This window comes from Hyla sarda (assembly GCF_029499605.1).
Source record: "Hyla sarda isolate aHylSar1 chromosome 2 unlocalized genomic scaffold, aHylSar1.hap1 SUPER_2_unloc_18, whole genome shotgun sequence".
In the NCBI taxonomy this organism is placed as follows: domain Eukaryota; kingdom Metazoa; phylum Chordata; class Amphibia; order Anura; family Hylidae; genus Hyla; species Hyla sarda.
In genome coordinates this window covers 236417-380595 of record NW_026607605.1, presented here as the reverse complement: position 1 = coordinate 380595, position 144179 = coordinate 236417, and the positions used below count along the sequence as shown (strand labels likewise).

General features: G+C 44.0%; 2 protein-coding genes across 3 annotated transcripts; both read right to left on the bottom strand.

The window, feature by feature from the left end:
• Positions 1 to 41318: 41318 nt before the first annotated feature.
• LOC130298352 (uncharacterized) lies at positions 41319 to 43965 on the bottom strand. The gene is made up of 2 exons (XM_056551282.1): positions 43719 to 43965; positions 41319 to 41919 (listed from the first exon to the last, which is right to left on the bottom strand). Exons 1-2 carry the CDS (start codon positions 43952 to 43954, stop codon positions 41319 to 41321), a joined length of 837 nt encoding a protein of 278 aa, XP_056407257.1. The 5' UTR covers positions 43955 to 43965.
• A 26284-nt stretch (positions 43966 to 70249) lies between these two features.
• LOC130298351 (collagen alpha-1(II) chain-like) lies at positions 70250 to 135687 on the bottom strand. Of its 2 annotated transcripts, XM_056551281.1 has the most exons (3): positions 135124 to 135687; positions 74464 to 74649; positions 70250 to 70984 (listed from the first exon to the last, which is right to left on the bottom strand). In XM_056551281.1, the coding sequence occupies exons 1-3, from the start codon at positions 135371 to 135373 to the stop codon at positions 70389 to 70391; spliced, it is 1032 nt and encodes a 343-aa protein (XP_056407256.1). In that variant the 5' UTR covers positions 135374 to 135687; the 3' UTR covers positions 70250 to 70388. The 2 variants fall into 2 exon arrangements, with proteins under 2 accessions (XP_056407256.1, XP_056407254.1); XM_056551279.1 differs by lacking the exon at positions 135124 to 135687 and having other exon boundaries at positions 74464 to 75534.
• Between the last annotated feature and the right edge of the window lie 8492 nt (positions 135688 to 144179).

Genomic DNA, 144179 nt, shown 5'->3' with positions numbered 1-144179 from the left:
GGTATATATTTCCTCCTTGTATACTGGTATTATTGTGTGGTGGTATATATTTCCTCCTTGTATACTGGTATTCTTGTGTGGTGGTATATATTTCCTCCTTGTATACTGGTATTCTTGTGTGGTGGTATATATTTCCTCCTTGTATACTGGTATTATTGTGTGATGTATATATTTCCTCCTTGTATACTGGTATTCTTGTGTGGTGGTATATATTTCCTCCTTGTATACTGGTATTCTTGTGTGGTGGTATATATTTCCTCCTTGTATACTGGTATTCTTGTGTGGTGGTATATATTTCCTCCTTGTATACTGGTATTCTTGTGTGGTGGTATATATTTCCTCCTTGTATACTGGTATTCTTGTGTGGTGGTATATATTTCCTCCTTGTATACTGGTATTCTTGTGTGATGTATATATTTCCTCCTTGTATACTGGTATTCTTGTGTGGTGGTATATATTTCCTCCTTGTATACTGGTATTCTTGTGTGGTGGTATATATTTCCTCCTTGTATACTGGTATTCTTGTGTGGTGGTATATATTTCCTCCTTGTATACTGGTATTATTGTGTGATGTATATATTTCCTCCTTGTATACTGGTATTATTGTGTGGTGGTATATATTTCCTCCTTGTATACTGGTATTCTTGTGTGGTGGTATATATTTCCTCCTTGTATACTGGTATTCTTGTGTGGTGGTATATATTTCCTCCTTGTATACTGGTATTCTTGTGTGGTGGTATATATTTCCTCCTTGTATACTGGTATTCTTGTGTGATGTATATATTTCCTCCTTGTATACTGGTATTCTTGTGTGGTGGTATATATTTCCTCCTTGTATACTCGTATTATTGTGTGGTGGTATATATTTCCTCCTTGTATACTGGTAATATTGTGTGGTGGTATATATTTCCTCCTTGTATACTGGTATTCTTGTGTGGTGGTATATATTTCCTCCTTGTATACTGGTATTATTGTGTGATGTATATATTTCCTCCTTGTATACTGGTATTCTTGTGTGGTGGTATATATTTCCTCCTTATATACTGGTATTATTATGTGGTGGTATATATTTCCTCCTTGTATACTGGTATTCTTGTGTGGTGGTATATATTTCCTCCTTGTATACTGGTATTCTTGTGTGGTGGTATATATTTCCTCCTTGTATACTGGTATTCTTGTGTGGTGGTATATATTTCCTCCTTGTATACTGGTATTATTGTGTGGTGGTATATATTTCCTCCTTGTATACTGGTATTCTTGTGTGGTGGTATATATTTCCTCCTTGTATACTGGTATTCTTGTGTGATGTATATATTTCCTCCTTGTATACTGGTATTATTGTGTGGTGGTATATATTTCCTCCTTGTATACTGGTATTCTTGTGTGATGTATATATTTCCTCCTTGTATACTGGTATTCTTGTGTGGTGGTATATATTTCCTCCTTGTATACTGGTATTCTTGTGTGGTGGTATATATTTCCTCCTTGTATACTGGTATTCTTGTGTGGTGGTATATATTTCCTCCTTGTATACTGGTATTATTGTGTGATGTATATATTTCCTCCTTGTATACTGGTATTATTGTGTGGTGGTATATATTTCTTCCTTGTATACTGGTATTCTTGTGTGGTGGTATATATTTCCTCCTTGTATACTGGTATTCTTGTGTGATGTATATATTTCCTCCTTGTATACTGGTATTCTTGTGTGGTGGTATATATTTCCTCCTTGTATACTGGTATTATTGTGTGGTGGTATATATTTCCTCCTTGTATACTGGTATTCTTGTGTGGTGGTATATATTTCCTCCTTGTATACTGGTATTATTGTGTGATGTATATATTTCCTCCTTGTATACTGGTATTCTTGTGTGGTGGTATATATTTCCTCCTTATATACTGGTATTATTATGTGGTGGTATATATTTCCTCCTTGTATACTGGTATTATTGTGTGATGTATATATTTCCTCCTTGTATACTGGTATTATTGTGTGATGTATATATTTCCTCCTTGTATACTGGTATTCTTGTGTGGTGGTATATATTTCCTCCTTGCATACTGGTATTATTGTGTGGTGGTATATATTTCCTCCTTGTATACTGGTATTATTGTGTGGTGGTATATATTTCCTCCTTGTATACTGGTATTCTTGTGTGGTGGTATATATTTCCTCCTTGTATACTGGTATTCTTGTGTGGTGGTATATATTTCCTCCTTGTATACTGGTATTATTGTGTGGTGGTATATATTTCCTCATTGTATACTGGTATTCTTGTGTGGTGGTATATATTTCCTCCTTGTATACTGGTATTCTTGTGTGGTGGTATATATTTCCTCCTTGTATACTGGTATTCTTGTGTGGTGGTATATATTTCCTCCTTGTATACTGGTATTCTTGTGTGGTGGTATATATTTCCTCCTTGTATACTGGTATTATTGTGTGGTGGTATATATTTCCTCCTTGTATACTGGTATTCTTGTGTGATGTATATATTTCCTCCTTGTATACTGGTATTCTTGTGTGATGTATATATTCCTCCTTGTATACTGGTATTATTGTGTGATGTATATATTTCCTCCTTGTATACTGGTATTCTTGTGTGATGTATATATTTCCTCCTTGTATACTGGTATTCTTGTGTGGTGGTATATATTTCCTCCTTGTATACTGGTATTCTTGTGTGGTGGTATATATTTCCTCCTTGTATACTGGTATTCTTGTGTGGTGGTATATATTTCCTCCTTGTATACTGGTATTCTTGTGTGGTGGTATATATTTCCTCCTTGTATACCGGTATTCTTGTGTGGTGGTATATATTTCCTCCTTGTATACTGGTATTCTTGTGTGGTGGTATATATTTCCTCCTTGTATACTGGTATTCTTTTGTGGTGGTATATATTTCCTCCTTGTATACTGGTATTCTTGTGTGGTGGTATATATTTCCTCCTTGTATACTGGTATTCTTGTGTGGTGGTATATATTTCCTCCTTGTATACTGGTATTCTTGTGTGGTGGTATATATTTCCTCCTTGTATACTGGTATTCTTGTGTGGTGGTATATATTTCCTCCTTGTATACTGGTATTCTTGTGTGGTGGTATATATTTCCTCCTTGTATACTGGTATTATTGTGTGATGTATATATTTCCTCCTTGTATACTGGTATTCTTGTGTGGTGGTATATATTTCCTCCTTGTATACTGGTATTCTTGTGTGGTGGTATATATTTCCTCCTTGTATACTGGTATTCTTGTGTGGTGGTATATATTTCCTCCTTGTATACTGGTATTATTGTGTGATGTATATATTTCCTCCTTGTATACTGGTATTCTTGTGTGATGTATATATTTCCTCCTTGTATACTGGTATTCTTGTGTGGTGGTATATATTTCCTCCTTGTATACTGGTATTCTTGTGTGGTGGTATATATTTCCTCCTTGTATACTGGTATTATTGTGTGGTGGTATATATTTCCTCCTTGTATACTGGTATTATTGTGTGATGGTATATATTTCCTCCTTGTATACTGGTATTCTTGTGTGGTGGTATATATTTCCTCCTTGTATACTGGTATTCTTGTGTGGTGGTATATATTTCCTCCTTGTATACTGGTATTCTTGTGTGATGTATATATTTCCTCCTTGTATACTGGTATTCTTGTGTGGTGGTATATATTTCCTCCTTGTATACTGGTATTATTGTGTGATGTATATATTTCCTCCTTGTATACTGGTATTATTGTGTGATGTATATATTTCCTCCTTGTATACTGGTATTCTTGTGTGGTGGTATATATTTCCTCCTTGTATACTGGTATTCTTGTGTGGTGGTATATACTTCCTCCTTGTATACTGGTATTATTGTGTGGTGGTATATATTTCCTCCTTGTATACTGGTATAATTGTGTGGTGGTATATATTTCCTCCTTGTATACTGGTATTCTTGTGTGGTGGTATATATTTCCTCCTTGTATACTGGTATTCTTGTGTGGTGGTATATATTTCCTCCTTGTATACTGGTATTCTTGTGTGGTGGTATATATTTCCTCCTTGTATACTGGTATTCTTGTGTGATGTATATATTTCCTCCTTGTATACTGGTATTCTTGTGTGGTGGTATATATTTCCTCCTTGTATACTGGTATTCTTGTGTGGTGGTATATATTTCCTCCTTGTATACTGGTATTCTTGGTCATGGAAAATGATCTTACCTATGTTAACTTGTTATATATTTTCTTGTCTTTTATTTTGTGTGTAGGTTGGGGCATTAGGAGGCATTTGGGTTGGATAGGGGCGTTGCAGAGATGTGGCCATGGGTGGAGCCTCACAGGGGGCCCTTGCTTTATTTGGTCCGAGGGCCCTGAGTGTTGTCAGTCGGACCCTGCCTGGGTGGTCACATGGGCTGGGTAACCTCCTGACCAGCGCGACTCATGTCACGGTATTGTAGGACTCTCCTCCCCCCTGTCAGAAAGAGGATGGTATGTGCTGCTTTCCTGCCTGGCCCATGCCCGTCAAAAATGTTTACTGTGTGACAGCGGCTGAGGTCCCACCGGCGGTCCTTGTTCTCTGCTTCTGAAGTCCCCCAAAAAGGTACCACCACCAGTCATGAACTGACTTGCAATTCAGGTACATAGAAAAGCTAGGTGACAATTTCTCACCTAGATTTTCCATGCTCCTGAATGGCAAGCCTGCCTATAAAAGCTCAGTTTTTATAGGCAGACATGCCATTCAGGAGCATGGAAAACTAGGTGAGAAATTGTCACCTAGCTTTTCTGTGTACCTGAATGGCAATGGTGCTTATCATAGCTCAGCTATTATAGATAGATTTACCTATAACCTTTCTGTCATATCTGTCTATTCTTTGGTAAGCAGATATGCCATTCAGGAGCCCAGAAAAGCTAGGTGACAATTTCTCACCTAGCTTTTTCATTCTCCTGAATGGCATATCTGCTTATAATAGCTCAGCTATTTTAGACAGATTTGACTAAAGGCTATAGGTAAATCCTATAATAACTGAGCTATTATAAGCAGATATGCCATTCAGAAGCATGAAAAATCTAAGCGAGAAATTGTCACCCAGCTTTTCTGTGCTCCTTAGTGCCATTTCTGCTTATATTTTAAGCTAATATAGACAGATTTGCCTATAATTAATAGTAGGTTATCCTTATAGGCTATAAGCAGCAATGGCATTCAGGAGCACAGAAAAGCTAGGTGATAAGTTCTCACCTAGCTTTTTTATGCTCCTGAATGGCATATCTACTTATAATAGCACAGCTTTTATAGACAGATTGGCCTAGAAGTTATAGACAGGTGTGCTTGACCCCTTCCTGCGAAAAAAAAGTAATAATAAAATTTAATTAACCCTTTCCCTAATAAAAGTTGAATGACCTCCCTTTTCTAATTTTTCAAAGAAACATTTTTTATCCAGAAAATTTAAAAAAAGTGATATCGCTGCTTATAATGTTGAGTAATCTGCATGGTCAATAGCCCAATTTGGGTATCATTGTAATCGTATGGACCTACAAAATAAAGCTAATGGGAGAGACTTATCAAAACCTGTGTAGAGTAGTGGTGCAGGTGCCCATAGCAACCAATCAGATCGCTTCTTTCATTTTTTAAAAAGCCTCTGAAAAATGCGATCTGATTGGTTGCTATGGGCAACTGCACCACTCTTCCTCACAGGTTTTGATAAATCTCCCCCAATGTGGGACTGTTTGCAAAAAGTGCACTGTGTAGAAAGACCCCAAAATTGCATTTTTATTCAAGTTTGTCCCACAAATATTTGTTTGTTTGTCATTGCAAAGTATAATTGGTGACGCAAAAAAACAAGCCCTTATATGAGTCTGTAGGTAGAAAAGTAAGAGTTATGTCTAGAGATGAGCGAATCGGAGCTGGCGACCCAGAATTCATTACGAATTTCAGAAAATATTGCTTTGGATTTGAGATACCCTCAGCACCGTGCAAACTGTATTGCACAGATGAATATATTCTGTACCCGGTAATTGCTGTTACATTTCGCGGGCTTTTTTTGCATAAATCAGTGGCCTCCCACATCTGCCACATCATTGGATCTGACGAAGAGGGGGTCCCACCCCTCGAAACGCGTTATCTGTGATCTACCCTAATAAAATCCCGTTATTATCTCTTAAACTAAAAAAAATCAATGTGCGACAAAATTTATGAAAAAACACTATTTTGTAAGTTTTGGGGGCTTCCGTTTTTACGCAGTAAATTTTTCGGCAAAAATGATACCTTATCTTTATTTTGTACGTCCATACGGTTAAAATGATACCCTACTTGCGTAGGTTTGATTTTGTATCACTTCAGAAGAAAATCATGAATACATGCAGGAAAATTTATACGTTTAAAATTGTCATATTCTGACCCCTATAACTTTTTTATTTTTCTGTGTTCAGGGCGCTATGAGGGCTCATTTTTTGCACCGTGATCTGAAGTTTTTGTCGGTACCATTTTTGTTCTGATCAGACTTTTTGATCACTTTTTATTCCCATTTTTGTGGTATAAAAAGTGATAAAAAATGCGCTATTTTGGACTTTGGAATTTTTTTGCGCGTACACCATTGAACATGCGGTTTAAAAAGCAGTATGTTTTTATAATTCGGACATTTCCGCACACGGCGAAACCACATATGTTTATTTTTGTTTTTATTTACACTGTGTTTTTTTTTATTCTTGGAAATGCCGGGTGATTCAAACTTTTATTAGGGGAAGGGATCATTGAAAGGGTTAATGATTTTTTTTACACTTTTCTTATGCAATATTATAGCTCCTATAGGGGGGGCTATAACATTGCATTAACTCATCTTTTACACTGATTGGTCCATCTCCATAGGAATGGATCAATCAGTGTTTTCGGCGATTGAATGCTCATGTCTGGATCTCAGGCTTGAAGCATTCAATCGGCGATCGGACTGCAGGAAGGAAGGTAAGAAGACCTCCTCCTGTAGTACAGCTGTTCGGGATGCCGTGATTATACCGCGGCGATCCCGAACAGCTCCCTGAGCTAACCGGCAACTTTCACTTTTGTTTTTAGCCGCGCGGCTCAGCTTTGAGCGCGCGGCTAAAGGGTTAATAGCTATTAGAGGCGGGTCCCGGCTTCATTATGACGCCGGGCCCGCCGCGATATGATGCGGGGTCACCGGGTGACCCAGCGTTATATCGCAGGACTGGGACCCAGGACGTACCCATACGTCCTGGGTCCTTAGGAGGTTAAAGACCAAGCCCATTTTGGCCTTAAGGACCAGAGTGTTTTTTGCACATCTGACCACTGTCACTTTAAACATTAATAACTCTGGAATGCTTTTAGTTATCATTCTGATTCCGAGATTGTTTTTTTGTGACATATTCTACTTTAACATAGTAGTAAATTTTTGTGGTAACTTGCATCCTTTCTTGGTGAAAAATCAGTAAAGTTGATGAAAAATTTCAAAATTTAGCATTTTACTAACTAATATTACGAATACATTTTTTTTGATTCACATATACAATATGTCTACTTTATGTCTGCTGTTACGCCGTGCGCTCCGGGTCTCTGCTCCTCCCCGGAGCGCTCGCGGCGTTCTCCTCTCTGCAGCGCCCTGGTCAGACCCGTTGACCGAGAGCGCTGCACTGTCACTGCCGGCGGGGATGCGATCCGCGTAGCGGGACGCGCCCGCTCGCGGGTCGCATCCCAATCTACTCACCTGTCCCGTTCCCGCTGTCACGTCCTGGTGCGCGCGGCTCCGCTCTCTAGGGTTCGCGCGCGCCGGCTCTCTAAGTTTTAAAGGGCCAGTGCACCGCTAATGGGTGCCTTGTCCAATCAGTGTTAATTAACTCCTACCTGCTCCTTGCTTATAAAAACCCACTTCCCCTTCCTGTCCTTGCCGGATCTTGTTGCCTCAGTGCCTAGTGAAAGCGTTTTTGTGTATGCCCTTACCAGTGTTACCAGACCTTCTCCCGTTACCCTTGACTACGAACCTTGCCGCCTGCCCTGACCTTCTGCTACGTCTGACCTCGCCTCTGTCTAGTCCTCCTGTCCCACGCCACTCTCAGCAGTCAGTGAGGTAGAGCCGTTACCGGTGGACACGACCTGGTTGCTACCGCCGCAGCAAGACCATCCCGCTTTGCGGCGGGCTCTGGTGAAAACCAGTAGCAACTTAGAACCGGTCCACCGGTACGGTCCACGTCAATCCCTCTCTGACACAGAGGATCCACCTCCAGCCTGCCGAATCCTGACAGTAGATCCGGCCATGGATCCCGCTGAGGTGCCATTGCCAAATCTCGCTGACCTCGCCACCGTGGTCGCCCAACAAGGACAACAGCTGTCGCAGTTGACAGCCATGCTACAGCAGCTTCTGCCTCTACAGCAGCAACCATCTCCGCCGCCTGCTCCTGCTTCTCCTCCGCAGCAAGTTGCCACTTCCAGACTCCGCTTGTCCCTACCTGACAAGTTCGATGGGAACTCTAAATTGTGCCATGGGTTCCTGTCCCAGTGTTCTTTGCACTTGGAGATGATGTCGGACCAATTCCCCACTGAACGGTCTAAGGTGGCCTTCGTGGTCAGTCTCCTGTCTGGAAAGGCCTTGGCATGGGCCACACCGCTCTGGGACCGCAACGATCCAGCCACTGCTACAATCCAGTCCTTCTTCGCTGAAGTTCGTAGTGTCTATGAGGAGCCAGCCCGGGCCTCCTCAGCCGAGACTGCTTTGCTGAACCTCGTCCAAGCAGTGGCGGATCCGGGGGGGGGGGGGGGGGGGGGGGTCAACGGGGCAATTGCCCCCCCCCCCCCCCCCCCCCCCCGAGATTGCTGCCCCCTAGAATGGTGGAGCCAAAGCTGTAAGCTTCCGCTCCACCATTCACTAACCTTGGCTGTCACACGCTGTGAGCAGTGGCGTTGTTAGGGGGGTGACACCCTGTCCCAGCGTTCATCCCTGTCACAAGCTATTTTTGTATACTCAGTCTGCAGTGCAGAGGGAGCGTGCACACAGCGGGTCTGTGGAGTTATCGGGCACTTACTTTGCTTCTCTTCCCCCTGATTGGCAGCTTTCTACTGCTCTGCTTGAGTCATGTGACACCAAAACATCACATGACCCCAGTAAGCAGGAAGTGCCTGGAGGATACAGGAGCCCAGCAGTGTTCTAAGGCAGGTAAGATAAACTACCCCCCACCATCCATGCCCACCCTTTTCCAGCATCATCCCTCCCCCTTCCCAGCACAATCCCTGCTCACCCCCCCCCCCCCCACCCCTTTCTCACCAGGGGTGCCCCCAGCTGTTGCAAAACTACAACTCCTAGCATGCTGGGAGTTGTAGTTTTGCAACAGCTGGAGGGTTGGGAAACACTGACATAAATGTTTCTTAACCAAGGTGTCTCCAAAGCAAAGCTACAATGCTGTCCATGCATGCTGGGAGTTGTAGTTTTGTAACAGCTGGAGGCACTCTGGTTGGGAAACACTGAGATAGGACATAGATCAGTGTTTCCTTAACAAGGTGCCTCCAGCTGTTCAAAACTACAACTCCCAGCATGCTAAGTTTTGTAGTTTTGCAACAACTGGAGTCCCCCTGGTTAGGAAACATTGATCTATGTCCTATATCAGGGGTACTGAACTGGCAGACCACGGTCCAGATCCGGAATGCGTCCACCAGTCATTCGGACCATCCGCTGGATCTCCCCTTATTCATTTGTAGCTGTGTCTTTGAGACGCCAATACAAATGAATAGCCGCGGCCCGGAGCAAAGGAGCGATGTGTCCCTGCCCGGCGCTTCTCCTATGATGCAGGTAGCACGATTAGCTGCCTGCATCATCTGCTCTGGCCAGGCCTGACTAGAAGAGGCCAGAGCAGCGGAGCAGTGCAGGACCTGGGAGGGTGAGCCAAAGCTCTCAGGTAAAAGTTTGTGTTCCCCCATCTGTGACTCTCCAGTTATTGTAGAACTACAGCTACCATCATGACCTTTTGTCTGTGCATGATGGGAGTTGTAGTTTTACAACAGATGGAGAGTTACAGTGGCAAAGTTCATATGGGGGCACAGTGGCATTAATTCTGGGGCACAGTGGCATCATTAATTCTGTGGGTACAGTGGCATCATTAATTTTGTGGAACACAGTGGCATCCTTAATTCTGTGGGTACAGTGGCATCCTTAATTCTGTGGAACACAGTGGCATCATTAATTCTGTGGGTACAGTGGCATCATTAATTTTGTGGAACACAGTGGCATCCTTAATTCTGTGGGTACAGTGGCATCCTTAATTCTGTGGAACACAGTGGCATCCTTAATTCTGTGGAACACAGTGGAATCATTAATTCTGTGGGTACAGTGGCATCATTAATTTTGTGGAACACAGTGGCATCCTTAATTCTGTGGGTATAGTGGCATCCTTAATTATGTGGAACACAGTGGCATCCTTAATTCTGTGGGTACAGTGGCATCATTAAGTTTGTGGAACACAGTGGCATCCTTAATGATGTGGAACACAGTGGCATCCTTAATTCTGTGGAACACAGTGGCATCATTAATTCTGTGGGTACAGTGGCATCATTAATTTTGTGGAACACAGTGGCATCCTTAATTCTGTGGGTATAGTGGCATTCTTAATTATGTGGGCACAGTGGTATCATAAATTCTGTGGTCACAGTGGCATCCTTAATTCTGTAAGCACAGTGGCATCATTACTTCTGGAGGCACAGTGGCATCATCATTTCTGTGGGTACTGTGGCATAATTAATTCTGTGGTCACAGTGGCATCATTACTTCTGGAGGTACAGTGGCATCAATACGTCTGTGGTCACAATTGCATCATAAATTCTGTAGGCACAGTGGCATCATTAATTCTGGGGATACAGTTGTGTCATTAATTCTGTGGGTACAGTGGCATCATTAATTCTGTGGGTACAGTGGCATCACTTATTCGGTGGTCACAGTGGCATCACTTATTCTGTGGTCCCAGTGGCATAATTAATTCTGTGGTCACAGAGGCATCATTAATTCTGTGGGCACAGTGGAATCCTTAATTCTATGGTCACAGTGGCATCATAAATTCTGTGGGTACAGTGGCATCATTAATTCTGTAGGCACAGTGGCATCATTAATTCTGTGGGGCACAGTGGCATCATTAATTCTGGGGATACAGTTGTGTCATTGTTTCTGTGGGACACAGTGGCATCATTAATTCTGTGGGTACAGTGGCATCATTAATTCTGTGGTCACAGTGGCATCATTAATTCTGTGGGTACAGTGGCATCATTAATTCTGTGGGTACAGTGGCATCATTAATTCTGTGGTCACAGTGGCATCATCAATTCTGTGGTCACAGTGACATTAATTCTGTGGGTACAGTGGCATCATTAATTCTGTGGGTACAGTGGCATCATTAATTCTGTGGGTACAGTGGCATCATTAATTCTGTGGGCACAGTGGCATAATTAATTCTGTGGTCACTGGCATCATTAATTCTGGGGTCACAGTGGCGTCATTCATTCTATAGGCACAGTGGCTTCATTTTATTATTTTAAGAGACACAGAGGTACAATTAGTCATCGTTGCAGGGGAATAGTGTGTGGCAGTAATATAACAGGGGCCCAGTGTGTGGCAGAATTATTTTCAGGGGCACAGTGAATGGCAGTATTATTTTAAGGGGCACAGTGGGTAGCAGTAATATACCAGGGGCCCAGTGGGTGGCAGTATTATATTCAGGGGTACAGTGTGTGGCAGTATTATATTCAGGGGTACAGTGTGTGGCAGTAATATACCAGAGGCACAGTGTGTGGCAGTATTATATTCAGGGGCCCAGAGTGTGGCAGTAATATATTCAGGGGGTACAGTGTGTGGCATCATTATATTCAGGGGCCCAGTGTGTGGCAGTATTATATTCAGGGGTACAGTGTGTGGCAGTATTATATTCAGGGGTACAGTGTGTGGCAGTAATATACCAGAGGCACAGTGTGTGGCAGTATTATATTCAGGGGCCCAGTGTGTGGCAGTAATATATTCAGGGGGCACAGTGTGTGGCAATATTATATTCAGGGGGTACAGTGTGTGGCACTATTATATTCAGGGGGTACAGTGTGTGGCAGTATTATATTCAGGGGCCCAGTGTGTGGCAGTATTATATTCAGGGGTACAGTGTGTGGCAGTAATATATTCAGGGGTACAGTGTGTGGCAGTATTATATTCAGGGGTACAGTGTGTGGCAGTATTATATTCAGGGGTACAGTGTGTGGAAGTATTATATTCAGGGGTACAGTGTGTGGCAGTATTATATTCAGGGGCCCAGTGTGTGGCAGTAATATATTCAGGGGGTACAGTGTGTGGCAATATTATATTCAGGGGGTACGGTGTGTGGCAGTATTATATTCAGTGGGTACAGTGTGTGGCAGTATTATATTCAGTGGGTACAGTGTGTGGCAATATTATATTCAGGGGGTACGGTGTGTGGCAGTATTATATTCAGTGGGTACAGTGTGTGGCAATATTATATTCAGGGGGTACGGTGTGTGGCAGTATTATATTCAGTGGGTACAGTGTGTGGCAGTATTATATTCAGGGGCCCAGTGTGTGGCAGTAATATATTCAGGGGGTACAGTGTGTGGCAATATGATATTCAGGGGGTACAGTGTGTGGCAGTATTATATTCAGTGGGTACAGTGTGTGGCAGTAATATACCAGAGGCACAGTGTGTGGCTGTATTATATTCAGGGGCCCAGTGTGTGGCATTAATATATTCAGGGGGTACAGTGTGTGGCAATATTATATCCAGGGGTACAGTGTTTGGCAGTATTATATTCAGTGGGTACAGTGTGTGGCAGTATTATATTCAGTGGGTACAGTGTGTGGCAGTATTATATCCAGTGGTTACAGTGTGCAGCAGTATTCAGGTTATACATCCTCCACACTTCAGTTGTTAGTTTGCTATTGCCTTCATGGCACTGAGGCCGCTAGGTGTGCACCAAGCATTAGCATACAGCTTGGACCTTTACCGCATGGCAGACCTGGATAAGCGGACCCTCACTAAAAATAGGAGAGAACCCCTGGTCTATATATATTCCCTATCTATCTATGTCAGTGTTTCCCAACCAGGGTGCCTCCAGCTATTGCAAAACTACAACTCCCAGCATGTTGGGGTGACACCATTTTCTACCGCAACGGGTGACACAAACCCTAGCAACGCCACTGGCTGTGAGTACACAGCGTGTGAGCTGCGAGGTCGCGATCCACTGTGCCCGGAAATCCCGTCCCCACTGCCAGCACATACAGTAAGTACTAAGAGTATGCTCAGGGCCCAGGGGATTTGGGGGACAGAATATGTGCCACTGTTAAGGGCACTATATAGTACAGGAGGAGGGGGATTTAAAAACTTAGGGGAATTTTTAATGTGAGGGACTGCAAGGCAAAGCACTGGGGGCACTATATGTGAAGAGCACATGACAGGGGGGCCCCCTGTGCTGTGCCCCTCACATATAATGCCCCCTGTGCTGTTACCACGCATATAAATTATATGTGGGGGGGGGGGGCACAGCACATGGGGTATTATATGTGAGGGGCACAGCACAGGGGGCATTATATGTATGAGGCACAGCACAGGGGGCATTATATGTGAAGGGCACAGCACAGGGGGCAATATATGTTAGGGGCACAAGGCATTATTATGTGGGGGAAACAGGACGGGTCATAATTATTATATGTAGGGGCACAAGATGGGGCATTATTACTATATGTGAGGGCACAGAATGTTCTGCATTTCAGAAGTATATTGTAGATTATGAGGAATTTCTGGGGTGGTACATTTTTTTTTATCGGCAACAATACATTTGGGTATTTTATTCAGAGGGTGCACTGCACAGCAAGTTATATTCAGAGAGTGCAGTGTGTGGTAGTATTATATTCAGAGAGTGCAGTGTGTGGTAGTATTATATTCAGAGAGTGCAGTGTGTGGTAGTATTATATTCAGAGAGTGCAGTGTGTGGTAGTATTATATTCAGAGAGTGCAGTGTGTGGTAGTATTATATTCAGAGAGTGCAGTGTGTGGTAGTATTATATTCAGAGAGTGCAGTGTTTAGTAGTATTCAATTTAGAGGGCACAGTGTGGAAGTATTATATTCAGAGGGCACAGTGTGGTAGTATTATATTCAGAGAGTGCAGTGTATGATAGTATTATATTCAGAGGGTGCAGTGTATGATAGTATTATATTCAGAGGGTGCAGTGTGTGATAGTATTATATTCAGAGGGTGCAGTGTGTGATAGTATTATATTCAGAGAGTGCAGTGTTTGGTAGTATTATATTCAGAGGGTGCAGTGTGTGGTAGTATTATATTCAGAGGGTGCAGTGTGTGGTAGTATTATATTCAGAGGGTGCAGTGTATGATAGTATTATATTCAGAGGGTACAGTGTGTGGTAGTATTATATTCAGAGGGTGCAGTGTATGATAGTATTATATTCAGAGGGTACAGTGTGTGGTAGTATTATATTCAGAGAGTGCAGTGTGTTGTAGTATTATATTCAGAGAGCGCAGTGTGTGGTAGTATTATATTCAGAGAGTGCAGTGTGTGGTAGTATTATATTCAGAGAGTGCAGTGTGTGGTAGTATTATATTCAGAGAGTGCAGTGTTTGGTAGTATTCAATTTAGAGGGCACAGTGTGGAAGTATTATATTCAGAGGGCACAGTGTGGTAGTATTATATTAAGAGAGTGCAGTGTATGATAGTATTATATTCAGAGGGTGCAGTGTATGATAGTATTATATTCAGAGGGTGCAGTGTATGATATTATTATATTCAGAGGGTGCAGTGTATGATAGTATTATATTCAGAGGGTGCAGTGTATGATAGTATTATATTCAGAGGGTGCAGTGTGTGATAGTATTATATTCAGAGGGTACGGTGTGTCGCGGTATATTCAGAGGGTACAGTGTGTTGTTTATTCAGGGGATACAGTGTGTCAGAATTATATTCAGAAGGTATGTGCCAGTATTATATTCGAAGAATACAGTGTCTGGCAGGTTTATAATAATTATTGTTTTCATATAGAGGATCAGAATCGTAGTGAGGAGCCATCTGGGCGTCAAGTTCTGCTGAGTGAACATTTAGCTGGAACAAGTCCCGTGGTAAGTACATCTGAATTAGATATGGAAAGACTATAGAGAAGACGTCACCTGTAATCACTGATATCATTCTGTATCCTCCTGTGTGTGTCCCATCAGAGCTGGAGTCACTTGTAAGTTCTGCAGTAATGATGGGTGAAACAACAACTCCCAGCATCCCCTCACCACTACTTAGGTCATACTGGGAGCTGTAGTTTTAAATGGTAAAAACTTCTTTAGCACTTTCCCATTCTGTGGCAATGGGTATATTTGATAATTATTCAGACATGTGAACATGGCCAAAAAGTCTTAAACAAGGTTAGGACTGTATGATACATTTAATAATATTGTAAGTTCCGTAAGCAACATCTTATTTTCTGTCCGCCAACACAAAATACTCTAATAGTGCCCCTCCCGAGACTCGACTCTGGATCCGCCCCTGCGTCCAAAGGAGTTCTTCCGTAGGCGAATACCCCATCCAGTTTCGTACCCTCGCCTCTGAGCTATCCTGGAACAATGAGGCCCTCTGCGCGACCTTCAAGAAAGGCTTATCCAGTCACATCAAAGATGTGCTGGCCGCACGAAAAATTCCTGCTACCCTATCTGAACTTATCCAGTTGGCCACCCGCATTGATATGCGTTTTTCTGAAAGACTCCAGGAGCTCCGCCAGGAAAAGGACCTTGATCTCTGGGTACCTCTCTCCCAGAATCCTCTGCAATCTACCCCTGTGCCTCCCGCCGAGGAGGCTATGCAAGTGGATCGGTCTCGTCTGACCCAAGAGAGGTCTCGTCGCAGAGATGAAAATTTGTGCCTGTACTGCTCTAGTACCGAACATTTCCTAGTGGACTGCCCTATTCGTCCTCCGCGTCTGGGAAACGCATGCACGCACCCTGTTCACGTGGGAGTGGCGTCTCTTGGCATAAATTCTGCCCCTCCACGTCTGACTGTACCTGTGCGGATTTCTCCTTATGCCAACTCCTCCTTCTATGCTGTGGTCTTCTTGGACTCCGGTTCTGCAGGAAACTTTATTTTGGCCTCTTTCGTTAATAGGTTCAGTATCCCAGTAACCCGTCTCGTCAAGCCGCTCTACATTTCTTCTGTCAACGGAGAAAAATTGGACTGCACTGTGCTCTACCGCACAGAACCCCTGCTTATGAGCATTGGACTGCATCGCGAGAAAATTGAATTTCTTGTCCTACCCAACTGCACCTCTGAAATCCTCCTCGGTCTGCCATGGCTCCAACGTCATTCTCCCACCCTTGACTGGACCACCGGGGAGATCAAGAGTTGGGGTTCATCTTGTCTCAAACAATGCCTCACCTCTGCTCCCACTTGTCTAATTCCTGAGGTTCCACCCTTACCGGTCCCTCCCAAGGCTTACCAGGACTTTTCTGATATTTTCTGCAAAAAGCAAGCAGAGATCTTACTTCCTCATAGCCTCCTTCCTGGTACCACTCTGCCCCGTGGCAAGCTTCACCCTCTGCCCCCCCCTCCCCATTCCCACTTCTTCTGAAGTTCCTGCCGTAGATGAAGTAACCCAGGACTTCTCCGTTATCTGGAAGGAGGCTCAAGAGTCGCTCCCACTGGCCTCGTCTCGTATGAAGGGACAAGCAGATAAAAAGAGGGGGAGACCTAAGGGGGGGGGGTACTGTTACTGGGACCCGGAGCACTCGCGGCGTTCTCCTCTCTGCAGCGCCCCGGTCAGACCCGCTGACCGGGAGCGCTGCACTGTCACTGCCGGCGGGGATGCGATCCGCGTAGCGGGATGCGCCCGCTCGCGGGATGCGCCCGCTCGCGGGTTGCATCCCAATCTACTCACCTGTCCCGTTCCCCGGCTGTCACGTCCTGGCGGGCGCGGCTCCGCTCTCTAGGGGGAGTGCGCCGGCTCTCTAAGATTTAAAGGGCCAGTACACCACTAATTGGTGCCTGGTCCAATCAGTGTTAATTAACTCCTACCTGCTCCTTGCTTATAAAAACCCACTTCCCCTTCCTGTACTTGCTGGATCTTGTTGCCTCAGTGCCTAGTGAAAGCGTTTTGTGTGTATGCCCTTACCAGTGTTACCAGACCTTCTGCCGTTACCCTTGACTACGAACCTTGCCGCCTGCCCTGACCTTCTGCTACGCCTGACCTCGCCTCTGTCTAGTCCTCCTGTCCCACGCCACTCTCAGCAGTCAGTGAGGTAGAGCCGTTACCGGTGGACATGACCTGGTTGCTACCGCCGCAGCATGAGGTTAAAAGAGCAATAAACAACAAAAAAGTAGCCTTCAAAAAATACAAATCTGATGGGTCAGCTATAACATTTAAACAGTACAAGGAGCTTAATAAAATCTGTAAAAATTCAATAAAAACAGCAAAAATTCAAAATGAAAGACAGGTGGCCAAAGAAAGCAAAACTAATCCTAAATATTTTTTTAGATATATAAATACAAAAAAACAAAGGACAGAGCATGTAGGACCCCTTAATAATGATAATGGGGAGGTTGTCACGGGCGATCAAGAGAAGGCGGAGCTACTGAATGGGTTCTTTAGTTCTGTATACACTATGGAAAAAGGAGCTGACATTGGCCAGGTCAGTGCTGATAAGACATCATGTAATGTACTGAACTGGCTTAATGTAGAGATGGTACAAGGTAAGTTAAGTAAAGTAACTGTAAGCAAATCTCCAGGGCCGGATGGACTACACCCAAGAGTTCTTAGAGAGGTAAGTTCAGTAATATCTGTACCCTTGCTCATGATATTTAGAGATTCTCTGGTGTCTGGTATTGTGCCAAGGGACTGGCGCAAGGTGAATGTGGTACCAATCTTCAAGAAGGGCTCTAGGTTTTCGCCAGGCAATTATAGACCGGTAAGTCTAACATGCATTGTGGGTAAATTGTTTGAAGGACTTATAAGGGATTACATACAGGAATACATAGGGGATAATAGTATTATAAGTGATAGCCAGCATGGGTTTACTAAGGATAGAAGTTGTCAAACCAATCTAATTTGCTTTTATGAAGAGGTGAGTAGAAGCCTTGACAGAGGAATGGCTGTGGATATAGAGGGGGGCTGTGTATATAGAGGGGGGCTCTGTATATAGAGGAATGGCTGTGGATATAGTGTTTCTGGATTTTGCCAAAGCGTTTGATACTGTCCCTCACAGACGTCTGACAGGTAAGTTAAGGTCCTTGGGCTTGGAAACTTTAGTTTGTAACTGGATTGAACACTGGCTCATGGATCGTACCCAGAAAGTGGTGGTCAATGATTCGTACTCTGATTGGTCCCCGATTATTAGTGGTGTACCCCAAGGTTCAGTACTGGGCCCGCTGCTGTTTAATTTATTTATCAATGATATAGAGGATGGTATTAACAGCTCTGTTTCTATCTTTGCAGATGACACCAAGCTTTGTAGCACAGTACAGTCTATAGAGGATGCGTATAGGTTACAAGATGACTTGGATAGACTAAGTGTCTGGGCATCCACTTGGCAAATGAGGTTCAATGTGGATAAATGTAAAGTTATGCATCTGGGTACTAATAACCTGCATGCGTCGTATGTCTTAGGGGGGGATTAAACTGGCAGAGTCACTGGTAGAGAAGGATCTGGGTGTACTTGTAGATCACAGACTACAGAATAGCAAGCAATGTCAGGCTGCTGCTTCCAAAGCCGGCAGGATATTGTCATGTATCAAAAGAGGCATGGACTCAAGGGACAGGGACATAATACTCCCCCTTTATAAAGCATTGGTACGGCCTCACCTGGAATATGCTGTTCAGTTTTGGGCACCTGTCCATAAAAGGGACACTGCGGAGTTGGAAAGGGTGCAGAGACGAGCGACTAAACTAATATGGGGCATGGATCATCTTAGCTATGAGGAGCGATTAAAGGAGTTACAATTGTTTAGTCTTGAGAAGAGACGTTTAAGGGGGGATATGATAAACGTATATAAGTATATTAATGGCCCATACAAAAAATATGGAGAAAAACTGTTCCAGGTTAAACCCCCCCAAAGGACGAGGGGGCACTCCCTCCGTCTGGAGAAGAAAAAGTTTAGTCTCAAGGGGCGACACGCCTTCTTTACCGTGAGGACTGTGAATTTATGGAACGGTCCACCTCAGGAACTGGTCACAGCAGGAACAATTAACAGCTTTAAAACAGGATTAGATACATTCATGGAACAAAATAACATTAATGCTTATGAAGAAATATAAAATCCCATCCCTTCCCCAATATCGCGCCACACCCTTAATTCCCTGGTTGAACTTGATGGACATATGTCTTTTTTCGACCATACTAACTATGTAACTATACATTCATATATATGGGGGTCAGTATATAGTATACATTCATATATATGGGGGTCAGTATATAGTATACATTCATATATATGGGGATCAGTATATAGTATACATTCATATATGGGGGTCAGTATATAGTATACATTCATATATGGGGGTCAGTATATAGTATACATTCATATATATGTGGGTCAGTATATAGTATACATTCATATATATGGGGGTCAGTATATAGTATACATTCATATATATGGGGGTCAGTATATAGTATACATTCATATGTGTGGTCAGTATATAGTATACATTCATATATATAGGGGTCATTATATAGCATACATTTATATACATGGGGTCAGTATATAGCATACATCCATATATATGGGGTCAGTATATAGTATACATTCATATATATATGGGGGTGAGTATATAGCATACATTCATATATATGGGGTCAGTATAAAGTATACATTCATATATATGGGGGTCAGTATATAGTATACATTCATATGTGTGGTCAGTATTGAGTATACATTCATATATATGGGGGTCAGTATATAGCATACATCCATATACATGGGGTCAGTATATAGCATACATCCATATATATGGGGTCAGTATATAGTATACATTCATATATATATGGGGGTCAGTATATAGCATACATTCATATATATGGGGTCAGTATAAAGTATACATTCATATATATGGGGGTCAGTATATAGTATACATTCATATATATGGGGGTCAGTATATAGTATACATTCATATATGGGGGTCAGTATATAGTATACATTCATATATATGGGGGTCAGTATATAGTATACATCCATATATATGGGGTCAGTATATAGTATACATTCATATATATATGGGGGTCAGTATATAGCATACATTCATATATATGGGGTCAGTATAAAGTATACATTCATATATATGGGGGTCAGTATATAGTATACATTCATATATATGGGGGTCAGTATATAGTATACATTCATATATGGGGGTCAGTATATAGTATACATTCATATATATGGGGTCAGTATATAGTATACATTCATATATATGTGGTCAGTATATAGTATACATTCATATATATAGGGGTCAGTATATAGTATACATTCATATATACGGGGGTCAGTATATAGTATACATTCATATATATGTGGTCAGTATATAGTATACATTCATATATATGGGGGTCAGTATATAGTATACATTCATAAATATGTGGTCAGTATATAGTATACATTCATATATATGGGGGTCAGCATATAGTATACATTCATATATATGGGGGTCAGTATATAGTATACATTCATATATATGGGGGTCAGTATATAATATACATTCATATATGGGGGTCAGTATATAGTATACATTCATATATACGGGGGTCAGTATATAGTATACATTCATATATATGTGGTCAGTATATAGTATACATTCATATATATGGGGGTCGGTATATAGTATACATTCATATATATGTGGTCAGTATATAGTATACATTCATATATATGTGGTCAGTATATAGTATACATTCATAGATATGGGGTGAGTATATAGTATACATTCATATATATGGGGGTCAGTATATAATATACATTCATATATGGGGGTCAGTATATAGTATACATTCATATATACGGGGGTCAGTATATAGTATACATTCATATATATGTGGTCAGTATATAGTATACATTCATATATATGGGGGTCAGTATATAGCAGTGATTCCCAACCGCGGTGCCGCGGCACACGTGTGTGCCGTTCAGCACTGCCCGTGGTGCCGCGGGATTTTGCCGTGATTTTTTTTATTTTTTACTAGTTTTTTTTTTTTTAAATGTCCCGCCCCGGCCTGACGGCGCAGGGGGGAAGGGAAGTCTGCGTGCGCACTGCGCACACAGCGTTCCCCTGCATCTCCTGCGTTTCCTGTGTTCCCCTCCGTCCCCTGCGTCTGCCGCGTGACCCGTGTTCCCCTCCTTCCCCATCTGTTCCCTGTGTCCCCCGCATCCCCCTCCTTCACTCTCCGTCTCCTGCGTCCCCCTCCGTCCCCCTCTCCCTTACGGCGCAGTGAGCCGGATATGGTGCCCTGGGGCGGAACGAGCTGCACCAGCGCCGGACATCCGTGCCTCCTGTGGAACTGCAAGCTGTGCGGGCCGGCTTGCTTAAGGTACCGTACCCTTTCCACCCCTCTGTTTACCTTCTCAATCCTGTCTAAATCCCCCCACCGTCACCCAAGTCCACCCTCTACCCCCCCCGACCCCGTCACTCATGTCCCCCCCCTGTCAGCCATGTCTGCCTTGTTTACCTCCCTGTCCATCTCTATCACCCATGTCCACCCCCCCTGTCAGCCATGTCTGCCTTGTTTACCTCCCTGTCCATCTCCATCACCCATGTCCACCCCCCCCTGTCAGCCATATCTGCCTTGTTTACCTCCCTGTCCATCTCTATCACCCATGTAATCCCTCCCTGTCACCCATGTCCACCCCCCTGTCACCCATGTCCACCCCCCCTGTCACCCATGTCCACCCTCCCTGTCACCCATTTCCACCCTCCCTGTCACCCATGTCCACCCCCCCAGTCACCCATGTCCACCCCCCCAGTCACCCATGTCCACCCCCCTGTCACCCATGTCCACCCCCCACCCCCGTCACCCATGTAATCCCTCCCTGTCACCCATGTAATCCCTCCCTGTCACCCATGTAATCCCCCCTGTCACCCATGTCCACCCCCTCAGTCACCCATGTCCACCCCCTCAGTCACCCATGTGCACCCCCCCAGTCACCCATGTCCACCCCCACAGTCACCCATGTCCACCCCCCCAGTCACCCATGTCCACCCCCCCCCTGTCACCCATGTCCACCCCCCCCCTGTCACCCATGTCCACCCCCCCCTGTCACCCATGTCCACCCCCCCTGTCACCCATTTCCACCCTCCCTGTCACCCATTTCCACCCTCCCTGTCACCCATGTCCACCCTCCCTGTCACCCATGTCCACCCCCCCAGTCACCCATGACCACCCCCCCCCGTCACCCATGTAATCCCTCCCTGTCACCCATGTAATCCCTCCCTGTCACCCATGTAATCCCCCCTGTCACCCATGTCCACCCCCTCAGTCACCCATGTCCACCCCCTCAGTCACCCATGTAATCCCTCCCTGTCACCCATGTAATCCCTCCCTGTCACCCATGTAATCCCTCCCTGTCACCCATGTCCACCCCCCCTGTCACCCATGTCCACCCCCCCTGTCACCCATGTCCACCCCCCCTGTCACCCATGTCCACCCCCCCTATCACCCATGTCAACCCCCCTGTCACCCATGTCCACCCTCCCTGTCACCCATGTCCACCCTCCCTGTCACCCATGTCCACCCTCCACCGTCACCCATGTAATCCCTCCCCCGTCACCCATGTAATCCCTCCCCCGTCACCCATGTAATCCCTCCCCCGTCACCCATGTAATCCCCCCCGTCACCCATGTCCACCCCCCGTCACCCATGTCCACCCCCACTCTGTCACCTATGTCCACCCTCCTGTTCACCCATCTGTCCCTTTTGTTACCCCAGTCCACCCCTCTCTGTCACTCCTGTCCCTCTTTTACCCCCTTGTCCACCCCTCTGACACCCTGTCTCCCCTCTCCACCCTCCTGTCACCCATGTCCACCCCCTGTCCACCCCTCTGTCACCCCTATGCCCCCGTCACCCATGTTCACTCTTCTACACCCATCTATCACCCTTGTACACCTCTCTACACCCCTCTGTCACCCATTTACACTTCTCTACAACCCTCTGTCACCCATGTACACCCATCTGTCACCCATGTACACTCCTCTATACCCCTCTGCCACCCATGTACACTCCTCTACACACCTGTCACCCATGTACACCCCTCTGTCACCCATGTACACTCCTCTATACCCCTCTGTCACCCATGTACACTCCTCTACACCCCTCTGTCACCCATGTACACTCCTCTACACCCCTCTGTCACCCATGTACACTCATAGGCGTGCGCACAGGGTGTGCCGGGTGTGCCCAGACACACCCTAATCACCGCGGCCGTGGAGCAAAAGGGGCAGCTGCCCCGGGCCCTGTAATTCCTGGGGGCCCAAAAGCAGCTCTCCCCTTTTGCCCCATAAAGCTGATAAAGGCTGGCGGGCCAGGCGTCAGGGGCCCGGCCAAAATATTAGTAGGAGTGGGCGGGGGGGCCGGTTTGCGCCCCACGCTACCTTTTTATGTTCGCCGCCGCCGCCGTCACTCATTCCCAGGCAGCCAGTACCGCAATGGCTGTCTGGGAGATGGTCACGTGACGTGTGGTGCAATGTCACGGGCGGCATCATAGAGAGGAGCGGAGCAGAGAGAGTCTCCCGCTCCTCTCAGTCCCCACACGGCCGCTTCCAGGATCAAGGCCGCAGCAAGGGACCCACCGCCGGGGGTATCCTCCCCTCACTTGCATAATCTGATAATCCCCTCCCCCGTACGTATCCTGTACTGATCCTGAGTTATATCCTGTATTATTCTAAAGAGCTGTACTCACTATTCTGCTGGTGAGGTCACTATGTACATACATTACATTACTTATCCTGTACTGATCCTGAGTTATATCCTGTATTATTCTAAAGAGCTGTACTCACTATTCTGCTGGTGAGGTCACTATGTACATACATTACATTACTTATCCTGTACTGATCCTGAGTTATATCCTGTATTATACTCCAGAGCTGCACTCACTATTCTGCTGGTGCGGTCACTGTGTACATACATTACATTACTTATCCTGTACTGATCCTGAGTTATATCCTGTAAATCTTTTATTAGAAAAATATAAATCATAACAAAACATAAACCAGCCAACTTTGCCATAACGGAAAACAACAACATGAAATAACATAAACCCAAACTTTACATTTAAATAAAAGAACAAAAATCCTGCCTAACCGGCCAGCCCAGCTTTCCTACTAGAACTAGAAATATTATAACTACACCTTTCATAGCCAAACAACACACTCATAAGAAACATAAATATAGCACTATTTCGCTTTAACTCAAAACACCCAAACTCGGGAAAAATCATACATTACAAATAGAAAACACAACAAGCACTCACACTGCACACCATGTTTTTTTTTTTTTTTAAATAATAATATTAATAATAATAATAATAACACTATACCACACACATGCACATATATATATATATATATATATATATATATATATATCAATATATTAACTACATTTAACCAAGTTAAATTCAACTCAAAATACCCAAACTCGGGAAAATATCACAGAAAACACAATACACACATGCTTACACACATCTTTACTACATACTACATATATAAACCAAAGAAAATAAATCCACAACGGGATACTAAAGAAACATTACTACAAAAACAAAACTGGTTCGACTGCCATGTCTATCTCTACTATATAAAAATAAATAAATAAATAAATAAATAAAACAATTATAATGATATAACATACATTATACATACTATATACATAACTAACTATATACACTACTATATACAAAACTATACACAAACTATATACACCTATAAATAAACAGAAAACACACCTACAAATATAAAAGAACGTTCTACACTAAACTGACCCTTCACCCACACCACCCGCCCTCCTGTACATGGGTCAGAGTTTTTTCCATACAGTTCATAGTCCTCAATGTCCAGTCCACAACTCGCCCATGCCAGGTCCACCAAAAGAAAAGACCACCACCACCCACAAATATACCCTCCCAACCTAGAACTCCTCCCAACCAACTTAACCATTACCAGCTTTAACATACATAAGCAAACAATACAACCCACTTTAGGCCCAAGTTCGGTGCCTGTAAGCCCTTCATAACCATAGCATCTGAAAACAAAACAAAAAGCTATGGTGCACATGCATTAGCCCACCACCAGGAAGAAGGATGGCAATCCTGATACATACAAAAATTACATTCTTTCTCTAACTGCACCCTACCTCTCACCCTACCATTATCCCTAAAGATAAACTGACCCTACTATCACCCTAACCCTGTCCCTGCATCACTGTCCCTAATCAAATCAAGGGTACTCTACCCAAAAGGTCTAGTACCTAGGGCACATCAAAAGAAAACCCTCTCCATAGGAGAGAAGCCCTACTGGTACCAAGACTGCCATACTCCAAAGACCTGATCTTCCCGAGGTCACCGGTGATGTTCCTACAGACCTCCACCTCGGAGAGGACTTTGCGCTGTGTAGACACTAAACACCGTGCATTCCACGTGTAGTACCTAACCACTAAACTGACTAAAAATAAAGTGCCCCGATCACGGCCACCCAGGTTCCTGAATGCCCCATAAGCCCACTCTGGATAGGTAAGGCCGGCAAGTTGACCCACCCGGTTGTAGACCCTTATATTAAAGGGGCAATGAAGCAGGAAATGGTCCATGCTTTCCAGCATGTCCCCGCACTCTTCTCGGGGACATCCCCGGTCATCAGATCTCCTACACTTCAAATTGTCCCTCACATATAGCTTCCCCTGAAAGCAGCGCCAGGCCAAGTCCCAAAACTTCTGGGGGATCCTTTTCATATTTAAAAGATACAACCCCACCCTCAGATCCCGACCTGGGCAGTCCCTGAGCGCCAGAGGCTTCTGGAAGTGGGTCAACAGAACCCGTTTGTCAAGGAACTGCCTTGACTGGGTCCTGATCTCCCACACTCCCAGACCCCACCGACGTATCGCCTTCAGAGTCGGGGTAGCGTAAGCCGGAAGATATCCATGAGGCGTACGGAGGTCCTTCACTTGCCCTCCTGTCTCCCATTCCTGGAAGAAAGGCCGAAACCATTCCCTGCAGGAGAGTACCCACGGAGGAGCCCTCTCTGAACAGAGGTTTGAGATGTTGGCTTTCAAGAAGGTGTTTGTTAAGAACACCACAGGGTTTACCATAGATAAACCCCCTAGTCTCCTTGTGCGGTACGTAACCTCTCTCTTGACTAGGTTCATCCTGTTCCCCCATAACAGTTGGAAAAACAGGCTGTAGATCCTAGTGTAGTAAGCCTCTGGCAAGATACATACGCTGCCCAGATAGATAAACAATGGGAGCAGGTACGATTTGATCAGGTGTACCCTTTCCCTGAGGGTCATAGACCAACCCTTCCACTGATCCACCTTATGAGTGGCATCCTGTAGCTTACCGTCCCAGTTTTTGGTGGGATAATCATCCTGGCCGAATGTGATGCCCAGAATTTTTGCTGAGTCTTGGGGCCCTGGGAGGGTGTCCGGGAGATCAAAAGTGGGATCTCCCCCTCCCAGCCAGAAACTTTCACACTTATCCCGGTTGATCTTAGACCCGGATGCCTCCGAGTAGCGTTCCACCTCCAACATCACCACATCGACCTCCTCTCTCTAGGACACGAAAATGGTGACATCATCAGCGTACGCCACCACTCTCTGGGCGACATCCAGCTCCGCCAGACTCATCCTGACTCCCGCCAACGGCCCACAATCTACCCTCCGGACAAAGGGATCAATTGCGAACACGTATAAAAGCGGGCTCAAAGGACAACCCTGACGGACTCTGGACCCCACCTCAAAAGAGCGTCAAGACCACCCGTTCACCAGCGGGAAACTCTCTGCCCCTGCATATAAGGTCTTAAGCCAATTAATAAAAGCACACGGTAAGCCAGATCTCAGAAGGACGGACCAGAGGTACTCATGGTTCACCCGATCAAATGCTTTGGCCTGATCCAGGGTCAGCAAGTACCCCTTCCAGAGACCTGCACTACTCCGCTCCACTGCCTCCCGGACACCGAGAACAGCACTTAAGGTGCTTCGGCCTGGAACAGAGCAGTGCTGGGCCCCCTAAAGGAGCCGGGGTGCAAACTTCACCAGCCGATTAAACAGTATCTTGGCCAAAAGCTTCCTGTGCGTATTGAGAAGAGCTATGGGCCTCCAATTGTCAATCCGGCTAGGATCTTTACACTTTGAAAGAAGAATCAGGGATGACCTCCTCATTGACTTTGGCAGAGTGCCCGAGGAGAGACACTCATTGAATACCTCAGTCAAGAGGGGAGCTAAAGACTCCTTAAAGGTCCTGTACCACTCGGATGTTAAGCCATCCGGACCTGGTGACTTCTTGGGGGCAAGCCCCTCAATCGCCAGTCTCACTTCCTCTTCCCTGATTTTTTCTGCCAAAACATCAAGAGAGGGGTCTACCCCTGGCTCAGGAATGGTTTCAGCCAGGAAAGCCGACATCCCGTCTCGATCTAGATCCTTCCTTCCCAAGAGATGCGAGTAGAAGGATCTGACGACCTCCAAGATCCCTGATCTGGACCGATTCAGAGATCCTGTACTATCAATCAGTCCTGAAATGACTTTACTACTCACTGACATCTTACAGTTTCTGTAAGGGTCGGGCGAGCGGTACTTCCCGAAATCCCTCTCAAAAACCAAAGATGCGTGCCTATCGTACTGACACCTCATCAGCAAGGATTTCACTCTGGAGATATCCTCTCGGCTACCTCCAGTCGAGATGAGAAGCTCGAGTTTCCTCCTCAGTCCCTGATACAGGCGATACCTGTTCAGGGACCTGAGGCTCGAGAGCTGGCGGAAGAACCCCGCAACCCTCTTCTTGAATATCTCCCACCACTCTGACTTACTACTACAAAGGTCCAGTAAAGGTACCTGACTCTGAAGAAAATCCTCAAAGAACTGTCTTACCTCCGCTTCCTCCAGGAGGGACGAATTCAGCTTCCAATAACCTTTACCCATCCGAGGGGTCTCTGAAACATTCAGGGAAAACAAAATCATACAGTGATCGGAGAACTCCACCTCAACCACGGACACTGCGGAAGAGACGGCTTCCTCCTTCAAATAAAACCTGTCTATTCTAGACCTGCAGCTACCTCGATGATAGGTGAAACCCGCGTGGCCTGAGGGGCTCCGGATGTGGGCGTCCTCTAGGCGAGCTTCCCTAACTATACTATTGAGAGCTATGCTATCATAAGCCAACCGATCATTGGAGCCTCTCCTATCTTGGGATCTCGTGACAGTATTGAAATCCCCTCCAAAGATAACCTGTCGGCTTGTAAAAAGAAAGGGCTTAATCCTCATAAAGAGATCTTTTCGTCCCCACTTGGTTTGTGGAGCGTATATGTTAATAAGCCGGAGCTCTTGCCCCTTCATGAGGACATCTAAGATCAGGCACCTCCCCATTTCTAACTCAATAACCCGTCTGCATTCAACAGGAGCGGTAAAAAGGACCGCCACCCCACTATACGGCTCAGCCGCAAGAGACCAGTGGGAAGGGCTACGCCTCCACTCTCTCCTGGCTTTTATCAGGCAGGCAAGATCTGACAACCTGGTCTCTTGTAAAAAGAAAATGTCGGCTTCAACACGGCCGAGAAAATCAAAGGCTGTGAATCTAGCCGTATCAGACTTTATACTGGCACAGTTAATAGATGCCAGTGTCAATGGGGTGAGTGCCGCCATCATGGGTGATTGAGATAGACGGCCCTAACCCCCTCATTTTTGTTTCTTCTTTACCCCCTCATCCCCAGATGAGGAGGCTTCCTTGTCTTTGGACCGTTTTTTTGATTCTGACTGGTCCATTTTATAATCCCCATCTCCGCCTGGCTCCGATTTGGCCCCATCCCCTGCGGAAATTGCCCCATCAGGACAGGGCCCAGTTCCCCCTGGAGGCTCCCCCACTTCAGGCACCCCATCCCTGACGCCCCCCCTTCAAGGAGGGGGAGGAGATGTCTTCAAGGACAGAGTACCGGTTAGACAGATCAATCAGAGGGGGGCAGGTAAGCTTCCGCTTGGGACCTGGTCCGCAGCACGGGGACTAGAGGGCTCCGACCTCTTCTTTCTCCCTTTACTGCCCTTCTTTTTTGGCCTCTCTTCACCCTCCTCATCCACACTTTCACAGTGGGAGGAATCGGAAAGATCGGCCTTGCTGCCCTCTTCTTTACAGATTCTACCCATTTCCTCTGCAAGCACATTCTCCCCCAGGGTCTCAGCAGTTTCAGGACTAACCTCAGGAGCAGGGCCAGAAGCTACCCCTGCCACATGGGAACTCTCCAGTTCCCTGCTCCTTCTCCGATTAGCCTCCCGCCTCAGCCTGGCGGGACCTTTCCTCTTCACTGACCCTGTTGCACCTTCACCCGCACCCGTGCCCTCCCCAGCTGAGGCAACATTACTGCTCTCCCCAGCCAAGGTGACCGTCGCACGGGCAAAGGCGCTAGGACAACGGCTGAAAGGGTGTCCTAAGACACCACACAGATGACACCTGATCTGCCTACAGGATGCGGCAAGATGACCTACCCCACCGCACAGTGCACAGACCTGCACGGTACAGGCTGCCCTAAAGTGAGTGGGGCTGCCACACCTGTGACAGACCTTCGGCTGCCCCTGGTAGAAAACTTGGATTCTGTCTCTCCCAAGGAAAGCAGCTGATGGGATGTGGGCAACAGTGCTCCCTGAACGCTTCAGTTTGACGGAAAACGTCCAGGCCCCAGACCAGATCCCATGTTCTTCATAGTTCTTTTTTGGCATGTCCGTCACATCCGCATATCGGCTAAGCCAGGTCATAATGTCATAGCAAGATAGTGACTCGTTACATGTCAAAACGGTCACTTTCTTGGCCAGATTCTGACGGGATATCGCCTTTACGGCGAAATCCCGCCAGCCGGGCTCGCTTTTCACCACCTCATAATTCGACCAGAAAAGTTCCAAACCCTCTGGCCGAACAAAGCTGATGTCAAACTCGGAAGTACCATAGGGGTGGATCAGGGCAAAGATGTCACTTGCCCTGAATTCCATCCGGAGGAGGAGCTCCACCACCTTACCCCGAGGCGGACACGCATCTTCGCCCCTCCACACTAAACGGACCACATTCCTACGGCCACTTTCCTGCCCGGATGTCGGGAGGGACCAGACCACCTCCCCGTTTTGTTCTCGGAAGGCGCCTAAGCCATGTCTTTCTATCCAAAAAGACAGGTCAACCTCACCCCTCCCCTCTACATGGATTGACCTGTCTCCCCTACGTAGAGCCTCCAGGAGGCGCTGTTGCAAGTGACCCCCAGAGCCAGACGGAGATGGGGATCCCCCTGATCCCCCGGCAGTGACGCTGGCATAGCTTCTGGGAGAAGCAGCCACTACCGGGGGGGCAGTCGAACCAGGAACTGACCCAGAGGCCAAACCTGGACCCTTACTCTTAACAGAATCATCAGCCATAACACCTCTCTCTGCCATTCCACTACCGCTCCTCACCTGTATTTCACTTGCACCCCTCTCTTGAACTCCACTTGCACCCCTCTCTCTTTCACTCCTCTTGCACCCCTCTCTTGGACTACACTTGCACCCCTCTCTTGCACTCCTCTTGCACCCCTCTCTTGCACACTACTTGCACCCCTTTCTTGCACTCCGCTTGCACCCCCCTCATCCACACTGCTACTACAACTCCTCCCATGCGCACCACCATAATTCACATTCTGCACATTACCATTTTTATTCACATTTTTCCTTTCACTTTCACTCTTGCGTTCACTCTTCCTTGGTGTGTTACAGACTGGGCTGGCTGGGTCTTTTGCTTCATGTTTAAGGGTTGCCGGTTTCAGGATTGGTGCTGCATAGTTCTTTCTTCCTGTGTCTTGGGGTGCAGACACAGGCTCCGCCTCTGACATGGGTGGCCATGCCCCCTCGCTAAAAGACTGTCCCTCCGGACTAACTCCCGCTACAGCTGATGTGCAGGTTACCTCCCCCTTTATAGTGGAGTGCCCCCTGGCGCCAGAACCAGTACCAACCACGCCACCTAGGGGACCGCCCCCTGAACCAACAAGGTCCGGCGCCCGGAAACTCTCCCCCCTCACAGGAGAGTGCCCTGCAGTGCCAGGACCTGTACCGCCCACTTCAACCAGGGGACCGCCCCCCGAACGGGTGAATCTGCCGCCATTTTCCGGTGCCTGGACACCCTCCCCCCTCACAGGAGGGTGCCCTTTTTTTTTCTATAGCACCCGCGGCCATTTTTGGTGCGCTACTGTATCCCCCATGCTGGCCCCGCTCCACTACAGAAACGGGGTCTGGCAGATTGGGGGACCCAGCACCCTGAACCGACTTTTCAGCCGACCCAGACTGCTGGAATGGAGAAAAGACAAACTTAACTCCTTGTGTCTTCTTCCTCTTCTTGCCCTTTCCTTTCTTCTTCTTTCCCTTCTCCTCTGGGCCCAAATCATCCCTGAAGGAAAAGTTTTCCAGACGGGTGGGGGACTCCTGCATAACAATCGCCCGCAGGAGACCCCCATCTGCCAAGCCGCTGCCATCACTGCAGTCACTGCCGTCATCATCATCATCATCATCATCCTCACTGGAGGGAGGTAAGGCCACCTGAGCCGAGTTTACATAGTCCTCACTGAGGGTAAGTGGGGGGTCTGGGGTAACAGTGGTGGTGGTACACACAGGTCCAGTATCCATATCCCCCTCACTCACATCCCCCTCCTCACCTCCCTCCATCTCCTCCTCCTCACTCTGGCAGTCATCTTGGTTACTCACTTGTCCTGAGACCTTCATGCTGGTGAAACGATCTTTGTTCACAAGTCTCTCGCTGAGTATACCACCTCCCTCCACAATGTCCGATCTCAGCCTCACAATCTCATCCACCTGTTTCTTCAGAGCTCTCACCTTGGTGGAAAATGCTGCCCTCTTGGTCTTTGCTGCATTGTTTGCTTGGTAGCTTGTGAACTTCAGCTCCTCTCTGAGGCCTCTTAGTTGTTTGCCGAGCTGTTCATACTGAGCCATTTTGGCCTGGATTCTGGACCCAAAGCTGGCCAGGGATTCTCTGGGCCCCTTTACCCCCCATTGCTGGGGTTCTGAGGAAACAGATGCAGACTTTCCACTCCGCTGCCTGGATGAGCTTCTGCTGGAAGCTTTGCAGCTCCCAGCTGAGGTCAGGGGAGGGGGCCCCACATGGCTGTGGACCCTGGTGGATCTCCTCACCCCATCCTGACTACTGGCTGTTGCATTTTAGTTTGCACACCCCGCCAGCCGAGAACGGGGGGTGCAAGATGAAGCCCCAGCTTCCCGGGGCTCCATAGCAGGAAAACCTACCCAGGTGTCTGCCACACACCTGGGGAGGGGTGGAAGAAAATCACTGCTTCTCTGGGAAACTCTGGAGCTCAGCAGAACACACCTTCTCTCCAGAGCTGTACTCACTATTCTGCTGGTGAGGTCACTGTGTACGTACATTACATTACTGATCCTGTACTGATCCCGAGTGTGTGTGGGATGGGGGTGGGGGACCGGGGGGCCCCCCAAAAAAATAGCTTGCCCAGGGTCCAATCAAAATTAAAGACGGCCCTGTCCATTATACATACACTGTACAGCAATCATACATCCATTATACATACACTGTGTCTGTGACTGTACAACATTATTAATGGATTGGATGTATGATTGCTGTACAGTCACAGTGTATGTATAATGGAGGTATGATTGCTGTACAGTGTATGTATAATGGAGGTATGCTTGCTGTACAGTGTATGTATAATGGAGGTATGCTTGCTGTACAGTGTATGTATAATGGAGGTATGCTTGCTGTATAGTGTATGTATAATGGATGTATGATTGCTGTACAGTCAGTGTATGTATAATGGAGGTATGCTTGCTGTACAGTGTATGTATAATGGAGGTATGATTGCTGTACAGTGTATGTATACTGAATGTATGATTGCTGTACAGTGTATGTATAATGGATGTATGATTGCTGTACAGTGTATGTATAATGGAGGTATGCTTGCTGTACAGTCACAGTGTATGTATAATGGATGTATGATTGCTGTACAGTCACAGTGTATGTATAATGGATGTATGATTGCTGTACAGTCACAGTGTATGTATAATGGATGTATGATTGCTGTACAGTCACAGTGTATGTATAATGGATGTATGATTGCTGTACAGTTTATGTATAATGGAGGTATGCTTGCTGTACAGTGTATGTATAATGGATGTATGATTGCTGTACAGTCACAGTGTATGTATAATGGAGGTATGCTTGCTGTACAGTGTATGTATAATGGAGGTATGCTTGCTGTACAGTGTATGTATAATGGAGGTATGATTGCTGTACATTGTATGTATAATGGAGGTATGATTGCTGTGCAGTGTATGTATAATGGAGGTATGATTGCTGTACAGTGTATGTATAATGGAGGTATGCTTGCTGTACAGTGTATGTATAATGGATGTATGATTGCTGTACAGTGTATGTATAATGGATGTATGATTGCTGTACAGTCACAGGGTATGTTTAATGGAGGTATGCTTGCTGTACAGTGTATGTATAAAGGATGTATGATTGCTGTACAGTTACAGTGTATGTATAATGGAGGTACGCTTGCTGTACAGTGTATGTATAATGGATGTTTGATTGCTGTACAGTCACAGTGTATGTATAATGGATGTATGATTGCTGTACAGTCAGTGTATGTATAATGGATGTATGATTGCTGTACAGTGTATGTATAATGGATGTATGGTTGCTGTACAGTCACAGTGTATGTATAATGGATGTATGATTGCTGTACAGTGTATGTATAATGGATGTATGATTGCTGTACAGTGTATGTATAATGAATGTATGATTGCTGTACAGTGTATGTATAATGGATGTATGATTGCTGTACAGACACAGTGTATGTATAATGGATGTATGATTGCTGTACAGTGTATGTATAATGAATGTATGATTGCTGTACAGTGTATGTATAATGGATGTATGATTGCTGTACAGTCACTGTGTATGTATAATGAATGTATGCTTGCTGTACAGTGTATGTATAATGGATGTATGATTGCTGTACAGTCACAGTGTATGTATAATGAAGGTACGCTTGCTGTACAGTGTATGTATAATGGATGTTTGATTGCTGTACAGTCACAGTGTATGTATAATGGATGTATGATTGCTGTACAGTCAGTGTATGTATAATGGATGTATGATTGCTGTACAGTGTATGTATAATGGATGTATGGTTGCTGTACAGTCACAGTGTATGTATAATGGATGTATGATTGCTGTACAGTGTATGTATAATGGATGTATGATTGCTGTACAGTGTATGTATAATGAATGTATGATTGCTGTACAGTGTATGTATAATGGATGTATGATTGCTGTACAGACACAGTGTATGTATAATGGATGTATGATTGCTGTACAGTGTATGTATAATGAATGTATGTTTGCTGTACAGTGTATGTATAATGGATGTATGATTGCTGTACAGTCACTGTGTATGTATAATGAATGTATGCTTGCTGTACAGTGTATGTATAATGGATGTATGATTGCTGTACAGTGTATGTATAATGGATGTATGATTGCTGTACAGTGTATGTATAATGGATGTATGATTGCTGTACAGTGTATGTATAATGGATGTATGATTGCTGTACAGTGTATGTATAATGGAGGTATGCTTGCTGTACAGTGTATGTATAATGGATGTATGACTGCTGTACAGTGTATGTATAATGGAGGTATGCTTGCTGTACAGTGTATGTATAATGGATGTATGATTGCTGTACAGTGTATGTATAATGGATGTATGATTGCTGTACAGTGTATGTATATTGGATGTATGATTGCTGTACAGTGTATGTATAATAAATGTATGATTGCTGTACAGTGTATGTATAATGGAGGTATGCTTGCTGTACAGTGTATGTATAATGGATGTATGATCGCTGTACAGTGTATGTATAATGGAGGTATGCTTGCTGTACAGTGCATGTATAATGGATGTATGATTGCTGTACAGTGTATGTATAATGAATGTATGATTGCTGTACAGTGTATGTATAATGAATGTATGATTGCTGTACAGTGTATGTATAATGGAGGTATGCTTGCTGTACAGTGTATGTATAATGGATGTATGATTGCTGTACAGTGTATGTATAATGGATGTATGATTGCTGTACAGTGTATGTATAATGGATGTATGATTGCTGTACAGTGTATGTATAATGAATGTATGATTGCTGTACAGTGTATGTATAATGGAGGTATGCTTGCTGTACAGTGTATGTATAATGGATGTATGATTGCTGTACAGTGTATGTATAATGAATGTATGATTGCTGTACAGTGTATGTATAATGGATGTATGATTGCTGTACAGTCACAGTGTATGTATAATGGATGTATGATTGCTGTACAGTGTATGTATAATGAATGTATGATTGCTGTACAGTGTATGTATAATGGATGTATGATTGCTGTACAGTCACTGTGTATGTATAATGGATGTATGCTTGCTGTACAGTGTATGTATAATGGATGTATGATTGCTGTACAGTGTATGTATAATGGATGTATGATTGCTGTACAGTGTATGTATAATGGATGTATGATTGCTGTACAGTGTATGTGTAATGGATGTATGATTGCTGTACAGTGTATGTATAATGGAGGTATGCTTGCTGTACAGTGTATGTATAATGGAGGTATGATTGTTGTACAGTGTATGTATAATGGATGTATGATTGCTGTACAGTGTATGTATAATGGATGTATGATTGCTGTACAGTGTATGTGTAATGGATGTATGATTGCTGTACAGTGTATGTATAATGGAGGTATGCTTGCTGTACAGTGTATGTATAATGGAGGTATGATTGCTGTACAGTGTATGTATAATGGATGTATGATTGCTGTACAGTGTATGTATACTGAATGTATGATTGCTGTACAGTGTATGTATAATGGATGTATGATTGCTGTACAGTGTATGTATAATGGATGTATGATTGCTGTACAGTGTATGTATAATGGAGGTATGATTGCTGTACAGTGTATGTATAATGGATGTATGATTGCTGTACAGTGTATGTATAATGGAGGTATGATTGCTGTACAGTGTATGTATAATGGAGCCTCCAATCTAAAAAAAAAGCTTCCAATCCCCAAAAAAGTTTTAATAAAGTTTTTCATTTTGTTTGTATTGATATTTATATGAGTGTAGGTCTGTTTATGTATGTGTGCATGCAAGCAAGAGGGGCTGAAACGTCGCACTGTTTGACATGTGGAATAAATAGTTATTTTTGGGATATTTGGAGTGCCGCACCATTTTTGAAGTTATCAATTGGCTGTGATCGAGCCTGAGGAGCTGGCACCCGCCTACTGTGGTAAAGTAGTGCTGCATTTTTTTCGACATTTATATATATATATATATATATATATATATATATCTATATAAACACACACACGCGTGTGCGGCATGAGTTTGTGCTTTAGGGTGCACACTCCTCTACACCCCTGTGTCACCCATGTAAACTCCTCTATACCCCTCTGTCACCCATGTACACTCCTCTACACCCCTCTGTCACCCATGTACACCCATCTATCACCCATGTTCACTCCTCTACACCCCTCTGTCACCCATGTACACTCCTCTCTACCCCTCTGTCACCCATGTACACTCCTCTACACCCAACTATCACCCATGTACACTCCTCTACACCCCTCTGTCACCCATGTACACTCCTCTACACCCATCTATCACCCATGTACACTCCTCAACACCCCTCTGTCACTCATATACACTCCTCTCTACCCCTCTGTCACCCATGTACACTCCTCTACACCCCTGTCACCCATGTACGCTCCTATACACCCCTTTGTACATTCCTCTACACCCCTTTCACCCATGTATGCTCCTCTACACCCCTGTCACCCATGTACACTCCTCTACACCCCTGTCACCCATGTACACTCTTCTGCACCCCTCTGTCACCCATGTACACTCCTTCATACCCCTCTGTCACTCATGTACACTCCTCTACACCCCTCTGTCACCCATGTACACTCCTCTACACCCCTCTGTCACCCATGTACACCCATCTGTCACCCATGTACACTCCTCTACACCCCTCTTTCACCCATGTACACTCCTCTACACCCTTCTGTCACCCATGTACACCCATCTGTCACCCATGTACACTCCTCTACACCCATCTGTCACCCATGTACACTCCTCTACACCCCTCTGTCACCCATGTGCACCCATCTGTCACCTATGTTCACTCCTCTATACCCCTCTGTCACTCATGTACACTCCTCTATACCCCTCTGTCACCCATGTACACTCCTCTACACCCCTCTGTCACCCATGTACACCCATCTGTCACCCATGTACACTCCTCTACACCCCTCTGTCACCCATGTACACCCATCTGTCACCCATGTACACTCCTCTACACCCCTCTGTCACCCATGTACACCCATCTGTCACTCATGTACACTCCTCTAAACCCCTCTGTACACTCCTCTACACCCCTGTCACCCATGTACGCTCCTCTACACCCCTGTCACCCATGTATGCTCCTCTACACTCCTGTCACCCATGTATGCTCCTCTACACTCCTGTCACCCATGTATGCTCCTCTACACCCCTGTCACCCATGTATGCTCCTCTACACTCCTGTCACCCATGTATGCTCCTCTACACTCCTGTCACCCATGTATGCTCCTCTACACCCCTGTCACCCATGTATGCTCCTCTACACCCCTGTCACCCATGTATGCTCCTCTACACCCGTCACCCATGTATGCTCCTCTACACCCCTGTCACCCATGTACGCTCCTCTACACCACTGTCACCCATGTACGCTTCTCTACACCCCTCTCTACACCCCTCTGTACACTCCTCTACACCCCTCTACACCCCTCTGTCACCCATGTCCACCGCTCTACACCCCTCTGTCACCCATGTCCACCCATCTGTCACCCATGTCCACTCTTCTACACCCCTCTGTCACCCATGTAAAAAAAAAAAAGAAAAAAAAGTTTGGCGCCTAATAGGTTTGTTTTGCAGATTTAACGGTGAAGAATTGTGGCTGGAAGAAATCGTGATGATGGCCCAGACCAGATGGAGAAGAGAAGGCAACGATGCAAATTAGAGAAGATGTCATTGGTGAGTTGCTGTATAAAGCAGCACTTTAAACTACATACTCACTGATAAATAGATATAGTGCATTGCGATTTTTACCGTTTTATCCTTTTTTTTTTCCTTGCTCGTCAACCTCGGTAGCGGTGCCCCGTGGAATTTTTTTTCCCAAGGTGTGCCCCGACCCGAAAAAGGTTGGGAAACACTGGTATATACATACATTCATATATATGGGATACAATACAGGAATATGGGTGCACTACTGTGGTAGATGTAAACAATACATTGGCTATCCCTCAACACTGATGTTAAAATTGAGACATTCGCCAGTGTATCCTTATATGAAGGACACACCAGAGCCCGCACACCAACGCCAAGGTTTCTCAAATTGGTGCGAGACCTAAAGCTAATCCTACCTGTGCTTGATAAGCAAAACAGGGGCCAGTGGGCAATTACGGCAGCATTCGGTTGACTCACAACTTCCTCCCAGATACCCTCCAGTGTGACTGAGCACACATGCAATGGGAGGAGGGAGGCAAGCTGCAAGCCCCACCTGAGTTGGCTAATATGGGTGCCTGGCCTCACAGGTGCTACCTTAATGCTGCCTTGTAGATATTCAAGGAGCATTAATGTTGGAGTTTACACACCTCCAAATATAAAATTTAAACAAACAACAAAAAACGTGGTCTCAAATGGCTGGAGGTGCTCAACCCCAAATGCGGTTGTGCATTTATACGTGGGGAGCAGATCCTGCCCTTGTAGTCCGTTGCTAGGGGCGATCCCCAGCATAAAAATGCATACAATGGAGGATGCCTGCAGCGGACTACAAGTGCCACAAGTGTGGTCAGTATATAGTATACATTCATATATATAGGGGTCAGTATATAGTATACATTCATATATATGGGGTCAGTATATAGTATACATTCATATATATGGGGGGCAGTATATAGTATACATTCATATATATGGGGTCAGTATATAGTATACATTCATATATATGGGGTCAGTATATAGTATACATTCATATATATGGGGGTCAGTATATAGTATACATTCATATATATGGGGGTCAGTATATAGTATACATTCATATATATGGGGTCAGTATATAGTATACATTCATATATATGGGGTCAGTCTATAGTATACATTCATATATATGGGGTCAGTCTATAGTATACATTCATATATATGGGGGTCAGTATATAGTATACATTCATATATATGGGGGTCAGTATATAGTATACATTCATATATATGGGGTCAGTATATAGTATACATTCATATATATGGGGTCAGTATATAGTATACATTCATATATATGGGGGTAAGTATATAGTATACATTCATATATATATAGGGGTCAGTATATAGTATACATTCATATATATGGGGGTCAGTATATAGTATACATTCATATATATGGGGGGCAGTATATAGTATACATTCATATATATGGGGTCAGTATATAGTATACATTCATATATATGGGGGTCAGTATATAGTATACATTCATATATATGGGGGTCAGTATATAGTATACATTCATGTGTGGTCAGTATATAGTATACATTAATATATATATGGGGTCAGTATATAGTATACATTCATATATGGGGGGCAGTATATAGTATACATTCATATATATGGGGGTCAGTATATAGTATACATTCATATATATGTGGTCAGTATATAGTATACATTCATATATATGGGGGTCAGTATATAGTATACATTCAAATATGGGGGTCAGTATATAGTATACATTCATATATATGGGGGTCAGTATATAGTATACATTCATATATATGGGGGTCAGTATATAGTATACATTCATATATATGGGGGTCAGTATATAGTATACATTCATATATATGGGGGTCAGTATATAGTATACATTCATATATATGGGGGTCAGTATATAGTATACATTCATATATATGGGGGTCAGTTTATAGTATAAATTCATTTGTGGGGACAAGTATATAGTAAATTTTTATGTGGGGTCATTATTAGTGTTGAGCGGCATAGGCCATATTCGAATTCGCGATATATTTTCGCATAAGCAAAAATTAGCATAAACAAAAATTTGCATGGGCAAAAGTTACCATATGTGAAAAATTTGCATAAACGAAAATTTGCATATGCAAATTTTCCCCTATGCGAAAATTTGTACGCCAGTCTCACACAGCAGTATTAGAGCCTTCTTTACACCACACAAGCTGGAAGCAGAGAGGGATGATCACTGTGATGTGTACTGTGGGGGAAAAAAACAATATTCGTAATTTCGAATATATAGTGCTATATTGGTGAATATTCGCGAATTCGCGCATTGCGAATATTTGCGAGCAACACTAGTGTTGACCACCAGACGAAGGGGCAGCCGGCACGCCCCCTCAAAAAAAGCGCTATGGCAGAGCCAGAGATATCCAAAGGCAGCGCTGCATCAGTCCCCCAAAAAATGTGAGTTCCTGGATTTAAATATCTATATTCAGGATGGCTGTTCGCATACTGCCAACTATTTTAAGGAGGTGGATGCAAACAGATACCTCGACTTTAACAGTTGCCATCTTAAATAATGGAAGAAGAACATTCCATTCGGTCAAATGAAAAGAATCCGAAGGAATTGTTCTTCCACCCAAAAATACCTACAACAACTAGAGAACCTGGAGGATCGTTTTAAACAAAAAGGGTATCCCAAACCCCTTATACAAGGAGCACGCCAGAGAGTGGACGAATTAGAACAAAGTGCTTGCTTGAAAAATAATAAACAGGGTAATGCAGAGGGGGGTTATAATGATGAATTTGATTCTGTTTTTCTAACTAGGTATTACACTTCACACACCAATATTTTTTTATTATTTTTTTTATTTTTTTTTGTATAGGTAATATCACCAGCTCATATTATTGTGTCATGATTACTGGCACCATATGTAGTCCCCCAGTTATTCTTCTTTAGATGTTTTCCGTGTCCTGTGCAGTATCTCTCCCAGAAGTCCACTTGATGGCCCCCGTGGTGGTCTACACCCCGAAGTCATCAATTTTTACTCTAAGAGAGAGTGTGCAGCTGTTTCTGGAGACGGTCAACAATAACCTCTGCATGGTGGAATAATAGGTCACGATGTTTATCAGGATCAGTAGAAGCATCACCCACTCGATGATTATGATGGGGATTTCACGGATCTCGTCCCAGTCTTCATCATTATGGAATAATTCCTTTAATGTTTCATATCCAAAATAGAAAACTACACAGACAAAAGTCAGGCCACAGCAGGTGCATCTACTATGGTGGATGACTTTTTTTGCTCCTGGTAATTTATACATCTGGATGGACTGCCCAAGGTAGTATAAGGCTTCACATGTAATGGAAATTATCGTGCTGACAAAGTGTATCCTGGGATATTCTTCGGGGGACAATACATGCATAACAGCTGTGGAAAAACAGGAGGCCCACACAATGGCCAGCAGGATCCTCTGGATCAGGACCTGATGACCCCTGAACTCTTCAGTATGCATAACCATATACTTATAAATAAGAAAGGTTAGTACCAAAGTGCCAATGGACGTCCCTATGAATCCAATTCTGAATAATATGCTTTCGGGAAAGACATTTCCCACGTCACTGTGAAGGAAAAGAAACCAATGTTATTATGGATATTTCCTCACTCCCAACCCATGAAATAAGAATCATTTGCTTGTTTATCTTACCTGATGCTCATCAGTGGCGAGGCTGCATGGCCGAGGACGACCGTCATGATGTAGCTGGTGGCAAGCCAGGCCGCACACCAAAACGCCAACAGGAGGGGGACGAACCCCAGTCCTTTTAGCTCCATTTCAGACAAGTAGAAAAAGAAGACGCTAATCTCACTATTCTCACTAATCGCACTGGAACAGACTGAAGGCTCGGGCGGCTGTCAGTGGGATGTCAGGCCTCCAGCTGTCTATGACATCACATGTGACATGTCAGAATGACTGCTTGTTTCTTTGAGCTGCCATGATTTAGTATCTGCTATAGACAGAACCTGATGTTTTTACTATGGACCTTACAGACCTCAGAACCCAAGTAATTAGTGCAGGGGCTCCATTTTGATCATCTCATATTTCACATTATTTGAGTTCCAGGGCTCAGATACATTTGCACCCTCTATAGCAGTGGTCTTCAAGCTGTGAACCCCCAACCGCTGCAGAACCACAACTCCCAGCATGCCCAGACAGCAACTTTGCATAAGGAAATAGTCTAATTAAACTTTTCTTATATATAGAATCCCTGAAATCTCCAATCTCTCCTTTTATTGCTTTATGATCTGTGTTACTTATTTGTAAAAAACAATGTTTCTGATTGTCTTCCCCCCACACACTTATGGGCTATCTCTTCAAACGACTTTATTTGACCTAAAGCGTATAATTGATTTACATAAATAAGCCCCTTTTCATCCAAAAGAGTGAATCTTTAATTTTAAGGAACTCTTTAAGTGCTTTATTCGACCATAATGAAGTAAAGTCAAAACTCCATGTGATTTAAAAAATAAATTTAAGTTCCCCCCATACTTAATTATCTAGATATGCATGGGTGTAGTGAGTATCCCAGCTTCCAAAATCTCAAAAATATCCTTCATTTTTCAGAGGCTTTTTCAAAAATGAAAGAAGCGATCTGATTGGTTGCTATGGGCAACTCAGAAACTTTTCCTCTGGGCAGGTTTTGATAAATCTCCCTCTATGGGGGAGATTCATTAAGACCAGTGTAGAGGAAGAGTTGTGCAGTTGCCCATAGCAACCAATCAGATTGCTTCTTTCATTTTTCACAATGCCTTTGCAAAATGAAAGAAGCGATCTGATTGGTTGCTATGGGCAACTCAGCATATTTTCCTGGAAAAGTTTCTGAGTTGCCCATAGCAACCAATCAGATTACTTCCTTCTTTTTTCAGAGACTTTTTCAAAAATGAAAGAAGCGATCTGATTGGTTGCTATGGGCAACTCAGCAGCTTTCCCCATAGACCACAATGGGCCTACTGGTTTCAATGGGCAAAAAATCAGAGTTAATGCACTAGACACAGTTCTCTATACCATTAACCCCTTCCCGACCTATGACATACCTGTACGTCATGGGTGGCAAGGTGTTCCCGACCCATGACATACAGGTACGTCATGAACATTTTTGCCGCTACTCGCGGCATCCCGCAGCGCCCGGTAAGATGGTGGCTATCACTGATAGCCAGCCATCTTACCATGCGACCACGGGGGGTTTCATCCCCCACCCCCCCCCCCAGCGATCGCTGCTATCAGCTGGTCAAATCTGACTAGCTAATAGCAGCGTTTCGCTATCAGAATATTTAGCAGCGCGGTGTGTAAGTCCCGATCACGGGGATCGGGACACACACCGCTCTGCTAAGTGTCCCTTACCCATCCCCCGGCATCACTTACCCGACCATGCGGTGTCCCGAGTGGTCCCGTTGCGAGCGACGTCCTCCAGGCGGTCCCGGCGGCGCTGCGTCCCGGAGGTGAGTTTCCGGCAGCAGTGCGGCATCTTCATTGGCAGCAGTGGGATCGCCGTAAAGCGATCTCACTGCTGCCTCTGGGAGTTTCAAAACGGCAACTCCCAGCATGCCCAGACAGCCTTTGGCTTTCTGGGCATGCTGGGAGTTGTAGTTTTGTAACATCTGGAGGTCCACAGTTTGGAGACCACTGTATAATGGTCTCCAATCTGTGCTGTTCCAGATGTTGCAAAACTACAACTCCCAGCATGCTCAGTCTGTCCAGGCATGCTGGGAGTTGTAGTTCTCTAACATCTGGAAGAGCATAGATTGGAGACCATTATACAGTGGTCTCCAAACTGTGGACCTCCAGATATTGCAAAACTACAACTCCCAGCATGCCCAGACTGCCCAAGCATGCTGGAAGTTGTAGTTCGGCAACATCTGATCCTTCAGATATTGGCGAACTACAACTTCCAGCATGCTTGGGCAGTCTGGGCATGCTGGGAGTTGTAGTTTTGCAACAACTGGAGGCACACTAGTTGGGAAACATTGTCCGTTCCTACCTCAGTGCCTCCAGCTGTTTCAATTGTTGCAAAACTATAACTCCCAGCATGCACTGACAGACCATGCATGCTGGGAGTTGTAGTTTTGCAACAGCTGGAGGCACACTGGTTTGGAAACGCTAAGTTTGGTTGCAAAACACTTGAAAGTTTATTACTTAACTTAGTATATCCAAACCAGTGTGCCTCCAGCTGTTGCAAAACTACAACTCCCAGCATGCACGGACAGCCAAAGGGCATGCTCGGAGTTTGCAACAGCTGGATGTTTGCCCCCTCCCCCCAATGTGAATGTACAGGGTACACTCACATGGGCGGAGGTTTACAGTGAGTGCTGCAAGTTTGAGATGGCGCAAAATTTGCGCTGCAGCTCAAACTCCCAGCGGCAAACTTGCTGTGAACCTCTGCCCATGTGACTGTACCCTAAAAACACTACACTACACTAACACTAACCTAAAATAAAAAGTAAAAAACACTACATATACACATTATCCCTACACAGCCCCCCTCCCCCCAAAAAATGAAAAACGTCTGGTACGCTACTGTTTCCAAAACGGAGCCTCCAGCTGTAGCAAAATAATAACTCCCAGTATTGCCGGACAGCCATTGACTGTCCAGGCATGCTGGGAGTTTTGCAACAGCTGGAGGCACCCTGTTTGGGAATCATTGGCATAGAATACCCCTATGTCCACCCCTATGCAAATCCCTAATTCAGGCCTCAAATGCGCATGGCGCTCTCTCACTTTGGAGCCCTGTCGTATTTCAGGGCAACAGTTTTGGGACACATATGGGGTATTGCCGTACTCGGGAGAAATTGACTTACAAATTTTGGGGGGCTTTTTCTTCTTTAACCCCTTATGAAAAGGTGAAGTTGGGGTCTACACCAGCATGTTAGTGTAAAAAAATAATTTTTTTACTCTGACATGCTGGTGTTGCCCTATACTTTTCATTTTCACAAGAGGTAAAAGGGGAAAAAAGATCCCCTAAATTTGTAATGCAATTTCTCCCGAGTATGGAGATACCCCATATGTGGGCGCAAAGTGCTCTGGGGGCGCACAACAAGGCTCAGAAGGGAGAGTGCACCATGTACATTTGAGGCGATTTGCACAGGGGTGGCTGATTGTTACAGCAGTTCTCGGAATCAGAATGATAAGTAAAAGCATTCCAGAGTTATTAATGTTTAAAGTGACAGTGGTCAGATTTTCAAAAAATGCCCAGGACCTGAAGGTGAAAATGGGCTGGGTCATGAAGGGGTTAAAGGGGTACTCCGGTGAAAACCTTTTTTTTCTTTTAAATCAACTGGCTCCGGAAAGTTAAACAGATTTGTAAATTACTTCTATTAAAAAATCGTAATCTTTCCTGTACTTATTAGCTGCTGAATACTACAGAGGAAATTATTTTCTTTTTGGAATGCTCTCTGATGACATCACGAGCACAGTGCTCTCTGCTGACGTTATTATAATAATAAGTCTTTATTTATTGTTGTCCTTAGTGGGATTTGAACCCTCTCCAGCTCCACTATATCTTTCTTGTACACTGGTGCTCAGTACTGTACACAGTACTCTATGTGAGGACTGACTAGTGATTTGTACAGCGGTAGCATTATTTCCTTGTCGTCGGCATCTATGCCCCTATTGATGTACCCCATGATTTTATTAGCCTTGGCAGCAGCTGCCCGACACTGGTCACTACAGCTAAGTTTACTGTTACCTAAGGCTCCTAAGTCCTTTTCCATGTCAGTCGTCCTAAGTGTTCTTCCATTTAATACATAATCCCAGCTCGGATTTTTGCATTACCTTACATTTATCAGTGTTGAACCTCATCTGCCACTTCCCAGCCCAAACCTCCAACCTATCCAGATCCATTTGTAACAGTGCACTGTCCTCTACAGTGTTTACCACTTTACAGAGTTTGGTGTCATCTGCAAAGATTGCTACTTTACTATTCAACCCCTCTGCAAGGTCATTCATGAATATATTAAATAGGACAGGACCCAAGACGGACCCCTGTGGTACCCCACTAGTAACAGTCACCCAATCAGAATAAGTACCATTAATAAACACCCTCTGTTTCCTATCATTGAGCCAGTTACTTACCCACTTGCGCACATTCTCCCCCAGCCCAAACCTTCTCATTTTATGCACCAACCTTTTATGTTGAACCGTATCAAATGCTTTGGAAAAATCCAGATATACGACATCCAGCGATTGCCCCTGGTCCAGTCTTGTGCTCACCTCCTCATAAAAGCTGATCAGGTTAGTTTGACAGGATCAATCCCTCATAAATCCATGCTGATACAGGGTCATACATTTATTTTTATCAAGATATTCCAATATAGCATCTCTTAGGAAACCCTCAAACAATTTACATATAACCGAGGTTAAACTAACAGGTCTATAATTCCCGGGGTCACTTTTTGACCCGTTCTTAAATATTGGCACCACATTTGCCATGCGCCAGTCCTGGGGAAGAGTCCCTGTCACTATAGAGTCCCTGAATATTAAAAATAGGGGTCTGTCTATTACATTACTTAATTCCTTTAGAACATGGGGGTGAATGCCATCTGGACCTGGTGATTTGTCTATTTTGATTTTTTGTAGGTGGCACTGTACTTCTTCCTGGGTTAGACAGGTGACCTGTACTGGGGAGTTTACCTTATCACACTGTATTTCACCTGGCATTTCATTTTCCTCAGTGAATACAGTGGAGAAGAATTTGTTTAGTATATTTGCTTTTTCCTGATCCCCGTTTATAGTTTCTTCCTCATCATTTTTTAAAGGGCCAACACTTTCATTTTTGACCTTTTTGCTATTTATATAATTAAAGAACATTTTGGAGTTAGTTATACTCTCTTTGGCAATGAGTCTTTCTGTCTCTATTTTTGCGGCTTTTATCTGTTTTTTACATATTTCACATTTTTCTCTATAGCTTTTTAATGCTTCTTCACTGCTGTCCTGTTTTAGTAACTGAAATGCTTTATTTTTGTCATTTATTGCCCCCTTAACATTTTTATTCATCCATATTGGTTTTCTTTTATTTCTGACCCTTTTATTCCTATAAAGTATATACATCTTACAGTGAAAATTTCAGATATTTTTAAAAGTCTCCCATTTAGTGTCAGTATTGTTATTTTTGAGGACATTATCCCATTTTATATTGGTATGGGCTTCTCTGAGTGGATCGAACTTTGCTTTTCGAAAGTTCATTGTTTTTGTGGCCCCTCGAGAGATTCCCTTATTGAAGAACAAGTTATAATGTATTAAATTATGATCACTATTTCCTCGGTGTCCATCTACTTGCACATTAATTACTCTGTCAGTTTCAGTACGTTGGTAAATATTAAGTCTAGTAGGGTGCCCCCTCTGGTCAGGAACTGCACCATTTGGGACAGATAATGGTCTTTAGCTATAGTCAGAAATCTGTTTCCTTTAAAATCAAAGTCTGCCCAGTTCTCCATGAACCCAAACCCCTCCTTCCTACACCAGCTTCTGAGCCACTTGTTTACCTCCCTAATCTCCCGCTGCCTCTCTGGTACGGCTCGTGGTACAGGTAATATTTCAGAAAATACTACCTTGGAGGTCCTTGCCTTAAGCTTGCAGCCTAAGTCCCTGAAATCCTTTTTATGGACACTCCATCTACCTCTTACTTTGTCATTGGTGCCAATATGTACCATGACTGCTGGGTCTTCTCCAGCCCCACCCAGCAACCTGTCAACCCGATCCGCGATGTGCCGAACTCGAGCGCCAGGAAGACAAAACACTGTTCGGCTATCCCGGTCTTTGTGACAGATCGCCCTGTCTGTCCCCCTAATAATTGAGTCCCCCACTACCAGTACCTGTCTGACCTGCCCTGCTCTCCTCCCTCCCTCCTTACTGGAGCAGACACCCCCCTGGCGGTCAGAGGCAAAGTCCTGCTGCAGTACCGCTAGCTCTGAAATGACATCCCCCTCATCTGCCAACTGGGCAAACTTGTTGGGGTGTGCCAGTTCAGGACTAGCCTCCCTGACACTTTTCCCTCTACCCCGTTTTCTAACTGTAACCCAGCTAACTGCCTGACTGTCCTGCCCCTCCGTCCCACTATCCATCCCCACCTCGACCCCAGAGAGTACCTGCTCAGTGAGCAGGAGACTACTCTGCGGGTTGTCAATGCATCTCAGTGTTGCCAGTTGCTCCTCTAGATCCAGGATCTGGGCTTCTAAATGAGCAACTCGCACACATCTCGCACAACAATATGCACCCCCAAACTGTTGTTCAAGGATTGCATACATTGCGCAAGATGCACACTGGACTGCCTTTTCCAACATGGAGGTCATACTAGATTTGGGGATTGCAAAAATTAACAGAAAATAAAAAAAAATCTAATATTTCAATTTAAACTTCCTGAATTTAAAGTCCCTTAATTTTAAGTCCCCTCACTTTTATACTCACTCACTTGTATGCTTCACACTCTTGTATACAGACAAACAATCGCTAGCTCAACATAGTGTATTTGCTTTATATTTATCACAACCACAACCACCTCTCTTCCACTGCCTGGAAGTGAAACTTTTTTTTTTTTTTTTCATTTACACATCCGAATTTAACGAAAAGTCGTAAAAGACCTGTGGGGTGTTAAGGCTCACTGGACCCCTTGGTACGTGCCTTGAGGGGTGTAGTTTCCAAAATGGTATGCCATGTGGGGGTTTTCTGCTCTTCTGGCACCATAGGGGCTTCCAAAATGTGACATGCCCCCCAAAAACCATTTCAGCAAAAATTCACTCTCCAAAATCCCATTGTTGCTCCTTCCCTTCTGAGCCCTCTACTGCACCAGCCGAACACTTTACATACACATATGAGGCATTTCCTTACTCTAGAGAAATTGGTTTACAAATTTTAGGGGTCTTTTTCTCCTATTACCCCTTGTAAAAATTCAAAAACTGGGTCTACAAGAACATGCGAGTGTAAAAAATGGAGATTTTGAATTTCCTCCTTCACTTTGCTGCTATTCCTGTGAAACACCTAAAGGGTTAACACACTTACCCAAATGTCATTTTGGATACTTTGAGGGGTGCAGTTTTTATAATGGGGTCATTTGTGGGGTATTTCTAATATGAAGGCCCTTCAAATCCACTTAAAAACTGAACTGGTCCCTGAAAAATTCCAATTTAGAAAATGTTGTGAAAAATTGGAAAAGTGCTGCTGAACTTTGAAGCCCTCTGATATCTTCTAAAAGTTAAAACCTGTCAACTTTATGATGAAAATATAAAGTAGACATATTGTATCTGTGAATCAATATATAATTTATTTGGAATGTCTGTTTTTGTTACAAGCAGAGAGCTTCAAAGTTAGAAAAATGCTAAATTTTCTATTTTTTCATCAAATTTTTGAATTTTTCACCAAGAAATGATGCAAGCCTCAACAAAAATTTACCACTAACATGAAGTAGAATATGTCACGAAAAAACAATCTCAGAATCAGAATGAAAAGTAAAAGCATCCCAGAGTTATTAATGCTTAAAATGATAGTGGTCAGATGTGCAAAAATGGCTGGGTCCTTAAGGTGAAAATGGGCTGGTTCCTTAAGGGGTTAAACCCCACTGGCATTTGACAGATCTTTGGAACAGTGGGCTGTGCAAATGAAAAATTTTCATTTTTCTTTTGGCAGACCACTGCTCAAAAAAATCTATCAGACACCTGTGAGATGTAAATGCTCACTGCACTTCTTATTAGGGGTGTAGTTTCCAAAATGGGGTCACATGTGGGGGGGGGGGGGGGTTCACTGTTCTGGCACCATGGTGGCCTAAACACACATGGCTTCCAATTTCAGCCAGATTCTCTCTCCAAAAGCCCAATGGTGCTCCTTCTCTTCTGAGCCCTGTAGTTCACCCGCAGAGCACTTTACATCCACATGTGGGGTATTTTCTGACTCAGAAGAGATGGAGTTACAAATTTTGCGGGGCTTTTTCTCCTATTACCCCTTGTCAAAATGATAAAATTGGGGTAACAATAGCATTTTAGGGAAAAAAATATACATTTTTTTATTTTCACCTCCAACTTTAACTAAAATGTTGTCAAACACCTGTGGGATGTTAAGGCTCACTATACCCCTTGTTACTTTACGTGAGGGGTGTAGTTATCTAAATGGGGGTCACATATGGGTGTTTTCTATGTTTATGTCAGAACTGCTGTAACTACCAGCCACCCCTGTGCAAATCACCAATTTAGGCCTCAAATGTATATGGTACACTCTGTTTACACTCACATGCTGGTGTAGACCCAAAATTTACCTTTTCTTAAGTGGTAAAAGAAGAGAAAAAAAATTTGTAACCCCAAACTGTTGCCTTGAAATATGAGAGGGCTCCAAAGTGAAAGAGCACCATGTGCATTTGAGGCCTAAATTAGGGATTTGTATCGACCTCCAAATTACCCTACAGCAGTGCTTCCCAAATAGGGTGTCTCCAGCTGTTGCACTACTTCCTGTTCAGGGTGTGGTTGTGTGATCGTCAGCTCCAGGAGAACCAGAGAACCAGAGAGCAGCAGGATTTTCACCAGCCCTCCCCCCCCCCAAGTTTGTGGCAGCCTTCGGGGAAGGGCTTCCCTGCATGAACCCCAACGTCCCCACCTCCCGTACCAGGCCGGCGGGAGGTGGAGGTGACATTGCAACGGCCAACTCCCAGGATGGGGTACAGAGATCCTCCAGGATCCGCAGAAATGCAGAACCAACTCCACCGTCCATATCTGGAAGCCGCAAGGCTGCAAGGAAGGCTACAAGCATGGCTGCAGGTAAAGGCCTGCATGAAGGTGAGGAGTTGAGGAGAAACATGGGGAGGCAAGGTACCTCTGAACCCCAGCAATGGGGGGTATTGGGTCTCAGGGAGTCTTTGGCCACTTTTGGGTCCCGACTCCAAGCAAAAATGGCGGAGTATGAGCGTCTTGGCAAAATGCTTTGTGGGCTAAGAGAGGACTTAAAATGTGCCCGTTACCAGGCTGATTACACCTCAAAAAATCTAAGGCCAGTGTATTCGGCTAAAGTGCGCACCCTGAAAAAAGATGTTGAGGAGGTAGAAAGGGTGAGGATGGAGATCATGGAAGGGGCTGGTATCTTCAGAGAAAAACTCTGCAATGAAAGTCGGTTCAGAGGCCAGCAGAACCCAGAAAGATAGGAGGAGGTCAGTCACAGCGAAAGCAGTGCAGAGGAGGATGGTGTGGAGGTGGATGGTGGAGGAGAAAAAGAGAACAGTGCTGAGGAGGACAGTGTGGAGGAAGATGGTGGTGGAGAAAGAGAGGACAGTGCTGAGGAAGGTGCTAAAGAGAAGCAAGATGGTGGTGCAGAGGAGAGTGAAATGGAGGAGGACACAACCCAGAGTTCATACATAAATCCTGCTCAGGTAGCCCTGCCTGTAACGTCAGATGACAGCAGTGACGACAGCGGCAGCAGCAATGGGTTAATTGGTGGCGGATTGCTGAAGGCGATTGTGCTCCAAGAGTCACCTACCCATTTTGAGAACTTCTCATTTGGAAATGACTTGGGCCCAGATACTGAGGTGAAGGGCAAGAGGAAGAGGAGAAATAAAAGGAAAAAAGGAGAGGTCACCAGACTTGTTTATTCTTCTCTCCAGCAGTCTGGGCCATCTGAAAAGGTGGTTAAGGCTGGTGGGCCCCCCAGTCTGCCCGACCCCGCTTTTGCTGTAAAGCGGGGCCAGCATGGGGGGTACGTGGTGGATAAGGTTTCTAAGATGGCTGCAGACGCCAAGGAGCCCGCCTGTCCTGCCGGTAGGGAAGGGCAGGACAGGCTTAAGGTGGGCGACTCCGATGCTGCAGGACCACCCCAGGTGGGCAGGGGGCGTGTCCTAGTGCCGGAGCTTGGTGATGTTGCTGTCTGCTCGGGGGGCGGTCCCCCGAGCGATCTGGGCATAGCAGGGCACTCCTCTGTGAGGGGGGGGGGGAGTGTCCATGCGTCTGGATTGGTAGAAAAGCCCGGGCGGTTGGGTGAGGTGGCTCATGAAGGTTGCACTGACGCTGTGGGGAATCCCTGCCCGTCGGCTGCTGTAGGAGGGGTGGGGGTGCGTCCGGAGGGACAGCTCCCACCCAGTGTGAAGCAGTTCTCACTGGGAACATCATCGGCGTTGAAGGAAGTGTCATCACTGGAACTGGAAGTAACATCGCCAGAACCGAAAAAGCGGTCATCGGGGGCGGGACCAGCAGCACAAACCCCCGTGGCATACGCAAATAACCCGGCCAGCTCAGGAAAGTTTAGCCAGGATAATAGTGTGAAAGGGAAGAGTGCAAAAGAGAGTGAAAATTTTGGTGATGGTATGTTGCATGAAAATGTTAGCAGTGTGCAAGAGTGGGGCATTAGAGGAGTACAAGAGAGGGGTGCTAGCGGTGTGCAAGAGGGGGGTGCTAGCGGTGTGCAAGAGAGGGGTGCTAGCGGTGTGCAAGAGAGGGGTGCTAGCGGTGTGCGAGAGAGGGGTGCTAGCGGTGTGCGAGAGAGGGGTGCTAGCGGTGTGCGAGAGAGGGGTGCTAGCGGTGTGCAAGAGAGGGATGCTAGCGGTGTGTGAGAGAGGGGTGCTAGAGGTGTACAAGAGAGGGATGCTAGCGGTGTGCAAGAGAAGAGTGCTGGAGGCGGGCAAAGGGATGTCACTGGATCAGTAAAGAGTACTGCTGGTTCGGCTGCCCCCCTGGTGGTGACTGCTAGAAGCTATGCCAGCGTCGCTGCCGGGGAATCAAGAGGGTCCCCGTCTCCATCTGGTTCTGGGGGTCACTTGCAGCGGCGCCTCCTGGAGGCTCTGCATAAGGGTGATAGGTCAATTGAGGTAGAAGGGAGGGGTTCGGTTGACCTGTCTTTTTGGATAGAGAGGCATGGTCTGGGTGCCTTCCGAGAACAGAATGGGGAGGTGATGTGGTCCCTCCCGACACCCGGGCAGGATAGTAACCGTAGGAATGTGGCCCATCTGATTTGGAGGGGTAAAGATGCGTGCCCGCCCCGGGCAAGGGTGGTTGAGCTCCTCCTTCAGATGGAGTTCAGGGCGAGTGACATCTTTGCCCTGATTCACCCCTATGGTTCTTCTGAGTTCGACATCAGCTTTGTTCGGCCAGAGGGTCTTGAACTTTTCTGGTCGAATTACGAGATGGTGAAGAACGAGCCCGGCTGGCGGGATTTCGCTGTAAAAGCGATATCCCGGCAGAACCAAACCAAGAGAGTGACCGTTTTGACCCTGTAACGAGTCGCTCTCTTGCTACGACATCATGACCTGGCTCGGTCGTTATGGGGATGTGACGGACATGCCCAAGAAAAATCTTGATGAGCACGGGATCTGGTCTGGGGCCTGGACGTTTTCCGTCAAACTTAGGCGTTCAGGGAGCACAGTTGCCCACATCCCATCGGCAGCCTTCCTCGGACGTGACAGTATCCAAGTCTTCTACCAGGGGCAGCCTAAAGTCTGCCACAGGTGTGGTAGTCCTACCCATTTTAGCGCAGCCTGCACTGTGCAGGTTTGCGCTTTGTGTGGTGGGGCTGGTCATTTGGCTGCATCCTGTGGGCAGATCCGGTGTCATCTGTGTGGTGTCCTAGGACACCCTTTCAGCCGTTGCCCCAGCGCCTTTTCCCGTGTGGTGGCCGCTCCAGCTGGGGAGAGCTTTAGGGTTGCCCCGGCTGGGGAGGGTACTTGCATGGGTGAAGGAGCAACAGGGTTAATGAAGAGCAAGAAGGGGCCTGCCAAACTAAGGCGAGAGGAAAACCGCAGAAGAAGCAGGGAGCTGGAGAGTTCTGAGGTGGCGGGGGTAGCTCCTGGCCCTGCTCCTGTCACTAGCCCAGATGTTGCTGAGACCCTGGGGGATGATGTGTTGGATGAGGAGATTAGGAGGATTCGCGAAGAGGAAGGCAAAGAGGCTGATCTTTCTGATTCCTCCCACTATGAAAGTGTGGATGAGGAGGGGAGCTAAAGGCCGAAAAAAGACAAGGGCAAAAAAGTTGTAAAGGGGAAGTCTCAGTCCTCTATTTCAGGTGCTAAAGGCCAGGTCCTAAAAGGAAGCTTACCTGCCCCCCTTCTGATTGACCTATCGAACAGGTACCTTGTCCTTGATACCATCTCCTCCCCCTCATTGGAGGGGGGTGGCGAGGATGGGGTGCCTGAGGGATTGGAGCCTCCAGGGGGAACTGGGTCCTGTCCTGTTGAGGCATCTTCCTCGGAGGGCAGGGCTAACTCAGGGCCAGATGGAGATGGGAGCCAGATGGATCAGTCTGAGTCAAAAAAGAGATCTAAAGAAAGTAAGAATGCTCCTTCTTCTTCAGGGGATGAGGCGGTGAAGAAGAAGGGCAAGAAAAAATAATGGGTAAGGCCGTCTAACTCAATTACCCAGGATGGCAGCACTCACCCCATTGACGCTGGCATCTATTAATTGTGCCAGTATAAAGTCTGATACGGCTAGATTCGCAGCCTTTGATTTTCTCGGCCGTGTTGAAGCCGACATTTTCTTTTTACAGGAGACCAGGTTGTCAGATCTAGCCTCTCTGGTGAAAGCCAGAAGAGAGTGGAGGCGCGGCCCCTCCCACTGGTCTCTTGCGGCTGAGCCGTATAGTGGGGTGGCGGTCCTTTTTACCGCTCCGGTCGAATGCAGACGGGTCATTGAGTTAGAAATGGGGAGGTGCCTGATCTTAGATGTCTTCATGAAGGTTCAAGAGCTCCGGCTCATTAACATCTACGCCCCACAAACAAAGTGGGGCCGTAAGGATCTCTTTATGAGGATTAAGCCCTTTCTTTTTACTAGCCGGCAAGTGATCTTTGGAGGGGACTTCAATAATGTCACGAGGTCCCAAGATAGGAGAGGTTCCAATGATCGGCTGGCTTATGACTGTGTGGCCCTTAGTAATATAGTCAGGGAAGCTCGCCTAGAGGATGCCCACATCCGGAGCCCCTCAGGCCACGCGGGTTTCACCTTTCATCGAGGTAGCAGCAGGTCTAGGATAGACAGGTTTTATTTAAAGGAGGAAGCCGTCTCTTCCGCAGTGTCCGTGGTTCAGGTGGAGTTCTCCGACCACTGTATGATTTTGTTTTCTCTGAATGTTTCAGAGACCCCCCGGATGGGAAAAGGTTATTGGAAGCTGAATTCGTCCCTCCTGGAGGAAGCAGAGATAAGACAGTCCTTTGAGGATTTTCTTCAGAGTCAGGTACCTTTACTGGACTTTTGTAGTAGTAAGTCTGAGTGGTGGGAGATATTCAAGAAGCGGGTTGCGGGGTTCTTCCGCCAGCTCTCGAGCCTCAGGTCCCTGAGCAGGTATCGCCTGTATCAGGGACTGAGGAGGAAACTCGAGCTTCTCGTCTCGACTGGAGGTAGCCGAGAGGATATCTCCAGAGTGAAGTCCTTGCTGATGAGGTGTCAGTACGATAGGCACGCATCTTTGGTTTTTGAGAGGGATTACGGGAAGTACCGCTCGCCCGACCCTTACAGGAACTGCAAGATGTCAGTGAGTAGTAAAGTAGTCTCAGGACTGATTGATAGTACGGGATCTCTGAATCGGTCCAGATCAGGGATCCTGGAGGTCGTCAGATCCTTCTACTCGCACCTCTTGGGGAGGAAGGATCTAGATCGAGACGGGATGTCGGCTTTCCTGGCTGAAACCATTCCTGAGCCAGGGGTAGACCCCTCTCTTGGCATTTTGGCAGAAGAAATCAGGGAAGAGGAAGTGAGACTGGTGATCGAGGGGGTTGCCCCCAAGAAGTCGCCAGGTCCGAATGGCTTAACATCCGAGTGGTACAGGACCTTTAAGGAGTCTTTAGCTCCCCTCTTGACTGAGGTATTCAATGAGTGTCTCTCCTCGGGCACTCTACCAAAGTCAATGAGGAGGTCAGCCCTGATTCTTCTGTCAAAGGGTAAAGATCCCAGCCGTATTGAGAATTGGAGGCCCATAGCTCTTCTCAATACAGACAGGAAGCTTCTGGCCAAGATACTGTTTAATCGGCTGGTGAAGTTTGCACCCCAGCTCCTTTCGGGGGCTCAGCACTGCTCTGTTCCAGGCCGAAGCACCTTAAGTGCTGTCCTCAGTGTCAGGGAGGCAGTGGAGCGGAGTAGTGCGGGTCTCTGGAAGGGGTACTTACTGTCCTTGGATCAGGCCAAAGCATTTGATCGAGTGAACCATGACTACCTCTGGTCCGTCCTCCTGAGATATGGCTTACCGTGTACTTTTGTTAATTGGCTTAAGATCTTGTATGCAGGGGCAGAGAGTTTCCCGCTGGTGAACGGGTGGTCTGGCCGCTCTTTTGAGGTGGGGTCTGGAGTCCGTCAGGGTTTAAAAAAATGATGAGGAAGAAATTATAAACGGGGATCAGGAAAAAGCAAATATACTAAACAAATTCTTCTCCACTGTATTCACTGAGGAAAATGAAATGCCAGGTGAAATACAGTGTGATAAGGTAAACTCCCCAGTACAGGTCACCTGTCTAACCCAGGAAGAAGTACAGTGCCACCTACAAAAAATCAAAATAGACAAATCACCAGGTCCAGATGGCATTCACCCCCATGTTCTAAAGGAATTAAGTAATGTAATAGACAGACCCCTATTTTTAATATTCAGGGACTCTATAGTGACAGGGACTCTTCCCCAGGACTGGCGCATGGCAAATGTGGTGCCAATATTTAAGAACGGGTCAAAAAGTGACCCCGGGAATTATAGACCTGTTAGTTTAACCTCGGTTATATGTAAATTGTTTGAGGGTTTCCTAAGAGATGCTATTTTGGAATATCTTGATAAAAATAAATGTATGACCCTGTATCAACATGGCTTTATGAGGGATTGATCCTGTCAAACTAACCTGATCAGCTTTTATGAGGAGGTGAGCACAAGACTGGACCAGGGGCAATCGCTGGATGTCGTATATCTGGATTTTTCCAAAGCATTTGATACGGTTCCACATAAAAGGTTGGTGCATAAAATGAGAAGGTTTGGGCTGGGGGAGAATGTGCGCAAGTGAATAAGTAACTGGCTCAATGATAGGAAACAGAGGGTGTTTATTAATGGTACTTATTCTGATTGGGTGACTGTTACTAGTGGGGTACCACAGGGGTCCGTCTTGGGTCCTGTCCTATTTAATATATTCATGAATGACCTTGCAGAGGGGTTGAATAGTAAAGTAGCAATCTTTGCAGATGACACCAAACTGTGTAAAGTGGTAAACACTATAGAGGACAGTGCACTGTTACAAATGGATCTGGATAGGTTGGAGGTTTGGGCTGGGAAGTGGCAGATGAGGTTCAACACTGATAAATGTAAGGTAATGCAAAAATCCGAGCTGGGATTATGTATTAAATGGAAGAACACTTAGGACGACTGACATGGAAAAGGACTTAGGAGCCTTAGGTAACAGTAAACTTAGCTGTAGTGACCAGTGTCGGGCAGCTGCTGCCAAGGCTAATAAAATCATGGGGTACATCAATAGGGGCATAGATGCCGACGACAAGGAAATAATGCTACCGCTGTACAAATCACTAGTCAGTCCTCACATAGAGTACTGTGTACAGTACTGAGCACCAGTGTACAAGAAAGATATAGTGGAGCTGGAGAGGGTTCAAATCCCACTAAGGACAACAATAAATAAAGACTTATTATTATTATTATTATAATAACGTCAGCAGAGAGCACTGTGCTCGTGATGTCATCAGAGAGCATTCCAAAAAGAAAATAATTTCCTCTGTAGTATTCAGCAGCTAATAAGTACAGGAAAGATTACGATTTTTTAATAGAAGTAATTTACAAATCTGTTTAACTTTCCGGAGCCAGTTGATTTAAAAGAAAAAAAAGGTTTTCACCGGAGTACCCCTTTAACCCCTTCATGACCCAGCCCATTTTCACCTTCAGGTCCTGGGCATTTTTTGAAAATCTGACCACTGTCACTTTAAACATTAATAACTCTGGAATGCTTTTACTTATCATTCTGATTCCGAAAACTGCTGTAACAATCAGCCACCCCTGTGCAAATCGCCTCAAATGTACATGGTGCACTCTCCCTTCTGAGCCTTGTTGTGCGCCCCCAGAGCACTTTGCGCCCACATATGGGGTATCTCCATACTCGGGAGAAATTGCATTACAAATTTAGGGGATCTTTTTTCCCCTTTTACCTCTTGTGAAAATGAAAAGTATAGGGCAACACCAGCATGTCAGAGTAAAAAAATTATTTTTTTACACTAACATGCTGGTGTAGACCCCAACTTCACCTTTTCATAAGGGGTTAAAGAAGAAAAAGCCCCCCAAAATTTGTAAGTCAATTTCTCCCGAGTACGGCAATACCCCATATGTGTCCCAAAACTGTTGCCCTGAAATACGACAGGGCTCCAAAGTGAGAGAGCGCCATGCGCATTTGAGGCCTGAATTAGGGATTTGCATAGGGGTGGACATAGGGGTATTCTATGCCAATGATTCCCAAACAGGGTGCCTCCAGCTGTTGCAAAACTCCCAGCATGCCTGGACAGTCAATGGCTGTCCGGCAATACTGGGAGTTATTATTTTGCTACAGCTGGAGGCTCCGTTTTGGAAACAGTAGCGTACCAGACGTTTTTCATTTTTTGGGGGGAGGGGGGCTGTGTAGGGATAATGTGTATATGTAGTGTTTTTTACTTTTTATTTTAGGTTAGTGTTAGTGTAGTGTAGTGTTTTTAGGGTACAGTCACATGGGCAGAGGTTCACAGCAAGTTTGCCGCTGGGAGTTTGAGCTGCAGCGCAAATTTTGCGCCATCTCAAACTTGCAGCACTCACTGTAAACCTCCGCCCATGTGAGTGTACCCTGTACATTCACATTGGGGGGAGGGGGCAAACATCCAGCTGTTGCAAACTCCGAGCATGCCCTTTGGCTGTCCGTGCATGCTGGGAGTTGTAGTTTTGCAACAGCTGGAGGCACACTGGTTTGGATATACTAAGTTAAGTAATAAACTTTCAAGTGTTTTGCAACCAAACTTAGCGTTTCCAAACCAGTGTGCCTCCAGCTGTTGCAAAACTACAACTCCCAGCATGCATGGTCTGTCAGTGCATGCTGGGAGTTATAGTTTTGCAACAATTGAAACAGCTGGAGGCACTGAGGTAGGAAACGGACAATGTTTCCCAACTAGTGTGCCTCCAGTTGTTGCAAAACTACAACTCCCAGCATGCCCAGACTGCCCAAGCATGCTGGAAGTTGTAGTTCGCCAATATCTGAAGGATCAGATGTTGCCGAACTACAACTTCCAGCATGCTTGGGCAGTCTGGGCATGCTGGGAGTTGTAGTTTTGCAATATCTGGAGGTCCACAGTTTGGAGACCACTGTATAATGGTCTCCAATCTATGCTCTTCCAGATGTTAGAGAACTACAACTCCCAGCATGCCTGGACAGACTGAGCATGCTGGGAGTTGTAGTTTTGCAACATCTGGAACAGCACAGATTGGAGACCATTATACAGTGGTCTCCAAACTGTGGACCTCCAGATGTTACAAAACTACAACTCCCAGCATGCCCAGAAAGCCAAAGGCTGTCTGGGCATGCTGGGAGTTGCCGTTTTGAAACTCCCAGAGGCAGCAGTGAGATCGCTTTACGGCGATCCCACTGCTGCCAATGAAGATGCCGCACTGCTGCCGGAAACTCACCTCCGGGACGCAGCGCCGCCGGGACCGCCTGGAGGACGTCGCTCGCAACGGGACCACTCGGGACACCGCATGGTCGGGTAAGTGATGCCGGGGGATGGGTAAGGGACACTTAGCAGAGCGGTGTGTGTCCCGATCCCCGTGATCGGGACTTACACACCGCGCTGCTAAATATTCTGATAGCGAAACGCTGCTATTAGCTAGTCAGATTTGACCAGCTGATAGCAGCGATCGCTGGGGGGGGGGGTGGGGGATGAAACCCCCCGTGGTCGCATGGTAAGATGGCTGGCTATCAGTGATAGCCACCATCTTACCGGGCGCTGCGGGATGCCGCGAGTAGCGGCAAAAATGTTCATGACGTACCTGTATGTCATGGGTCGGGAACACCTTGCCACCCATGACGTACAGGTATGTCATAGGTCGGGAAGGGGTTAATGGTATAGAGAACTGTGTCTAGTGCATTAACTCTGATTTTTTGCCCATTGAAACCAGTAGGCCCATTGTGGTCTATGGGGAAAGCTGCTGAGTTGCCCATAGCAACCAATCAGATCGCTTCTTTCATTTTTGAAAAAGTCTCTGAAAAAAGAAGGAAGTAATCTGATTGGTTGCTATGGGCAACTCAGAAACTTTTCCAGGAAAATATGCTGAGTTGCCCATAGCAACCAATCAGATCGCTTCTTTCATTTTGCAAAGGCATTGTGAAAAATGAAAGAAGCAATCTGATTGGTTGCTATGGGCAACTGCACAACTCTTCCTCTACACTGGTCTTAATGAATCTCCCCCATAGAGGGAGATTTATCAAAACCTGCCCAGAGGAAAAGTTTCTGAGTTGCCCATAGCAACCAATCAGATCGCTTCTTTCATTTTTGAAAAAGCCTCTGAAAAATGAAGGATATTTTTGAGATTTTGGAAGCTGGGATACTCACTACACCCATGCATATCTAGATAATTAAGTATGGGGGGAACTTAAATTTATTTTTTAAATCACATAGACTATTTCCTTATGCAAAGTTGCTGTCTGGGCATGCTGGGAGTTGTGGTTCTGCAGCGGTTGGGGGTTCACAGCTTGAAGACCACTGCTATAGAGGGTGCAAATGTATCTGAGCCCTGGAACTCAAATAATGTGAAATATGAGATGATCAAAATGGAGCCCCTGCACTAATTACTTGGGTTCTGAGGTCTGTAAGGTCCATAGTAAAAACATCAGGTTCTGTCTATAGCAGATACTAAATCATGGCAGCTCAAAGAAACAAGCAGTCATTCTGACATGTCACATGTGATGTCATAGACAGCTGGAGGCCTGACATCCCACTGACAGCCGCCCGAGCCTTCAGTCTGTTCCAGTGCGATTAGTGAGAATAGTGAGATTAGCGTCTTCTTTTTCTACTTGTCTGAAATGGAGCTAAAAGGACTGGGGTTCGTCCCCCTCCTGTTGGCGTTTTGGTGTGCGGCCTGGCTTGCCACCAGCTACATCATGACGGTCGTCCTCGGCCATGCAGCCTCGCCACTGATGAGCATCAGGTAAGATAAACAAGCAAATGATTCTTATTTCATGGGTTGGGAGTGAGGAAATATCCATAATAACATTGGTTTCTTTTCCTTCACAGTGACGTGGGAAATGTCTTTCCCGAAAGCATATTATTCAGAATTGGATTCATAGGGACGTCCATTGGCACTTTGGTACTAACCTTTCTTATTTATAAGTATATGGTTATGCATACTGAAGAGTTCAGGGGTCATCAGGTCCTGATCCAGAGGATCCTGCTGGCCATTGTGTGGGCCTCCTGTTTTTCCACAGCTGTTATGCATGTATTGTCCCCCGAAGAATATCCCAGGATACACTTTGTCAGCACGATAATTTCCATTACATGTGAAGCCTTATACTACCTTGGGCAGTCCATCCAGATGTATAAATTACCAGGAGCAAAAAAAGTCATCCACCATAGTAGATGCACCTGCTGTGGCCTGACTTTTGTCTGTGTAGTTTTCTATTTTGGATATGAAACATTAAAGGAATTATTCCATAATGATGAAGACTGGGACGAGATCCGTGAAATCCCCATCATAATCATCGAGTGGGTGATGCTTCTACTGATCCTGATAAACATCGTGACCTATTATTCCACCATGCAGAGGTTATTGTTGACCGTCTCCAGAAACAGCTGCACACTCTCTCTTAGAGTAAAAATTGATGACTTCGGGGTGTAGACCACCACGGGGGCCATCAAGTGGACTTCTGGGAGAGATACTGCACAGGACACGGAAAACATCTAAAGAAGAATAACTGTGGGACTACATATGGTGCCAGTAATCATGACACAATAATATGAGCTGGTGATATTACCTATACAAAAAAAAATAAAAAAAAATTATAAAAAAATATTGGTGTGTGAAGTGTAATACCTAGTTAGAAAAACAGAATCAAATTCATCATTATAACCCCCCTCTGCATTACCCTGTTTATTATTTTTCAAGCAAGCACTTTGTTCTAATTCGTCCACTCTCTGGCGTGCTCCTTGTATAAGGGGTTTGGGATACCCTTTTTGTTTAAAACGATCCTCCAGGTTCTCTAGTTGTTGTAGGTATTTTTGGGTGGAAGAACAATTCCTTCGGATTCTTTTCATTTGACCGAATGGAATGTTCTTCTTCCATTATTTAAGATGGCAACTGTTAAAGTCGAGGTATCTGTTTGCATCCACCTCCTTAAAATAGTTGGCAGTATGCGAACAGCCATCCTGAATATAGATATTTAAATCCAGGAACTCACATTTTTTTGGGGGAACGGTTGCAGCGCTGCCTTTGGATATCTCTGGCTCTGCCATAGCGCTTTTTTTGAGGGGGCGTGCCGGCTGCCCCTTCGTCTGGTGGTCAACACTAGTGTTGCTCGCAAATATTCGCAATGCGCGAATTCGCGAATATTCACCAATATAGCACTATATATTCGAAATTATGAATATTGTTTTTTCCCCCACAGTACACATCACAGTGATCATCCCTCTCTGCTTCCAGCTTGTGTGGTGTAAAGAAGGCTCTAATACTGCTGTGTGAGACTGGCGTACAAATTTTCGCATATGGGAAAATTTGCATATGCAAATTTTCGTTTATGCAAATTTTTCACACATGGTAACTTTCGCCCATGCAAATTTTTGTTTATGCGAAAATATATCGCGAATTCGAATATGGCCTATGCCGCTCAACACTAATAATGACCCAACATAAAAATGTACTATATACTTGTCCCCACAAATGAATTTATACTATAAACTGACCCCCATATATATGAATATATACTATATACTGACCCCCATATATATGAATGTATACTATATACTGACCCCCATATATATGAATGTATACTATATACTGACCCCCATATATATGAATGTATACTATATACTGACCCCCATATATATGAATGTATACTATATACTGACCCCCATATATATGAATGTATACTATATACTGACCCCCATATATATGAATGTATACTATATACTGACCCCATATTTGAATGTATACTATATACTGACCCCCATATATATGAATGTATACTATATACTGACCACATATATATGAATGTATACTATATACTGACCCCCATATATATGAATGTATACTATATACTGCCCCCCATATATGAATGTATACTATATACTGACCCCATATATATATATTAATGTATACTATATACTGACCACACATGAATGTATACTATATACTGACCCCCATATATATGAATGTATACTATATACTGACCCCCATATATATTAACGTATACTATATACTGACCACACATGAATGTATACTATATACTGACCCCCATATATATGAATGTATACTATATACTGACCCCCATATATATGAATGTATACTACATACTGACCCCTATATATATGAATGTATACTATATACTGACCCCCATATATATTAACGTATACTATATACTGACCACACATGAATGTATACTATATACTGACCCCCATATATATGAATGTATACTATATACTGACCCCCATATATATGAATGTATACTATATACTGACCCCCATATATATGAATGTATACTATATACTGACCCCATATATATGAATGTATACTATATACTGACCCCCATATATATGAATGTATACTACATACTGACCCCTATATATATGAATGTATACTATATACTGACCCCCATATATATGAATGTATACTATATACTGACCCCCATATATATGAATGTATACTATATACTGACCCCCATATATATGAATGTATACTATATACTGACCACACTTGTGGCACTTGTAGTCCGCTGCAGGCATCCTCCATTGTATGCATTTTTATGCTGGGGATCGCCCCTAGCAACGGACTACAAGGGCAGGATCTGCTCCCCCAGTAAAAATGCACAACCGCATTTGGGGTTGAGCACCTCCAGCCATTTGAGACCATGTTTTTTGTTGTTTGTTTAAATTTTATATTTGGAGGTGTGTAAACTCCAACATTAATGCTCCTTGAATATCTACAAGGCAGCATTAAGGTAGCACCTGTGAGGCCAGGCACCCATATTAGCCAACTCAGGTGGGGCTTGCAGCTTGCCTCCCTCCTCCCATTGCATGTGTGCTCAGTCACGCTGGAGGGTATCTGGGAGGAAGTTGTGAGTCAACCGAATGCTGCCGTAATTGCCCACTGGCCCCTGTTTTGCTTATCAAGCACAGGTAGGATTAGCGTTAGGTCTCGCACCAATTTGAGAAACCTTGGCGTTGGTGTGCGGGCTCTGGTGTGTCCTTCATATAAGGATACACTGGCGAATGTCTCAATTTTAACATCAGTGTTGAGGGATAGCCAATGTATTGTTTACATCTACCACAGTAGTGCACCCATATTCCTGTATTGTATCCCATATATATGAATGTATGTATATACCAGTGTTTCCCAACCTTTTTCGGGTCGGGGCACACCTTGGGAAAAAAATTTCCACGGGGCACCGCTACCGAGGTTGACGAGCAAGGAAAAAAAAAAAAAAAAAGGATAAAACGGTAAAAAACGCAATGCACTATATCTATTTATCAGTGAGTATGTAGTTTAAAGTGCTGCTTTATACAGCAACTCACCAATGACGTCTTCTCTAATTTGCATCGTTGCCTTCTCTTCTCCATCTGGTCTGGGCCATCATCACGATTTCTTCCACCCACAATTCTTCACCGTTAAACCTGCAAAACAAACCTATTAGGCGCCAAACTTTTTTTTCTTTCTTTTTTTTACATGGGTGACAGAGGGGTGTAGAAGAGTGGACATGGGTGACAGATGGGTGGACATGGGTGACAGAGGGGTGTAGAGCGGTGGACATGGGTGACAGAGGGGTGTAGAGGGGTGGACATGGGTGACAGAGGGGTTTAGAGGGGTGTAGAGGAGTGTACAGAGGGGTGTAGAGAGGGGTGTAGAGAAGCGTACATGGGTGACAGTGGTGTAGAGGAGCGTACATGGGTGACAGGTGTGTAGAGGAGCATACATGGGTGACAGGGGTGTAGAGGAGCATACATGGGTGACAGGGGTGTAGAGGAGCATACATGGGTGACAGGGGTGTAGAGGAGCATACATGGGTGACAGGAGTGTAGAGGAGCATACATGGGTGAAAGGAGTGTAGAGGAGCATACATGGGTGACAGGGGTGTAGAGGAGCATACATGGGTGACAGGGGTGTAGAGGAGCATACATGGGTGACAGGGGTGTAGAGGAGAGTACAGAGGGGTTTAGAGGAGTGTACATGAGTGACAGATGGGTGTACATGGGTGACAGAGGGGTGTAGAGGAGTGTACATGGGTGACAGATGGGTGTACATGGGTGACAGAGGGGTGTAGAGGAGTGTACATGGGTGACAGATGGGTGTACATGGGTGACAGAGGGGTGTAGAGGAGTGTACATGGGTGACAGAGGGGTATAGAGGAGTGTACATGAGTGACAGAGGGGTATAGAGGAGTGTACATGGGTGACAGATGGGTGCACATGGGTGACAGAGGGGTGTAGAGGAGTGTACATGGGTGACAGATGGGTGTACATGGGTGACAGATGGGTGTAGAGGAGTGTACATGGGTGACAGATGGGTGTACATGGGTGACAGAAGGGTGTAGAGGAGTGTACATGGGTGAAAGAGGGGTGTAGAGGAGTGTACATGGGTGACAGATGGGTGTACATGGGTGACAGAGGGGTGTAGAGGAGTGTACATGAGTGACAGAGGGGTATAGAGGAGTGTACATGGGTGACAGAGGGGTGCAGAAGAGTGTACATGGGTGACAGGGGTGTAGAGGAGTGTACATGGGTGACAGGGGTGTAGAGGAGCATACATGGGTGAAAGGGGTGTAGAGGAATGTACAAAGGGGTGTATAGGAGCGTACATGGGTGACAGGGGTGTAGAGGAGTGTACATGGGTGACAGAGGGGTAGAGAGGAGTGTATATGAGTGACAGAGGGGTGTTGAGGAGTGTACATGGGTGATAGATGGGTGTAGAGGAGTGTACATGGGTGACAGAGGGGTGTAGAGGAGTGTACATGGGTGATAGTTGGGTGTAGAGGAGTGTACATGGGTGACAGAGGGGTAGAGAGGAGTGCATATGGGTGACAGAGGGGTGTAGAGGAGTGAACATGGGTGATAGATGGGTGTAGAGGAGTGTACATGGGTGATAGATGGGTGTAGAGGAGTGTACATGGGTGACAGAGGGGTAGAGAGGAGTGTACATGGGTGACAGAGGGGTGTAGAGGAGTGTACATGAGTGACAGAGGGGTAGAGAGGAGTGTACATGGGTGACAGTGGGGTAGAGAGGAGTGTACATGGGTGACAGAGGGGTGTAGAGGAGTGTACATGGGTGACAGAGGGGTGTAGAGGAGTGTACATGGGTGACAGAGGGGTGTAGAGGAGTGTACATGGGTGACAGAGGGGTGTAGAGGAGTGTACATGAGTGAAAGAGGGGTGTAGAAGAGTGTACATGGGTGACAGAGGGGTATAGAGGAGTGTACATGGGTGACAGAGGGGTGTAGAGGAGTGTACATGGGTGACAGAGGGGTGTAGAGGAGTGTACATGGGTGACAGAGGGGTGTAGAGGAGTGTACATGGGTGACAGTGGGGTAGAGAGGAGTGTACATGGGTGACAGAGGGGTGTAGAGGAGTGTACATGGGTGACAGAGGGGTGTAGAGGAGTGTACATGGGTGACAGAGGGGTGTAGAGGAGTGTACATGGGTGACAGAGGGGTGTAGAGGAGTGTACATGAGTGAAAGAGGGGTGTAGAAGAGTGTACATGGGTGACAGAGGGGTATAGAGGAGTGTACATGGGTGACAGAGGGGTGTAGAGGAGTGTACATGGGTGACAGAGGGGTGTAGAGGAGTGTACATGGGTGACAGAGGGGTGTAGAGGAGTGTGCACCCTAAAGCACAAACTCACACCGCACACGCGTGTGTGTTTATTTATATATATATATATATATATATATATATATATATATATATATATATATATATATATATATATATATATATATAAATGTCGAAAAAAATGCAGCACTACTTTACCACAGTAGGTGGGTGCCAGCTCCTCAGGCTCGATCACAGCCAATTGATAACTTCAAAAATGGTGCGGCACTCCAAATATCCAAAAAATAACTATTTATTCCACATGTCAAACAGTGCGACGTTTCAGCCCCTCTTGCTTGCATGCACACATACATAAACAGACATACACTCATATAAATATCAATACAAACAACTTTAAAAAAAACTTTTTTAAAACTTTTTTGGGGATTGAAGGCTTTTTTTTTAGATTGGAGGCTCCATTATACATACACTGTACAGCAATCATACCTCCATTATACATACACTGTACAGCAATCATACCTCCATTATACATACACTGTACAGCAATCATACATCCATTATACATACACTGTACAGCAATCATACCTCCATTATACATACACTGTACAGCAATCATACCTCCATTATACATTCACTGTACAGCAATCATACCTCCATTATACATACACTGTACAGCAATCATACATTCAGTATACATACACTGTACAGCAATCATACCTCCATTATACATACACTGTACAGCAATCATACATCCATTATACATACACTGTACAGCAATCATACATCCATTATACATACACTGTACAGCAATCATACATTCAGTATACATACACTGTACAGCAATCATACCTCCATTATACATACACTGTACAGCAATCATACATTCAGTATACATACACTGTACAGCAATCATACATCCATTATACATACACTGTACAGCAATTATACATCCATTATACATACACTGTACAGCAAGCATACATTCAGTATACATACACTGTACAGCAATCATACATCCATTATACATACACTGTACAGCAAGCATATCTCCATTATACATACACTGTACAGCAATCATACATTCATTATACATACACTGTACAGCAATCATACCTCCATTATACATACACTGTACAGCAATCATACATTCATTATACATACACTGTACAGCAATCATACATCCATTATACATACACTGTACAGCAATCATACCTCCATTATACATACACTGTACAGCAATCATACATTCATTATACATACACTGTACAGCAATCATACCTCCATTATACATACACTGTACAGCAATCATACCTCCTTTATTCATACACTGTACAGCAATCATACATTCATTATACATACACTGTACAGCAATCATACCTCCATTATACATACACTGTACAGCAATCATACATCCATTATACATACACTGTACAGCAATCATACATCCATTATACATACACTGTACAGCAATCATACCTCCATTATACATACACTGTACAGCAATCATACATTCATTATACATACACTGTACAGCAATCATACCTCCATTATACATACACTGTACAGCAATCATACATTCATTATACATACACTGTACAGCAATCATACATCCATTATACATACACTGTACAGCAAGCATACCTCCATTATACATACACTGTACAGCAATCATACATTCAGTATACATACACTGTACAGCAATCATACATTCATTATACATACACTGTACAGCAATCATACATCCGTTATACATACACTGTACAGCAATCATACATTCATTATACATACACTGTACAGCAATCATACATCCATTATACATACACTGTACAGCAAGCATACCTCCATTATACATACACTGTACAGCAATCATACATTCATTATACATACACTGTACAGCAATCATACATCCATTATACATACACTGTACAGCAAGCATACATTCATTATACATACACTGTGACTGTACAGCAATCATATATCCATTATACATACACTTGACTGGATGGGATTTTAGATACATCCCTTCCTCTCTAACCCACTCTTAACCACGTAACAACCCCTTCTCCCAATAGAAAAGACACTGACACCTGCTGTGGGAAAATTGGGCCGTGTGGCCCATTTATTTAACAAACCAATAAATAACATTTGAATATTTACATATAAACATAACCAAACTGGAGGGCACGCCCCTCCCCCAACCGGATTTGTGCAACACGCTTCTTACCCCTGGCCGCGAGCCCCTGGCCCAGGGGCACCCCGGTAACCTTCCGCACAATCCCTTGAACTCCTGAGGCCCAGAACCACCACCAGGAGGCCCAATTGAACCATCTCAAACATTTATCTTTCAAACTACTAACTCCCCCGGGACCCTTTCACATGCCTCCCCCTTATCAGAATCCCACCCACCAAGCGTTTAAAAAAAGGGCGGGCGGGCGGGACCTTCTTCTCGCTTCTACACGCCGACTGGTGAGTACCCTCCCCCCCTGGGGCACCCCCCTATATACACTCCTCCCCCTCCCCTCCAGATGACCTCTCTTTCACCCCACTCTCGAGCCACCTGCTACTGTCCCTTAAAGGAGCAGCAGCCATTTAACCCTTTAACCCCCATTCTCTTGAAATATACCTCTAACCCCATTAACCCTTACTAACATCTGTGAGGGCCACTAAAACCCCCGTCAAGACGCCACTACGCCAGGGGTTCCCCCGCTCCGTTTGCTCCCATGACTGGATGGGATTTTAGATACATCCCTTCCTCTCTAACCCACTCTTAACCACGTAACAACCCCTTCTCCCAATAGAAAAGACACTGACACCTGCTGTGGGAAAATTGGGCCATGTGGCCCATTTATTTAACAAACCAATAAATAACATTTGAATATTTACATATAAACATAACCAAACTGGAGGGCACTCCCCTCCCCCAACCGGATTTGTGCAACACGCTTCTTACCCCTGGCCGCAAGCCCCTGGACCAGAGGCACCCCGGTAACCTTCCGCACAATCCCTCGAACTCCTGAGGCCCAGAACCACCACCAGGAGGCCCAATTGAACCATCTCAAACATTTATCTTTCAAACTACTAACTCCCCCGGGACCCTTTCACATGCCACAGATGAAAGACAGTGACACCTCACTGACCTTCATCCCGCCACACACGCAACGCCAGCTCAATACCCCCTTGCAAGGCCAACGCCCACAAATCCATTCCAATGTCATTTAAATGAATACCATCAGGATCCAAGAATTCCCAAGGCTCCCCCTCCAGATCAGTGTGCCTCACCACTATCCCCCCATTCCTACGAACAAAACGACCCACCTCTTTGTTGAGCTTGACCCGAGCCTTATTCAAGCGATCCACCGACCTGGCGTGCCGCCACACCCGCCGAGCCACCATGTCAGACCAAACGAACAACAAACCTGGAAAGGTAGATTTTAGCCTCAGAATGTCAAGCTTAATGTCTCTAATTAACTCCCGTGACGATCGAAGGCCCAAATCATTGCCCCCAGCATGCACCACCAAGATGTCCGGGTGGCGGTCCAAAGAAGCGTTGAACTGTACCTCAGGGAGCACCCCGCACCACAGCATGCCACCAATTCCAATCCACCGCAACACCGCCAGGTCCCTCGAAAAACCCAGCTGCCTCCCGTCCCGTCTCACCGCAGCCCGGATCGCCCCCCTCCGAACATAGGAGTGACCAAAAATCCACACCAAGCACGGATCACGACCTGAAAAACACAAACAAGAAAACATAGCAAGCAAAATAACCCACGTAACATAATCATAACAGATGGGGACGAACATACAGACGAAAATGAGCAGACTCCCATCGCCCAATCCGCCGAATCACTTCCTCACCCATCCCCCACCGGGCCGCCTCAGTGGCGGCCCCTATTCTAAATGAATGAGAACTGTAATCCCCAGGATCTAGCCCCCGTGCCTTCAAACATCTACGGAAAACAGACACAAATTGAAAGCGCGAGAGAGATGACCCATCCCTATGCACTAAAAAAGATCCCATACCATCCGGCCTCACTGACAGAAACGCCCGCACGCATCGCACCGGGCACACCAAGGACCCTGGCAAATCACCTAGAACCACCCAACAACCCCGACCTCTCAGATCAGTTTTGGACCTGCGTAAAAAACAACTCACCCCCTCCGCCTGCAAAATCACATCCCCATACAACAAACCCCCAACCACCGATCTACTCTGAGCCACCAGTTCCGAAATTCGAAAGGCCCCAAAAAAGGCCAACACAAACGCCACCCGAAACAACAGCACCTCGTAAGCATCCGTGCATTCACACTCCACCCGTTCCACCAGGAAACCCAACAAATCAAAAGAAACCGGGCGACGCCTATCCGGCTGCGTACCCCCCCTACGGTATCCCATAAGGGCGCGACGCACTAAAAAATGCTTAGTGGCATCCCCCAGGCCCCGCACCAAAAACCAAAACGCCAGAGCTGACATACGGCGTGACACACCCGAAACAGACACCCCCGACTCAAACTGCATCCCCACAAAATACAGCACCACAGTCACCCAGTCCTCAGTACCAGCACACACACCCACCCTCTCCAGTAACACCTCCCATTCACCCCAAACCTTCGAATACGCAGACCAAGTACGAGCACTCAGTGACCTCTGAATCAACTGCGCCGCCGCTCCCAAACCACGCTCCACAGCCAATCGGGGCAAGGGATCCCGCACCGCTCCGCCTCCGGTGCCAGCACGCGAAACCTGTCCCACTGTGAACGAGAAAGAGAATCAGCGACAGAGTTGACAACACCTGGAACATGTACAGCAACAAACTGCGCATTCAACAACAATCCCCGCAGAACCAAATGACGAAGCAAGCGCAAAACCGGCGGAGAACTAGAAGTCTGATTATTAATCGCATGGACCACCCCCATATTGTCACAACGAAAACGGACCCTCCTATCCCTCAGCCGATCCCCCCAAATTTCCGTTGCCACCACAATAGGAAACAGCTCCAACACAACTAGATTAGCCACCAAACCCGCCGCACGCCAAGAATCCGGCCACCCCGCCGCACTCCACTCCCCATGAAAAAATGCCCCATAACCTACCGAACCCGCTGCATCGGTAAACAATTCCAACTCAGCATCATCAACCACCTCCGCCATCCACATGGACCTGCCGTTGTAAACCGACAAAAAGGAATCCCACACTTCCAAGTCTGTACGCACCTCCCCAGACAACCTAACATAGTGATGCGGAACCGTCACCCCCGCCGTGGCCAAGGACAAACGTCTACAAAAAACCCTACCCATAGGTAAAATCCTACAGGCAAAATTCAATTTCCCCAACAACGACTGGACCTCCTTCAAAGGTGCCCTCTTACAACGCCGACACTGCTGCACACACTGCCTCAAATCCGCCAACTTATCCTCCGGCAAGCGACACTCCATACGATCCGAATCAATCACTATACCCAAAAACTTCACCACCGTGGACGGTCCCTCCGTCTTATCAGGAGCTAACGGGACCCCAAAACGCTGCGCTACCGCCTCCATAGTATGCAACAACACCGAACAAATCCGAGAGCCCCTGGGCCCCAAAAAAAGAAAGTCGTCAAGGTAATGCAGCACAGAGGACCAGCCGGCCTCCTGGCACACCACCCATTCCAAAAAACAACTAAAAGCCTCAAAATACGCACATGAAATCGAACAGCCCATTGGTAAACAACAATCAACATAATACTGACCCTCCCAACAAATTCCTAATAAATGAAAACTACCCGGATGGACCGGCAACAAACGGAACGCCGATTTCACATCCGTCTTGGCCAATAATGCCCCTTGTCCAAACTTCCGAACCCACCGCACCGCTGCATCAAAAGAGGTATATGTCACCGCACACACACCCTCCTCAATCCCATCATTAACCGAAGCCCCAGCCGGGTAAGACAAATGATGTATCAATCTGAACTTGCCCGGCTCCTTTTTAGGAACCAGGCCTAGCGGTGAAACCACCAAATCCGCCAATTGCGGGTCCGGAAAAGGACCCGCCATCCTGCCCAACGCCACCTCACTTTGCAGCTTAGCCGTGACCACCTGAGGATGACCATAAGCCGAAACCAAATTGCGCCCCCCAACCCCCTGCGCAACTGCCGAACTGGGAATCACAAAACCCAAACTAAAACCCTCCTCCAACAAAACCGCCGCCGACCTATTTGGGTACTGTCTTAAAAACGGCCGCATCACGTTCACCCTCACTGGAGTCGCCCCGGGACGCTGAAGCCTCAGCTCCCTTTCCTTTCCCACGCTTAAAACATCGGGAGAAACTGTGAGCCCCCCCCACACCCCGAACATTCATGCTTAAATTTACAATCTGAGAGGAAGCGGCAATGCCCTTCATTATACTGCCAACAGCAGCCCCGACGCGAACCGGCCGACTGTCCGGCCGCTGAGAAACCGCCGGCCGCCCCCTGAAAGGGCTGAGACCCCCCACGAGGAGCGGCCATAAGTCGCATCCATAAACTTATGTCCTTATGATCCCACCTCAAGGAAGCCCGGACCGCCTTGCGCTGACGAAAATGCTCGTCATAACGCAGCCACGCCACTCCCCCATACACCCGGTATGCCTCACCAATAGAATCAAAATAACAAAAAAGCGCCGAACAATGTTCTGGTGCCTTCTCCCCAATAACACTCGCCAGGATAGAAAAGGCCTGCATCCAATTAGTAAACGTGCGAGGTATCAGCCGATACCGCCGTTTCTCCTCCTCCTCCTTCTTACTCTCCTCCGGCTTCTTCCTATCTAAATTAAATTTTTCCAACGGAAGCAAGGAGAAGATCTCGACATATTCATCCTTCCAGATCTTCTCCTTCACTTCCGGTTTCAAGTGAGCCCCCAGGGGCCCCTCAAAACAGACATACACTTCCCCTTTCGCGGAGTCCGCCATACGGACATCCTCCGCCGCTGCCTTAGCGACCGCTGCAGCTCCCGCAGCACCTCCACCCACGGCCGATGCCACCACCGACCCGCCCCCCGCCGGCGCCTCAACCTGTACTCCCGCCGCCGGAGCAACCCACACAGGAACTGGGGACGCCCCCACAGCCGTACCCCCAGGACGCCCAGACAAAACACTCATTAACTGTGAAAGCAAAACCCGCAACCCCCCATCCCCCGTCACATTCAAAGGAACAGGCCCCAACCCCAAATCCCCAGAGGACTCACCAGGCTGACCCGAAGCCGATGCCCCAGCAGCCGCAGGCCTGGGCGTCCGCTCCCTGGAACCGCCGGCCGCACTCCTGTCATCCAGCGCTGTTGAAGGTCCCGCCAAATCCGCTCCAGGCTCCCGCCGACGAATGACCGCCTCACCGGCCGCCCTCCTTTCCGGATTCGCCAGCTCCTCTTCAGCATCTGCAGCACAATCAGAAAGGGAAGAATCAGAAGGAGAATATTCCCCAACTGCAGTTCCAGACCTGCCATGCCGACTCCTACCACCAGGTGGCGCCCTCTCACTGTAGCACTCTGGATCCTGCCGACCTCCAGCCAGCCCATCTTCCCTCACAGGCAGAGAGACGCTGACAGAAGATCTCCGAGCTCTGGCCTCCCCTGCACTCCCGGAGCTCTGCTGCTGTGCTGTACGCTGCTGGGCTGCACTCAGAGAAGGTGAGCCAGCCGTGTCCCTGCTGCCTCCGGGCCTCCTCTCCTCTGCAGACCTGGCCCCAGAACGCTGCCTAGAGCCCGACCCTGCACTGGACAGGGCCGGCCCTGCCTCCCCTCCTCCACTCTGCCGGGCCTCACGTCGGGCAGATGAAGAGACCGCAGCCGCCATCACAGGGGGACCGGCAGCTCCGGCCGTCCCCCGTTCACTCCTGGTGCCCTTCCTCAACGATCTCCGGCCTGACACCCCCACCTCAGGGACGGCCGCACCACCACCCGGGCCGCACAGTGGGGAAGGAGCGGAGGGACCAGCAGCTGCCCCCCCTCCTGCATCCTCTGCCCTACGCCCTGACACTGTCCCCCGGGAAGCCGCACTGGAAGTGCCCCCACACACTGTACCTGCCATCTCCCGGGAAGACCGCACAGGGCTCAGGCACCGCCGCCTGCTACGGGGAGTGGGCTCAGGACTCAGACGCTCTGGAGCCCTGGATCTACGGGACCCGCGCCGCAAGCCAGGGAGGGGGCCAGCCTGCACCCCACTCCCGATCCCCAGGACCCCCCGCAACTGTTCCTGCACCCAAGCATTCCCATGAGACGCTGCAGCAGCCCGGAGGTGGGTGAAAAGATCATCCAGGGACGACATGGCACCTTCTTCTCGCTTCTACACGCCGACTGGTGAGTACCCTCCCCCCCTGGGGCACCCCCCTATATACACTCCTCCCCCTCCCCTCCAGATGACCTCTCTTTCACCCCACTCTCGAGCCACCTGCTACTGTCCCTTAAAGGAGCAGCAGCCATTTAACCCTTTAACCCCCATTCTCTTGAAATATACCTCTAACCCCATTAACCCTTACTAACATCTGGGAGGGCCACTAAAACCCCCGTCAAGACGCCACTACGCCAGGGGTTCCCCCGCTCCGTTTGCTCCCAGTACAGCAATCATACCTCCATTATACATACACTGTACAGCAATCATATATTCATTATACATACACTGTACAGCAATCATACCTCCATTATACATACACTGTACAGCAATCATACCTCCATTATACATACACTGTACAGAAATCATACATTCATTATACATACACTGTACAGCAATCATACCTACATAATACATACACTGTACAGCAATCATACATCCATTATACATACACTGTACAGCAATCATACATCCATTATACATACACTGTACAGCAATCATACATCCATTATACATACACTGTACAGCAATCATACATCCATTATACATACACTGTACAGCAATCATACATCCATTATACATACACTGTACAGCAAGCATACCTCCATTATACATACACTGTACAGCAATCATACATTCATTATACATGCACTGTACAGCAATCATACATCCATTATACATACACTGTACAGCAATCATACATTCATTATACATACACTGTACAGCAATCATACATCCATTATACATACACTGTACAGCAATCATACCTCCATTATACATACACTGTACAGCAATCATACATTCATTATACATACACTGTACAGCAATCATACCTCCATTATACATACACTGTACAGCAATCATACCTCCTTTATTCATACACTGTACAGCAATCATACATTCATTATACATACACTGTACAGCAATCATACCTCCATTATACATACACTGTACAGCAATCATACATCCATTGTACATACACTGTACAGCAATCATACATCCATTATACATACACTGTACAGCAAGCATACCTCCATTATACATACACTGTACAGCAATCATACATCCATTATACATACACTGTACAGCAAGCATACCTCCATTATACATACACTGTACAGCAATCATACATTCATTATACATACACTGTACAGCAATCATACATCCATTATACATACACTGTACAGCAATCATACATCCATTATACATACACTGTACAGCAATCATACATCCATTATACATACACTGTACAGCAAGCATACCTCCATTATACATACACTGTACAGCAATCATACATCCATTATACATACACTGTACAGCAATAATACATCCATTATACATACACTGTACAGCAATCATACATTCATTATACATACACTGTACAGCAATCATACATCCATTATACATACACTGTACAGCAATCATACATCCATTATACATACACTGTACAGCAATCATACATCCATTATACATACACTGTACAGCAATCATACATCCATTATACATACACTGTACAACAATCATACCTCCATTATACATACACTGTACAGCAAGCATACCTCCATTATACATACACTGTACAGCAATCATACATCCATTATACATACACTGTACAGCAATCATACATCCATTATACATACACTGTACAGCAATCATACATCCATTATACATACACTGTACAGCAATCATACATCCATTATACATACACTGTACAGCAAGCATACATTCATTATACATACACAGTGACTGTACAGCAATCATACATCCATTATACATACACTGTACAGCAATCATACATTCATTATACATACACTGTACAGCAATCATACATCCATTATACATACACTGTGTCTGTACAGCAATCATACATCCATTATACATACACTGTACAGCAATCATACATCCATTATACATACACTGTACAGCAATCATACATCCATTATACATACACTGTGACTGTACAGCAATCATACATCCATTATACATACACTGTACAGCAATCATACATCCATTATACATACACTGACTGTACAGCAATCATACATCCATTATACATACACTGTGACTGTATAGCAATCAAACATCCATTATACATACACTGTACAGCAAGCATACCTCCATTATACATACACTGTACAGCAATCATACCTCCATTATACATACACTGTGACTGTACAGCAATCATACATCCATTATACATACACTGTACAGCAAGCATACCTCCATTATACATACCCTGTGACTGTACAGCAATCATACATCCATTATACATACACTGTACAGCAATCATACATCCATTATACATACACTGTACAGCAAGCATACCTCCATTATACATACACTGTACAGCAATCATACCTCCATTATACATACACTGTACAGCAATCATACCTCCATTATACATACACTGTACAGCAATCATACCTCCATTATACATACACTGTACAGCAAGCATACCTCCATTATACATACACTGTGACTGTACAGCAATCATACATCCATTATACATACACTGTACAGCAAGCATACCTCCATTATACATAAACTGTACAGCAATCATACATCCATTATACATACACTGTGACTGTACAGCAATCATACATCCATTATACATACACTGTGACTGAACAGCAAGCATACCTCCATTATACATACACTGACTGTACAGCAATCATACATCCATTATACATACACTATACAGCAAGCATACCTCCATTATACATACACTGTACAGCAAGCATACCTCCATTATACATACACTGTACAGCAAGCATACCTCCATTATACATACACTGTACAGCAATCATACCTCCATTATACATACACTGTGACTGTACAGCAAGCATACCTCCAATCCATTAATAATGGATTGGATGTATGATTGTTGTACAGTCACAGACACAGTGTATGTATAATGGATGTATGATTGCTGTACAGTGTATGTATAATGGACAGGGCTATCTTTAATTTTGATTGGACCCTGGGCAAGCAATTTTTTTTTGGGGCCCCCCGCTCCCCCACCCCCATCCCACACACACTCGGGATCAGTACAGGATCAGTAATGTAATGTATGTACACAGTGACCTCACCAGCAGAATAGTGAGTACAGCTCTGGTGCATAATACAGGATATAACTCAGGATCAATACAGGATAAGTAATGTAATGTATGTACATAGTGACCTCACCAGCAGAATAGTGAGTACAGCTCTGGAGTATAATACAGGATATAACTCAGGATCAATACAGGATAAGTAATGTAATGTATGTACACAGTGACCTCACCAGCAGAATAGTGAGTACAGCTCTGGAGAGAAGGTGTGTTCTGCTGAGCTCCAGAGTTTCCCAGAGAAGCAGTGATTTTCTTCCACCCCTCCCCAGGTGTGTGGCAGACACCTGGGTAGGTTTTCCTGCTATGGAGCCCCGGGAAGCTGGGGCTTCATCTTGCACCCCCCCCGTTCTCGGCTGGCGGGGTGTGCAAAGGAAAATGCAACAGCCAGTAGTCAGGATGGGGTGAGGAGATCCACCAGGGTCCACAGCCATGTGGGGCCCCCTCCCCCGACCTCAGCTGGGAGCTGCAAAGCTTCCAGCAGAAGCTCATCCAGGCAGTGGAGTGGAAAGTCTGCATCTGTTTCCTCAGAACCCCAGCAATGGGGGGTAAAGGGGCCCAGAGAATCCCTGGCCAGCTTTGGGTCCAAAATCCAGGCCAAGATGGCTCAGTATGAACAGCTCGGAAAACAACTAAGAGGCCTCAGAGAGGAGCTGAAGTTTGCAAGACTGTTGAGACCCAATTAGCTCCGAGCAGGCTATAACTACCCCTCCCCCTTACTACAATAATTAATTAAATAATAACTGACACAACAACAATTCAACTTTTCCGTGGGTGGGGATCGGCCACAGCTTTATTTATAAAATTACTTATATAAATAACAATTTAACTGTAACAAAGACACCGATTGGCTTCTTGCCAACCCGAGAGGTGCTGCCACACTGTCCTGTGTGGAGGTCTACCCCGGGTTGACCCCGCTTTCACCGTCTTCTTACCGCCAAGCTGTGACTTACAATAAACAGAGATACAAAAAGGGAGGGAGGGAGGGCAAAACTCCGGGTCCTGGGCAGATTGAGGGGGGAAGGGAGGCACCACAGCTATAAATACCCTGGGGAGGGCCCCTGAAAGCCCGGGAAACTATTAGACCCCTGATTGGTGCACTCCTTCCCCCCCACCCATGGGACATACCACTATAGTTAGCAACAGGTTTTTACAGGCGGGGGAGGGGGCTAAAAAACATTGCCTGTATATTTCTTAACCCCTTAACTGCTCACCAGTCAGGGGGCAAGCTAGTTATGCACAGCTTGCCCCTCCAGACTGTTGAGACCCAATTAGCTCCGAGCAGGCTATAACTACCCCTCCCCCTTACTACAATAATTAATTAAATAATAACTGACACAACAACAATTCAACTTTTCCGTGGGTGGGGATCGGCCAAAGCTTTATTTATAAAATTACTTATATAAATAACAATTTAACTGTAACAAAGACACCGATTGGCTTCTTGCCAACCCGAGAGGTGCTGCCACACTGTCCTGTGTGGAGGTCTACCCCGGGTTGACCCCGCTTTCACCGTCTTCTTACCGCCACGGAGGAGACCAGTTAGCCCTACACTGGGCTCCGACCCCCACCCAAGAGATACTGGATAGCCAACACCTGGGGCCAACTCAGCCCCCCGAACACACCCAACACATTTCCTCTCCAGGAAAGTCGCCCAACACATTTCCTCTCCAGGAAATTCGCCCAACACATAACCTCTCCAGGAAATCCGAGGTACCTGCCGCCAGGTCCTATGTTTTTGCATTTTATTTTATTTTTTTTATTTTTTTTGTATTCACTAACTCTTGTGTGAACTCATTTCTCAGACTCGCCCATACACCGAAGAGTGCCGCAGCACTCGCACCACCTTGCGGAAAGCCGCTCGCAAAACAAAAACACATGTGGAAAACATCAAACTGGGCGAAAATAGCAACGCAACATGCAGATCGCCCGCGCCCCACGCGCTGCGCTACCCTCTCCGGAAACTGAGCCCTCTCCGCCGACACCGACACAAAAAGAGAGCGAATCCCAAACTCACAACACCCCCTCCTACAAAGAGAAGCCAAAACCCAAAACAGACAATCGAGGGCGGGGAGCATAAAAGAAAAAGGGGGGGGGGGAGGCCCCCACCGCAGTCCAGTCAACAATAGGACGACAACCGGAAAAAACAGTCATTCGTGGACCCTCATGCAGCACAAGCTGTGTGTCCCAGATCGCCTAAGCAATCTCGGACCGACGGACCTGAAAACGCACAAAATAGGCACCCAAAAAACACATCAGACACCCAAGTGTCATGGAAGGAGATGAGGAGAAAGAAGGTGCCCCATCCACCTAGCCCCGAAAAAAGCCAGAGCAAAACCTCGGATCAGAAAAAACGACGCAAAAGCGACAACCAAAAATCCGACCCACAGCCGCCACCAAGCGACCCAAAAACTGATAGGAAAAAACGGTCGCCGACAGCAAGGCCACCCGCTCACGGGCCCAGCCCCTAGGTATACACCAACATCCCACCAACCGCAAAGCAGAAAAGAAAAATCACCCCCCGCCATGCGGCAACCTCACCCCACTGGATCGCAGCACAGTGGGAAAGCACCCTTTTTTTTTTTTGCACTGAGTAGTAGGTGATTCACACGAACAGGTGAAGATACCCAGCGTCACATACTAAAAATGTTAATTGGATACATGCAGAATACAGCCCAAATCTCGAACCTCCTTGGATAGGAGACACAGCAGTTAACTTATTTTATCACAGCCTATCAAAACGAAATAGGAAGTCAAACAGCAGAACCTTGTAGGTACAAAAAACAAAACCCCTATCCACAGACACATTTGGAACCTTCGGGACCCTCCTTGACTGTAGACATCCCGGCCTCCACACCAACCCCAACTACTCGCAAGCGCCTCACCGTGAGTGCGACCAAGTCGCAGGAGCCACTAAAGCGGACCAAGAAATACACCAATCTCCACGATGACCCACAGGCCGAAAATTTAACCACAACTGTATCACTCAGTCCTACCCCGGGACCCGAACCCGAGGTGGTCTCCCATTCCACAGCCACATGAGCAAACCTTCCGACTCCACCCGAGGGAGCAACCTCCGGAACCACTGCCAGAGAACGGGACAAAGCGTCAACACCCAATACCGACCCCAGGGAGTACAGCCGCAAAATAAACCTTATCTCCAAACAGCGAAGCACTAGGTGCAACAAGCCGAGCGCAGGAAGAAAGCCGAAAGAAAGAAATAATAACAGTGACAACGCCCCAAATGTCAGACCGACAAAACGCCCCCGATCACTCAAATCACACCCAAAAAAGAAAAGCATCACCAAATTATAGCGCAATCAAGCACAGGGGCCACGCCAACCCACACAGTACCGTTACAATCCTAGAACATGAACTGCCGAAGCAAGCACCCAAAGTCCCACAACCAACACCAAAGGAAAAAGCGCAAACAAAAAACCCAAGCATGGCAGAAACCCACTGACTACCAAGACACCCAGTAGTAAACCACCCTGCAGCACCACTGAAAAACCAAAACACCACACCAACAACCAACCAAACCAGCCACACCCGGGAACAGAGCGAGCTCCCCATGAGCTGCAACGGGGGACTGAAAGCAGGCCTGTCCACTGCATCACGCCTGAAAAAACCCCAACCAACCGGAACGTCAGCCCTTAGTGCACCAGGGGCACATATGCGGGGGCACAGATACCACACACCCTCGGCGGCCAGAGACAACCTGCAGGAAAAAACTCATGTCATTTCAGAGCTAGCGGTACTGCAGCAGGACTTTGCCTCTGACCGCCAGGGGGGTGTCTGCTCCAGTAAGGAGGGAGGGAGGAGAGCAGGGCAGGTCAGACAGGTACTGGTAGTGGGGGACTCAATTATTAGGGGGACAGATAGGGCGATCTGTCACAAAGACCGGGATAGCCGAACAGTGTGTTGTCTTCCTGGCGCTCGAGTTCGGCACATCGCGGATCGGGTTGACAGGTTGCTGGGTGGGGCTGGAGAAGACCCAGCAGTCATGGTACATATTGGCACCAATGACAAAGTAAGAGGTAGATGGAGTGTCCTTAAAAAGGATTTCAGGGACTTAGGCTGCAAGCTTAAGGCAAGGACCTCCAAGGTAGTATTTTCTGAAATATTACCTGTACCACGAGCCACACCAGAGAGGCAGCGGGAGATTAGGGAGGTAAACAAGTGGCTCAGAAGCTGGTGTAGGAAGGAGGGGTTTGGGTTCATGGAGAACTGGGCAGACTTCGACTTTAAAGGAAACAGATTTCTGACTATAGCTAAAGACCATTATCTGTCCCAAATGGTGCAGGGCCTGACCAGAGGGGGCGCCCTACTAGACTTAATATTTACCAACGTACTGAAACTGGCAGAGTAATTAATGTGCAAGTAGATGGACACCGAGGAAATAGTGATCATAATGTAATACATTATAACTTGTTCTTCAATAAGGGAATCTCTCGAGGGGCCACAAAAACAATGAACTTTCGAAAAGCAAAGTTCGATCAACTCAGAGAAGCCCATAACAATATAAAATGGGATATTGTCCTCAAAAAGAACAATACTGACACTAAATGGGAGACTTTTAAAAATATCTTAAATTTTCACTGTAAGATGTATATACTTTATAGGAATAAAAGGGTCAGAAATAAAAGAAAACCAATATGGATGAATAAAAATGTTAAGGGGGCAATAAATGACTAAAATAAAGCATTTCAGTTACTAAAACAGGACAGCAGTGAAGAAGCATTAAAAAGCTATAGAGAAAAATGTGAAATATGTAAAAAACAGATAAAAGCCGCAAAAATAGAGACAGAAAGACTCATTGCCAAAGAGAGTATAACTAACCCCAAAATGTTCTTTAATTATATAAATAGCAAAAAGGTCAAAAATGAAAGTGTTGGCCCTTTAAAAAATGATGAGGAAGAAATTATAAACGGGGATCAGGAAAAAGCAAATATACTAAAATTCTTCTCCACTGTATTCACTGAGGAAAATGAAATGCCAGGTGAAATACAGTGTGATAAGGTAAACTCCCCAGTACAGGTCACCTGTCTAACCCAGGAAGAAGTACAGTGCCACCTACAAAAAATCAAAATAGACAAATCACCAGGTCCAGATGGCATTCACCCCCATGTTCTAAAGGAATTAAGTAATGTAATAGACAGACGCGGAGGTGTTGAGGGGCATGTGTGGAACTCCGCTACTCCTTGCTGGGATTTGAATAGACTGGCCCAGACCCTTTCTTGTGGATGGAGAGTGGAGCTGAGTAAAACGATCAGACTTTACATGTGATGAATATCTAACAGTGCAGAAGCCGGTGAAACCATTGATTAATACCCCGGCAATATTCTGAACAGCAGCAGCCTCTTGCACTGGCCCCATGTGGAATGGACAATATTGGATGCCTGACTCTCTGCCTGGTCACTCCTCCTAGCGATTTGGAGAAACCGGGACTCATGGACTAAATTGAACAACTTGGTCTTAGCAGAATTCCTCTCTCATGAAATTGAACCCCTCCCTGGACCCAATAAGATCAGTGACTCTGGGGGGTGATTGCACTGTCTACCAGGGGGAGCGTGAATACGCTAATGATTCCGTAGTTGCATATTAGTATGCTATATTTGGTGGTGGATATTTCTGGATCAGGGTGTGATACCCTAGGTTTTAAGCGCTCCCCAGAGCCATATGGGACTGTGAATTCTTACTTTTGTATGCTGTAAATAACGGGATTTAAATTCTCGAGTGGGAGGGGCCTATGGTGTATAAAGTTGCTAAGTTGGTCCGTGATATCCCCGTAGTGATACATACACCCCACAAATATAAAGTGAAGAGAAATAGTGGGTGAAATGGCCCCTAAGGTGAACCCCAGAAGATCAGGGGGTAGCTCGCCACAAAAAGATAAGGGGGCTATGGGTAAATTGGATAAAATTTGGAAGTCTCCAGCTGTGGGTATAAAAACTAGAACCCAGAAGGATCTCTCCCCTAGTAAAACAGGCTCTAGGTACTCGGTCTTGGAGGTGGAAGAAACTGAGGAAGGGCAGTCTGTGCCCCCTATGGGAACACAGATGTTGGAGGAGATCTTGGGAGGGGTGAAAAAACTAATTGTGCAATTGAGGAGATAAATAAACAATTAGGTGTGGTATCTACCGAGGTATCTCTGATAAGACACGATATGACTAAAATGAGAGATAGGATTTCCAGACTGGAGGAAGAAGCCCCTAAAACAGAAAATAGGATTAAGGTTTTGGAGGAGGAGGTTAATGACTTGAAAAAGGAGAGGACATCTGTTAAAGATAAGCTCACAGACCTTGAGGATAGATCCAGACGTTGTAATATAAGGATGGTGGGGTTTCCTGAGGGGGTGGAGGGGGGGGGGGGGGAACTCTGCCATACAGTTTCTTAGTAGGTGGTTGAAGGAGGGGATAGGGGAAGGGCATCTTACCCCAATGTTTGGGATTGAACGAGCTCATCGGTGCCAAGGCGTATTCCCCCTCCGGGGGGTCCCCCTAGGACAATCCTAATTAAGTTATATACCTCCCAGGACAGGGATACTATCCTTAGGAGGGCAAGAGAGATGAGGGACCTACAGTATAATGGACAGAATATTTTTCTATATCCGGATTTCTCTTGGGAGACCCAGAGGAAAAGGGCATCCTTTCGGGAGATAAAAAGGCGGCTAAAGAACGCAGGGGTGCCCTTCTCTCTGCTGTTTCCAACGAGACTCCGGGTTGAGCATAAGGGAAAGGTAACAATATTTGGAACCCCACAAGAAGTCTCAGATTGGATGGATAAATAAGGCATCTAATATAAGGCACTACTGTGGCATTAGGGGTTGGAAGTATTAGTTGAGTAATAATGTTACGTCTCGGGGGGGAGGGGTTGGGGGGTTCTCTGGGGTGTCACTAGGATACGAGTGCATAGTAGAAGTACGGTGCATTATGGGGAGAGGGGGGGGGTGCGGGGGGGGGGGATAAGGGAAAGGAGGGAGGGATGGCACGAGATGATCAAAAGAGGTTTTTTTTTTTTTTTCTCTCTCTTCTTCTTCTCTCTTTTCTTTTTTCTCTTAGGCAAATATATCTATGCTTAAATTATTAGCCTGGAACATACGAGGTATGTCGGATAGAATTAAAAAGTGTGCAGTCTTCGATTATATTCGGAGGTGCCTTCCTGCGATCATATGTTTAGTTGAGACCCATAGGTCAAGAGATGAGCAGATACTTCCAAGGAAGTGGGCCAAAGAAGAATACCACTCCAGACTCTCTTCCTACTCCATGGGAGTATCAGTATATGTTCACAGGAGGGTACCATTCGAGACTAAGAATGCAAAGGTAGATAAGTATGGTCGATATGTATTTCTTTATGGAATATGGGAAGATAGGGCAGTCATCTTGGCTTTTGTTTATATTCCTCCATCTTTTAGAGTGGATGTTCTGAGGGACCTCGTGAGCTATAGCGAAAGTAAGACACATTCGGCATTATGGATAGTTGGAGATTTGAACAATGTAATAGACCCTAGTATGGACAGATACAAATTAGGTAGGAATGTAGGGGGGAACGAAACAGCATTGGCGAGATACTGTGGAGAGATGAATTGGGTTGATGGGTGGCGGAAACTAAACCCAGGAGTAAGACAGTACTCATGTTTTAGTACCTCATATAACACCGCTTCCCGAATTGACTTATGCCTGTGTGATAAGAATGCAATGACCTGGACCAGCAGGGTGCAGTATAAAGCTAAAACCCTATCGGACCATTGCCCAGTGGTGGTGGAAATTGGAGGTAAGGTAATGGGTGGGAAAAGGTTGGGCTTTCGGCTCAACCCCCACTGGATTGAATTAGTGGGCGACCAGGACTGGTTTAGACAGGAAATAGAGGCATTCTGGGAGATTAATCATAAGTCCGCAAACCCTCAGGTGGTATGGGATACTATGAAGGCATACTTGAGGGGCCTATATATAGGGCGAATCAATAAAAAAAAAAAAAGGAATTCTCACAGGAAGAATCAGTACTGAATAGTAAAGTGGCAACATTAGAAGCAGGGATAGAAGAGGATAGTGGTGGGAACAGCTGTTAGAACTGAAGGCAGCTCAAGAGAAATATAAAGAATATCTACTTAAAAAGGCACAAAATAAACTATTCTTCAGTGGGCAATTTAATTTCTTTGAGAAAGGGAAACCAAATAAGACACTGTCAAGATTACTTAAAAATCAAGGCGACGAATGTGGTATTATGGCTCTGAGGAGGGAGGATGGCAGCATAACCACAGATAGAGAAGAAATAGCCCAAATGGTTGGCTCTTTTTTCTCCATTCTCTATATGGGCAGCGATATTAATAGGGCGGAGGTAGCGGAATTCTTGAGGGGAATTAATATTCCGAGTTTGACAGAGGATGTCAGGGACTCCCTGGATGACCCAATCTCCCTCCAGGAATTGGAGGAGGCATTGGCATCAATCCAAGGGAATACATCCCCTGGGTCTGACGGCATTCCTTTCTAGATATATAGAATATACTCAACCCTGCTGCTTCCAAAACTGCTGGGTATCATTAATGAATCCTGGAGGGGGGGGGGGGGGTTCTCCCTAAATCTATGTGTGAGGCTAATATTAGACTCATTAGGAAAAAAGATAAGGATCCCTTGGATTTGGGCTCATATCTCCTTGCTTAATACAGATATAAAGATAATAGCGAAAGCACTGGCAAGGAGATTGGATAAAGTAGTGGAGGTAGTGGTGGGCGGTGACCAGGGAGGGTTTAGGTCAGGAAGAACGGTTCATGACAATATCCACCAGGTGTATGAAGCAATCCAGAGTGGATCCCGTGGCCCCCGCTCCATTCTGTCATTGGATGCTACTAAAGCTTTTGACAGGGTGGAGTGGGAATACCTCTGGGAAGTTTTGAAGAGGGTTAGGGTGGGCCCGAGGTTTTTGAGTTATATTCAGCTACTATACACTAACCCCGAGGCGAGTGTGGTGGTAGATGGAACCCCCTCCTACCCATTCAAACTAAGTAGAGGAACAAGGCAGGGCTGCCCCCTCTCACCCTTTTTATTTTTAATTTATATTGAACCCTTAGCTGCTTGGATAAGAGATAATGATGTTTATGAGGGATTTGGAGTAAATGGAGAGAAGAGTAAGATCTTGTTATTTGTAGATGATATCCTCCTTTTTGTAACTAACCCACAAGAAAAAATACATCGTATCATTAAGATGTTCGAGGCATTTGCCCCTCTATCTGGGTTGGACATAAATTGGAGTAAATCTACTATGCTCCCCCTGGATGAAGATATGGGGGAGACGGTGGGAAGACTATCCGTGTTCAAAAAAAATGAATGTTTCCATTATCTGGGAGTAAAAATAGCAGCCACGAATGATAGGTTTGTGATTAACAATATACTGCCCCTTTTGAATAGTTTAGCGAAGAGAGTAGAAGTATGGATTAAAATGCCCTTCTCTATGTCAGAAAGGATGGCGATAATAAAAATGGTGGTCCTCCCACAGATCCTTTTTTTTCTTGCTGCCTCGCCAGTGTGGATCGGCAAATGCTGGTTCCGGAAGATAGAAGTGATACTGGGTAGATTGTTATGGGGAACAAAAAGGGTTCGTCTGAAGTACAGATATTTTATGGCCCCTGGAGATAGGGGGGGATTGGATATGCCCAATTTCTTTGTTTATTACATGGCCGCGCAGTTGGTACGAATCGTGAATTGGAGAAATTTTAGATATCTGGAGAAGATTGTAGTAGAAAAGGAGAAAGTGAACATATATGAGGTGTTGGAATTAGATGATTATGAGGAGAGTGGGTCAAATAACACGATGTTATTGTATAAATATAGGAAAGTATGGGAAAGATTAAAGGGAGAATTACATGTAGGAAATAGTTTTGGGTTCACACCCCTATGGGGTAACAATAAATTTAAAGAATTGGTGAAGTGTGAGTCAATTTTTTGGGATAGTAAGGGTATAAAACGACTGGAACAATTATTTGATTAAGGACAACTCTTTTCATTTGAGCACATAAAAAGGGGGTATGATATTAGTGATAACGATTGGCTGTACTATTGGCAAGTTAGTCATGCAGTCCATAACACGATAGATAAGGAGATATATGTAGCACAGAAACACAATTTCATAGAAGCACTAACTCAAATAGAGCACTTTAAAAAAAAAAAAGGAATATCAATTTTGTATAAGAAATTAAATAAGATTATTGGAGTAAGGGGGATCGACAGAATTAAAGACAAATGGTCCGGAATAGTGGGTACTGTGTCTGAGGAAGATTGGGACATTATGGCCCAAAATATAAGCAAGGTTTCTCGTAATATGGAACATAAAATTACACAATTTAAGATATTACACAAGACCCACTATTCCGCGCTTCATTTACATAGGATAGGGGTGAGAATCACTTCACAGTGTGTTAAATGTGGTTTGGAAGAGGCGGACTATTTACAAAAGTAATGTAATAGACAGACCCCAATTTTTTATATTCAGGGACTCTATAGTGACAGGGACTGTTCCCCAGGACTGGCGCATGGCAAATGTGGTGCCAATATTTAAGAAGGGGTCAAAAGGTGACCCCGGGAATTATAGACCTGTTAGTTTAACCTCGGTAAATTGTTTGAGGGTTTCCTAAGAGATGCTATTTTGGAATATCTTGATAAAAATAAATGTATGACCCTGTATCAGCATGGATTTATGAGGGATTGATCCTGTCAAACTAACCTGATCAGCTTTTATGAGGAGGTGAGCACAAGACTGGACATGGGGCAATCGCTGGATGTCGTATATCTGGATTTTTCCAAAGCATTTGATACGGTTCCACATAAAAGGTTGGTGCATAAAATGAGAAGGTTTGGGCTGGGGGAGAATGTGCGCAAGTGGGTAAGTAACTGGCTCAATGATAGGAAACAGAGGGTGTTTATTAATGGTACTTATTCTGATTGGGTGACTGTTACTAGTGGGGTACCACAGGGGTCTGTCTTGGGTCCTGTCCTATTTAATATATTCATGAATGACCTTGCAGAGGGGTTGAATAGTAAAGTAGCAATCTTTGCAGATGACACCAAACTGTGTAAAGTGGTAAACACTATAGAGGACAGTGCACTGTTACAAATGGATCTGGATAGGTTGGAGGTTTGGGCTGGGAAGTGGCAGATGAGGTTCAACACTGATAACTGTAAGGTAATGCAAAAATCAGAGCTGGGATTATGTATTAAATGGAAGAACACTTAGGACGACTGACATGGAAAAGGACGTAGGAGCCTTAGGTAACAGTAAACTTAGCTGTAGTGACCAGTGTCGGGCAGCTGCTGCCAAGGCTAATAAAATCATGGGGTACATCAATAGGGGCATAGATGCCGACGACAAGGAAATAATTCTACCGCTGTACAAATCACTAGTCAGTCCTCACATAGAGTACTGTGTACAGTACTGAGCACCAGTGTACAAGAAAGATATAGTGGAGCTGGAGAGGGTTCAAATCCCACTAAGGACAACAATAAATAAAGACTTATTATTATTATAATAACGTCAGCAGAGAGCACTGTGCTCGTGATGTCATCAGAGAGCATTCCAAAAAGAAAATAATTTCCTCTGTAGTATTCAGCAGCTAATAAGTACAGGAAAGATTACGATTTTTTAATAGAAGTAATTTACAAATCTGTTTAACTTTCCGGAGCCAGTTGATTTAAAAGAAAAAAAAGGTTTTCACCGGAGTACCCCTTTAACCCCTTCATGACCCAGCCCATTTTCACCTTCAGGTCCTGGGCATTTTTTGAAAATCTGACCACTGTCACTTTAAACATTAATAACTCTGGAATGCTTTTACTTATCATTCTGATTCCGAGAACTGCTGTAACAATCACCCACCCCTGTGCAAATCGCCTCAAATGTACATGGTGCACTCTCCCTTCTGAGCCTTGTTGTGCGCCCCCAGAGCACTTTGCGCCCACATATGGGGTATCTCCATACTCGGGAGAAATTGCATTACAAATTTAGAGGATCTTTTTTCCCCTTTTACCTCTTGTGAAAATGAAAAGTATAGGGCAACACCAGCATGTCAGAGTAAAAAAATTATTTTTTTACACTAACATGCTGGTGTAGACCCCAACTTCACCTTTTCATAAGGGGTTAAAGAAGAAAAAGCCCCCCAAAATTTGTAAGGCAATTTCTCCCGAGTACGGCAATACCCCATATGTGTCCCAAAACTGTTGCCCTGAAATACGACAGGGCTCCAAAGTGAGAGAGCGCCATGCGCATTTGAGGCCTGAATTAGGGATTTGCATAGGGGTGGACATAGGGGTATTCTATGCCAATGATTCCCAAACAGGGTGCCTCCAGCTGTTGCAAAACTCCCAGCATGCCTGGACAGTCAATGGCTGTCCGGCAATACTGGGAGTTATTATTTTGCAACAGCTGGAGGCTCCGTTTTGGAAACAGTAGCGTACCAGACGTTTTTCATTTTTTTGGGGGAGGGGGGCTGTGTAGGGATAATGTGTATATGTAGTGTTTTTTACTTTTTATTTTAGGTTAGTGTTAGTGTAGTGTAGTGTTTTTAGGGTACAGTCACATGGGCAGAGGTTCACAGCAAGTTTGCCGCTGGGAGTTTGAGCTGCAGCGCAAATTTTGCGCCATCTCAAACTTGCAGCACTCACTGTAAACCTCCGCCCATGTGAGTGTACCCTGTACATTCACATTGGGGGGAGGGGGCAAACATCCAGCTGTTGCAAACTCCGAGTATGCCCTTTGGCTGTCCGTGCATGCTGGGAGTTGTAGTTTTGCAACAGCTGGAGGCACACTGGTTTGGAAACACTAAGTTAAGTAATAAACTTTCAAGTGTTTTGCAACCAAACTTAGCGTTTCCAAACCAGTGTGCCTCCAGCTGTTGCAAAACTACAACTCCCAGCATGCATGGTCTGTCAGTGCATGCTGGGAGTTATAGTTTTGCAACAATTGAAACAGCTGGAGGCACTGAGGTAGCAAACGGACAATGTTTCCCAACTAGTGTGCCTCCAGTTGTTGCAAAACTACAACTCCCAGCATGCCCAGACTGCCCAAGCATGCTGGAAGTTGTAGTTCGGCAATATCTGAAGGATCAGATGTTGCCGAACTACAACTTCCAGCATGCTTGGGCAGTCTGGGCATGCTGGGAGTTGTAGTTTTGCAATATCTGGAGGTCCACAGTTTGGAGACCACTGTATAATGGTCTCCAATCTATGCTCTTCCAGATGTTAGAGAACTACAACTCCCAGCATGCCTGAACAGACTGAGCATGCTGGGAGTTGTAGTTTTGCAACATCTGGAACAGCACAGATTGGAGACCATTATACAGTGGTCTCCAAACTGTGGACCTCCAGATGTTACAAAACTACAACTCCCAGCATGCCCAGAAAGCCAAAGGCTGTCTGGGCATGCTGGGAGTTGCCGTTTTGAAACTCCCAGAGGCAGCAGTGAGATCGCTTTACGGCGATCTCACTGCTGCCAATGAAGATGCCGCACTGCTGCCGGAAACTCACCTCCGGGACGCAGCGCCGCCGGGACCGCCTGGAGGACGTCGCTCGCAACGGGACCACTCGGGACACCGCATGGTCGGGTAAGTGATGCCGGGGGATGGGTAAGGGACACTTAGCAGAGCGGTGTGTGTCCCGATCCCCGTGATCGGGACTTACACACCGCGCTGCTAAATATTCTGATAGCGAAACGCTGCTATTAGCTAGTCAGATTTGACCAGCTGATAGCAGCGATCGCTGGGGGGGGGGGGGGGGGGATGAAACCCCCCGTGGTCGCATGGTAAGATGGCTGGCTATCAGTGATAGCCACCATCTTACCGGGCGCTGCGGGATGCCGCGAGTAGCGGCAAAAATGTTCATGACGTACCTGTATGTCATGGGTCGGGAACACCTTGCCACCCATGACGTACAGGTATGTCATAGGTCGGGAAGGGGTTAATGGTATAGAGAACTGTGTCTAGTGCATTAACTCTGATTTTTTGCCCATTGAAACCAGTAGGCCCATTGTGGTCTATGGGGAAAGCTGCTGAGTTGCCCATAGCAACCAATCAGATCGCTTCTTTCATTTTTGAAAAAGCCTCTGAAAAATGAAGGATATTTTTGAGATTTTGGAAGCTGGGATACTCACTACACCCATGCATATCTAGATAATTAAGTATGGGGGGAACTTAAATTTATTTTTTAAATCACATGGAGTTTTGACTTTACTTCATTATGGTCGAATAAAGCACTTAAAGAGTTCCTTAAAATTAAAGATTCACTCTTTTGGATGAAAAGGGGCTTATTGATGTAAATCAATTATACGCTTTAGGTCAAATAAAGTCGTTTGAAGAGATAGCCCATAAGTGTGTGGGGGGAAGACAATCACAAACATTGTTTTTTTACAAATAAGTAACACAGATCATAAAGCAATAAAAGGAGAGATTGGAGATTTCAGGGATTCTATATATAAGAAAAGTTTAATTAGACTATTTCCTTATGCAAAGTTGCTGTCTGGGCATGCTGGGAGTTGTGGTTCTGCAGCGGTTGGGGGTTCACAGCTTGAAGACCACTGCTATAGAGGGTGCAAATGTATCTGAGCCCTGGAACTCAAATAATGTGAAATATGAGATGATCAAAATGGAGCCCCTGCACTAATTACTTGGGTTCTGAGGTCTGTAAGGTCCATAGTAAAAACATCAGGTTCTGTCTATAGCAGATACTAAATCATGGCAGCTCAAAGAAACAAGCAGTCATTCTGACATGTCACATGTGATGTCATAGACAGCTGGAGGCCTGACATCCCACTGACAGCCGCCCGAGCCTTCAGTCTGTTCCAGTGCGATTAGTGAGAATAGTGAGATTAGCGTCTTCTTTTTCTACTTGTCTGAAATGGAGCTAAAAGGACTGGGGTTCGTCCCCCTCCTGTTGGCGTTTTGGTGTGCGGCCTGGCTTGCCACCAGCTACATCATGACGGTCGTCCTCGGCCATGCAGCCTCGCCACTGATGAGCATCAGGTAAGATAAACAAGCAAATGATTCTTATTTCATGGGTTGGGAGTGAGGAAATATCCATAATAACATTGGTTTCTTTTCCTTCACAGTGACGTGGGAAATGTCTTTCCCGAAAGCATATTATTCAGAATTGGATTCATAGGGACGTCCATTGGCACTTTGGTACTAACCTTTCTTATTTATAAGTATATGGTTATGCATACTGAAGAGTTCAGGGGTCATCAGGTCCTGATCCAGAGGATCCTGCTGGCCATTGTGTGGGCCTCCTGTTTTTCCACAGCTGTTATGCATGTATTGTCCCCCGAAGAATATCCCAGGATACACTTTGTCAGCACGATAATTTCCATTACATGTGAAGCCTTATACTACCTTGGGCAGTCCATCCAGATGTATAAATTTCCTGGAGCAAAAAAAAGTCATCCACCATAGTAGATGCACCTGCTGTGGCCTGACTTTTGTCTGTGTAGTTTTCTATTTTGGATATGAAACATTAAAGGAATTATTCCATAATGATGAAGACTGGGACGAGATCCGTGAAATCCCCATCATAATCATCGAGTGGGTGATGCTTCTACTGATCCTGATAAACATCGTGACCTATTATTCCACCATGCAGAGGTTATTGTTGACCGTCTCCAGAAACAGCTGCACACTCTCTCTTAGAGTAAAAATTGATGACTTCGGGGTGTAGACCACCACGGGGGCCATCAAGTGGACTTCTGGGAGAGATACTGCACAGGACATGGAAAACATCTAAAGAAGAATAACTGGGGGACTACATATGGTGCCAGTAATCATGACACAATAATATGAGCTGGTGATATTACCTATACAAAAAAAAATAAAAAAAAAATTATAAAAAAATATTGGTGTGTGAAGTGTAATACCTAGTTAGAAAAACAGAATCAAATTCATCATTATAACCCCCCTCTGCATTACCCTGTTTATTATTTTTCAAGCAAGCACTTTGTTCTAATTCGGCCACTCTCTGGCGTGCTCCTTGTATAAGGGGTTTGGGATACCCTTTTTGTTTAAAACCATCCTCCAGGTTCTCTAGTTGTTGTAGGTATTTTTGTGTGGAAGAACAATTCCTTCGGATTCTTTTCATTTGACCGAATGGAATGTTCTTCTTCCATTATTTAAGATGGCAACTGTTAAAGTCGAGGTATCTGTTTGCATCCACCTCCTTAAAATAGTTGGCAGTATGCGAACAGCCATCCTGAATATAGATATTTAAATCCAGGAACTCACATTTTTTGGGGGACTGATGCAGCGCTGCCTTTGGCAATTTCTGGCTCTGCTATAGCGCTTTTTTTGAGGGGGCGTGTCGGCTGCCCCTTCATCTGGCGGTCAACCTGCGCTATCTGGCCAGCGAGCCAGGGCCCCGTACAGGAGATCACGGGGCCCCCCAGCGGTCGGACCCCCGCAATCTGAAACTTATCCCCTATCCTTGGGACAGGGCCGGACTGGGGATGAAATCCAGCCCTGGAAATTACTGTATACCAGCCCCACAGCATTGTGTCATTGTGCCGGCAAACGGCCACCGAGCACAGGCGTATCACTTTGCGTGGCTATACATATATATATATATATCACAGAAGGAATACACCAGTACTTTGCCAAATGTTTCAATAAAGTGGTGTCAGCGACCAAGACCTGATCATAGTCCACCACAAATTCAAAAAGTAAAATGGCACAACACTCCCTTATAATCAGGGCTGGTTTTAGGCTTAGCGTGGCCTTAGGCAAAATCAAAAGTGGGGCCCCAAAAGTCATAGTAGTGCACTAACTAGATTTGAACAATTTTGGTCACTTCAAATACTATAAAAAAAATATCTAAAAAGCTATTGAAAAGTCCCATCAAAACAAAAATGGTACCGATAAAAACTACAAATCACAGCGCAAAAAATGACCCTCACATCCCCATATACAGAAAAATAAGAGTTATAGGGATCAAAATAGTACAATTTTATATTTTTGTATAGTTCCCCCCACATTAGGTAAAGAGTATAGCTCACCCACATTAGGTGTGCAGTATAGTTCCCCCACATTAGGTGCAGTATAGTCCCCCTCATTAGGTGCAGTATAGTTCTCCCCACATTAGGTGCAGTATAGTTCCCCCACTTCAGGTGCAGTATAGTTCTCCCCACATTAGGTACAGTATAGTTCCCCCACATTAGGTGCAGTATAGTCCCCCACATTAGGTGCAGTATAGTCCCCCACATTAGGTGCAGTATAGTTCTCCCCACATTAGGTGCAGTATAGTCCCCCACATTAGGTGCAGTATAGTCCCCCACATAAGGTGCAGTATAGTTCCCCCACTTCAGGTGCTGTATAGTTCTCCCCACATTAGGTACAGTATAGTTCCCCCACATTAGGTGCAGTATAGTCCCCCACATTAGGTGCAGTATAGTCCCCCACATTAGGTGCAGTATAGTTCTCCCCACATTAGGTGCAGTATAGTTCTCCCCACATTAGGTGCAGTATAGTTCCCCCACATTAGGTGCAGTATAGTTCTCCCCACATTAGGTGCAGTATAGCTCTCCACATTAGGTGCAGTACAGTTCCCTCCACATTAGGTGCAGTATAGCTCCCCACATTAGTTTGGCAGTATAGTTCCCCCACATTAGGTGCAGTATAGTTCTCCACATTAGGTGCAGTATAGTTCCCCACATTAAGTGCAGTATAGTTCCCCACATTAGGGGCAGTATAGTTCCCCACATTAGGTGCAGTATAGCTCTTCACATTAGGTGCAGTATAGTTCTCCCCACATTAGGTGCAGTATAGTTCCCCCACTTCACGTGCAGTATAGTTCTCCCCACATTAGATACAGTATAGTTCCCCCACATTAGGTGCAGTATAGTTCTCCCCACATTAGGTGCAGTATAGTTCTCCCCACATTAGGTGCAGTATAGTTCTCCCCACATTAGGTGCAGTATAGTTCTCCCCACATTAGGTGCAGTATAGTTCTCCCCACATTAGGTGCAGTATAGTTCTCCCCACATTAGGTGCAGTATAGTTCTCCCCACATTAGGTGCAGTATAGTTCTCCCCACATTAGGTGCAGTATAGTTCTCCCCACACTAGGTGCAGTATAGCTCTCCCTACACTAGGTGCAGTATAGCTCTCCACATTAGGTGCAGTATAGCTCTCCACATTAGGTTGGCAGTATAGTTCCCCCACATTAGGTGCAGTATATAATCCCCCCCTCATTAGGTGCAGTATAGTTCCCCCACATTAGGTTGGCTGTATAGTTCCCCCACTTCAGGTGCAGTATAGTTCTCCCCATATTAGGTACAGTATAGTTCCCCCACATTAGGTGCAGTATAGTTCTCCCCACATTAGGTGCAGTATAGTCCCCCACATTAGGTGCAGTATAGTTCTCCCCACATTAGGTGCAGTATAGTTCTCCCCACATTAGGTGCAGTATAGTTCTCCCCACATTAGGTGCAGTATAGTTCTCCCCACATTAGGTGCAGTATAGTTCTCCCCACATTAGGTGCAGTATAGTTCTCCACATTAGGTGCAGTATAGTTCTCCACATTAGTTGCAGTATAGCTCTCCACATTAGGTGCAGTACAGTTCCCTCCACATTAGGTGCAGTATAGATCCCCACATTAGCTTGGCAGTATAGTTCCCCCACATTAGGTGCAATATATAGTCCTCCCCCCCCCCCTCATTAGGTACAGTATAGCTCCCCACATTAGGTTGACAGTATAGTTCCCCCACATTAGGTGCAGTATATAGTCCCCCCCCTCATTAGGTGCAGTATAGTGCCCCCACATTAGGTGCAGTATAGTTCCCCACATTAGGTACAGTATAGCTCTCCACATTAGGTGCAGTACAGTTCCCTCCACATTAGGTGCAGTATAGCTCCCCACATTAGGTTGGCAGTATAGTTCCTCACATTAGGTGCAGTATAGTTCCCCCACATTAGGTGCAGTATAGTTCTCCCCATATTAGGTGCAGTATAGTTCTCCCCACATTAGGTGCAGTATAGTTCTCCCCACATTAGGTGCAGTATAGTTCCCCCACATTAGGTGCAGTGTAGTCCCACACATTGGTGCAGTATAGTTCTCCCCACATTAGGTGCAGTATAGTTCCCCCACATTAGGTGCAGTATAGTTCCCCACATTAGGTGCAGTATAGTTCTCCCCACATTAGGTGCAGTATAGTTCCCTCCACATTAGGTGCAGTATAGTTCTCCCCACATTAGGTGCAGTATAGTTCCCCCACATTAGGTGCAGTATAGATCCCCCACATTAGGTGCAGTATAGTTCTCCCCACATTGGTGCAGTATAGTTCCCCACATTAGGTGCAGTATAGTCCCACACATTGGTGCAGTATAGTTCCCCACATTAGGTGCAGTATAGTTCCCTCCACATTAGGTGCAGTATAGTTCTCCCCACATTAGGTGCAGTATAGTCCCCCACATTAGGTGCAGTATAGTTCCCCACATTAGGTGCAGTATAGATCCCCCACATTAGGTGCAGTATAGTTCTCCCCACATTGGTGCAGTATAGTTCCCCACATTAGGTGCAGTATAGTTCCCTCCACATTAGGTGCAGTATAGTTCCCCCACATTAGGTGCAGTATAGTTCCCTCCACATTAGGTGCAGTATAGTTCCCTCCACATTAGGTGCAGTATAGTTCCCCCACATTAGGTGCAGTATAGTTCCCCCACATTAGGTGCAGTATAGTTCCCCACATTAGGTGCAGTATAGTTCCCCCACATTAGGTGCAGTATAGTTCTCCCCACATTAGGTGCAGTATAGTTCTCCCCACATTAGGTGCAGTATAATTCCCCACATTAGGTGCAGTATAGTTCCCCACATTAGGTGCAGTATAGTTCCCTCCACATTAGGTGCAGTATAGTTCTCCCCACATTAGGTGCAGTATAGTTCCCCACATTAGGTGCAGTATAGTTCCCCACATTAGGTGCAGTATAGTTCCCCCGCATTAGGTGCAGTATAGTTCCCCACATTAGGTGCAGTATAGTTCCCCACATTAGGTGCAGTATAGTCCCACACATTGGTGCAGTATAGTCCCCAGGCCCGTCGCTACCGGACCGGCAAACCAAGCAATTGCTTGGGGCCCCGAGCTGGCTGGGGGGCCCCGAGCAGAGCCGGTGCTTGCCCGTCCTGTAGCGACGGGACACTTCGGGGGGCCCGCACATTTCACCAAAATTACATTTTTGAGGGGCGCGGGCCCCTTAAGAAACAAAGCAGGGCCGGCACCGGACAGGTCAGGGGATGATTGGAGTAGAGACGTCACGTGCCCCGCGCAGGCACGCACGTCTACGCCAATCACCTGACCTGTCCCTGCTTGCGTCCCCGCGGGAACCTCCAGCATCCTCCGTGCAGTGACAGGAGCAGCAGCAGACTCCCGCCTCTGCAACGATCCCCGGCAGGGTAAGTAAACTGGCGCGGGGGGCCCGGGGGATTGTATGGTTGTCAGGGGACTGCAATGGTGATGAGAGGTGTTTGTGTGTGTGTGTGGGGGGGGGGGGGGGTGTCATGGGGGTCATGGGAGATGCAGGAGGGGTGTTATGGGGATCATGAGAGATGCAGGGGGGGTGTTATGGGGTCATGAGAGATGCAGGAGGGGTGTTATGGGGGTCATGAGAGATGCAGGAGGGGTGTTATGGGGGTCATGAGAGATGCAGTGGAGTGTTATGGGGGTCATGAGAGATGCAGGGGGTGTTATGGGGGTCATGAGAGATGCAGGGGGTGTTATGGGGGTCATGAGAGATGCAGGGGGTGTTATGGGGGTCATGAGAGATGCAGGAGGGGTGTTATGGGGGTCATGAGAGATGCAGGAGGGGTGTTATGGGGATCATGAGAGATGCAGGGGGGGTGTTATGGGGTCATGAGAGATGCAGGAGGGGTGTTATGGGGGTCATGAGAGATGCAGGAGGGGTGTTATGGGGGTCATGAGAGATGCAGGAGGGTGTTATGGGGGTCATGAGAGATGCAGGGGGGTGTTATGGGGGTCATGAGAGATGCAGGGGGGGTGTTATGGGGGTCATGAGAGATGCAGGAGGGGTGTTATGGGGGTCATGAGAGATGCAGGGGGTGTTATGGGGATCATGAGAGATGCAGGGGGTGTTATGGGGTCATGAGAGATGCAGGAGGGGTGTTATGGGGGTCATGAGAGATGCAGGAGGGGTGTTATGGGGGTCATGAGAGATGCAGGGGGGTGTTATGGGGGTCATGAGAGATGCAGGGGGGTGTTATGGGGGTCATGAGAGATGCAGGGGGGTGTTATGGGGATCATGAGAGATGCAGGGGGGGTGTTATGGGGGTCATGAGAGATGCAGGAGGGTGTTATGGGGTCATGAGAGATGCAGGAGGGGTGTTATGGGGTCATGAGAGATGCAGTGGGGTGTTATGGGGGTCATGAGAGATGCAGGGGTGGTGTTATGGGGGTCATGAGAGATGCAGGAGGGGTGTTATGGGGGTCATGATAGATATAGGGAGTGTTATGGGGGTCATGAGAGATGCAGGAGGGGTGTTATGGGGGTCATGAGAGATGCAGGAGGGTTGTTATGGGGATCGTGAGAGATGCAGGAGGGGTGTTATGGGGGTCATGAGAGATGCAGGAGGGGTGTTATGGGGGTCATGAGAGATGCACGAGGGGTGTTATGGGGGTCATGAGAGATGCAGGGGGGTGTTATGGGGATCATGAGAGATGCAGGGGGGTGTTATGGGGGTCATGAGAGATGCAGGAGAGGTGTTATGGGGGTCATGAGAGATGCAGTGGGGTGTTATGGGGGTCATGAGAGATGCAGGGGGGTGTTATGGGGATCATGAGAGATGCAGTGGAGTGTTATGGGGGTCATGAGAGATGCAGGAGGGGTGTTATGGGGGTCATGAGAGATGCAGGCGGGGTGTTATGGGGATCGTGAGAGATGCAAGGGGGTGTTATGGGGATCATGAGAGATGCAGGGGGTGTTATAGGGGTCATGAGAGATGCAGGGGGTGTTATGGGGGTCATGAGAGATGCAGGAGAGGTGTTATGGGGGTCATGAGAGATGCAGTGGGGTGTTATGGGGGTCATGAGAGATGCAGGGGGGTGTTATGGGGATCATGAGAGATGCAGTGGAGTGTTATGGGGGTCATGAGAGATGCAGGGGGTGTTATGGGGGTCATGAGAGATGCAGGGGGTGTTATGGGGGTCATGAGAGATGCAGGGGGTGTTATGGGGGTCATGAGAGATGCAGGAGGGGTGTTATGGGGGTCATGAGAGATGCAGGAGGGGTGTTATGGGGGTCATGAGAGATGCAGGAGGGGTGTTATGGGGGTCATGAGAGATGCAGGAGGGGTGTTATGGGGGTCATGAGAGATGCAGGAGGGGTGTTATGGGGTTCATGAGAGATGCAGGGGGGTGTTATGGGGGTCATGAGAGATGCAGGGGGTGTTATGGGGGTCATGAGAGATGCAGGGGGTGTTATGGGGGTCATGAGAGATGCAGGGGGTGTTATGGGGATCATGAGAGATGCAGTGGGGTGTTATGGGGGTCATGAGAGATTCAGGGGGGTGTTATGGGGATAATGAGAGATGCAGGGGGTGTTATGGGGGTCATGAGAGATGCAGGGGGGTGTTATGGGGATCATGAGAGATGCAGTGGGGTGTTATGGGGGTCATGAGAGATGCAGGGGAGTGTTATGGGGATCATGAGAGATGCAGTGGGGTGTTATGGGGGGTCATGAGAGATGCAGGAGGGGTGTTATGGGGGTCATGAGAGATGCAGGGGGGTGTTATGGGGGTCATGAGAGGTGCCCCCCCCCCTGCACCTCTCCTCATCCCCCCCCCCCCCGGTTATAATAGTGATGAGGAGAGGTGGGGGGGGGGGGGGGAGTTATAGTAATAATGAGGAGAGGTATATGTATATATGATGTGTATGCATGTGTGGCAGTATTGTATTCAGTGGATGCAGTGTGGAGCAGCATTATATTCAGGGTACAGTGTGTGGCAGCATTATATTCAGGGGTACAGTGTGTGGCAGTATTATATTCAGGGGTACAGTGTGTGGAAGCATTATATTCAGGGTACAGTGTGTGGCAGTATTATTTTCAAGGTACAGTGTGTGGCAGTATTATTTTCAGGGTACAGTGTGTGGCAGTATTATTTTCAGGGTACAGTGTGTGGCAGTATTATTTTCAGGGTACAGTGTGTGGAAGCATTATATTCAGTGGATACAGTGTGGAGCAGCATTATATTCAGGGTACAGTGTGTGGCAGCATTATATTCAGGGTACAGTGTGTGGCAGAATTATAGTCAGGGTACAGTGTGTGGCAGCATTATAGTCAGGGTACAGTGTGTGGCAGCATTATAGTCAGGGTACAGTGTGTGGCAGCATTATATTCAGGGTACAGTGTGTGGCAGTATTATATTCAAGGTACAGTGTGAGGCAGCATTATCTTCAGGGTACAGTGTGGGGCAGTGTTATAGTCAGGGTACAGTGTGTGGCAGAATTATAGTCAGGGTACAGTGTGTGGCAGCATAATATTCAGGGTACAGTGTGTGGCAGTATAATATTCAGGGTACAGTGTGAGGCAGCATTATATTCAGGGTACAGTGTGTGGCAGCATTATATTCAGGGTACAGTGTGGCAGTATTATATTCAGGGGGTACAATGTGTGGCAGGATTATATTCAGGGTACAGTGTGGGGCAGTATTATATTCAGGGGTACAGTGTGTGGAAGCATTATATTCAGGGTACAGTGTGGCAGTATTATATTCAGGGTACAGTGTGTGGCAGAATTATAGTCAGGGTACAGTGTGTGGCAGCATTATAGTCAGGGTACAGTGTGTGGCAGCATTATATTCAGGGTACAGTGTGTGGCAGTATTATATTCAAGGTACAGTGTGAGGCAGCATTATATTCAGGGTACAGTGTGTGGCAGTATTATATTCAAGGTACAGTGTGAGGCAGCATTATCTTCAGGGTACAGTGTGGGGCAGTATATTATTTAGAGTACACTTTCTGGCAAGGTTATAATGATTACTGTCTTCATGCAGAGGATGAGGATCTGCTGACAGTGAGGAGCCAATGATGCCTGGATGTCAGACTCTGCAGAGAAGATGGAGCTGGAGGAAGACCTGGTCTCTGGACCAGATGAAGAAGAAAAGATAACAGAGAAGATATCACTCAAGTCAGAAGAAGTCACTCAGGTCACTATCATTGTGTATTCTCCTGACTGTCCCATCAGAGCTGTAGTCACTTGTAAGTTCTGCAGTGATGATGGGTAAAACTGTGTCCAATCTGTGGCTCTTCAGCTGTTACAAAACTACAACTCCCATTGCCAGAGGCTCTCCAGAATGATGGGAGTTTTAGCTTTCCAACAGCTGGAGAACCATTTTAACCGAGGTGATCGGTGGGGGTCTCAGCAGTCAAACCCCCACCAAAAAAATGGCCCGGGGGGGGGTCTGGACAGCGGGTATGGGTAGGGAACACTGCTGCACCTAATGTGGGGGAAACACTGCCTACCTAATGTGGGGGGAAGACTGCCTACCTAATGTGGGGGATCTCTGCTGCACCTAATGTAGGGGGAACACTGCTGCACCTAATGTGCGTCGTATTGACGTTCGCTCACGTTGCGCTCCCAGAATTCAAGGGTCGGCGTTACTATGGAGGGGGGGGCCTCCATGTCCATTTTGCTTGGGGCCCCCAAATTACTTCAAACGGCCCTGATAGTCCCCCACATTAGGTGCAGTATAGTTCCCCACATTAGGTGCAGTATAGTCCCACACATTGGTGCAGTATAGTCCCCCACATTAGGAGCAGTATAGCTCTCCACATTAGGTGCAGTATAGCTCTCCACATTAGGTGCAGTATAGCTCCCCACATTAGGTGCAGTATAGTTCTCCACATTAGGTGCAGTATAGTTCTCCACATTAGGTGCAGTATAGTTCCCCCACATTAGGTTGGCAGTATAGTTCCCCCACATTAGGTTGGCAGTATAGTTCCCCCACATTAGGTTGGCAGTAGTTCCCCCACATTAGGTTGTCAGTATAGTTCCCCACATTAGGTGCAGTATAATTCCCCACATTAGGTGCAGTATACAGTAGTTCCCCCACATGAGGTGCAGTATAATTCCCCACATTAGGTGCAGTATACAGTAGTTCCCCCACATTAGGTGCAGTATACAGTAGTTCCCCCACATTAGTTGCAGTATACAGTAGTTCCCCCGCATTAGGTGCAGTATAATTCCCCCCATTAGGTGCAGTATACAGTAGTTCCCCACATTAGGGCAGTATACAGTAGTTCTCCCACATTAGGTGCAGTATACAGTAGTTCCCCCACATTAGGTGCAGTGTAGTTCCCCCACATTAGGTGCAGTATAGTTCCCCACATTAGGTGCAGTATAGTTCCCCCACATTAGGTGCAGTATAGATCTCCACATTAGGTGCAGTATAGTTCCCCCACATTAGGTGCAGTGTAGTTCCCCCACATTAGGTGCAGTGTAGTTCCCCCACATTAGGTGCAGTATAGTTCCCCCACATTAGGTGCAGTATAGCTCTCCACATTAGGTGCAGTATAGTTCTCCACATTAGGTGCAGTATAGTTCTCCACATTAGGTGCAGTATAGTTCCCCCACATTAGGTTGGCAGTATAGTTCCCCCACATTAGGTTGGCAGTAAAGTTCCCCACATTAGGTGCAAAATAGTTCCCCACATTAGGTGCAGTATAGTCCCTCCACATTAGGTGCAGTATACAGTAGTTCCCCACATTAGGTACAGTATACAGTAGTTCCCCACATTAGGTGCAGTATACAGTAGTCCCCCCACATTAGGTGCAGTATACAGTAATCCCCCCACATTAGGTGCAGTATACAGTAATCCCCCCACATTAGGTGCAGTATACAGTAGTCCCCCCACATTAGGTGCAGTATACAGTAGTCCCCCCACATTAGGTGCAGTATTCAGTAGTTCCCCACATTAGGTGCAGTATACAGTAGTTCCCCACATTAGGTGCAGTATACAGTAGTCCCCCCACATTAGGTGCAGTATACAGTAATCCCCCCCACATTAGGTGCAGTATACAGTAATCCCCCCACATTAGGTGCAGTATACAGTAATCCCCCCACATTAGGTGCAGTATACAGTAGTCCCCCCACATTAGGTGCAGTATACAGTAGTCCCCCCACATTAGGTGCAGTATACAGTAGTCCCCCCACATTAGGAGCAGTATACAGTAGTTCCCCACATTAGGTGCAGTATACAGAAGTTCCCCCACATTAGGTGCAGTATACAGTAGTTCCCCCACATTAGGTGCAGTATAATTCCCCACATTAGGTGCAGTATGCAGTAGTTCCCCCACATTAGGTGCAGTATACAGTAGTTCCCCCACATTAGGTGCAGTATACAGTAATTCCCCCGCATTAGGTGCAGTATAATTCCCCACCATTAGGTGCAGTATACAGTAGTTCACCACATTAGGTGCAGTATACAGTAGTTCCCCCACATTAGGTGCAGTATACAGTAGTTCCCCCACATTAGGTGCAGTATAGTTCCCCACATTAGGTACAGTATAGTTCCCCCACATTAGGTGCAGTGTAGTTCCCCCACATTAGGTGCAGTGTAGTTCCCCCACATTAGGTGCAGTGTAGTTCCCCCACATTAGGTGCAGTGTAGTTCCCCCACATTAGGTGCAGTGTAGTTCCCCCACATTAGGTGCAGTGTAGTTCCCCCACATTAGGTGCAGTGTAGTTCCCCCACATTAGGTGCAGTATAGTTCCCCCACATTAGGTGCAGTATAGTTCCCCCACATTAGGTGCAGTATAGTTACCCCACATTAGGTGCAGTATAGTTCCCCCACATTAGGTGCAATATAGTTCCCCCACATTAGGTGCAGTATAGTTCCCCCACATTAGGTGCAGTATAGTTCCCCCACATTAGGTGCAGTATAGTTCCCCCACATTAGGTGCAGTATAATTCCCTCACATTAGGTGCAGTATAGTTCCCCCACATTAGGTTGGCAGTATAGTTCCCCCACATTAGGTTGGCAGTATAGTTCCCCACATTAGGTGCAGTATAGTTCCCCACATTAGGTGCAGTATAGTTCCCCACATTAGGTGCAGTATAGTCTCCCACATTAGGTGCAGTATAGTCTCCCACATTAGGTGCAGTATACAGTAGTCCCTCCACATTAGGTGCAGTATACATTAGTCCCTCCACATTAGCTGCAGTATACAGTAGTTCCCCACATTAGGTGCAGTATACAGTAGTTTCCCACATTAGGTGCAGTATACAATAGTCCCCCCACATTAGGTGCAGTATACAGTAATCCCCCCACATTAGGTGCAGTATACAGTAGTCCCCCCACATTAGGTGCAGTATACAGTAGTCCCCCCACATTAGGTGCAGTATACAGTAGTCCCCCCACATTAGGTGCAGTATACAGTAGTCCCCCCCACATTAGGTGCAGTATACAGTAGTCCCCCCACATTAGGTGCAGTATACAGTAGTTCCCCACATTAGGTGAAGTACAGTAGTTTCCCCACATTAGGTGCAGTATACAGTAGTTGCCCCACATTAGGTGCAGTATACAGTAGTCCTCCCACATTAAGTGCAGTATACAGTAGTTCCCCACATTAGGTGCAGTATACAGTAGTTCCCCACATTAGGTGAAGTACAGTAGTTTCCCCACATTAGGTGCAGTATACAGTAGTTCCCCCACATTAGGTGCAGTATAGTTCCCCCACATTAGGTGCAGTATACAGTAGTTCCCTCACATTAGGTGCAGTATAATTCCCCACATTAGGTGCAGTATAGTTCCCCCACATTAGGTGCAGTATAATTCCCCACATTAGGTTCAGTATAGTTCCCCCACATTAGGTGCACTATAATTCCACCACATTTGGTGCAGTATAGATCCCCACATTAAGTGACTGCACTTAATGTGGGGGAACTATACTGCACCAAATGTGGTGGAATTATAGTACAACTAATGTTCCCCTACAGACATACAGCCTTCAGCCATATACAATGTATGGCTGGAGGCTGTATGCCTGTTTACTGCCCCACTTGAGTATTCCGACCACCGCTCCTGGATCACGATCTACTGCTATGGCCTATGGGCCATCCCGGTCACGATCTACTGCTATGGCCTATGGGCCATCGCGGGAGCAGCGGTCGGAACACTGAAGATGACCGCAGGTCACTTACCATACCCGCACGTCCTCCTCACAGCTGCGCTCTGCTGTACTGTTGCTATGGGCGCACGCACGTGACTTCAGTGCCGTCACTGCGTGCGCTTCCTCCCAACGGCCCCAGTGTTTTTAAAGTTAACGCGGGGCCGCTATGAAGTAAACGGGGCATCCTTGTGGCCTGAAAAGATTTTTCGGGACACAGGGATGTCCCGAATGTGACGGGGCCCCCCTACGGGCACGGGGCCCGGAGCTGATCACTGTTTTAAAGTGGCCCCCCTGCTAATCTTTAACAAGAAGTCAACGCTGCGGCCACTTTATAACAGTTGCCCCCCCCCCCCCTACTGAGCAGACGGCAGGACCCCTGGGGGATGGGGGCCCTAGGCAATTGCCTGGTTTGCCCCGCCATAACACCGGCCCTGCTTATAATGAAAAATGGCAGCAATGTTTTAAAAAGGCTATATGTGAAAATCCGGTATATTGATAGCAATATTAACAATAATGCCAGTATACAAGGAGGAAAATTATCACCATACATATTACCATGATACTGTTACTGACCAAATCCTGTATGTTGAGAGTAATATTACCAATAATACCAGTATACAAAGAGGAATATTATCCCCATACATATTACCATCATACTGTTACTAGCCAAATCCTGTATACTGAAACCAATATTACCAGTATACAAGGAGGAATATTATGCCCATACATATTACCGTCATACTGTTACTGACCAAATCCTGTGAACTGACATTGAAATTATCAATATCAGTATACAAGGGACAAGTAATATCGCCACATCATGACCAGTATCACCGCAGAATGACTAATATCCCCGCACTGCTACTGAAAAAAATCCACTAGGCAAAGACCAAGGTTAACTCCATACAGTGATCATATACAGATAGATACCAACACTACAAAGGTGCCCCCCTTCCCTCTCCCCTTCTTAGCTAAGTAAATGTTCAGCCTTAATATATTAGGTAGGTAGGCAGGCTTCTTCCCACTTCTACCTCCATTCCACATTAGGCTGTATTCACCCCACGATTGTTACATACGGGACCGGATCCGATAGGGATATGTGAAAACCAGGCACTCCCGTATCTCAGCCGGACCCGGCCCCCATCTCATCTCATTTGAATGAGCCGACCGGAGTGAAATAGTGACTCCGGTCGGCTTATTTTTGCCCCATATCCGGTTTTGTGACCAGACTTAAAACCGTGGTATACTACAGTTTTAAGTACGGTCACAAATCTGGATACGGGGCAAAACTGAGCCGACTGGAGTCATTATCTGACTCCGGTCGGCTCCTTCAAACGAGATGTGGTCCGGGTCCGGCTGAGATACGGGAGCGCCTGGTTTTCACATCTCCCAGCCAGATCCGGTTTGTAACAATTGTGGTGTGAATGCAGCCTTAGCTAGATATATCTCTCTCCACCCAGGGCAGAACTGGGGCTAAAAACCAACCCTGAAAAAATGATCATACCAGCCCCACAGCATTGTGTCATTGTGGCAGCCGCCGGCAGCAGGGAAGGGACAGGGAAGCCTGACATTTGATTTGCCAGGCCTCCATAAGAAAGCTATGTTGTGGCAGAAATGTGGTATTAACGCTTGGGGAAGACAGTATAAAAAAACCCTCTCTTCCTTGCTCTTGCGCTACCGCCAGAATCACGAAATTCAGTTCCCAGTGTCCAGCGCTTCTGGGTTAGGTGACGTTACACAGCTGCTCATTCAGTTATGGGCCGAAGCAATGTCCAGCCTCAGCCTCTGATTGGATGGCTAGTTATATGACGTCACCTGACCCGGAAGTGCCAGATACCAGGAACACAATTCCAGTAGTAGTGCAGAAGCCAGGAATGTAACTGTATAGGGACTAGGACTACAAACTGTGGACTGCTAGTTGTTCCAAAAAAGGTCTGGGCATGCTGGGAGTTGTAGTTTTGCTGGGAGTTTTAGTTAAGCAACAGCTGGAGGTCCACAGTTTGGAAACCATTGGCATAGGGAGAGATGCGTCACCCGCCCCGCTGGGACCAGCCCCAGGGACTCATTTCCGGGGTTTCAGCAGGATTTTCAATCTAAGATGACTCTGAATGACCGAGTGTCTCAGTGTTTTTCCTGGTGTCCTGGGATCGTGATGTCTGCACCAGTTTTATGCTGCCCGATGTTTAGGCAGAATAACTGATAAAACATTCCCCTTAACTGTAGTTATATATAAAACAATATTTATTATTTTTCATTAACTAACAACTTAAATTGCAATAAAAGAAAACCAAAGTGCCCTCTCTTACAAAGTAGTAACAGCAGGTCTTCTCAGTGGCGTCTCTAGGGGGGGGGGCAGAGGGGGACACGGCCCCCCCTACATCATGATTGGCCCCCCCTTGTGCCCCCCCTAGCAGCAGTAGGTCACTAGCAGCTCTCATGGCTATCAGGGGGTACAGCTAGTTCACCCGTAAGGGGCCCGAGCCCCCGCCCCCCCGGAGCCATCTTTTTTATATAAACCTTCAGCCTGCAGCCCTGTCACCACGCAGGGGCCGCGCTATGCAGACTGGGAAGAGCAGACAGGAAGCTCCTCCCCCTCTCTCCTGTATACTGGACCTTGTGGAGCAGGCCCGCTGTGTGTATACAGGCCCGGACACCACCAGTATGAAGACTTACCTGCCCACTGCTCATGCTGCCCTTTTAAAGTAAGTAACTTGCTTGGGGGAGAGGGAGAAAGTTGTAGTTCGGGAGACAGTGGGAGGTAGTTCAGTGTTTCCCAACCAGGGGGCCTCCAGCTGTTGCAAAACTACAACTCCCAGCATTCCTTTGGCTTTATGAGCATACTGGGAGTTGTAGTTTTGCAACAGCTGGAGGCCCTCAGGTTGGGAAACACTGATCTATTTATCTATCTATCAATCTCCTATCTATCTATCTATCTATCTATCTATCTATCTCCTATCTATCTATCTATCTATCTCCTATCTATCTATCTATCTATCAATCATCTATCTATCTATCTATCTATCTATCTCATATCCATCCATCCATGCATCTATCTGTCTATCTATATTTCTCATGTCTATCTATCTATCTATCTATCTCATATCTATCTATCTATCTATCTATCTATCTTTCTCATATCTATCTATCTAACTCAGATAGATGAGAGATAGATAGATCAGAAATAGATAGATCAAAGATAGATAGATATGAGAGATAGATAGGTAGATAGATGATATATAGATAGATAGATATGAGATAGATATGAGATAGATAGATGATATATAGATAGAGAGATGATATATAGAAAGATACATAAATAAATGGATAGATAGATGATAGATAGACAGATCGATAGATAGATGATAGATACATAGATATGATATAGATAGATGATAGATATGATATAGACAGATAGATAGATGATAGATTAGATAGATAGATAGATAGGAGATAGATGGATATGATATAGATAGATCAGTTTCCCAACCAGGGGGCCTCCAGCTGTTGCAAAACTACAACTCCCAGCATTCTTTTGGCTTTATGAGCATACTGGGAGTTGTAGTTTTGCAACAGCTGGAGGCCCTCAGGTTGGGAAACACTGATCTATTTATCTATCTATCTCCTATCTATCAATCTCCTATCTATCATCTATCTATCTATCTCATATCCATCCATCCATCCATCCATGCATCTATCTGTCTATCTATCTATCTATCTCTCATATCTATCTATCTATCTCATATCTATCTATCTATCTATCTCATATCTATCTATCTATTTTTCTCATATCTATCTATCTAACTCAGATAGATGAGAGATAGATAGATGAGAAATAGATAGATCAAAGATAGATAGATATGAGAGATAGATAGGTAGATAGAAGATATATAGATAGATAGATAGATATGAGATAGATATGAGATAGGTAGATAGAAGATATATAGATAGATAGATAGATAGATAGATAGATATGAGATAGATAGATGATATATAGATAGAGAGATGATATATAGAAAGATACATAAATAGATGGATAGATAGATGATAGATAGATAGATATGATATAGATAGATAGATGATAGATATGATATAGACAGATAGATAGATGATAGATACATAGATATGATATAGATAGATGATAGATATGATATAGACAGATAGATGATAGATTAGATAGATAGATAGGAGATAGATGGATATGATATAGATAGATCAGTTTCCCAACCAGGGGGCCTCCAGCTGTTGCAAAACTACAACTCCCAGCATTCCTTTGGCTTTATGAGCATACTGGGAGTTGTAGTTTTGCAACAGCTGGGTGCCCCCCTAGTTGGGAAACACGGATCTATCTATCAATCATCTATCTATTATCTATATATATATCCATCTATCTCATATCTATCTATCTCATATCTATCTATCTTTCTCATATCTATCTTTCTCATATCTATCTATCTCATATCTATCTATCTCATATCTATCTATCTCATATCTATCTATCTATCTATCTCATATCTATCTATCTATCTATCTGTCTATCTCCTATCTATCTATCTATCTATCTCCTATCTATCTCATATCTATCTATCTATCTCCTATCTATCTCATATCCATCCATCCATCCATCCATGCATCTATCTGTCTATCTATCTATCTTTCTCATATCTATCTATCTATCTCATATCTATCTATCTATTTTTCTCATATCTATCTATCTAACTCAGATAGATGAGAGATAGATAGATCAGAAATAGATAGATCAAAGATAGATAGATATGAGAGATAGATAGGTAGATAGAAGATATATAGATAGATAGATATGAGATAGATATGAGATAGGTAGATAGAAGATATATAGATAGATAGATAGATATGAGATAGATAGATGATATATAGATAGAGAGATGATATATAGAAAGATACATAAATAGATGGATAGATAGATGATAGATACATAGATATGATATAGATAGATAGATGATAGATATGATATAGACAGATAGATGATAGATTAGATAGGAGATAGATGGATATGATATAGATAGATCAGTTTCCCAACCAGGGGGCCTCCAGCTGTTGCAAAACTACAACTCCCAGCATTCCTTTGGCTTTATGAGCATACTGGGAGTTGTAGTTTTGCAACAGCTGGAGGCCCCCCTAGTTGGGAAACACGGATCTATCTATCAATCATCTATCTATTATCTATCTATATATCCATCTATCTCATATCTATCTATCTATCTCATATCTATCTCATATCTATCTATCTTTCTCATATCTATCTATCTCATATCTATCTATCATCTATCTATCTATCTATCTCCTATCTATCTCATATCTATCTATCTATCTCCTATCTATCTCATATCTATCTATCTATCTCCTATCTATCTATCTATCTCCTATCTATCTATCTTTCTCATATCTATCTATCTCATATCTATCTATCTATCTCCTATCTATGTATCTCATATCTATCTATCTATCTACCTCCTATCTATCTCATATCTATCTTTCTCATATCTATCTATCTCCTATCTATCTATCTCATATCTATGTATCTCATATCTATCTATCTATCTATCTTTCTCATATCTATCTATATCATATCTATCTATCTCCTATCTATCTCATATCTATCTATCTATCTATCTATCTATCTATCTCCTATCTATCTATATCCTATCTATCTCATATCTATCTATCTATCTATCTCCTATCTATCTCATATCTATCTATCTCATATCTATCTATCTATCTCCTATCTATCTATCTATCTATCTATCTATCTCCTATCTATCTCATATCTATCTATCTATCTATCTATCTCCTATCTATCTCATATCTATCTATCTTTCTCATATCTATCTATCTCATATCTATCTATCTATCTATCTATCTATCTATCTATCTCCTATCTATCTCATATCTATCTATCTTTCTCATATCTATCTATCTCATATCTATCTATCTCATATCTATCTATCTCATATCTATCTATCTTTCTCATATCTATCTCATATCTATCTATCTCATATCTATCTATCTATCTATCTATTTATGTAGAAGAAAAAATCTTGTCCACAGCACCAAAGTTCATGAAAAAATGTGTGTTTTATTCCATAAAAGGTGTCAATACAACAGCGCTGTTATACTGACACCTTTTATGGAATAAAACACATTTTTTCATGAACTTTGGTGCTGTGGACAAGATTTTTTCTTCTGTTTGAAAGATGATCCCCTAACCAAGGATCCAGGAGCTGCGTGCACCCCCCTACGATATTTTTTCTTCCATTGGCTGTGCTGTTCTTCTTCTATCTATCTATTTATGTATCTATCTATCTCATATCTATTTATCTCTCATATCTATCTCATATCTATCTATCTCATATCTATCTATCTCATATCTTTCTATCTATCTATTTATGTATCTATCTATCTCATATCTATCTATCTCATACCTATCTATTTATATATATATATATATATATATCTATCTTTCTATTTATCTATCTATCTCATATCTATCTATTTATGTATCTATCTATCTCATATCTATTTATCTCTCATATCTATCTCATATTTATCTATCTCATATCTATCTATTTATGTATCTATCTCATATCTATCTATCTCATATCTATCTATTTATGTATCTATCTCATATCTATTTATCTCTCATTTCTATCTCATATCTATCTATCTATTTATGTATCTATCTATCTATTTATTTATCTCTCATATCTATCTCATATCTATCTATCTCATATCTATCTATTTATGTATCTATCTCATATCTATCTATCTCATATCTATCTATTTATGTATCTATCTCATATCTATTTATCTCTCATATCTATCTCATATCTATCTATCTATGTATCTATCTCATATCTATCTATCTCATATCTATCTATTTATGTATCTATCTCATATCTATTTATCTCTCATATCTATCTCATATCTATCTATCTCATATCTATCTATCTATCTATGTATCTATCTCATATCTATCTATCTATCTATCTATGTATCTATCTCATATCTATTTATCTATCTATTTATGTATCTATCTCATATCTATCTATCTATCTATTTATGTATCTATCTCATATCTATTTATCTCTCATATCTATCTCATATCCATAGGCGTGCGCACAGGGTGTGCCGGTTGTGCCCAGACACACCCTAATCACCGCGGCCGTGGAGCAAAAGCAGCAGCTGCCCCGGGCCCTGTAATTCCTGGGGGCCCAAAAGCAGCTCGCCCCTTATGCCCCATGGGCCCTGATAAAGCTGGTAAAGGCTGGCGGGCCAGGCGTCAGGGGCCCGGCCAAAATGTTAGTGGGAGGGGGCCCGGGGGGGGGGGCGGGGGCGGGTATTGCGCCGCACGCTACCTTTTTATGTTCGCCGCCACCGTCACTCATCCCCAGGCAGCCAGTACCGCAATGGCTGTCTGGGAGATGGTCACGTGAGGTGACGTACGACGTCACGGGCGGCATCATAGAGAGGAGCGGAGCAGAGAGAGTCTCCCGCTCCTCTCAGTCCCCACACGGCCGCTTCCAGGATCCAGGCCGCAATAGGGGACCCACCGCCGGATATGTGAGTATGTATAATGTGTGTGTGTGGGGGTATTTATTATATAATGTGAGGGGGGATTTATTATATAATGTGAGGGGGGATTTATTATATAATGTGAGGGGGGATTTATTATATAATGTGAGGGGGGATTTATTATATAATGTGAGGGGGGATTTATTATATAGTGTGGGGGGGATTTATTATATAATGTGAGGGGGGATTTATTATATAATGTGTGGGGGGATTTATTATATAATGTGAGGGGGGATTTATTATATAATGTGAGGGGGGATTTATTATATAGTGTGAGGGGGGATTTATTATATAGTGTGAGGGGGGATTTATTATATAATGTGAGGGGGGGATTTATTATATAATGTGAGGGGGGATTTATTATATAATGTGAGGGGGGATTTATTATATAATGTGAGGGGGGATTTATTATATAATGTGAGGGGGGATTTATTATATAATGTGAGGGGGGATTTATTATATAGTGTGGGGGGATTTATTATATAATGTGAGGGGGGATTTATTATATAGTGTGGGGGGGGATTTATTATATAATGTGAGGGGGGATTTATTATATAATGTGAGGGGGGATTTATTATATAATGTGAGGGGGGATTTATTATATAGTGTGGGGGGATTTATTATATAATGTGAGGGGGATTTATTATATAATGTGAGGGGGGATTTATTATATAATGTGAGGGGGGATTTATTATATAATGTGAGGGGGGATTTATTATATAATGTGAGGGGGGATTTATTATATAGTGTGAGGGGGGATTTATTATATAATGTGAGGGGGGATTTATTATATAGTGTGAGGGGGGATTTATTATATAATGTGAGGGGGGATTTATTATATAGTGTGGGGTGGCGGGGATTTATTATATAATGTGAGGGGGGATTTATTATATAATGTGAGGGGGGATTTATTATATAATGTGAGGGGGGATTTATTATATAGTGTGGGGTGGGGGGGATTTATTATATAGTGTGAGGGGGGATTTATTATATAGTGTGAGGGGGGATTTATTATATAGTGTGAGGGGGGATTTATTATATAATGTGAGGGGGGATTTATTATATAATGTGAGGGGGGATTTATTATATAATGTGAGGGGGGATTTATTATATAATGTGAGGGGGGATTTATTATATAATGTGAGGGGGGATTTATTATATAATGTGAGGGGGGATTTATTATATAATGTGAGGGGGGATTTATTATATAATGTGAGGGGGGATTTATTATATAATGTGAGGGGGGATTTATTATATAATGTGAGGGGGGATTTATTATATAATGTGAGGGGGGATTTATTATATAATGTGAGGGGGGATTTATTATATAATGTGAGGGGGGATTTATTATATAGTGTGGGGTGGGGGGGATTTATTATATAATGTGAGGGGGATTTATTATATAGTGTGGGGGGGATTTATTATATAATGTGAGGGGGGATTTATTATATAGTGTGAGGGGGGATTTATTATATAATGTGAGGGGGGATTTATTATATAATGTGAGGGGGGATTTATTATATAGTGTGAGGGGGGATTTATTATATAGTGTGAGGGGGGATTTATTATATAGTGTGAGGGGGGATTTATTATATAGTGTGGGGGGATTTATTATATAGTGTGGGGGGGATTTATTATATAATGTGAGGGGGGATTTATTATATAATGTGAGGGGGATTTATTATATAGTGTGGGGTGGGGGGGATTTATTATATAATGTGAGGAGGGATTTATTATATAATGTGAGGGGGGATTTATTATATAATGTGAGGGGGGATTTATTATATAATGTCAGGGGGGATTTATTATATAATGTGAGGGGGGATTTATTATATAGTGTGGGGTGGGGGGGATTTATTATATAATGTGAGGAGGGATTTATTATATAATGTGAGGGGGGATTTATTATATAATGTGTGGGGGTATTTATTATATAGTGTGAGGGGGGATTTATTATATAATGTGAGGGGGGATTTATTATATAATGTGAGGGGGGATTTATTATATAGTGTGGGGTGGGGGGGATTTATTATATAATGTGAGGAGGGATTTATTATATAATGTGAGGGGGGATTTATTATATAATGTGAGGGGGGATTTATTATATAATGTCAGGGGGGATTTATTATATAATGTGAGGGGGGATTTATTATATAGTGTGGGGTGGGGGGGATTTATTATATAATGTGAGGAGGGATTTATTATATAATGTGAGGGGGGATTTATTATATAATGTGTGGGGGTATTTATTCTATAGTGTGAGGGGGGATTTATTATATAATGTGAGGGGGGATTTATTATATAATGTCAGGGGGGATTTATTATATAGTGTGAGGGGGGATTTATTATATAATGTGAGGGGGGGATTTATTATATAATGTGAGGGGGGATTTATTATATAGTGTGGGGGGGATTTATTATATAATGTGAGGGGGGATTTATTATATAGTGTGGGGGGGGATTTATTATATAGTGTCAGGGGGGATTTATTATATAGTGTGGGGAGGGGATTTATTATATAATGTGAGGGGGGATTTATTATATAGTGTGGGGGTGGGGGGGATTTATTATATAATGTGGGGGGGATTTATTATATAGTGTGGGGGTGGGGGGGATTTATTATATAATGTGAGGGGGGATTTATTATATAGTGTGGGGGGGATTTATTTTATAATGTCAGGGGGGATTTATTATATAGTGTGGGGAGGTGATTTATTATATAATGTGAGGGGGGATTTATTATAAAGTGTGGGGGTGGGGGGGATTTATTATATAGTGTGGGGGTGGGGGGGATTTATTATATAATGTGAGGGGGGATTTATTATATAGTGTGGGGGGATTTATTATATAATGTGAGGGGGGATTTATTATATAGTGTGGGGGGGATTTATTATATAATGTGAGGGGGGATTTATTATATAATGTGAGGGGGGATTTATTATATAGTGTGGGGGGGATTTATTATATAGTGTGGGGGTGGGGGGGATTTATTATATAATGTGGGGGGGATTTATTATATAATGTGAGGGGGGATTTATTATATAGTTTGGGGGTGGGGGGGATTTATTATATAATGTGAGGGGGATTTATTATATAGTGTGGGGGGGATTTATTATATAATATGCGGAGGGATTTATTATATAGTGTGGGGGTGATTTATTATATAATGTGAGGGGGGATATATTATATAGTGTGGGGGGATTTATTATATAATGTGAGGGGGGATTTATTATATAGTGTGGGGGGATTTATTATATAATGTGAGGGGGGATTTATTATATAGTGTGGGGGGGATTTATTATATAATGTGAGGGGGGATTTATTATATAGTGTGGGGGGGATTTATTATATAATGTGAGAGGGGATTTATTATATAATGTGAGGGGGGATTTATTATATAATGTGAGGGGGGATTTATTATATAGTGTGGGGGGGATTTATTATATAATGTGAGGGGGGATTTATTATATAATGTGAGGGGGGATTTATTATATAGTGTGGGGGGGATTTATTATATAGTGTGGGGGGATTTATTATATAATGTGAGGGGGGATATATTATATAGTGTGGGGGGATTTATTATATAATGTGAGGGGGGATTTATTATATAGTGTGGGGGGATTTATTATATAATGTGAGGGGGGATTTATTATATAATGTGAGGGGGGATTTATTATATAGTGTGGGAGTGGGGGGGATTTATTATATAATGTGGGGGGGGATTTATTATATAGTGTGGGGGGATTTATTATATAATGTGAGGGGGGATTTATTATATAATGTGAGGGGGGATTTATTATATAGTGTGGGGGGATTTATTATATAATGTGGGGGGGGGATTTATTATATAATGTGAGGGGGGATTTATTATATAGTGTGGGAGTGGGGGGGATTTATTATATAATGTGAGAAGGGAGGAAATTATACATGTGAGGGGAGGATAATAATGATTATTATAATCCTCCCCTCACATATATGTAACATCTCCCCCTCACATGTATAACCTGATAACCCCCTCCTCACACTGGTTATCCCCTCACATATATAATATCATAATCAGATTATATGTGAGGGGATTATCCATGTGAGGAGGGGGTTATCAGATTATACATGTGAGGGGGAGATATTACATATATGTGAGGGGAGGATTATAATAATTATTATCCTCCCCTCACATGCATAATCTGATAATCCCCTCCCCCGTACGTATCCTGTACTGATCCTGAGTTATATCCTGTATTATACTCCAGAGCTGTACTCACTATTCTGCTGGTGGGGTCACTGTGTACATACATTACATTACTTATCCTGTACTGATCCTGAGTTATATCCTGTATTATACTCCAGAGCTGTACTCACTATTCTGCTGGTGAGGTCACTGTGTACATACATTACATTACTTATCCTGTACTGATCCCGAGTGTGTGTGGGATGGGGGTGGGGGTCCGGGGGGACCAAAAAAAATTGCTTGCCCAGGGTCCAATCAAAATTAAAGACGGCCCTGTCCATTATACATACACTGTACAGCAATCATACATCCATTATACATACACTGTACAGCAATCATACCTCCATTATATATACACTGTACAGCAATCATACCTCCATTATACATACACTGTACAGCAAGCATACCTCCATTATACATACACTGTACAGCAATCATACATCCATTATACATACACTGTTCAGCAAGCATACCTCCATTATACATACACTGTACAGCAATCATACATCCATTATACATACACTGACTGTACAGCAATCATACATTCATTATACATACACTGTACAGCAAGCATACCTCCATTATACATACACTGTACAGCAAGCATACCTCCATTATACATACACTGTACAGCAATCATACCTCCATTATACATACACTGTACAGCAAGCATACCTCCATTATACATACACTGTACAGCAATCATACCTCCATTATACATACACTGTACAGCAATCATACATCCATTATACATACACTGTACAGCAATCATACCGCCATTATACATACACTGTACAGCAAGCATACCTCCATTATACATACACTGTACAGCAATCATACATTCATTATACATACACTGTACAGCAAGCATACCTCCATTATACATACACTGTACAGCAAGCATACCTCCATTATACATACACTGTACAGCAATCATACATTCATTATACATACACTGTACAGCAATCATACCTCCATTATACATACACTGTACAGCAATCATACCTCCATTATATATACACTGTACAGCAATCATACATCCATTATACTTACACTGTACAGCAATCATACCTCCATTATATATACACTGTACAGCAATCATACATCCATTATACTTACACTGTACAGCAATCATACCTCCATTATACATACACTGTACAGCAATCATACATTCAGTATACATACACTGTACAGCAATCATACCTCCATTATACATACACTGTACAGCAATCATACCTCCATTATACATACACTGTACAGCAATCATACCTCCATTATACATACACTGTACAGCAGTCATACATCCATTATACATACACTGTACAGCAATCATACATCCATTATACATACACTGTACAGCAATCATACATCCATTATATATACACTGTACAGCAATCATACATCCATTATATATACACTGTACATCAGTCATACATCCATTATACATACACTGTACAGCAATCATACATCCATTATACATACACTGTACAGCAATCATACCTCCATTATACATACACTGTACAGCAATCATACATCCATTATACATACACTGTACAGCAATCATACATCCATTATACATACACTGTACAGCAATCATGCATCCATTATATATACACTGTACAGCAATCATACATCCATTATACATACACTGTACAGCAATCATACATCCATTATATATACACTGTACATCAGTCATACATCCATTATACATACACTGTACAGCAATCATACATCCATTATACATACACTGTACAGCAATCCTACCACCATTATACATACACTGTACAGCAATCATACATTCATTATACATACACTGTACAGCAATCATACCTCCATTATACATACACTGTACAGCAATCATACATTCATTATACATACACTGTACAGCAATCATACCTCCATTATACATACACTGTACAGCAATCATACCTCCTTTATACATACACTGTACAGCAATCATACCTCCATTATACATACACTGTACAGCAATCATACATTCATTATACATACACTGTACAGCAATCATACCTCCATTATACATACACTGTACAGCAATCATACATTCATTATACATACACTGTACAGCAATCATACATCCATTATACATACACTGTACAGCAATCATACCTCCATTATACTTACACTGTACAGCAATCATACCTCCATTATACTTACACTGTACAGCAATCATACATCCATTATACATACACTGTACAGCAATCATACATTCATTATACATACACTGTACAGCAATCATACCTCCATTATACATACACTGTACAGCAATCATACCTCCTTTATACATACACTGTACAGCAATCATACCTCCTTTATACATACACTGTACAGCAATCATACATTCATTATACATACACTGTACAGCAATCATACCTCCATTATACATACACTGTACAGCAATCATACATTCATTATACATACACTGTACAGCAATCATACATCCATTATACATACACTGTACAGCAATCATACCTCCATTATACATACACTGTACAGCAATCATACCTCCATTATACATACACTGTACAGCAATCATACCTCCATTATACATACACTGTACAGAAATCATACCTCCATTATACATACACTGTGACTGTACAGCAATCATACATCCATTATACATACACTGTACAGCAATCATGCATTCATTATACATACACTGTACAGAAATCATACATCCATTATACATACACTGCCTGTGACTGTACAGCAATCATACATCCAATCCATTATTAATGGATTGGATGTATGATTGCTGTACAGTCACAGTGTATGTATAATGGATGTATGATTTCTGTACAGTGTATGTATAATGAATGCATGATTGCTGTACAGTGTATGTATAATGGATGTATGATTGCTGTACAGTGTATGTATAATGGATGTATGATTGCTGTACAGTCACAGTGTATGTATAATGGAGGTATGATTTCTGTACAGTGTATGTATAATGGAGGTATGATTGCTGTACAGTGTATGTATAATGGAGGTATGATTGCTGTACAGTGTATGTATAATGGAGGTATGATTGCTGTACAGTGTATGTATAATGGAGGTATGATTGCTGTACAGTGTATGTATAATGGAGGTATGATTGCTGTACAGTGTATGTATAATGGAGGTATGCTTGCTGTACAGTGTATGTATAATGGATGTATGATTTCTGTACAGTGTATGTATAATGGAGGTATGATTTCTGTACAGTGTAGGTATAATGGAGGTATGATTGCTGTACAGTGTATGTATAATGGATGTATGATTGCTGTACAGTTTATGTATAATGGAGGTATGATTTCTGTACAGTGTATGTATAATGGATGTATGATTGCTGTACAGTCACAGTGTATGTATAATGGATGTATGATTTCTGTACAGTGTATGTATAATGAATGCATGATTGCTGTACAGTGTATGTATAATGGATGTATGATTGCTGTACAGTGTATGTATAATGGATGTATGATTGCTGTACAGTCACAGTGTATGTATAATGGAGGTATGATTTCAGTACAGTGTATGTATAATGGAGGTATGATTGCTGTACAGTGTATGTATAATGGAGGTATGATTGCTGTACAGTGTATGTATAATGGAGGTATGATTGCTGTACAGTGTATGTATAATGGAGGTATGATTGCTGTACAGTGTAGGTATAATGGAGGTATGCTTGCTGTACAGTGTATGTATAATGGATGTATGATTTCTGTACAGTGTATGTATAATGGAGGTATGATTTCTGTACAGTGTATGTATAATGGAGGTATGATTGCTGTACAGTGTATGTATAATGGATGTATGATTGCTGTACAGTTTATGTATAATGGAGGTATGATTTCTGTACAGTGTATGTATAATGGATGTATGATTGCTGTACAGTCAGTGTATGTATAATGGAGGCATGCTTGCTGTACAGTCACAGTGTATGTATACTGAATGTATGATTGCTGTACAGTGTATGTATAATGGAGGTATGATTGCTGTACAGTGTATGTATAATGGAGGTATGATTGCTGTACAGTGTATGTATAATGGAGCCTCCAATCCAAAAAAAAGCCTCCAATCCCAAAAAAGTTTTAATAAAGTTTTTCATTTTGTTTGTATTGATATTTATGAGTGTAGGTATGGTTATGTATGTGTGCATGCAAGCAAGAGTGGGTGTGTATATATATATCACACACACGCGTGCGCTGCGTGAGTTTGTGCTTTAGGGTGCACACCCTAATGCAATAGGCTGCGCACGCCTATGCTCATATCTATCTATCTCATATCTATCTATCTCATATCTATCTATTTATATATATATATATATATATATATATATATATATATATATATCTATCTTTCTATTTATCTATCTATCTATCTCATATCTATCTCAGATAGATGAGAGATAGATGAAAGATAGATAGATATGAGAGATAGATAGATAGATAGATGATATATAGATAAATAGATACATAAATATATGGATATATAGATAGATATGAGATAGATAGATGATAGATAGATATGATATAGATAGATAGATGGATATGATATAGATAGATTGAAATGATATAGATAGGATATAGAAAGATAGATAGATAGATAAAGAACAATATGATTCAGCACGCCACAAGTTTGCAGAAAATGGTGGTTTATTCCATCATGTGCATAGACTATGCTGCATCATATTGTTCTTTGTCTGGATTAAGGAACCAGTGGACCCAGGTTCCAAGTATGCGGGCACCCCGAATTCTCTCTAATCTCTGGATTTTGGTTGTGCCGTTTTTATTTGTTTTAGATAGATAGATAGAGATAGTATCTATCTATCATCTATTTATCTATCTTTCTATCTATCTATCTCATATCTATCTATATATCCATCTATTTATGTATCTATCTATCTATATATCATCTATCTATCTCTCATATCTATCTATCTTTCATCTATCTATCTATCTCTCATCTATCTGAGATAGATATGAGATAGATAGATAAATAGAAAGATAGATAGATACATAAATAGATAGATGGATATAGATAGATGGATGGATAGATAGATAGATGATTGATAGATAGATAGATCAGTGTTTCCCAACCAGGGGGCCTCCAGCTGTTGCAAAACTACAACTCCCAGTATGCTCATAAAGCCAAAGGAATGCTGGGAGTTGTCATTTTGGAATAGCTAGAGGCCCCCTGATTGGGATACACTTATCTATCTATCTATCTCATATCTATCTATTAATCTATATTATCTAAGTGTTTTATTCCCCCATGTATGTGTGACGTTTCGATAGCATCCCGCCATCTTTATCATACGTACAGTTGTACATTCTGTAGTCTGTGTGACATCACTGTGCTTCATAATAAACTGTGACATCACTGCGCTTCATAATAAACTGTGACATCACTGCGCTTCATAATAAACTGTGACATCACTGCGCTTCATAATAAACTGTGACATCACTGCGCTTCATAATAAACTGTGACATCACTGCGCTTCATAATAAACTGTGACATCACTGTGCTTCATAATAAACTGTGACATCACTGTGCTTCATAATAAACTGTGACATCACTGTGCTTCATAATAAACTGTGACATCACTGTGCTTCATAATAAACTGTGACATCACTGCGCTTCATAATAAACTGTGACATCACTGTGCTTCATAATAAACTGTGACATCACTGTGCTTCATAATAAACTGTGACATCACTGTGCTTCATAATAAACTGTGACATCACTGTGCTTCATAATAAACTGTGACATCACTGTGCTTCATAATAAACTGTGACATCACTGCGCTTCATAATAAACTGTGACATCACTGTGCTTCATAATAAACTGTGACATCACTGTGCTTCATAATAAACTGTGACATCACTGTGCTTCATAATAAACTGTGACATCACCGTGCTTCATAATAAACTGTGACATCACTGCGCTTCATAATAAACTGTGACATCACTGCTTCATAATAAACTGACATCACTGTGCTTCATAATAAACTGATATCACTGCTTCATAATAAACTGTGACATCACTGTGCTTCATAATAAACTGTGACATCACTGTGCTTCATAACAAACTGTGACATCACTGTGCTTCATAATAAACTGTGACATCACTGTGCTTCATAATAAACTGACATCACTGTGCTTCATAATAAACTGTGACATCACTGCGCTTCATAATAAACTGTGACATCACTGTGCTTCATAATAAACTGTGACATCACTGCTTCATAATAAACTGTTACATCACTGTGCTACATAATAAACTGTGACATCACTGCTTCATAATAAACTGTGACATCACTGTGCTTCATAATAAACTGACATCACTGTGCTTCATAATAAACTGACATCACTGTGCTTTATAATAAACTGTGACATCACTGTGCTTCATAACAAACTGTGACATCACTGTGCTTCATAATAAACTGTGACATCACTGTGCTTCATAATATACTGTGACATCACTGTGCTTCATAATAAACTGTGACATCACTGTGCTTCATAATAAACTGTGACATCACTGTGCTTCATAATAAACTGTGACATCACTGTGCTTCATAATAAACTGTGACATCACTGTGCTTCATAATAAACTGTGACATCACTGTGCTTCTTAATAAACTGTGACATCACTGCGCTTCATAATAAACTGTGACATCACTGCGCTTCATAATAAACTGTGACATCACTGTGCTTCATAATAAACGGTGACATCACTGTGCTTCATAATAAACTGTGACATCACTGTGCTTCATAACAAACTGTGACATCACTGTGCTTCATAATAAACTGTGACATCACTGTGCTTCATAATAAACTGTGACATCACTGTGCTTCATAATAAACTGTGACATCACTGTGCTTCATAATAAACTGACATCACTGTGCTACATAATAAACTGTGACATCACTGTGCTACATAACAAACTGTGACATCACTGTGCTTCATAATAAACTGACATCACTGTGCTACATAATAAACTGTGACATCACTGTGCTTCATAACAAACTGTGACATCACTGTGCTTCATAATAAACTGACATCACTGTGCTACATAATAAACTGTGACATCACTGTGCTACATAATAAACTGTGACATCACTGTGCTTCATAATAAACTGACATCACTGTGCTTCATAATAAACTGTGACATCACTGTGCTACATAATAAACTGTGACATCACTGTGCTTCATAATAAACTGTGACATCACTGTGCTTCATAATAAACTGACATCACTGTGCTACATAATAAACTGTGACATCACTGTGCTACATAATAAACTGTGACATCACTGTGCTTCATAATAAACTGACATCACTGTGCTTCATAATAAACTGTGACATCACTGTGCTTCATAATAAACTGTGACATCACTGTGCTTCATAATAAACTGACATCACTGCTTCATAATAAACTGTGACATCACTGTGCTTCATAATAAACTGTGACATCACTGCTTCATAATAAACTGTGACATCACTGTGCTTCATAATAAACTGTAACATCACTGTGCTTCATAATAAACTGTGACATCACTGCTTCATAATAAACTGTGACATCACTGTGCTTCATAATAAACTGTGACATCACTGCGCTTCATAATAAACTGTGACATCACTGCGCTTCATAATAAACTGTGACATCACTGTGTTTCATCCTGTAATTTGATGTCACTGTGTATAACAACCCTGTAGTGACATCACAGTTTATTATTCTTGAATGCTGACTTCACTTTGTATATTTTTCCGGTACAATGACATCACTGTATAGTTACCCTCTACTGTGACAACACTGCGTTTATTAACCCTGTATTGGCAAAACTGTTTATTGTCCCTGTACAGAGACATTACTGTTTATATTAACTCTGAACTGTGATGTCACTGTATATATTAACTCTGAACTGTGATGTCACTGTATATATTAACTCTGAACTGTGATGTCACTGTGCATATTTACCCTGTATTGTCACTCGCAGTGCAAGGAAAATATGTACAGTGGCATTAGGGTATACAGGCTTAATATATACAGTGATGTCACAGTGCAGTGTAAGTATCAACAGTGATGTTGCAGTATAGAGATAACACACAGTGATGTTATAGTTCAGAGATAATATACACAGTGATGTCACAGTACAGGGATAATATACACAGTGATGTCACAGTACAGGGATAATATACACAGTGATGTCACAGTACAGGGATAATACACAGTGATGTCACAGTACAGGGATAATACACAGTGATGTCACAGTGCAAGAATAATACACAGTGATGTCACAGTACAGGGATAATACACAGTGATGTCACAGTACAGGGATAATACACAGTGATGTCACAGTACAGGGATAATACACAGTGATGTCACAGTACAGGGATAATATACACAGTGATGTCACAGTACAGGGATAATACACAGTGATGTCACAGTACAGGGATAATATACACAGTGATGTCACAGTACAGGGATAAGACACAGTGATGTCACAGTACAGGGATAAGACACAGTGATGTCACAGTACAGGGATAATACACACAGTGATGTCACAGTACAGGGATAATACACACAGTGATGTCACAGTACAGGGATAATACACACAGTGATGTCACAGTACAGGGATAATACACACAGTGATGTCACAGTACAGGGATAATACACACAGTGATGTCACAGTACAGGGATAATACACACAGTGATGTCACAGTACAGGGATAATACACACAGTGATGTCACAGTACAGGGATAATACACACAGTGATGTCACAGTACAGGGATAATACACACTGTGATGTGTACAGCTGGTATCTACCACTATAAGGCCAGTGTATGTGGGAGTATTGGTATTTGTAAAATGTATACAATTGGTGTTAGTCGGTCATTAGTCAGTCACAATGGTAGTCGTGGTCATGGTGTGGCAGTATTATTTGTTTCTTGCTAGTAACGCACACAACTAACAGTAAGCACCTTTTGTCTGGAGGTGCTGACCATTTTTATTTTTTTGTACTGGTATTATCAGTAATATTGGTGTCAGTAACAGTATGACCATAATATGTATGATGACAATATTTCCTCCCTGTATGCTGATATTATTGGTAATATTGGTCTCAGTATACAGGATTTGGTCAGTTACAGTATGATGGTAATATGTATGGTGATAATATTCCTCCTTGTATACTGATATTATTTGTAATATTAGTCTCAGTATACAGGATTTGGTCAGTTACAGTATGATGGTAATATGTATGGTGATAATATTCCTCCCTGTATACTGGTATTATTTGTAATATTAGTCTCAGTATACAGGATTTTGTCAGTTACAGTATGATGGTAATATGTATGGTGATAATATTCCTCCTTGTATACTGATATTATTTGTAATATTAGTCTCAGTATACAGGATTTGGTCAGTTACAGTATGATGGTAATATGTATGGTGATAATATTCCTCCTTGTATACTGGTATTATTTGTAATATTTGTCTCAGTATACAGGATTTGGTCAGTTACAGTATGATGGTAATATGTATGGTGATAATATTCCTCCTTGTATACTGATATTATTTGTAATATTAGTCTCAGTATACAGGATTTGGTCAGTTACAGTATGATGGTAATATGTATGGGGATAATATTCCTCCTTGTATACTGATATTATTTGTAATATTAGTCTCAGTATACAGGTCACTGTTCGCACTAGCGTCTAGCTCACCGGTGCGGCATGGAGCCGCTTTGCCTGCACACCCTGGAATTAAAGCATGAAGTCTTGCAAAAGATTGGTGAGTTGCCTGTAATTTTTCTACATCGTTGCGATTGGATGAACTGTCTTTACCTATATTACATGAGCACCACCATATTACAAGCCTGTGCTGTCTGATACTTTAGAGTCCGGATTATAGGACCAACGTATTTTTAGTGAACCACACAATACAGGTAGTGCCGGCACGCTTCTATCTACACATATATTACTTATGTTAATGTTTGACAGGGAACTGGCCAAAAAATAAGTGACATCACTTCTTCTCCACGTAGACACCTGCTGAAGCTGCCTTTGAAGTCAATGAGATCTTCATGGTCCCCCGATGCTGCCCTTGGCTTGGATATAATTTGCACGTGCAATGTATAAATGTGGTGTTGTTATAATTGCCCCCCCTACTTTTGTCCTGGCCCCCAGTGTGCCCCCCCCAAAAAAATTTGAAAGCTGGAGACGCCACTGGGTCTTCTCTCTTTAGAGGCCACCCCCCACCCCACATAACAGCCCCCCACATGCAGGGCCGGATTAACATAGGGGCGGATGGAGCTGCCGCTCCAGGCCCCTACATGAAAATAGGCCCAGTGGCCTGCACAGACGGCCCGCATAGGCCGCCCGGCACCCATGATAAATATGATAACAGAAAAAGAGGGCCGGCCCTGCTTCTTACTTACGGCCCTGGATCACTGCAGGCCGCTGCAGCACTGTTTTCTTTTTATAAATAGTTAGCCTCCGGCCCTTTAAGGTGAGTGCAGGGGCCGTGGCCGCAATGCATCTCTGGGAAGAGAGCAGAGGGACGCTCCTCCCCCTCCCCCCACACTCCTCTGTGTGCAGGCTGCAGCCCTATTGGAGCAGGCAGGTTCTTTGCTTCCTGCTCCATTGCTGACTACATCACCCGCCCGCGCTGAAGGGGAACAGGAAGACTTCCCCTGCCCACCGCTGCGGCCCCCTATACAACAGGTAATTTTCTGGGAGGAAACGGTTGAGGGGCAAATTGCTGTTTGGGGGGTCAGTGGGAGTTAAATGGGCAATTTCTTAATGTTTCCAGACCAGGGTGCCTCCAGCAGTTTTAAAAATACAACTCCCAGCATGCCTTTGGCTGTCCAGACATGCTGGGAGTTGTAGTTTTGCAACACTTTATCTATCTATCTCCTATCTATCTATCTATCTATCATATCTATCTCATATCTATCTATCTATCTCATATCTATCTATCATATCTATCTCATATCTATCTATCTATCTCATATCTATCTATCTATCTATCTATCTCATATCTATCTATCTCATATCTATCTATCATATCTATATATCTATCTCCTATCTAATATCTATCTATCTATCTAATATCTATCTATCTATCTCATATCTATCTATCTATCTCATATCTATCTATCTATCTCATATCTATCTATCTATCTATCTATCATATCTATCTCATATCTATCTATCTATCTCATATCTATCTCTTATCTATCTCTCTATCTATCTATCTAATTTCTATCTTATATCTCAGTGTTTGCTGACCATGGTGCCTCCAGCTGTTGCAAAACTATAACTCCCAGCATGCCTTTGGCTGCCCAGACATGCTGGGAGTTGTAGTTTTGCAACACTTTATCTATCTATCTCCTATCTATCTATCTATCTATATCATATCTATCTATCTATCTATCTATCTATCTCATATCTATCAATTTCTCATATCTATCTATCTATCTATCTCCTATCTATCTAGCTATCTATCTCAGTGTTTGCTGACCATGGTGCCTCCAGCTGTTGCAAAACTATAACTCCCAGCATGCGTTTGGCTTTCCAGGCATGCTGAAAGTTATAGTTTAGCAACAGCTGGAGGGAAACACTTATCTATCTATGTATCTAATATCTATATTATATCTGTGTTTCCAATATACCATTGTACCCAGTATACCAGTGTACCCAGTGATACAGTGTACCCAATATACCATTGTACCCAATATACCAGTGTACCCAATATACCAGTGTACCCAATATACCAGTGTACCCAGTGATACAGTGTACCCAATATACCATTGTACCCAATATACCAGTGTACCCAGTGATAGTGTTCCCAATATACCAGTGTACCCAATATACCAGTGTTCCCAATGTACCAGTATACCCAATATACCAGTATATCCAATATACCAGTGTACCCAGTGATACAGTGTTCCCAATATACCAGTGTACCCAATATACCAGTGTACCCAGTGATAGTGTTCCCAATATACCAGTGTACCCAATATACCAGTATACCCAATATACCAGTGTACCCAATATACCAGTGTACCCAATATACCAATGTACCCAATATACCAGTGTACCCAATATACCAGTGTACCCAGTGATAGTGTTCCCAATATACCAGTGTACCCAGTGATAGTGTTCCCAATATACCAGTGTACCCAGTGATACAGTGTACCCAATATACCAGTGTACCCAATATACCAGTGTACCCAGTGATAGTGTTCCCAATATACCAGTGTACCCAATATACCAGTATACCCAATATACCAGTGTACCCAATATACCAGTGTACCCAATATACCAATGTACCCAATATACCAGTGTACCCAATATACCAGTGTACCCAGTGATAGTGTTCCCAATATACCAGTGTACCCAGTGATAGTGTTCCCAATATACCAGTGTACCCAGTGATACAGTGTTCCCAATATACCAGTGTACCCAGTGATAGTGTTCCCAATATACCAGTGTACCCAGTGATAGTGTTCCCAATATACCAGTGTACCCAGTGATACAGTGTACCCAATATACCAGTGTACCCAATATACCAGTGTACCCAATATACCAGTGTACCCAATATACCAGTGTACCCAGTGATACAGTGTACCCAATATACCAGTGTACCCAGTGATACAGTGTACCCAATATACCAGTGTACCCAATATACCAACAGGGGTGTGGAAATATAAAAAAAAACTACTTGTCCAAGGGACTAAAGCGGAACACAATCTACTTGTCCCTCAAGAAAATCCACTTGTCCTGGTAGATAAAATAATTTTCACCAAAATAGTCTGATCCCCCCCACTAGACCACCAGGGATGGATATAAGATCCTTTAGACACTGCTGACAGCGGTGATCTAATGGGTTAATAGGTGATGGCAGTATGTCAGGATATTAGCGGGGGGAGAGCTGTAGATCCTCTTACACCCCAGACAAGACCAGAAAAGTCTACATGTTACTTTTTGATCCTTATAAAAAATGTCTAATATGAAGTGACCAAAAATGAACAATTCTGGACTATTTTTTTACATTTACACCGTTCCCCGTACGGTTTAATTAACATTATATTTTAATAGTCTGGACATTTCCACACGCAGCGATACCACTTATGGTTATTTTTCTACATTATTTTTATTTAAAGAAAATTGGAAACTTTTATTAGGAAAGGGGCTTATTCACATATATTCGCACTTTTTAAAATATTTTAATCACTTTTTTTCAGTTTTTATGTTACTGGGGGGGGGGGGGGGGGTTCTGCTTCTCCAGTTTATATGGTGCATTTTGTGTCAGAAAATGCTGGAAGTTGCATTTAGTTATTAGATAACTACAACTCCCAGCATGCCCTGATGTAGCCTATGGTTCTGTGGGTGTTGCAGCAGGTTGCACTGTATAGTAGGACAGTTAAGGTTATTGTGTAACATGCTGGGAGTTGTAGTTTTGGTTTGTGTCAGCTGCAGAGCCATAGTCTGTGTCAAGGAATACTGGGAATTACAGTTAGTAACTACAACACCCAGCATGCCCTGATGCAGCCTATAGCTCTGCAGCTGACCCGAACAAAAACTACAACTCCCAGCATGTTACACTTTATAGTTGTACAGTTTAGGTTATGGTCCAACATGCTGGGAGTTGTAGTTTTGGTTCGGGCGTGTTTGTCTGCATCCGTGGGGCTCTTGGTTGGCGGGTGAGTATGAAGGGGGGATTCTGGGGGTGCAATTTAGTGCGGGGGCCACTAAAAATAAATAAAATGAGATGGTACAACTGCCCTAATGCCCGACGTGACAGTCCGCTCCTATACAAAACATTCATACATACACATCATACATACACCAGCCACTGCCCCCATATCATACATACACCCCCCCGCATCATACATTACATACACACATACACTCACACCATACATATACACCATACATATACACACATCATACATACACCAGCCACTGCCCCCATATCATACATACACCCCCGCCACTGCCCCCCCACATCATACATACACCAGCCACTGCCCCCATATCATACATACACCCCCCCCCCCGCATCATACATTACATACACACATACACTCACACCATACATATACTCCATACATATACACACATCATACATACACCAGCCACTGCCCCCATATCATACATACACACACACCCCCGCATCATACATTACATACACACATACACTCACACCATACATATACACCATACATATACACACATCATACATACACCTGCCGCTGCCCCCATATCATACATACACCCCCTCCGCATCATACATTACATACACACATACACTCACACCATACATATACTCCATACATATACACACATCATACATGCACCTGCCACTGCCCCCCCACATCATACATCACATACACTCACACCATACATATACACCATACATATACACACATCATACATACACCTGCCGCTGCCCCCATATCATACATACACCCCCTCCGCATCATACATTACATACACACACACTCACACCATACATATACTCCATACATATACACACATCATACATACACCTGCCACTGCCCCCCCACATCATACATCACATACACTCACACCATACATATACACCATACATATACACACATCATACATACACCTGCCACTGCCCCCATATCATACATACCCCCCCCCCCCCCGCATCATACATTACATACACACATACACTCACACCATACATATACACCATACATATACACACATCATACATACACCAGCCACTGCCCCCATATCATACATACACCCCCCCCCGCATCATACATTACATACACACATACACTCACACCATACATATACACATATCATACATACACCTGCCACTGCCCCCATATCATACATACACCCCCCCCCGCATCATACATTACATACACACATACACTCACACCATACATATACACCATACATATACACACATCATACATACACCAGCCACTGCCCCCATATCATACATACACCCCCCCCCGCATCATACATTACATACACACATACACTCACACCATACATATACTCCATAAATATACACACATCATACATACACCAGCCACTGCCCCCCCACATCATACATCACATACATACACATCACACTTAGACATTATACACACATCATACATTACATACACATCACACATAGACATTATACACACATTATACATTACATACACATCACACAGACATCATACACACATTATACATTACATACACATCACACTTAGACATTATACACACATCATACATTACATACACATCACACATAGACATCATACACACATCATACATTACATACACATCACACATAGACATCATACACACAGTATACATTACATACACATCACACAGACATTATACACACATTATACATTACATACACATCACACATAGACATCATACACACAGTATACATTACATACACATCACACATAGACATCATACACACAGTATACATTACATACACATCACACATAGACATCATACACACATTATACATTACATACACATCACACATAGACATCATACACACAGTATACATTACATACACATCACACATAGACATTATACACACATCATACATTACATACACATCACACATAGACATCATACACACATCATACATTACATACACATCACACATAGACATCATACACACAGTATACATTACATACACATCACACATAGACATTATACACACATCATACATTACAAACACATCACACATAGACATCATACACACATTATACATTACATACACATCACACATAGACATTATACACACATCATACATTACATACACATCACACATAGACATCATACACACAGTATACATTACATACACATCACACATAGACATCATACACACAGTATACATTACATACACATCACACATAGACATTATACACACATTATACATTACATACACATCACACATAGACATCATACACACATCATACATTACATACACATCACACATAGACATCATACACACAGTATACATTACATACACATCACACATAGACATTATACACACATTATACATTACATACACATCACACATAGACATCATACACACAGTATACATTACATACACATCACACATAGACATCATACACACAGTATACATTACATACACATCACACATAGACATCATACACACATACACTCACACCATACATATCCACCAGTGTTTCCCAACCAGGGTGCCTCCAGCTGTTGCAAAACTACAACTCCCAGCATGCCCAGGGCATGCTGGGAGTTGTAGTTTTGCAACAGCTGGAGGCCCCCTGGTTGGTAAACACTGATATACACCATCCTCCCCCATCATCCATCACATACACATCACACATACACTCACACCATACATATACAAGCACCCTTCCTGCCGCCGCCTGCATTCTTGGTCTCCTCACCTGAGCCGCCATGAGTGGACATCAGAGCTGTAGTCCCGGCCGGTGTGAGGTGACATTTCCGTCCTCCCCCTCCCCTCCCCCGCTCTGTGTTTACCCCGTGCAAACAAGCAACCGCCCCGTGGTGGATTAGGTCCTGTCTAGACAGAGCAGGGGGAGGGGAGGGATAGAGCTGAGTGCGGGGGATGGAGCTGTGCACGGAGCTGTCTACATCCTCTCTCTCACCCTGCTGTGTCTTCTGAGCTCCGTCCATCCTCCGGGAGGGGAGATAAGGGGGCTCTGCAGTCAGCTGGAGGCCGCCGCCCCCTCCATATACTCTGAGCGCTGGTGTGAGGTGGAGACTTCCATCGGCTCCTGCACCTCACACCGACATTAAAGAAAAATAAGGGGGAAGTCTGTCTGTCCCTGCCCGATACAGGGCTAAATCTATAAACAATTCACCTGCCCGGTGCCCAAAACTACTTGTCCCGGGCGTCGGGCTATAGGATTTCCACATCCCTGTACCAGTGTACCCAATATACCAGTGTACCCAGTGATAGTGTTCCCAATATACCAGTATACCCAATATACCAGTGTACTCAGTGATATAGTGTACCCAATATACCAGTGTACCCAGTGATAGTGTTCCCAATATACCAGTATACCCAATATACCAGTGTACTCAGTGATATAGTGTACCCAATATACCAGTGTACTCAGTGATATAGTGTACCCAATATACCAATGTACCCAGTGATATAGTGTACCCAGTGATAGTGTTCCCAATATACCAGTATACCCAATATACCAGTGTACCCAGTGATAGTGTTCCCAATATACCAGTATACCCAATATACCAGTGTACCCAATATACCAGTGTACCCAGTGATAGTGTTCCCAATATACCAGTATACCCAATATACCAGTGTACCCAGTGATAGTGTTCCCAATATACCAGTATACCCAATATACCAGTGTACCCAGTATACCAGTGTACCCAGTGATAGTGTTCCCAATATACCAGTATACCCAATATACCAATGTACCCAATATACCAGTGTACCCAGTGATAGTGTTCCCAATATACCAGTATACCCAATATACCAGTGTACCCAGTGATACAGTGTACCCAATATACCAGTGTACTCAGTGATATAGTGTACCCAATATACCAGTGTACTCAGTGATAGTGTTCCCAATATACCAGTATACCCAATATACCAGTGTACCCAGTGATATAGTGTACCCAATATACCAGTGTACCCAATATACCAGTGTACCCAGTGATAGTGTTCCCAATATACCAGTATACCCAATATACCAGTGTACTCAGTGATATAGTGTACCCAATATACCAGTATACCCAATATACCAGTGTACCCAATATACCAATGTACCCAATATACCAGTGTACCCAGTGATAGTGTTCCCAATATACCAGTATACCCAATATACCAGTGTACCCAGTGATACAGAGCCCCACGGATGCAGACAAACACGCCCGAACCAAAACTACAACTCCCAGCATGTTGGACCATAACCTAAACTGTAGAACTATAAAGTGTAACATGCTGGGAGTTGTAGTTTTTGTTCGGGTCAGCTGCAGAGCTATAGGCTACATCAGGGCATGCTGGGTGTTGTAGTTACTAACTGTAATTCCCAGTATTCCTTGACACAGACTATGGCTCTGCAGCTGACACAAACCAAAACTACAACTCCCAGCATGTTACACAATAACCTTAACTGTCCTACTATACAGTGCAACCTGCTGCAACACCCACAGAACCATAGGCTACATCAGGGCATGCTGGGAGTTGTAGTTATCTAGTAACTAAATGCAACTTCCAGCATTTTCTGACACAAAATGCACCATATAAACTGGAGAAGCAGAACCCCCCTCCCCCCCCCCCAGTAACATAAAAACTGAAAAAAAAGTGATTAAAATATTTTAAAAAGTGCGAATATATGTGAATAAGCCCCTTTCCTAATAAAAGTTTCCAATTTTCTTTAAATAAAAATAATGTACAAAAATAAACATAAGTGGTATCGCTGCATGTGGAAATGTCCAGACTATTAAAATATAATGTTAATTAAACCGTACGGGGAACGGTGTAAATGTAAAAAAATAGTCCAGAATTGTTCATTTTTGGTCACTTCATATTAGACATTTTTTATAAGGATCAAAAAGTAACATGTAGACTTTTCTGGTCTTGTCTGGGGTGTAAGAGGATCTACAGCTCTCCCCCCGCTAATATCCTGACATACTGCCATCACCTATTAACCCATTAGATCACCGCTGTCAGCAGTGTCTAAAGGATCTTATATCCATCCCTGGTGGTCTAGTGGGGGGGATCAGACTATTTTGGTGAAAATTATTTTATCTACCAGGACAAGTGGATTTTCTTGAGGGACAAGTAGATTGTGTTCCGCTTTAGTCCCTTGGACAAGTAGTTTTTTTTTATATTTCCACACCCCTGTGTACGTATGATAAAGATGGCGGGATGCTATCGAAACGTCACACATACATGGGGGAATAAAACACTTAGATAATATAGATTAATAGATAGATATGATATAGATAGATATGAGATAGATAGATAGATAAGTGTATCCCAATCAGGGGGCCTCTAGCTATTCCAAAATGACAACTCCCAGCATGTCTTTGGCTTTATGAGCATACTGGGAGTTGTAGTTTTGCAACAGCTGGAGGCCCCCTGGTTGGGAAACACTGATCTATCTATCTATCAATCATCTATCTATCCATCCATCTATCTATATCCATCTATCTATTTATGTATCTATCTATCTTTCTATTTATCTATCTATCTATCTATCTCAGATAGATGAGAGATAGATAGATAGATAGATGAAAGATAGATAGATATGAGAGATAGATAGATAGATACATAAATAGATGGATATATAGATAGATATGAGATAGATAGAAAGATAGATAAATAGATGATAGATAGATACTATCTCTTTCTATCTATCTATCTAAAACAAAGAAAAACGGCACAACCAAAATCCAGAGATTAGAGAGAATTCGGGGTGCCCGCATACTTGGAACCTGGGTCCACTGGTTCCTTAATCCAGACAAAGAACAATATGATGCAGCATAGTCTATGCACATGATGGAATAAACCACCATTTTCTGCAAACTTGTGGCGTGCTGAATCATATTGTTCTTTATCTATCTATCTTTCTATATCCTATCTATATCATTTCCATCTATCTATATAATATCCATCTATCTATATCATATCTATCTATCATCTATCTATCTCATATCTATCTATATATCTTTCTATATCCTATCTATATCATATCAATCTATCTATATCATATCTATCTATCATCTATCTATCTATCTCATATCTATCTATATATCCATATATTTATGTATCTATTTATCTATATATCATCTATCTATCTATCTCTCATATCTATCTATCTCTCATATATCTCTCATCTATCTGAGATAGATATGAGATAGATAGATAAATAGAAAGATAGATATGAGATAGATAGATATGAGATAGATATGAGAGATAAATAGATATGAGATAGATACATAAATAGATAGATAGATAGATATGAGATAGATAGATATGAGAAAGATAGATAGATAGATAGATAGATATGAGATAGATAGGAGATAGATAGATAGATAGATAGATAGATATGAGATAGATAGATATGATATAGATAGATATGAGATAGATGGATATATAGATAGATAATAGATAGATGATTGATAGATAGATCAGTGTTTCCCAACTAGGGGGGCCTCCAGCTGTTGCAAAACTATAACTCCCAGTATGCTCATAAAGCCAAAGGAATGCTGGGAGTTGTAGTTTTGCAACAGCTGGAGGCCCCCTGGTTGGGAAACTGATCTATCTATATCATATCCATCTATCTCCTATCTATCTATCTATCTATCTATCTATCTAATCTATCATCTATCTGTCTATATCATATCTATCATCTATCTATCTATATCATATCTATGTATCTATCTATCTATCTATCTATCTATCATCTATCTATCCATCTATTTATGTATCTTTCTATATATCATCTATCTATCTATATATCATCTATCTATCTCATATCTATCTATCTATCTATTCCAGCAATAAGTCCAGCAGCACTCACGGGATCAAGTAAAAAACACAGCAGTGTTTATTAAACCATGTATAAATGCAACGTTTCAGTGATATACACCACCTTTTTCAAGCATCTATCTATCTATATATCTTCTATCTACCTATCTCATATCTATCTCATATCTATCTATCTATCTTCTATCTACCTATCTATCTCTCATATCTATCTATCTTTGATCTATCTATTTCTCATCTATCTATCTCTCATCTATCTGAGTTAGATAGATAGATATGAGAAAAATAGATAGATAGATATGAGATAGATAGATAGATAGATAGATATGAGAAAGATAGATAGATAGACAGATAGATGCATGGATGGATGGATGGATATGAGATAGATAGGAGATAGATAGATATGAGATAGATATGAGATAGATAGGAGATAGATAGGAGATAGATAGGAGATAGATAGGAGATAGATAGGAGATAGATAGGAGATAGATAGGAGATAGATAGGAGATAGATAGGAGATAGATAGATAGATAGATATGAGATAGATAGATATGAGATAGATAGATATGAGAAAGATAGATATGAGAAAGATAGATAGATATGAGATAGATAGATATGAGATAGATGGATATATAGATAAATAGATAGATGATTGATAGATAGATCCGTGTTTCCCAACTAGGGGGGCCTCCAGCTGTTGCAAAACTACAACTCCCAGTATGCTCATAAAGCCAAAGGAATGCTGGGAGTTGTAATTTTGCAACAGCTGGAGGCCCCCTGGTTGGGAAACTGATCTATCTATATCATATCCATCTATCTCCTATCTATCTATCTATCTATCATCTATCTGTCTATATCATATCTATCATCTATCTATATCATATCTATGTATCTATCATCTATCTATCTGTCTATATCATATCTATCATCTATCTATCTATATCATATCTATCTATCTATCATCTATCTATCTATCATCTATCTATCCATCTATTTATGTATCTTTCTATATATCATCTATCTATCTCATATCTATCTATCTATCTATATATCTTCTATCTACCTATCTCATATCTATCTCATATCTATCTATCTATCTATATATCTTCTATCTACCTATCTATCTCTCATATCTATCTATCTTTGATCTATCTATTTCTCATCTATCTATCTCTCATCTATCTGAGTTAGATAGATAGATATGAGAAAAATAGATAGATAGATATGAGATAGATAGATAGATAGATAGGAGATAGATAGATAGATAGATAAATAGATCAGTGTTTCCCAACCTGAGGGCCTCCAGCTGTTGCAAAACTACAACTCCCAGTATGCTCATAAAGCCAAAAGAATGCTGGGAGTTGTAGTTTTGCAACAGCTGGAGGCCACCTGGTTGGGAAACTGATCTATCTATATCATATCCATCTATCTCCTATCTATCTATCTATCTATCTAATCTATCATCTATCTATCTGTCTATATCATATCTATCATCTATCTATATCATATCTATGTATCTATCATCTATCTATCGATCTGTCTATCTATCATCTATCTATCCATTTATTTATGTATCTTTCTATATATCATCTCTCTATCTCATATCTATCTCATATCTATCTATCTATATATCATCTATCTACCTATCTATCTCTCATATCTATCTATCTCATATCTATCTATCTATATATCATCTATCTACCTATCTATCTCTCATATCTATCTATCTTTGATCTATCTATTTCTCATCTATCTATCTCTCATCTATCTGAGTTAGATAGATAGATATGAGAAAGATAGATAGATAGATAGATAGATAGATAGATAGATATGAGATAGATAGATAGATAGATAGATGATTGATAGATAGGAGATAGATATGAGATAGATAGATAGATAGGAAATAGATAGATAGATATGAGATAGATAGATAGATAGATAGGAGATAGATAGATAGATAGATAGGAGATAGATAGATAGATAGATAAATAGATCAGTGTTTCCCAACCTGAGGGCCTCCAGCTGTTGCAAAACTACAACTCCCAGTATGCTCATAAAGCCAAAGGAATGCTGGGAGTTGTAGTTTTGCAACAGCTGGAGGCCCCCTGGTTGGGAAACACTGAACTACCTCCCACTGTTTCCCGAACTACAACTTTCTCCCTCTCCCCCAAGCAAGTTACTTACTTTAAAAGGGCAGCATGAGCAGTGGGCAGGTAAGTCTTCATACTGGTGGTGTCCGGGCCTGTATACACACAGCGGGCCTGCTCCACAAGGTCCAGTATACAGAGGAGAGGGGGAGGAGCTTCCTGTCTGCTCTTCCCAGTCTGCATAGCGCGGCCCCTGCGTGGTGACAGGGCTGCAGGCTGAAGGTTTATATAAAAAAGATGGCTCCGGGGGGGCGGGGGCTCGGGCCCCTTACTGGTGAACTAGCTGTACCCCCCTGATAGCCATGAGAGCTGCTAGTGACCTACTGCTGCTAGGGGGGGCACAAGGGGGGGGCCAATCATGATGTAGGGGGGGCCGTGTCCCCCTCTGCCCCCCCCCCCTAGAGACGCCACTGAGAAGACCTGCTGTTACTACTTTGTAAGAGAGGGCACTTTGGTTTTCTTTTATTGCAATTTAAGTTGTTAGTTAATGAAAAATAATAAATATTGTTTTATATATAACTACAGTTAAGGGGAATGTTTTATCAGTTATTCTGCCTAAACATCGGGCAGCATAAAACTGGTGCAGACATCACGATCCCAGGACACCAGGAAAAACACTGAGACACTCGGTCATTCAGAGTCATCTTAGATTGAAAATCCTGCTGAAACCCCGGAAATGAGTCCCTGGGGCTGGTCCCAGCGGGGCGGGTGACGCATCTCTCCCTATGCCAATGGTCTCCAAACTGTGGACCTCCAGCTGTTGCTTAACTAAAACTCCCAGCAAAACTACAACTCCCAGCATGCCCAGACCATTTTTGGAACAACTAGCAGTCCACAGTTTGTAGCCCTAGTCCCTATACAGTTACATTCCTGGCTTCTGCACTACTACTGGAATTGTGTTCCTGGTATCTGGCACTTCCGGGTCAGGTGACGTCATATAACTAGCCATCCAATCAGAGGCTGAGGCTGGACATTGCTTCGGCCCATAACTGAATGAGCAGCTGTGTAACGTCACCTAACCCAGAAGCGCTGGACACTGGGAACTGAATTTCGTGATTCTGGCGGTAGCGCAAGAGCAAGGAAGAGAGGGTTTTTTTATACTGTCTTCCCCAAGCGTTAATACCACATTTCTGCCACAACATAGCTTTCTTATGGAGGCCTGGCAAATCAAATGTCAGGCTTCCCTGTCCCTTCCCTGCTGCCGGCGGCTGCCACAATGACACAATGCTGTGGGGCTGGTATGATCATTTTTTCAGGGTTGGTTTTTAGCCCCAGTTCTGCCCTGGGTGGAGAGAGATATATCTAGCTAAGGCTGCATTCACACCACAATTGTTACAAACCGGATCTGGCTGGGAGATGTGAAAACCAGGCGCTCCCGTATCTCAGCCGGACCCGGACCACATCTCGTTTGAAGGAGCCGACCGGAGTCAGATAATGACTCCAGTCGGCTCAGTTTTGCCCCGTATCCAGATTTGTGACCGTACTTAAAACTGTAGTATACCACGGTTTTAAGTCTGGTCACAAAACCGGATATGGGGCAAAAATAAGCCGACCGGAGTCACTATTTGACTCCGGTCGGCTCATTCAAATGAGATGAGATGGGGGCCGGGTCCGGCTGAGATACGGGAGTGCCTGGTTTTCACATATCCCTATCGGATCCGGTCCCGTATGTAACAATCGTGGGGTGAATACAGCCTAATGTGGAATGGAGGTAGAAGTGGGAAGAAGCCTGCCTACCTACCTAATATATTAAGGCTGAACATTTACTTAGCTAAGAAGGGGAGAGGGAAGGGGGGCACCTTTGTAGTGTTGGTATCTATCTGTATATGATCACTGTATGGAGTTAACCTTGGTCTTTGCCTAGTGGATTTTTTTCAGTAGCAGTGCGGGGATATTAGTCATTCTGCGGTGATACTGGTCATGATGTGGCGATATTACTTGTCCCTTGTATACTGATATTGATAATTTCAATGTCAGTTCACAGGATTTGGTCAGTAACAGTATGACGGTAATATGTATGGGCATAATATTCCTCCTTGTATACTGGTAATATTGGTTTCAGTATACAGCATTTGGCTAGTAACAGTATGATGGTAATATGTATGGGGATAATATTCCTCCTTGTATACTGGTATTATTGGTAATATTACTCACAACATACAGGATTTGGTCAGTAACAGTATGACGGTAATATGTATGGGGATAATATTCCTCCTTGTATATTGGTAATATTGGTCTCAGTATACAGGATTTGGCTAGTAACAGTATGATGGTAATATGTATGGGGATAATATTCCTCCTTGTATACTGGTATTATTGGTAATATTACTCTCAACATACAGGATTTGGTCAGTAACAGTATGACGGTAATATGTATGGTGATAATTTTCCTCCTTGTATACTGGCATTATTGTTAATATTGCTATCAATATACCGGATTTTCACATATAGCCTTTTTAAAACATTGCTGCCATTTTTCATTATAAGCAGGGCCGGTGTTATGGCGGGGCAAACCAGGCAATTGCCTAGGGCCCCCATCCCCCAAGGGGTCCTGCCGTCTGCTCAGTAGGGGGGGGGGGGCAACTGTTTTAAAGTGGCCGCAGCGTTGGCTTCTTGTTAAAGATTAGCAGTCTGGCCGTGGCCACTTTAAAACAGTGATCAGCTCCGGGCCCCGTGCCCGCAGGGGGGCCCCGTCACATTCGGGACATCCCTGTGTCCCGAAAAATCTTTTCAGGCCACAAGGATGCCCCGTTTACTTCATAGCGGCCCCGCGTTAACTTTAAAAACACTGGGGCCGTTGGGAGGAAGC

Bases quoted from the DNA above. Each gene is read 5' to 3' on its own strand.
- LOC130298351 (XM_056551279.1), bottom strand. From the start codon at position 75,301: ATGGCAGGTACAGTGTGTGGGGGCACTTCCAGTGCGGCTTCCCGGGGG. The intron at 70,985-74,463 runs GTGAGTCCTCTG...TGTGTTTTTCAG, and splicing joins ATCGGCTTCGGGTCAGCCTG to GTCGTGATCCGTGCTTGGTG.
- LOC130298352 (XM_056551282.1), bottom strand. From the start codon at position 43,954: ATGTTACAAAACTACAACTCCCAGCATGCCCAGAAAGCCAAAGGCTGT. The intron at 41,920-43,718 runs GTAAGTGATGCC...TTTCCTTCACAG, and splicing joins TCGGGACACCGCATGGTCGG to TGACGTGGGAAATGTCTTTC.